This window comes from Doryrhamphus excisus, linkage group LG3 (assembly GCF_037039965.1).
Source record: "Doryrhamphus excisus strain RoL-2023G ecotype Guam linkage group LG3, RoL_Dexc_Guam_v1.1, whole genome shotgun sequence".
Classification (NCBI taxonomy): domain Eukaryota; kingdom Metazoa; phylum Chordata; class Actinopteri; order Syngnathiformes; family Syngnathidae; genus Doryrhamphus; species Doryrhamphus excisus.
In genome coordinates, this window is record NC_136359.1 from 12,667,263 (window position 1) to 12,795,559 (window position 128,297).

At 40.0% G+C, this 128,297-nt stretch overlaps 5 protein-coding genes and 1 long non-coding RNA gene across 8 annotated transcripts; 4 read left to right on the plus strand and 2 right to left on the minus strand.

Moving 5' to 3' along the window:
* Positions 1-44,012: 44,012 nt before the first annotated feature.
* hscb (HscB mitochondrial iron-sulfur cluster cochaperone) lies at positions 44,013-50,314 on the minus strand. Its single transcript, XM_058071216.2, has 6 exons — positions 49,842-50,314; positions 49,651-49,747; positions 45,307-45,396; positions 45,064-45,208; positions 44,391-44,438; positions 44,013-44,227 (listed from the first exon to the last, which is right to left on the minus strand). The coding sequence occupies exons 1-6, from the start codon at positions 50,195-50,197 to the stop codon at positions 44,133-44,135; spliced, it is 831 nt and encodes a 276-aa protein (XP_057927199.2). The 5' UTR covers positions 50,198-50,314; the 3' UTR covers positions 44,013-44,132.
* A 573-nt stretch (positions 50,315-50,887) lies between these two features.
* LOC131128407 (volume-regulated anion channel subunit LRRC8A) lies at positions 50,888-58,239 on the plus strand. The gene is made up of 3 exons (XM_058071215.2): positions 50,888-51,007; positions 52,820-54,938; positions 55,828-58,239. The coding sequence occupies exons 2-3, from the start codon at positions 52,827-52,829 to the stop codon at positions 56,101-56,103; spliced, it is 2,388 nt and encodes a 795-aa protein (XP_057927198.2). The 5' UTR covers positions 50,888-51,007; positions 52,820-52,826; the 3' UTR covers positions 56,104-58,239.
* On the plus strand, positions 50,924-62,866 carry ppil3 (peptidylprolyl isomerase (cyclophilin)-like 3). Of its 3 annotated transcripts, none has more exons than XM_058071218.2 (6): positions 50,924-51,007; positions 61,469-61,543; positions 61,893-61,986; positions 62,071-62,138; positions 62,207-62,325; positions 62,402-62,862. In XM_058071218.2, the coding sequence occupies exons 1-6, from the start codon at positions 50,924-50,926 to the stop codon at positions 62,526-62,528; spliced, it is 567 nt and encodes a 188-aa protein (XP_057927201.1). In that variant the 3' UTR covers positions 62,529-62,862. The 3 variants fall into 3 exon arrangements, with proteins under 3 accessions (XP_057927201.1, XP_078645791.1, XP_057927200.2); XM_078789665.1 differs by lacking the exon at positions 50,924-51,007 and adding an exon at positions 61,201-61,265 and having other exon boundaries at positions 62,207-62,329; positions 62,388-62,866; XM_058071217.2 differs by lacking the exon at positions 50,924-51,007 and adding an exon at positions 61,201-61,265 and having other exon boundaries at positions 62,402-62,861.
* LOC131126628 (uncharacterized) lies at positions 58,440-60,415 on the plus strand. Its single transcript, XR_013627189.1, has 4 exons — positions 58,440-58,562; positions 59,107-59,182; positions 59,662-59,790; positions 60,220-60,415. It is a non-coding gene; the product is annotated as an uncharacterized LOC131126628 (long non-coding RNA).
* Positions 62,867-63,780: 914 nt separating the features above from the next.
* Positions 63,781-67,676, plus strand: LOC131128273 (3-oxoacyl-[acyl-carrier-protein] reductase FabG). Its single transcript, XM_058070968.2, has 8 exons — positions 63,781-63,909; positions 65,002-65,175; positions 65,253-65,431; positions 65,512-65,605; positions 66,534-66,603; positions 66,689-66,725; positions 66,799-66,862; positions 67,154-67,676. The coding sequence occupies exons 1-8, from the start codon at positions 63,886-63,888 to the stop codon at positions 67,310-67,312; spliced, it is 801 nt and encodes a 266-aa protein (XP_057926951.2). The 5' UTR covers positions 63,781-63,885; the 3' UTR covers positions 67,313-67,676.
* Positions 67,418-121,463, minus strand: LOC131128272 (uncharacterized). The gene is made up of 61 exons (XM_078789666.1): positions 121,227-121,463; positions 118,782-118,846; positions 114,273-115,471; positions 111,655-111,708; positions 107,399-107,452; positions 105,941-105,994; positions 105,815-105,868; positions 97,279-97,323; positions 94,550-94,603; positions 92,343-92,387; positions 91,858-91,911; positions 90,779-90,823; positions 89,325-89,378; positions 88,058-88,102; positions 87,920-87,973; positions 87,789-87,833; positions 86,086-86,139; positions 85,928-85,981; positions 85,764-85,817; positions 85,647-85,700; positions 85,522-85,575; positions 85,407-85,451; positions 85,190-85,243; positions 84,968-85,012; positions 84,790-84,843; positions 84,595-84,648; positions 84,473-84,526; positions 83,087-83,140; positions 81,532-81,585; positions 81,039-81,083; positions 80,715-80,759; positions 80,586-80,639; positions 80,052-80,105; positions 79,926-79,979; positions 79,716-79,769; positions 79,584-79,637; positions 79,029-79,136; positions 78,891-78,944; positions 78,656-78,763; positions 78,509-78,562; positions 77,970-78,023; positions 77,219-77,275; positions 75,345-75,398; positions 74,592-74,645; positions 74,462-74,515; positions 74,326-74,379; positions 74,095-74,202; positions 73,928-74,035; positions 73,720-73,827; positions 73,589-73,642; positions 72,521-72,583; positions 72,388-72,441; positions 72,272-72,307; positions 71,588-71,605; positions 71,474-71,509; positions 71,361-71,387; positions 71,216-71,281; positions 70,787-70,958; positions 70,576-70,685; positions 70,224-70,442; positions 67,418-68,461 (listed from the first exon to the last, which is right to left on the minus strand). Exons 1-61 carry the CDS (start codon positions 121,271-121,273, stop codon positions 68,315-68,317), a joined length of 4,989 nt encoding a protein of 1,662 aa, XP_078645792.1. The 5' UTR covers positions 121,274-121,463; the 3' UTR covers positions 67,418-68,314.
* Between the last annotated feature and the right edge of the window lie 6,834 nt (positions 121,464-128,297).

The following is a 128,297-nucleotide window of genomic DNA, read 5'->3' on the forward strand; positions in this document are numbered from 1 at the left end:
TCACTCCAAAAAAGGTGGGAGCTGTACAAAAGGCACGACATGTACTGACCCATCATAGGTATGTCATCATCTGTCATCATGGATCAAGATGTTTCAAACTAAGCCTAATATGTTTAACTTGGTTGGTCGCTGCTGGGATATTAGGTCCTACAAGGCATGGAAAAAATTGTTCCAGTTCCATATTGGAAGGATAAATGAGTGCTAAATACACACACTCATGCTAGCAAACATGTACACTTGATAAAATATAATGAGTATTGACTAATGACTATTATGTTGGAGGATAAGATACACGTGTAAAGGGTAGTGTTTAAAGTGTCAGACACAATCACACCTACGATCAACGTTGCGCAGGGGTGCTCGGAGGTAGTTATGAGCAGAACAGCACAATGGAGCCAGGACAGGCCCACACAGGATGCATTGTCATGGTGACCCAAGCCAAATGGACATACCAAATCTTAAGATTAGATTAGATTAGATTAAATTAAATTAAATTTAGAATTAACTTATTAAAGATAAGATTAAATGTCTCCCTTTTTGGGACGGTCTTTTTGCTTCAATCAATCACACTGTCAAGTAAATTTAACCTGGTGAACCTGAAATTGACAGCTGCTTGATGTATGTTTTTTTTTTTAAGACTATGGGCTCTAATTTCGTAGACATGGTACCAACAGGGTGTAGCCAGGCACTTTGCAAATTTCATTCGGGTTTCTCCAACCAGTATGTCCGAAAGTAGCTCACCAAAGGGTTATTCATTAAAAAAAAAGTGTTACAAGTTAAATTATTTTAGGTTTCTAAACTAAGACCGAACCAGAGATAAAACCAGGTCTAAAACTACCATTTCGATGATAATGCAATGATAATGCAATGATAATGCAATTCAATTATTCAATGAACAGTCAAGAACTTTGGAGAGCAAATATGTGTACAAGATCACCTTCCACAAGTGTAAAAAAGGACGACCCGCCAAGGCTACCAAACCCAGTACATGTACTTGAGTAAACTCCGATAAAGTTGGTATGAATGTGGTAGCTGTCCAGAAGTCCTTGGGAGCACTTGGGGACCACAGCAGAATGGCTATTCCTGGAGACGGGCCCTGGGTGGAATAAATTAAAACAGACCGTTTTGGTCGAAAGCACAGAATCCAAGGAAATACAGTTGGAATAGGTGCAGATTTTTAAAGATCTAGAAAGCTTTCTGTGTGGGTTGTTGTGTGTAGCTGCTCTATAGGAGTCCACAAATCAATACAAAGGTTATAGTTACAGTATTAGTTACTTCCACCAAAAAAAATAATCAGTAAGGGGTCGGGATGGATGTTTCTTTGTGATTCGATTCGATTTGTTGTGACTGTGGAAAAAGGTTTTGATAAAAACTGGGGTAACCCAGCTTTATTTTTATTTTCAAACCGTGCTCACCAACGGGTTTGACTACAACACTAATATGCACTTTACATTAAAAGGAAAAAATGTCAGTTTTTATGAGGTGTATTGGAGCCCCTGCAAATCTGAGCCTAACGCAATTGACTTTGCCTAATGGTAAATCGGCCCGCTTTTACAACAATGACATTTAAGTACTTCCATCCAGAATATGCCAGTTTTAACTGATTCGCCATTCTTGCATCAAGTATGCTTGTGAGTCGGGTGGCATTGATTTGTCTTACAATGAAATTGTACTCTACCTTTTTAACCAATCACCATTACTTGTATCAAGGACAATCAAGAAAAAAAAACACTTGTAGCTCCTGATCTGTGTTGTAACATTTGAACGTTATTAGATTGCCAGTTCCTGGAAAACGATAAGTAACACCATTATTCTTAAAGCTGTTAATCCCACTCTGACATCACCCCTCAGAGTATTACTTGAATTTCCCCCTTGCGAGACATATAGAGGATTTAGGCATTCAATATTCATTGTGAGGGGAAAAATGTGAGATAAAGTGTGGGTCAGAAGTCAGATCTCCTTGCAGATGAGGCCAACAAGTTAAGCTCAGAAGGACCGTAAAAAGGTTTTCTAACACTGGCACTGAAAATTGGTGATGAAATAAGTGATGTTGCATACTGGAAACACAGCCTCCTGCTGCAAAGTCTTGAGGAGACGGTCTTGACTCCCAGCAGGAAATGGGATGGTACATGATCACCTGCAGGAAAAAAAACACTGTTTTTTTGTGTTGTTGACCCACCCACTACCTTCAACTCCTCCCTGCGTGAACTACTTCAAAAGTCCTCCTCAGTTCTTCTGGAGTCACTGAAGTCTCTGAGGTCATAGTTACCTTAGTCAGTTGTAAATATTCAAGAAGTTATCAAGCAATTTATTTATGCTGTGCCAAATCCCATCAACAGTTATCTCATGGCATTTTACACATGGAGGACACGTTCTTAAATGAAAAGCAGAGAATCAACTGGAGGCAAGGAAAAACTCCCTCTGCTGAAGAAACCTTGAACAGAACCCAAGCTCTGTGGGCTTGCCATCTGTTTTCGATCGGTTGTGTTAAGATATAATGATAGATGAATCCAGAATTCTAGTCTTCTTCTTATTCTAGTTTTATTGTTGTATGCTCCACTTCGTTAGCCTGCCACTAATTTACTATCACATCATAATACAACACTGCATTAATGGAACATTCCTGACTCAGTGAATTATTAAATGGGGCAGGGCCCACTGGACTGTGCATCAGAGGCCACAATGTCCATCACCTCGGTTCCTGACAGTCACATTAAACACAGCAGCAGGCTAATCCAGGCATCATGCTTGTGATCCACCTGCATTCATTGGGTGGTATATTCTTGGGATCCCCTCCTCATCGTCCTTGTATGTACTCCATCTTTTCAGATCAAGCTAAGAATAAAGATTGGGACTTGAATAAATAGCTTGTCCCCCTCAAATAAAACATTTAGAAGTGAAAACTGACACACATGACAGCGCAATACGTCTCTCATCTCTGTGGCTGGGTTGCGTGTGTCTTCACGGCCCAGATCCACCCCCCCACCACAACCGCCTTGTGTGTGCCTATGGTGGGAAACAATGTCAGCAAATTGCTGTAGGTTTAAAACGCCTTTTCTATCAACCATTCCTTCCCTGTATTATTAACTGGTAGGAGGAGCCATCCCATTAAGCATATAAAATGTCTTTGTTGTGTGACCATCCATGTGCTATTGTGCCACGCCCGATTCCCACCTTTTCCAAGCATGGTAGCACAATAGAAGTGCATTGTACAGTATTACTAAATTCTGAAGATACATTTTAATGCATGTATGCATGATCCATTGCTATAAAGTCAAATCAAGGGTCATCCATTGCACATATAGCACTTTGTTTCCATTGGTCCAAAATGAATTGTAGCCTTCCGCTCATTACTTCCTCAGGTTGTGAGTCTGTGTTGGTGAGCCGATGTGTTGCTGTAAAGACACCTGCATGCTCACCCAGGTATATTTCATGCAAGTGACATTACGAGAGTACATTGCAAGATGACTTACGTCGCCATCACTTTCTACATTACAAGTGGGGGGAGGAAATCATCTGCTACATATTGTGATGGCCTCGCTGATATTTCAAAAGGTTACACTGCATCACGCTCCCACGATTGTTTTCCACGGATTTATATTTGTTTAAAATGGGCTTTGCAGTTGTCAGCAATAATAAATGCACTGACAAACAACTGGGCAGCATGCCATTTGCGATTCATTTCACCAGACAAGGTAGAGATAAAGGCGCCACCCTGATTGCCCGGCGGCGACACTTCGTAAATCAGACGACAACGTAGATGAATTATGCCGGCAAGCAGGACGACTCTAGGCTCTGAAGGACAAGCACAGTGTGTCTATTTACAAGCACATGCTTCCACTGCATCACTTTTAAAATGTAACACTCAGATAAGATGCAGACACATGACAGAACGTGGTGTCATTTTATCTGCTTGAAAGTGTTGTTGTCTTGGTTGTATCACTTGGCCTGTCAGATACTGTATCTTTAATACCTGTCTGCTGTTTCAGTCTCTATGTATTACAACTCGGGGACCCTTGATAAGTGTTATATGAATTGCAGCATTATTCAACATTGCCACTTTCTGAATGGATGTCTCTTAATAGTACTTAAATGATCATATCAAAATATTTTTATCACGGCGGCATAGCCTCAATAAACTGCTTATTTTAACTACCGCAATTCTGATTCTCGCAAAGAACAAAAAAGCTGCTCTAAACAGTTTTGTATAAATGAGCCACTTCATGCAAATGGAAATATAACAAGAGGTGTGGGTTCAAGCAAAGGCTCATCACACACATTGCACACACATATACAACAAGGACTCATCAGCCCGCTGAACAATTTCAGCGACCATTGGACAAAAGCCCCTCGGAAATATGGCACACAATCTGCTAGTGTGTGCCCATCCTGGTGTTGTTCTAGCCAAATAGTCCATAATGAATATCATGATGCCTTGTTTAGTTTGTTTACATTGATGTTATAGTTTGTTTACAGCTAATATTTATTTGAAATACATGTTTAACATAAACAGTAATTTATTCTATGAATACAGAAACTGTATTTTTTTTATAATTTAATAACGTGACACTTGCTGCCTTTTGCTATGCCTGTTATAAATGGTTGTACTTTAGACTATACTTGTAAATATCAAGTGGAATATACTCCCTATTTTGTAGGGTTCTTTTTATTAAGGTAGCAGATAAAAATAAACACATCAAGAGCAGCGGTTTCAGCTCAATATTTAATCATATATATAAACATATTCACAGTCGTTGCTCGTTTGTTGTGGTGAATTGGTTCCAGACCCAACTGAGAGAAGTGATTATCTGCAAAGTATGAGTCAATATTAATAAATTTAATATTTTCGCAGTTAGACCATAGAAAACTGAATGACTTTTTGAATATGATTTTTATTATTATTAGAGCCATGCAGACATTGAATAACACAATGTCTGCATGGCTCTAATAATAGTCACATTAATGTCACATTACCACCTGTTATTGTTTGCAACTACCAAGCTAACTAGTTAGCCTCTCCGATTTATAGATTCTAAAGTACTGAAATGTGTTTCAAATGGACTGGGGAAGAAAGACAAAGAAACCAACACTTTACCACTTCCACAAAGAATGGGAGGAGAATTACCGTATGTCATGTCCGACATGCCATGGCTGACTCCATGCAGTGTGAAAGTAATCTAATCTCGTGGAAAAAATACTGATGTCTAGTGGCCAAAATACTATATATATACTACATATAACTTATAACCATAATATATATTTTTGACTAATAATGGTCTGTAGTCATTTATTAATTGAATGACTTTCTAAAAACCATGAGAGTGAGGAAGCGATGTTCAAACCAAAGAGATTATACAACGGGAGAGCCAACTTGGCATCCTCTATCGTATGATGCCCTGGGCGGGTTTGGCCACCGTTTTAGGGTGCAGAATCCAGAAAATTTGCATTGAAAACATGCCCTCAGCACACTGCTCAGCCATTAACTGCCAGTCCAAAAGACCAGATTAGTCATTTTTCAGGTTCCCCCAAAACAACTAATTTGTCGCTCTGGGTCCATTCATCCATTTTCTATGCTTCTTATCCTCATTACGGTCGCGGGGGTATGCCCATCCCAGCTGACTTAGTGCGAGGGGCGGGGTACACCCTGGACTGGTCGCCAGCCAATCACAGGGCACAAACAATCATTCACACTCACATTCATACCTATGGACAATTTGGAGTCGCCAATTAACCTAACATGTTTTTGGAATGTGGGAGGAAACTGGAGTACCCGGAGAGCACATTATGTAGTACAATTATGAGTTATTATTATTGTGTATGTTGGTTGTTAAGTGTTGGTCCCACTGAAAAGAATAACAACATATAATTTTATTTTATACTCAGTTCAGCGCTAATTAATACATTGTACTCCATTGTTCTCCTAGCTCCGCCCACCTCTCTTGCGCTCTATCATGGCGGACTCCATTCCATACTTCACTGTCAAAGTCGGCAATCCTGTTCTTAACTCTACAATCCTTCGCAATGTAGCGAGGGACGACTGTATGTTAAAATGTATGCAGTATATTTGGAAAATCTTAACAGAAAAATAAAGTCTAAATATTATGAGAATAAAATCTAAACGTTACAAGAAAAAGTTGTGCAAAAGACTTTTATGGGAAGAAAGATGTTTCTACATTTTCTTTTTCTGAGATAACAGAATTTAGAGGGAAAAAGTCCTAAAAAACATAAGTCATAATTTTGTGGATAAAACAAAGGTGAAACATGTACTAAAAATGTATACTTTTTTTCACAATACATGTTTTTCCCCATCATTTTTATAACTTTCTTTTCAGTTGGACTATTATATTGTAAGAGGTTATGGAGAACTAATACAGTATATGCTATGGGCATCTTTTTCTTAATCACTTGCAACCACCTCATATTCATCTCAGCATATTTATTCAAAGTCACCTTCGCCTCTGTTGTGTGTAGAAGTTGATTGAGTTTGACGCTGCATTGCCATTGGTGTCGCTGCTTTGTCAATACATCATGGTAAAGTCAGTGACATGTGATTTTGTCTCCCCAGATGTCCTCTTTGGTCAGACTATAAGCATGCAGGCATGCAGGGTGTAAATTGACGAACTGAAAGACAAAAAAAAAACATCAAATGACCTTACACTGGGTCAAGTATTGTTAGAGGGGAAAAAAACAACGCAGCTTATAGGAAATATGAAAATAACGCTCACATGCTGTTTGCATAGAGATCAGCAATAAAGTGAGTGAATAACAACAGGATCTTTGAAGGTTACCTGAGTATTTGGCTTTGCTCTCTGAGCTGAGTGGCAGACAAACACTACAATGATCCACCGTGCTCCCAGTAGTCCACCTCGCACCCGAGCATGTGGCCTTGATTTAGGTGAATGAGCACAACCCGTTTAAATATTCACACCGTCAGCAATCGTGTTCAAAGACACCGGAGCGTGTTCACTCGGAGTGGGAAGGCAAGGTTAGCTTTATATTCATCTGTGTTCTGACTTTTGCAACATTTTTAAGAAATAACAGTTGCAATTAGGAATTAAAATGTTATTAACTTTTCTAATGGGATGCCACCCATGCAATTCCAACTGCATATGTACTGTAGACATTTTTATGACAGTCTTTTGTTGATATAGTAGTTGTGTGCCCACTGTATGTTGAATGTATTGACAAGTCCGGTACAAGAATACACATGCTTTTTCCACTCCGAACCTGCACATCGGGCATCATAAAACTCTCCTTGCATTGAAGATAGTCGTGCACACAACCACACTAGCATGCCAAACTAATCTAACCCTGCAAGCTTCCATTCCCGCTCCGAAGTTCCGCCAATCTTTGCCGTGTTTATTGACATTTAAAGCTGTTTAGTTTGGGCGAAGACAGCTTAGTGTTTATGGTGATTTTGTACACCGATTGAGTGGTCCGTCGAGTAAATACTTCCCCACACAAACATTCCTCCTCACCATGACGATTTGATTGATTTTATTTATGCATGCAGTCACCCACTCGGCTTGTTTACGTTTATCATTTATACCGGTATAAGTCATTTTCTTATCATTGGAATAAGTACCAGTATATTAAAAAATATTGTCTAACCCTAGTAAATATAGTCATAAATTTACTCCAATGACTCCAAACACAGACATTATTGTCTAAATGTCTGGTCACAAAAGTGAGAACCAAGATAATAGTGTCTTGTCTGCAGTCAAGCATGATGGTGGTAGCTTTATGACCTGGGGCTGCATGACTGTTGCTGGCACAGGGAACCGCGGTTCACTCAGGGTATGAAGTCCAACATGTACTGTGACATCCTGAAGCAGATCCTCGCCCCCTCCCCTCGGAAACAAGGCTGCATGACACAAACACGCCTAATATGGTTTGATACATATAGTGTCGAATTTGTTTGTCTCACTAAGGATGGGGGGAGGGGGGGGCTTAATACTGGACTGGGGGTCTACAGGTTAGGAGGCAAAAATGTTTTTTTTGCCTCGGGCAATGCAAGAAAAAATGTTAATCTGTGTCCAATATGCTGTGTAAAGTATACTTCCCTTGGACATAGGAAAAAGTGGAGAGTCCCGAGGAATGGAGTCAGTATAAACTAAACAGACACAAAGACGTTATACCAAAATAGCACTTTAATTTATACACATCTATTTTCACACAGGACCTTTTAGGTTTGGATTTTTTTTTTATCCTTAATGATACAATATTTCATTTAAAAACTGCATTTTGTTTTACGTGTTTTCATTGACTAATATCATAATATCTCAAAATCTACCATTGTGTCATATAGTACTTAAAGGAAAACAGTCACTGTAAAAATTCAGGATCTACATACAGTACTGTATATAAAAACAATGAAAGCATCAAACATAACATTGATGCTTTACATTGCAATGAGTTCCCACTCTGGACTGTAAATAGAGCACAGATGTTCCTAACAAGCATGGCTGGTCGGCCCAGATGTTGGAATCACATGGCTGGCGTTACAGATGCTGCAAAATGCGACTGCTGTGATGTACCTTTTTGAACAAGCAGGCACGGGCAACACTTGATACGTGATAAAGACATGAGAAATCAAAGCTTTATTATATTTATCACGACAGAATTTTTGATACATCTTCTTTTGAACCCCATTAGAGATTAGAATACTGTTAAAATTGTCATATATGGCATTTTAGCTATCAATTTCTACATACTAAACATTTTGTATTTAGGTTCATTGTTTTAAAATTAACATTATCTTCATAAAGAATGTTCTGTCTCTTTGAATGTGTATTAGTTATAGGTCAATAGTTCAATCTGTTTTACTATAAATGTCTCCTCCTTTCAACACAACACTATCAGTCATATTTCATGACTAATCATGTGCAGATTTATAGGATGATGTAGGATGTGGTACAAGAGAGTCAAGATACTTCAAAGATCAGATCGTGTCGTGTACTGTACCTCTAGTTTAGTGGTTTTCAATTATTTTTTTGTCATACAACCCTACAGGGGGAGTCGCCACACTATTTGAGAAGCACTGCTCTATTGAAGCGCTGTTGGGTAACATGTTCCCCTGTCTTCTAAAAAGATGGTATACTGACCATCTGCCTCATTTATTAGGTTGGAACAAAAGAAAAAGTAGATAGAAATGGATGTGTACTTAATTGCATTTCCGAGCAATTCATGTTTTCATATAGTTTCAATATAGTTAAGTCTACAATGAACCCATCTGAATCAGAAAATACCTTTCTACCACAGTTCAACTGACAGATAATATTTCTTTTGTTATTATTTGCTGGTTTAATTTTTCATTATGACAGGCTGTGCCTTACCTGTCTCCCCTAACCGCACATCACTGAACGAACCTGAGACGGATGTGCATGGTACAAAGATGAGCACACCGTGATCCAGATGCAGGTCGGATATATTACTTCAAGTGGCAGGAAGTACTTATTTGTGCATATTTGCTTCAAAATCCTTGAACCACACTGTCATACTTGAAGGAAAAAACATACATTACGTCCCTCACATTTTTTTGTCCCCGCAGTGATGCTGCTGATGTGTGCCAGTGCTTTCTGGACCCCCACCGAGGACACACAGGAGCACATTTCCTGTCAGCTGTGTAATGCACACACACACACACACACAGTGTGTCGCAATGTCACTGCAGACTGTCGACAGAAATGCTACACCCTGATTGCAGTGATGAACAGCAGAGGAAATATGTGGTATTGTTCTCTTAATGCCTAATACATACATTTTACAGAATCCCTGTGTGTTATTGTTTTTGCCCTGGAGGCTTCAATCATGCTATTAAGACGCAATCTTATAAAGTTGTATACACAAAAAGTACCAACAAACAGAACTGCCTTGACTGGTAATTGTAAGAGGGCAGACCTCCACCAAGGCCAACTATCCTATTTAGTTTCAGCACTAAATTACACACCATTGATACAGTAGCACCTCTGAGGTCAAACACCCATTAAAAAAATCCATGAGAATACGAGAGCTGTATGAAAACTGTAGGTTAAAATTTACATGCAGACATTACTGTGTGTGTGCCTTGGAGGTGAGTGTATTCACAAAGCAAAAAGAAATGGGAGTGAGACAAAAAAATATGGGTAAACAATTTATTGCAAGCAACTATACATCCATTTTTTACTGCTTATCCTCACGAGGGTCGCAGGTATAGATAGATAGATCGCACATATAGAATGTGGGAGGAAACCGGAGTACCCCTAGAAAATGCATGTACTATGGGGAGAACATGCACACAACTCCACACAGAGATGCCAGAGACCCAGGTCTCCTAGCTGTGCAGCCTGCGCACTAACCACTCGACCACGGTGCAGCCTGCAAGCAACTATGAAAGTGAAATTGTTCATCAGCTGATCAGAAGTTTAAGACGCAGCCTTTAAAAGCAGAAATATTGGCAAAAATATGGATTCAATGTCATTTTCTGTCAGTTCACACTGTCGGGATGGCAAAGGCAAAATGATGACCTTCTCTCTTTGACTGCGGTCAGATTTTTGAGCTTGATAATTTGCTGTAGTTTCGCATAACACATAACGATAACATGGTTTTATACCCATCTGTTTTTGAGCCATGGTTTTTGCATAGAATTTCCAGAAGAACTGCAAGTTATACCACTTTAGAATTTGGTGGTTTCACTGTAATAGTTGTGAAAACCATATCTATATCCAGCAATTATTTCTTTCTTCCCAGGCCCAACTGTCGGGGAGCTCTTGTGTAATCTGCCCAGCTATTTTTCAAAAGCTGTCCCTTTTTGGTACCGGCCATTTTTGATGATTTTGACAGATTTTTCAAGGCACACAGAATATTGTGTTCTAAGGCTATATAGACACGATAAATACCAAAAGAAAGGTTAGTCTTTCATCTTTCATCAGAATCAAAAAGTTTGTTTCTACCTTTTTCTGTTCTTTAATAATCAGTAGTAGAACATCTTCTAAGCTACTACTTGAACATTTCCTAGCTTGACTCTCAAAACGGTGAGTAAATGCTCCAGTCCAAAGAACCTTTTTGGCAGCTTATAGCGTCACATCTCATGTCTAATCTTCATCGTTGCAGCAGCTCCTCGGAGAGGAAGAATCAGCATAGCAACCTTTTTCTCAACCCAAAGCTTTAAGTTGTCTGCTGTTTTTCTTGAGCTTGCCGTCATTCCAAGAGTTCAAAGCATTAGTCAGAGATGCCTCTGTCGAAACATTTTTTGAAAACTGTCAGGATGTATGGCTGCGATATCAGCATCATCATTATATCTTGTTTTTTTCCCTAAAAGTGTCTGTCTAAGACAGTCTGCTGAATTTAGTATCATGAATCATTTTGAAAATATCATTACAATAAAGTTTGAAGCAAAGTTTGGTTGGCTCATGTTTGCAGCGGCCATCTTTTTCATTTTGAATGATAATGTTCCTTATTATCGTCAGGCAAGAAAACTACGAATAAATATTGTCATTAGGGATAAAGTTCCCTTTTCACAGCACGGCACCTACTTGTGATGGCCACTATCAAAAATAGATACAAGATACAAAGGTCAAAATGACACAGCAAATACAAATGCTAACATTAGCTTACCCAGATGCTTTGTCTTGGCTCTTTGCTGGCCCGCTTTCTTACTGGTCTTTGTCTCCTCCTGGATAAATTTTAACTTATCATTGTCTGTGATGCATTAAAGGTGGCTTTGTTTTGACAGTTTACAGTTCTCTTTAGAAGTGAAACCATATTGAGTATCCCGAGCAAGTGTTAAAAATGAACTTCCATTGTAATGAGTTGTCGACCACATGCGGCCCTGAAATTGTATCAAACAAAAAAATCTCTTTCTTTGTTGATTCTTCTGTCAACAAAGCTTTCTTTGTGCTTTCTTCCAAACAATATCCAAACACAGCAGGTCAAATTTAAGTTCAAAGTTTCATTTGAAGTTTAGTGCAAACTCATGGTCACTGTGATCACTCTCCTAATTGGGCCTCTCAATCCTTGTCAGCCTCTGACCCACATTTTCCCACGCTTGTTAAGTTCCGGTCAACTTTACAGAGATACGAACCCTGGATCTCCTGATTGTGGAACCAAAATGCTAACTACTAGGCCTGCCACATTTATGTACAAGAATAAAAGCATGGCCGTAGACTTCTATATGGTATCGTCCATACACTAATCACGTGACGTTGGTACATATGGATTACATGATTAATTCATGCTGAGAAACACAGAAATTTCCATTTTTGGTTGCCAATCCCATAAACTGAGATTTATGTCTTGAATGTGAGTGTGAATGTTTGTTTGTCTATATCAGGGGTCTCAAACTCAATTTACTTGGGGGCCACTGGAGCTAGGGTCTGGGTGAGACTGGGCCTCATCAGGTTTTCCCAAAAAAAAAAAAAACGCATTTATTAAAAATTGAAAAATGAAAAAACTTTGTTTTGGTTCCAATTTTCTACAAGAAACGCTCTGATAAAACATTCCACTGTTCTCAAATATCTTACTTTTTATTTTTCTACACAAAATAAGATGAAAAATAAATAAACAAATCAAGAATAAAGAAAATCAATCAATCAGTAATAAATAAATATAATAAATATAAAACGGCAAATAATTAAAAATTAAGAAACCACATATAGTTGGTGGTTAGACAAATTATTTTTTTCAGATTAAAATTAACAAAGCATTATTAGAGCCCTGTAGACATGACAAAACACAACTATAGTCACATTTATTCTCTTTTTATTTACAACAGGGGTCTCGCATGCTAACTCGCAAACTAGAGAGCTCGCGACCTAAACAGTAGCCTCCAAGTTATTTCCTTTAAACTTAAAAAGCCCAAAACTTACCACTTCCACACGGATAGGAAGGATAACTATTAACAGTTATTTAACCTTTAACATGAACATTAATCAAACTTAATAATTTTTTCTAGGTAAATGATACCATACAGCATCCATATCAAACTTGCGCGGGTCGCACTAAAATTAAACTTTCATATCAAGGCACGGGCCTCAAACTAGTGTCCTGCGGGCCACAATTGACCCGCCGGCTGAGTGTTTGAGACCCCTGGTTTATATGTACCCTGTGATTGACTGTCTAGGGTGTACCCCGCCTCGCACCCAAAGACAGCTGGGATAGGCTCCAGCACCCTCGTGAGGATAAGCGTTACAAAATGAATGAATTAAATGCAATACCATAATGCGATATGCATTTTATGTGTCTTCAAAATCACATCAATGTCATCTATCTACACATTCAACTAATGTACACATATTTAATTAGATGCGCAAAGTGTATTTGCACACTGCAGCTAAATTCTAATCTTGTGACCGCCCCTTCACTTCGGAACTACTACTAATTGTTTAAATACTGCGCCGCCTACGTGTCAGTGGTAGCTCTTTCTTTGGAAAGGGGCTATCAGTGTACCCACAGCTGTCATGCTTGGTGTGACTTGTTCAACACCGTGTGTTGGTTCTTCTTATTTCATGTTTTATTCTACAAGCACTTCCTGTTTTGTGCTATTTTCAGTCCCCTTTATCTCATTTCTATGGAAGCTGAGAGTCACAGCTGGTCCTGATTTGTAATTAGTTGGCTTCTTCAGGAGAGGGTGTGTCTTTTTTCATTTGCTGGTTCATTGTTATGGAGGACCAAAACTGCCATAATAATAAATAAATAAATAAATAAAAGTGGAAATAAAAACAAAAATGAAAAAATAAAAATTAAATACAAAAAATAAATATAAATGGAAATAAAAACAAAAATAATTTTTTTTTAAATTTTTGAATCTTGTTTTTTATTTTTGTATTTATTTTTGCTTTTATTTATGTATTTATTTATGTATATATTTTTTTATTTTTTTATTTCCATTAATATTTATTTTTTTGTATTTAATTTTTTGATTTTTTTTTATTCATTTTAGTTTTTATTTTCACTTTTATTTATTTATTTATTTATTATTTTGGCAGTTTTGGTCCTCATAGAAATGCAGAAGGAAAAACTATTCAAATGAGGGGGCGGTCCTAAGTGTGTCTTGGGTTGAACTGTTCGCCTATTGGTTGATCGACATGTGAGTGCGAAAATCGACTAGGTATGCCTGCAAACGGCCACAGCAAGAGGAAGTATACAGGGAGTATACATTTACCGGGACAATAATGGCGGGGTCCACCAGGAAGTCGGTGTCCGAGCTTCTCAGGGACGCTGCCAATCGCTTGGATGATTTGGAACGTGGTAAGTATGAAACAGCTGATGTGTTACGCTTTTACTTAATTCCAGTTCAGGTGTGTTGACTCTTTCTTTACTTTCTGCTTTCACAAGCTTCAACTTCGGACGAATCGGACGAGAGTGGTGTGGTGACTTCCTCTTGCTGTGGCTGTTTGCAGGCATACCTAGTCGATTTTCGCACTCACATGTCGATCAACCAATAGGCGAACAGTTCAACCCAAAACACACTTAGGACCGCCCCCTCATTTGAATAGTTTTTCCTTCTGCATTTCTGAGGACCAAAACTGCCAAAATAATAAATAAATAAATAAATAAAAGTGAAAATAAAAACAAAAATGAAAAAAAATTCAAAAAATTAAATACAAAAAATAAATATAAATGGAAATAAAAACAAAAATAAAAATATATATACATAAATAAATAAATAAATAAAAGCAAAAATAAATACAAAAATAAAAAACAAGATTCAAAAATTTAAAAAATATATATGTTTGTTTTTATTTCCATTTATACTTATTTTTTTGTATTTAATTTTGTCTTTTTTTTCATTTTTGTTTTTATTTCCACTTTTATTTATTTATTATTTTGGCAGTTTTGGTCCTCCATACATTGTGAATGTCTTGTTGGCTTTGGACACATGTCTCCTTAGAATGTTTGATGCTGCCTGCAACTATTTAGCTATTGTTGCTTTTTTGGGCCACTTTGGAAGGAAGCTCCTGCTATTGTGAGTTCCTGCAACTACTTATGGCTGTATGAGATTTAATACAGCTCCTATCTCTGAATCCCGGGGTCACAGCCATGCCTAAACGTGACAACAACAAGCTTGTCAACCCACTGTAAATTGGAAGGTCATTATATAAAACAGTACAACAACATAAGAGTCTGACTCATGGTGTAATCTTATTAAACTCATCACACAGCAACTCAACACACAAAAGATAAACTGGATAAATCTATAAACATGTACCAATATGAGGTTAAAATGGGGAAAAAATGTCCCATAGTGCATTGTGTCTCAGCAGTGCTGTAATTGGGGCACTGCAATGACATTCGCCACCCTCTGGACTCTATATATGTACAAATGTGTTTTTTAAATTAGGTTAAGTTCGGTTCCAAAAATTTGGCTATGAGAACATGAGTAAGTAACTAATGTACTGATTGCACTGGGCGAAAGGGTGAGGGACAAGAATAACAAGTCAGCAGAGCAAGAGCATAAAACGCTGCACAGAAGACCCATGTCCAACTACTGCCAAGGCAGGGTATAGGAGAGCAAATCATAGCAGATGTGTAACCTGGTGCCTCCACCGCAGGAACAAACCACAGAGAGAAGCAGCAGACAGAAGTGACAGGACAGCATGAGTCCAACCTGTAATGCTAGTCTCTTATTGACAATAGTTTTGATCACAATTGCAACAGACAACAGTGTTGTGTTTCAACAGCTGGATGTATTTAAATGAGCTTGAGTCCAAAACACCACAGCACACATTAACTATTGCACCGCATCTGCTTTTTCTCCTCTGACTAAATCTCTCCTGGCTGGATTTACTACCTCTCACATTCCCACGTACTTCTGTGTACGTCTTTCTTCAGCGTATCTTACTTCATCTCCTCCTTCTTCCTCTCCAATCTGTCGTTCTCCCTCCCTCCAGCCAGCCTGGTTCTTATCTTCAGCCTACATGTAGCGACAGCCAGCAACAAGGAAGTGCGTTTTGCGGCTGGTTGCCATGTCTTCTTCCACACAGCTTTGCCACAGTCATATATTTAAATTCACAAAATGTAGTGAACGAATGAGGTGGTTTATGAAAGGACAAAAAAAAAACATTGGCTGATTAGCCAGCCTCTCTTATTTTTCAGTGGATAACAATTTGAGCTTTTACTCATTTCTGGTGTTAGACGAAATTTTTGACACTTTCTCAGTGGACTATCTGCCGTGTGAAGCCTCCCACTGCTGTACTCCATTTAAATAATTTGGCTCTTTAATGCTTTATTTCCAGTATGGAACACAGAGTAAGGATTTAATTCTGAAATCAATGTGTATAAAGTAAAGGGGGTCTTTGATAGAGTTAATAGATGACATGTAAATGCTCCATACAATGTTTTCCTTTTTTACTTTGTACTTCAAGTGAAATCTTTGTGTTTTTACTTTTTCTTTGACTTGTACGTTGTGTTCAAGTGCACTACGAAGATAGAGCACGACCTCCACACATGTTTGTGGGCTCAGACAAGGACTTGATTCATCTTCATTTTCCCTTTTTTTAATACAGGTCTATTTTGTGGGATAGCGTTGATATTGTGTGTTATCATTATCGACTTTTGCATCTTTGTGGACCATCTCAGGGTTACAAATCTCTTAATCACTAAGGGCCCCCACAAACCAGAACCTGAACCCAACCTGAACATTCCTGCAGGAGTTGTGTCTGAACTGTAGTGATTAAGGCCTCTTCTAACTCTTTCTTGACTTAGAGACTTAAGAACGGTATTTGAAGCAGATATGTACATATGAATTTCTACCATTAAAACCTTAGTGGCTCATAATTGGAAGAGACACGGTTATTTAAGATTTTCTTCTCAGTCGGTCAGTTTGAGTGCTCTGAAGATTTTGCACATGAAAAAAAATAGAATGAATCCCAAGAAAACTAAGAGCGAACACAAAGCCTCTTAGCGTTGAACGATGGCTGCTGAGGTGAACATTTTTATGGAAGTAGGGAGGATGATAGATACAGACTGCGTTACTTACTTGCTGTGATGGCTTGGTTAAATACATGGCTCCGGCAAGGAACTGAAATGATTCGACACTTGGGAAAGCAGGAAGTTAGATATGTGTGTGAGAGCATTACTATTGCAGTAATCAGCTTGCTTCTAGAATTTTATTGGCACCCCAGTTTAACCATAATGTAAGTAAGCCACAAGCCAGTACTCTAACGATATATACAGGGGTCACTGATGGGACATATTTGCATCAGCATCAGTCTTTTTTTAATTAGCATATCTTTTCATGTTGTCTTTAATAATAATCATCATATTGGCGCTAGTATCACAGTCATTAAAATTAGCTCTATCTTCTGTAGCTTTATTTTGTGCTCAAAATGCATTTCTCAAACATCATCTAAGTATCCCATGTAACCCATGACCCATGTCCAAAACCAAAGTGTCTATCAATTTGTAGAACTGGAGTGTATAAAAGGTATGTACAGGTAGATCATGCTATTGGATGTAGTGCATGAACTGTGCGTATAATGAAATGTACATATGCTATTTTGATATTATGTTTTCCAGTTTTTTTTATAGTACAGGTGGACCATTTTGACTGGTATCTTCAATGGAGAAAAAATGTCTGCACCCCCGATAAACATGTGCACTGTACATAAATACTAATATTTTTAAATATACTAAATATATATTTCCATGTTTATAGCAGGAGGTAAATCTTGTGGGCTTGGTCATTTAATGTAAGGTGTGGGAACCGCTGATGCAGTGTTTTTCAACCTTTTTTGAGCCATGGCACGTTTTTTTACGTTGGGAAAATTTTGCAGCACACCAATAACCAACATTTGCTTCTTTCAGTTTTTTTCTGATTAGGGACTCGCCACAGCAGATCCTTTTGATCCGCATACTAATTTAAACAACAATGTTACAACATCCCACCACTACCTCTCACGTGCATCACTAAGTCTATTAGAGGAGGCAATCAGCTTGTGTTGCCACACGGACGACTATTACATTGCTCTGCTAGTCTTTACACCAATGACACACGACAATGACATAATATTTGCAACAAAAAAAAAGAAAATTATTAATACATGTTAATTAAATAAAGTGATATTTGTGTGATAAGTGATAATTCCTCACGGCACACCTGACGATTTCTCACGGCACACTTTGTTGAAAATCACTGCCCTGATGTACAGTATGTTAAAGGGATCCTTCTGATTTTTGACAGTTGTAACATCCCCATCAGCAGTGTAGTGCATCAACAGTGACTTACCCCCCACTTCGTTCCATAGGCCGAGTTCTGGTCAGATTTCGGTAATGAGGAAGGTAGTTTTGTTTAGTTGGTGTGGCCACTTCAGTAAAGAGTTTGGCTATTCAAAACAATAAGCGAGACTCTCTTATCGCATCTCATCCGCACATGTAAACACTGTGGAACATGTACAGTACACAACAATGGACGTGCAATGATACGACGGGAGAGATAGTAACACAGAGTGATTGTGATGTCTGATTTTTTCGAGTAGGAGGCACCTTTGTGATCCAGCCATCCTTCTCTTCATTTTCTACAGAGTGGAGTCTATCCCAGCCGACGTCAGACAACAAGACTACAAGTCAGACTACACCCTGAACTCGTCACCAGTCAAACATTTGACCATCAGTCACTCAAGACACAACTATTGTTGTCTAAATCGCTGGCAACACAATGAGTAATATTGTATCTTGCCCCCAGTCAAGCATCGGGGTCATAGAGTCATGGTCTAGTGCTACACGAGTGCTTCTAGCAGTGGGGAGCTGTGATTCATTTGGGAAAACATGAATTCCAACATGTACCGCGACATTGTGAAAGAGATTATCCCCTCCCTTGGGTAACTGGTGGTGATTGGGTATTACTACCTGTTGTGAGATGCTCTATGCATGTACGTATATTGTTTTGTTTACCCCTTCATGTTTCGTTAACACCTCTTCTTACACTTGCAAATCAATTATGTGTTTAATAATTATGCAAAACAATTTTAGGTGTTATGACTGTGACAGTTTTGACCCTCTAGTTTTGAGTTTATGTGTAATTTGTCGACTCCACGTTATTCAGTTTTCCAAAAAAAAAGACATTAGAAATGGTCAGTCATGTTTATATGGGAAAACTATCTCAAGCAATCAATCTTTATACATTTTAAAAAAGAGACTCACTGAAAATCTGCGCAAATAACCTGAAGATGTATGATGGGTTGTGATGATCAATAAATGTATTTATTGTGTGACTCACGCTTGCAATGAATAAGTGTCTAGACTGATTCCCTCTAAAAAGAGACAATAATTGCAGAACTTATTTGATAATATAGTATATTGACATACATTTATTGCATGCAGGCCAGATGCAATATTTGAGAGTTATGTCACTTGCGGGTAAAACCATACTGCACACCTTGACTATCACTGACATAATGTGTATACACAGCCAATACATGCTTGTGTTTTTGTATCAGTATATAATTACCACACCCACGCAATGACATTATTGCAAGCCGGCATTCTCTTCCACCCAAACATTGTGAGTTGTGGCATAATAAATAATAAACAACTGGGAGAGCGAGGAAGACAACGTTGAAAATCCACACCATATTTGCACTGGAAATTATGAATAATTGAATCTGCAAGGTGTGCACACACACACACACACACACAGGGGGAATAATCCACTGGGTCTTCAGTGCCATCTAGGGTTTGTTTGCAGCAATGTGTACAGTATAACATGCTGATAGCAGAATTATGGTTTTAGTTTTTTTTTTCTTTTAATAGTATTCACTGTGGCTTGCAGGAAGAGTAATTGGGGATTTGGACACTCGCCTTGCATTGGGTTTGTGTGTGTCATACAGTGATTCCACTCCCTTTTCAAGCACATAATCAACAGTCCTTATCCGTTGAATATGCTGTTGCAGACCCTTTGTAGCAAACACCAGTACAGAAAAGGGCTTCCATTCAATAAGCAAAATAGACAGTCACATAACATGACATCACATAATTCAAATCACATTTCCTCGTGTCCAAAAGAAGTAGGAAGAAGCAGATGTAATTTAAACCTACCTGTTTCACTTCCTGTATTCCATATGTGATTGTTTTAATACATAGATGGAAAGAACTTGTTTCTTGAATTTGGCAATCTTTTCCATAAATGAAATGTTGTGAGTTTTTGGTGTTCTTGCGTAGTGTCTCAAGTTTAGTTTTCTCCTTAGATCATATTTCTCCTCTTTTGCAGAAAATTATTCTATGACATGTTTGGGTAATAGGGTATTATTAGCTTTTACATTATATTGGCTGTTTGAAAATGTACTAAATCAGCATGGTTTGTTTGTGATTTTAGAATTTGTATGTTGTCTATACATGGCATAATGGATTATCCTCACTGATCTTTTTTGCAGTACATTTAACAAAAATCCATCAAAGTCCTCATCTTTTGTCGCTGAATTGAACAGCTGGGCAATTTCACCACACATGGTGGCTGCCGCTGTGTTCACGGTCTTTCATACATCGCTCTCACGCCACTCGTAATTTACACCAGGGGTATGCAAACTACGGCCCCGGGGCCACATGTGGCCCACCAAGCATTTAAATCCGACCCGCAAGTTGCTTTTAAGTATTTAAATTTTTAACATACCAGCTGGCAACAAGACTTTCAAGTAGGATGTCTTCTTCAGTAAAAAAAAAAAAATAGACAAATATTTCAAGGTGGACTGTTTGACTGTGTTGAATTATAAGCATAAAATCGTGTTTGTTAAATATATGTTCTGGCCCCCACACAAATTTGTTAACTCAATGCAGCTCACGAGTCAAAAAGTTTGCCCAACCCTGGTTTACACCAATTTCCAGTGGTAGGAGTTGTTTTATTAATCCTCCAGGAATGATGGTAAGCTCTGAATTAATTTGCTTCACTTGTTTTTCATAATAACAGAGAGATAGGTGCAACGTTGTTTTGCAGCATTAAGTATTACGTACTGTACGTCATACAAATATAAAAAGAAGTGAACTGTTACAAAACATATTTAACGTTGATGTGTCAACACGTCAACACACAAAACAATAAAACTGTATCTTGACTATAACAACAAATGATGTGATGCAGTGACAAGCTGGAGTCTTACTTCTTGAGTTTGAGTCAATTTACTTCTCACCTTCCTCTCCTAACACCCTTGTCAAAGCAAAAAACCCCAAAGATTTTAAATGTGCAGAGTCGATTATTTTATGTCCACAGAAATGAGGTCTCATGAGGTATCATCTTATGTAACATCAGTGACGTTTGGTGTTGCTTTTACAATTTAATTCTATTTTGTGTGTGTTTTCTATTTGTATTTCATAAAAAGACAGAGGAATGACTAAATATGGTTATAGCATTGCTGCAACTATACAACTGTAATGATGGACGAACACTCTTACACTCTTACTACAATATGACAATTTTTCCATTCATATGATTCAAGTTAGCGCACAGACCTCACACCTAGGAGACCAGGGTTCAATTCTACCCTCGGCCATCTCTGTGTGGAGTTTGCATGTTCTCCCCTTGCATGCGTGGGTTTTCTACGGGTACTCCGGTTTCCTCCCACATTCCAAAAACATGGTAGGTTAATTGGCAACTCCAAATTGAATGTGAGTGTGAATGGTTGTTTGTCTATATGTGCCCTGTGATTGGCTGGCGACCAGTCCAGGGTGTACCCCGCCTCTCGCCCGAAGACAGCTGGGATAGGCTCCAGGAACCCCCGCGACCCTCGTGAGGAAAAAGCGGTAGAAAATGAATGAATGAATATGATTCAAGTTAGTTGGGCTTGTTTGAAAAACGTGTGCTTGCGTGATGTTGTTGTAATGTTTCTTTGCCGGAGTAAAAAAGAATTTTTATAAAACATCTTTTGATATTAACTTTGTGTTTGGGTATGTTTACACTGGCGCTCACAAGAACACAAACAGTAACTTCCATAAACCTACATCTTATTTCCCGTTGGGCACTGGCACTGGAACACAACACACAGAGGCCAGCTGTTGTTCTTTCCGCTGTTATACTTTAATGTTTTTATTCCTATTGGCTGCTCTTCACATGCCATTGGCAGAGCCCGGTGCCCTCAACATGGCACCATTCCAGAGGCTTTTCATCGCTTGTGTGGAATCAGCGCTCCCCAGGGTCAGGGTCATCTTACCCTGACTGTGTATGGACGGCATACAGCACTGACCAAGAGGAGAAAAGATGAAGAAAAGATGCTTTGCTTTGGATTCTCTTCTCTAACATCACATTTTTATTGCACAGAAGATTAAAAAGGCACAAAGGAGATCCAGCCCTGAAAGGCAGAATATATGGAAGGGAAACTTTTAATTGGCTATGCGGAGAACAGCTGTGTTTTGTTGTTCCATTACCAGCTTCCATTTGCAAGCAGAGCAGAGTGCAGCAATAGTGAATATTTACAGTAAACACTGAGGGCAGCAGGATTTACAAGCTTCCAAAGGTTCCATCCCATTTCCTGTGTAATGTAATTAACCCAGCCAGGCGATTATTCAACTTGTAAATCATATTTCTGTTAAGGAGGCGGATTGGTTACTCCAGAGAGTCTGACTCGAAATATGTGTGTCCCACTGCGACATCTCTCCTTAATACAAGTTATTCATTCTTGCGGGTCCCAAACTGGTGAGTAGGCGGGACAATGTTGCGTTCCGGCGACAGCCTCGTCTCATTTCTCAGATCATTATTCAAATTAGATTGATTTGTTCCCCCCTCCCCTGCACTCAGTTGGAGTGTTAAACGGCTACAGCGCCTCTGAGACACACTATCTGTATCAAACACACACACACACACATTCACACACACACTCTGCTGAATTACACTCCAATTCTGTCTAAGTTCCTGACAATAAGCTCATGAATACTGAAGAAATGCTGTAATTTCCCCTTCCCAGCTCCATTCTCTTGACTGTCATGAAAGCAATGAAACGCAGCAAAGAAAGGAAGAAGAGCCTTTTGGGTTATTTGCATGGAAGCATGGCCCAGTAATGAAATGAAATATGACACCCCAATTTAATTACTGCATCTGGATCATCTCGCAATGCTGTATAAATATCGATTTTGGCTGCTCTGACTCCTCTGAACTCTCTTTCCACATTTCATTCATTGCCTCAGTCTTTATCATTCATCACTATTTCTTCCTATTTGATGCCTATATCCTTTTTGGGGGTTGTTTATGTCTGCTTTCAAGTGACCTATATCGGAGATAAACAACTCAGCGGCAGCAGTGTGGTGAGTGGGGTAGTTGGTGGGACCTTTGGGGTGGAGGAGACCTTGGGTGGAAAATATAGAGGGGGTGACAAATGTCTAAGAGAGTGCATTCACACTGGGATATTTTACCTATGCCATCATTTCACTATACAACTGTATAATAATAAGTTTGTTCACTTTGTTTTGTTCATTTAGTTCTCTGTTTTTATTGTTATTGTGCAAGATGATAACTGGTGAGAGGAGCAATTGCATTATTTATATTACACATCTATATAAAGTGCTAGATTAACTTTGGCTTTGTGAATTATTTGGAGTTTATTCATTTCTATTATGCAAGTTGGTGGTCATCATAAAGTGATGGCAGTCTTTATGTCACATCTACATTGTGGGCATGCATGACCTCTGCCAAGACTGGAGAAATACCAGATGCAGTCACGTAGCATGAATTATGCTGGAGCCTATCCCAGCTGTCTTCGGGCGAGAGGCGGGGTACACCCTGGACTGGTCACCAGCCAATCACAGGACACATATAGACAAACAACCATTCACACTCACATTCATACCTGACAAATAACTTTGAAAACTGAAGTTTCTTAATATTATATTATATTGATTATAATGCAGAGTCTCAAGTCCAAGAGTCTCAAGAGTTATTTCACTACTAAATTGTGAAATAAAAAAGAGCAAACTGTGAGTCAATATGACTTTTTGAGTTTTAGCCTTGACTGCTTGTTCATTGTCATAAATTTTGTCAACAAAAAAGTCAATTTAGGAAGGATAGGAGAAATGGGCCAAAGATAAAAGCATAGCGCTATTGCATTAGCACTTTGTGTACACCACATCATGGAGTGTGTATGATCAAATAAGCTAATTACTAGTTACTTGGTGTCAAGAGTTTTCTTGACTGAAAATGTTAATTGTGTAAATAGAGATGTATGCAACCACGACAGACTGCACTTTTTGTGTTTGTAAACATTACTTGTTTACTTCTACAACCTCCTAGACATATTTTGCCATCAAACAATACGCAGTAAAATTGTAACAATCATGGTAAAACACAACCGCAAAGGGTAAAAAACACCCAAATGTCTGATAAAATATCACTTTTGTGAAAACATCTTGCACTCTTGTCTTCTCTTTACACAGACCCTCACCCACTTTGCTTCATATCTTTGCCTCGTCTTACTGGAGCTGCTGTGATGCAGTCCCTATAATTACCGTAATGAACTGAGAGCAAAGACTCTCAGTTCCGAAACCAACAGTAATTTAACAATAGCTTTGCAAATCTTATCGTCATCTATAACATCATTTTTTTTTTTTTTCAAATATAATTTGGAAAGTCCAGTGGGCCGGATATAACAAAAAGGATATGGTCTGAGTTCAAAGTTCAAAGTTCAAAAAACACTTTATTTATCCCCGAGGGGCAATTTAAAGGACACAGAGAGCAGCATATGGAATAAAAATGTAGAAAGCAGACAAGGACAAGTAAAAGAACAGACACTACTGAACACACATGTGCCTAAGAGAATAAATAGTAATTAAATAATTTTAAAAAGTATAACAAGCTAAAGGGAGGTTGTGCAAAATCTGGATAGGGAGGGGTCCAAGTTCAGAAGCCGGACTGCTGTAGAGACAAAGGTAGCCCTCCTCCTTTGTGTTCTACATCGTGGGCATCTTAGTCTGCGACCCGATGGAAGCCACTCAAACACGGGGTGTAGCGCGTGGGAAGGGTCCTGTAGAATCCTGTATGCAGTCCGGGTTATTTGTTGATCGCAGTGTATAGAAAGAGCTCTCACAGGATGGCCAATGATTTGGGACAAACATTTTAAATACTGGTTAAACGAGTCCGGTCCTGTAGATGCAGTGAATAAAACCATGAAATGAATGAAAAGGCCAAAATGTTCTCAATAAAAGCATAATAGAATAGGGCAGTAGTTTGCCCAAGTCTGGGTGAGGTGATAGTTTTGTCATATTGTACAAAGTACATGCAAAGAAGACCCAAATAAAGGAATCCGTGTTAGGTGTGTTTCTGCTCCAGGTCTGATGACAGCTGAGCTCTGTATGCACACCTGAACTCCCACTGTTAACAGACCCTGAAATTACACATAACTTCCATGGCAGTGGGCTTGATAGAAGGAGAATAGCTCCCTGAGGCGGCACCCAGACATGCCTTTACAACGCAAGATGGTGAAAGAGGGGTACAAGAGAAGACTAAAGCTGTTGAGGATCTCAATATAGGCGTCTCCCGTGTTAACTTGCCCCAACTCACTGACCCCTCTCCCTGTCGGCTTCATTGAAAACCTCTGCTCTCAACAGGAGGCTCGGAGGCAAGCAGTAGGGGGAAGGACTACCGGCGAGGAAACGTGGTGCTGAATGTGAGACGTGTCTGCAGCTAGGCGAAGCCATCAGGCAAGAAGCAGAAAATGGTGTTAAAATGAAACATGAAGAGAAGCTTGAATGAATGAAACACATTGAGCTAAAGATGCCCTTTTAAAGTATTTAAATAGAAAAGATCAGAGAGTGGTGCTCCAAGCTCCTTGGACCAAAGGCAAAAAAAAAAACAAAAAAAACGGATCCTTAAAAGCATTTTGTGAACAACACATCCTTCCTCACAAGGACTAAGTGTTTTCTCTGAGCTCTTAACATGCTGAATGCCTAACAGCAGTGGCCAAACAAGTGATGGAGAATTGAATCCTTGTCAGAGGGTTTATCCATGTAAAGAGAAGCATCAGCTACATCGAAACAGCTCTTGTTTTGTCATTAATAATAAATGAATGTATTTTTTTTGTACAATTCGCATGGAAGGCAAACTTTCTGTAAACACAACAAACTGAGAGATCTGTCCCAATCTTATTGCATGATCGCATACAGGAGCGTGGACACAAGCTGTTAGAACCGCCTGCGTCGCGCAACAAACAGCCTCGACTTTCAACCCACTCGCTCTCCACCTCACAGGGTCATGAAAACATCAATTTCCTAATGGCCCACTCGTGTGAATCACCACCATACAGTCAAAGGAGATTGCGACAGCTCTGGCAGGGCTGACGCATCGTTAACAGAGGGAAGCCGCAACCAAAAAGAAGGCCAAGATGGCACATGAATTCAGCAAACATCTCTGATAAGGTCAGCACACAGGTCTCTGTGCAGAAGCGCTCATCATGACAAGTGAGAGACATATAAATAAAATGATAAAAGTGTTGGGAATCCAGCAAAAATTGGCAGGAGTGTTCACTAGCTGCTGTGAAGTACTATGTAACAAAAATCATCCTCTTTTCTCGATTACAGTCAAATATAGCTGCCTTGTTCTATCATTTTTCAAAAATGCATTAATTAATAAATTATCACTGTTTCATGGTTGATTATGGCCTACTTCTTCTTCTTTCTCTTTTAGCTTTTCCCTTCAGGAGTCGCCACAACAAATCAATGGCCTCCATTCAACCCTGTCTTCTACATCTGCATCTTTACGCCTCCTACCTGGCAGCTCTAAACGCAGCATCCTTCTACCAATATATTCACTATCTCTCCTCTAGACATGTCCCAACCATCTCAATCTGTCCTCTCTGACTTTATCTCCAAGGCCTGTAACATGTAATGTCCCTCTGATGTACTCGTTCCTGATCCTATCCATCCTGGTCACTCCCAATGAGAACCTCAGCATCCTCATCTCTGCTACCTCCAGTTCTGTGCTCTAACTGTGGAAATATTACATCCATTTTCTATGCCGCTTGTCCTCACAAGGGTCACGGGGGTATGCTGGAGCCTATCCCAGCTGTCACCCTGGACTGGTTGCCAGCCAATCACAGGGCACATATAGACAAACAACCATTCACACTCACATTCATACCTATGGACAATTTGGAGTCACCAATTAACCTAGCATGTTTTTGGAATGTGGGAGGAAACCCACACACTGGGAAAACTTGCAAAAATGCACACAGGGATGCAGAAATGCACACAGAAAATTGAAGCCAGGTCTTCCTGAGCTCTTGACTATGTAGCCAATATGCTAACCACTGAAACAATTCCATTTTGTAAAATAATTGGTCAGGAGATATTGGATTACTAATCTCTACTTAATGGGAAGTATGACTTTTGGTGTATTCCATGAGAGGTTGAAAGTGATTTTTAGTGATGAGTCATTGATGCCATCATCCGTGCTTGTTTCTTGAGGTGAATTTTATGTTTTGAGTGAGTTTTATGCAACTGTTTGAGACTGATGAATTTTGAAAGACACAAGAGGAAAAGCAAGGAAGCTCTCTTTAAAGTCTTAATGCTGCATGCTCAAACACAGCTGGAAATGGCTTGTTACAGAAGCTGGGCTACGATAGAGAGCTCATGAGTTTATGTGTGTCTGAGACTGTTAAATTTTAATCATTCCAGTGAATTGTGTACCAAACCGTTTTGTATAAAATCTTAAAAACAACCATGCGGGTCTTGTAAAGCGGCTAGATGGCCGTAAGTTAGGACCAACCCAAATGTTTGTGTCCCTGTGTAGCAACTGCACTCAATTATGGAAGTAATTAAAGAACACAATAAATGCAATTATGTGGCTTAAGTGGCCATATGTAATTGTGTAATAAAATCAAGGGTCCGGTACCAATGCAAAGTTTTAAATTTATGTACTTTCCAACAAGTCCTCCAGGATCAAATAAATAGAAATGTTCAATCATCTAAATTTTAATAAAGCGTAGACGGGTGGTTGCCTCTTTTTTTTATTTCAGTCCCAGAAGAGCTGAAAGAGGGAGTGTAAATATTTGAGTGCATAAACTGGAACAAATTAATTTCTCTCATGTTCTCACATCCAGACATTAGGCCTGTTAACCTTGTTGAATATTTAATAATCCATTCAAATATAATATCAGGCTTGTATCCAAAACTTGCAAGGTTGCACAAAAATGTAAAATATGTATATGCTGTATGTTAAATACTTTAAATTCTTTTTAATACGGTAACTATAAGGTAAGTGACTGTCAGAAGTCCAGGTTAGAACTGTTAATATTAAGACAATAATAAAATGTTTTTTTTTATTTAAAAAAAAAACAACATCCATCCATTTTCTATGCCGCTTATCCTCACTAGGGTAGGTATGCTGGAGATTATCCTAGCTGACTTCGTACACCCTGGACTGGTCGCCAGCCATCACAGGGCACATATAGACAAACAACCATTCACACTACCTATGGACAATTTGGAGTCTGCATTCATTCATTCATTGTCTCCCACTTTTTCCTCACGAGGGTCGCGGGGGTGCTGGAGCCTATCCCAGCTGTCTTCGGGCGAGAGGCGGGGTACACCCTGGACTGGTGGCCAGCCAATCACAGGGCACATATAGACAAACAACCATTCACACTCACATTCATACCTATGGACAATTTGGAGTCGCCAATTAACCTAACATGTTTTTGGAATGTGGGAGGAAACCGGAGTACCCGGAGAAAACCCACGCATACACGGGGAGAACATGCAAACTCCACACAGAGATGCCCAAGCGGAGTCCACAACTCAATACAAAGCACCAAAAATGAGCAAAAACACAATTTCCACTTAATTGGAGCCCTTCCACAAAAGGACCAGCTGACATCATGTTAGTGATTCTCTGGCAACATAGATGAGAGTGTTGACAAGAATGAAGAATTGAAGAAATGACATGCTGATTTGATTCCATTGTTGTGAAGAAAGGCGCCCAAGAAAGTCCAGCAAACGTCATGCCAGTCTCTAAAAGCTAATTTGGCTGCGGGATCGGGGCGCTATCAGTGTAACGCTTGCTCAGGAATGGCAACAGTCCGGTGTGAGTGCATGTGTTCGCACAGAGGCTTTTGGAAGATGGCCTCGTGTCAAAGAGGGCAGCAAAAAAAAGCCATTTCTCTCCAGGAAAAATATCAGGGACAGACTGGTATTGGCAAAAGATACAGTGACTCGGCTCCTTTTCTGATGAATCAATGTTCCAATTGTTTGAGGCATGTGGGGAAAAAAGCTTGTCCAGAGAAGAAAAGGTGAGCACTAACATCAGTCCAGTGTCAAGAACAGCCATGAATAAAGAATGGAACCAAAACATCCTCCGAGTGCAACTTCTCCCAAGCAACAGTTTGGTGACAACCAATGTTTTTTTTTTCCAGCATGATGAAGCACCTTATTGTCATGAGGCAAAAGTGATAACTAACTGGCTCTGGGAACAAAATCATTCACATTCCTCTGACCTTAATCCCTTCGGAGGACTCCAGTCCTCAAGAGGCGGGTGGACAAACAAGAACCTGCAAATTCTGACAAACTACTCGCATTGATTATGCAACAATGTGTTGCCATTAGTCAGAATGTGACCCAGAAATGAATTGACAGTGTTATGGTGTTACGGTGAACTGTAAAAGAAGGGTCAGCACTGCAAATATCAACTCTATACATAACACTTTCTGTTTTTTGTGTAAAAAAACAAACAAACAAAAATCCCACAATTCTAACTCAATCACAGGACAAACATGAACAATACATTGGACACTAGTCCATCTGAATGAATGAATTGCAGCTATGTGAAACACTACACAACCAATACTCGAATTATCACAGTTTTGTCACATTGGTTCTGAGTTTTGCAAAAATGTGTGTGACCATGTTTTGATCACCAAAAATCAGGGCAGTATGATAGTAGAAGTGTGTACTTATAACTTAATATTATAATGCCTTATTATTTAATTACGGGCGGCACGGCGGTCTAGTGGTTAGCGCGCAGACCTCACAGCCAGGAGACCAGGGTTCAATTCTACCCTCAGCCATCTCTGTGTGGAGTTTGCATGTTCTCCCCGTGCATGCGTGCACCGGGTACTCCGGTTTCCTCCCACATTCCAAAAACATGCTAGGTTAATTGGTGACTCCAAATTGTCCATAGGTATGAATGTGAGTGTGAATGGTTGTTTGTCTATATGTGTCCTGTGATTGGCTGGCCACCAGTCCAGTCCAGCCCACGTCTCACCCGAAGACAGCTGGGATAGGCTCCAGTACCCCCGCGACCCTCGTGAGGAAAAAGCGGTAGAAAATGAATGAATGAATGAATGAATGAACAAATATTAATTCAATTTAATGGCTCAGTGAAAATCATCATCATACCACCCCCCCCCAAAAAAAAAAATAAAACAAAACATACACAAACAAAAAAACAGCACAGCCAGGACAGAATGTAAAAACAAGACATGTCCTGTCAAAACAGGACATTTGGTCAGCCCAAATTGAGCTGTTTCTTCCAGTTTCAGTACAGGCACCTGGCTTGTTTTTCAGTGTGTTTCTGCCTAGTCCTGCAGTGTTTTTGACAGAACTGCTCATGGGAAATATGATTTTTGTAGCAGATGGTCTCATCTGGCTTATCAGAGTTTCCCCACTTCAGTATCCTCATCTTGTTTTATCTGCTTTCCCCTGTCAGGAAACCTCAGTAAGACATCTGTCTTCCATTTTTTTTTACTTGCTCATTTGCAGCCTGTTTAAGAAAATATCATTCACCTATCCATCATCAATAGCATCAAGTGATGGTGTAGCTTTAACCTGCGTGACTCATGTGTCTTCACCGCGTGACAAGTATACTTCCCAGTTGATGTGAGAGGAGGAGGATATTTTATTGACTCTTGAACTTGTGTGTGGGTTTCTGGCTGTAACCATGGTTACCCTGCTGCACTGTGCCCCCCACCCTCCATCCCATGGTAATACCTTATTAAAGGGTAAAATTCAAATTTTATGTAATACAATAGCTGTAATTGGATTAGTCTCCCCATTAGTGCCATTAGCCGTATCTTCACAGCTCTCTCTCCCTCCATTTTTAAGTGTTCCACTTGCTGGCGTTCAACGCTAGATTCCCTGTCCTGGCATAGCTGAGAGGGGAAGAGAAATCTATATCAAAATGCTAAAAGACTTTTGGAGCATGTGGAAAGGATTTTTAAGCAGCCGAATTCAAACACTGATGGAATTAAAGAGGATATTTGGCTTGTGCGGGCAGATGTAACAGACCAGTTGACATTGGTCTGAGTAGGACAACATGCTGCTGGCATCAACATTTTCTGTGAAAGTGTCTGGGAGGCTTAAAGACACTGCCTGCTTCATCGTAGAGTAGATGAAAAACTGCCTTGAACTGCTGATTTGACGAAAACAAACATTTACTCAAAACGAGGAGGCACTGATTTGTTGTATTTTCAGCGGAGATTGGAAATTGGATTTCTGAAATTGACATGGATTGATCAAAAGTTGCTATATTTATTGGGGGTTTTTTTTTTACTGTGTGTAAGTCATCTATAAGACTTTTTCTTAATAAACTATGTGAAGTTGGTGATTCCTGCAAACATCCAGTGCTGCCAAACAGGGAATTAATCTCTGTCAGCCTTGAGTTACTACAAGTTAACTATAGTTGAGTTAAGTGTGCAGCTACACACAGCGGTCAAATGAAAAGAGAATAAAACTGTAGATTTAAAAATTCTGAGAATTTGCTCAGATGTCGGTTGTATCACCAACAGTCTTGCTTGAGCATAAATGGAAGTTAACCACCATAAAATAAAACTAAAATAAAGTAAAACTAGTCACCTTTTACACATTCCTGAAAAACGCATTGGCGAGCGTACGGGATGTACCATATTGGTCCAAATATAAGATGATGCTAAATATAAGACAACCCCTCTTCTTCAAGACGCCTTTTTGGGAAAATATCTTTAAGACACAAACAGAAAAATAAGACAAAATGTAGTACATTACTATTAAATCGGATATTGCATTTCCTAACCATTCGACCATCCTTTTTACTAACTTGCTAACAACTTTTGAGGCACTTTTTTCCAGTGTTTTTTTTTTCACGGCTGCATCTCTCCAAGTCACTGTTGTGTGTGAGTGGCAGGAAGAAAACCTCTAACTGACTTTAGGAAAACCTTGCTGCCTAATGTTTGTTTGAATGTATACCTTCAAAATATATGAAAAGCTTTTTTAAAACATTTTTTCCAGGGAAAAATACCATCTTAGATTAGGGTCAATATGGTAATTGATTACTTATAGACCGGTGTGGTCTTTAAGCTTAAGAGCTCTTAACTCTTTAAACAACAAACTTGTGAATGTGTGAGCTGAACTCTAATGAGAATTGCTGACATTCCATGTGATTCCTTGTGTGATGCTGCTTTGAGCGCCAACTTTTTAATGCAAAATGTTGCAGAAAATGTCGGTCAAACTCCAAATTTTACCACTTTGGGGCCTTTTCCAAAAGCTAGACCCACTGTAATAAGTCTGCAACTTCTCCAAAACACATACCAGCGTTTTAACGGTGCTTCAGTGGATGTGTCCAAACAATGATTCATACATATAATCACATTTTGGAGAGTGTCATTTATCTGTATTGACTTTTCAACACCAGCCTATAATCATGTGAAGTTTGAAGGCCACGGAATCACAGGATACGAGCACCATCAATCTGTTGATGTGTCTGAACTCTGCTGCTCTCCTGGCAGACATGCAAGCAGTGAATTAATGAGAGCAACTGTCATTGCCAAATTACTGACAGGGGCTCAAAGACAAATGTCTCCTGGTTGATGCCAAACGACAGGGACGAAAGTGATTAATTTCGAGAGGACGGAGCATCAGCCTGGCAGCACGCATCACCTCCTAGTTGCTTATTTCCCAGAATTTGGATTACAGAAACGTTTCATTTTCAGCATGAGGCAGCAGTGAGGTGGCCCGCTGACAGGATCTTGGCGAGTGGAGCCTGAGGGTCAGCGGCGCCACACTTTCTCAAGGGCCTCAATTTGATCTGGTGACAGGATTGAATTACGTGGTCATCGTTCTGTCGACTGCAATAAGGATAGCGAGGCAGAGAATGGGCCCAGGTTTAGTCGGTTCTGACCCAAGTTTCATAAAAGGCACACATCCAATACCTGCTGAGAGAAATAACACAACAGATCTGGATCCCTTCCTTGGAGAAGTGATTTACATGGATATTGCTCTTCAGTGTTATACACACATCCATTACTGTTGAAAATCTAACAGAAGACAGCCATTACTTGAAAACACAAGGTATTATACTTTGTCAGCTTAAAGAGCCACACCTCACTCCTGATATCACTTCCAGTGGAGAGAAGCCAGATCAATCAAATCCATTATCTACCTTCTGTGTTTTTATCTTGCTTTGAAAGTTGCAGCAGGGAGCCCCGGCCCGCGTTGTCATAGAAACAGCTGCAGCAGAAAAAAAAGGTTAGATTGTTGCTGAACTTGGGTGGGATGCGCAGAGTAATGAGAGTGGTTGTGATGTGAGATATGGGCGGTGCGAGAGAGGCGAACGTTTGCTTGATTTTTTTTTGTTTGCTAGGCTAACAGACTCATTAGTGAGGCTGCAGACTGCCTTAATGCTGCAGGAAAAAATGCAGTGGGGAGAAAATCACAGGTATGCTGAGTCGAGTTAATGTAAAGGCAAGGGCTGTTTTTGCTATATTCATGTAGTGTATTAAAAAACAATGAAAGAAGAATGTTATTTTTAGAGTTGCTTGTTGGCTTGCACAACAATGCAACCTTCTTTCCTGTCAGGCTCACCTGCAGTAGGACATTAGTATTCAAGGGAAGGGGCGGGCCTTATTGAACACTGACAACAACGTATGCAAGATTTGAGATGTTTGACGGTTTTCCAAGAGTATTTCATTATGCAGAAATGTGACTAAGTTTGCAATGCACTAACTCACGTCGGTGAAAAAGATCCAATTCAAGAACCAGGTTTAATTTCACAATATGTTTATTATTGTGGTTGTAGTTTGCAGTTTAGTCATGCTTCATTTGTCGTGGTTAACTGGTTCAAGACCCGACCTGATATTTTGGACTTAATGCCTAGAAAACCTGTTTACAACACTAACATATTTATAGAAAATAACACAAAATAAGCCATTTAAGTCACAAATAAGACTTGTGCTCATGTGTGTTGCTTTAAATTTGTTCCGGTGCTAGGTCCTCTTACCGAACATTAAAGTAACATTACTGACACCTAGTGTCCTGTCTAGAATACTAAATATTATCTTTGAAACACATCTTCTGAATGCCTTATATTTGTATTTTATTACATTTACCCATTTTATGCTTGAAAACACTGGAATTAGGAATATACGTAGAATTGGCTTCAATGTGCATATTTTTGACAAATAGCAAGCTGTATTCAGGCACAAAACATCCAACCATTTTCTTAGCCTCACTTAGGTTGCTTGCTGGAGCCTATCCCAACTGTCTTCGGGCGAGAGGCAAAGTACACCCTGGACTGGTCGCCAGCCAAGCACAGGGCACATATAGACAAACAACCATTCACACTCACATTCATACCTATGGACAATTTGGAGTCGCCAATTAACCTAGCATGTTTTTGGAATGTGGGAGGAAACCGGAGTACCCGGAGAAAACCCAAGCACTGGGAGAACACCACACAGAGATAACAGAGTGGGGAATTGAACTTGTGTCTCCTAGCTGTTTGGCTTGTGCGCTAACCACTTTCCACTGCGCAGCGGCACAAAACATGATTTATTAATCAGATATTTTTGAATAAAAGCTTTACAGTGAAGCAACACAATTTAAAACGTGAAGCCGCAAAGGACTGCATCATTAAGACAATATTGTAATAATGAGCTCCTTTATACAGCTGCTAGTAAATTGTTCAATCTTGCTACGCTGTTTACACCACTGTAAACGACAACAATGATAAGAGATCTATTGTTCAACTGTCAAATTACCACACATTAACTGCAATAATGCAGGACTTCTCTGTCACTGCTGTGCATTTAATACTGAAAAAAATAAGCTCTCTGAAATGAATTTGATATTTAAATTTCATTGTTATGATGAGCTGATTCTTCAGTGAAGATGAGAATGCGTTGTGAAAGATGAGCACAGAATGGAGGCAATCTCCCAGGCCAATATATGAATGTTGGGAAATAAGAAATAGTTTTTGTGGCACCTGGTTTCCCATTTCCTATTATGCAGTGTATCATATCACACAAGCAGCAGAAACCTACAGCACACACCAGGTGTCAGTGTAAATAAAACATTACTTGTGTGTTGTTACTTCTTGTGCCGAAGCCTCTGAACACTTCATGCTGTTTTTTTTGTTGTTTTTTGCTTTACTTTTTTATACCAACAGCAGCCTCATATAATGATAATATCCACCCTTACTTGCTCTCAAAACATCAATTTGGGGAGACACCATCCGCCCGCTTGCAACTCTTAACAGATCCCCAAAAGATACCAAAGATAGAGAAATCGATCTAGAGAGACAAGCTGTTCGATGGTTTGTTGGTCTTAAAAGCAAGGTCCCACCAGATATAACCTGCAGAGCTTCATCCAATAATCTCAGGCAACACTGGGGCACACATGGGGGGACGGATAGAATGGATAAAATGAAGGAGGGTGGATAGATTTTTTGTTTTTAATGAGGAACATACTAAGATCTTCACATTGACTACAGTACAGCTCCAGTCCTGATCCAGTCCAGAAACCTCGCTTGCAATATACTTACTAACTACAAACGGACCCCACTTTCTAATATAGTGGATATAGGTGTTGATAATAAACGAATAAAGTCTTTGGAGAACTAATTGAAAAGTGTTGAGGAGCTAGTGGCAGCTCATGATCTACTAGCTGGAGGCTAGTGGTGTGTGATACTGCTAAAATGCACAAAATCACTTGAGAGCATTCCACGTCTTTGTTTTTTCTTCTTAAATAAACAAAGCCTATACAAATTGATCACTCCACAACAATTATAAACGATTTAAAACTAATTATTTGTTCAAGAAACATGGATTTTCACACAGCCAGGTTGCATCTTGGAAACCAATTGGAGCCTAAGTATCGATCTTTTTACATTGGTAATGATCAATATTGAGACCAACATTGGGTTCGATATTATCGTTATTTTAATTGAAACCATTACTGGAGGCCCCTGACTTACCATGTATGAATTCAGAGTGGGTGGAGCTCAGGAGAAGCCGGACGTGTGGTAACCTCGTCTCCAGGAGGAGCACTCATTGTTGGACCTACTTTGTCAGAGGCATCGTTGCTCCAGGGGAGCTCAGACACCTGACGTCCAACATTTGTTATTTCCATGATATTGAAAGTATGATTTATAAGCATTTTTTTTCCTTTTTAATTAAGTTAATCTACTTATCTGAAAAAGAATGGCTGTCTTATAATCATGTCAAAAATGGCCGTGTGGATCAAAACTGTAAAGTATAATTTTCTATTTACGTTACTACTGCTATTGGACTGTCATGAAATGTAAATGTGACACATTCTCCAAACCTGCTGAATAGTGAAAAACAGTCACTAAAATCTCTTTCAAGAAAACAAATGAGCGCGCAGACCTCACAGCTAGGAGACCAGGGTTCAATTCCACCCTCGGGCATCTCTGTGTGGAGTTTGCATGTTCTCCCCGTGCATTCGTGGGTTTTCTCCGGGTACTCCGGTTTCCTCCCACATTCCAAAAACATGCTAGGTTAATTGGCGACTCTAAATTGTCCATAGGTATGAATGTGAGTGTGAATGGTTGTTTGTCTATATGTGCCCTGTGATTGGCTGGCAACCAGTCCAGGGTGTACCCCGCCTCTCGCCCGAAGACAGCTGGGATAGGCTCCAGCACCCCCCGCGACCCTCGTGAGGAAAAAGCGTTAGAAAATGAATGAATGAATGAATGAATGAATGAATGAATGAAGAAAACAAATGAACAGCAGTTAGTCTATAGCCACAAAGTAACGTAAGTGTGTTTAATCTAATTCCTTCCATAATGTGATGTACAGAAAGTGATGCTATAGCGCCATACCTTTATCTTTGGTCCGTATCGCCTCCTCATTCTAAATTGTGTACAGTACATGTTGGCTTTGACTTGTCTTTTCCATGTTTTGTTGACATGAAATAACAGCACTATTATCATGAAAGAGAGTATTAACTAAGTGAAGCGACTCTACATCCACTTCCATCCACTGGGAGGGTCAAAGTGAAATGTATCTTTTCAGGCTGCATGGCGGTCGAGTGGTTAGCGCGCAGGCCTCACAGCTAGGAGACCCGAGTTCAATTCCACCCCTCTCTGTGTGGAGTTTGCATGTTCTCCCTGTGCATGCGTGGGTTTTCTCCGGGTACTCCGGTTTCCTCCCACATTCCAAAAACATGCTAGGTTAATTGGCGACTCCAAATTGTCCATAGGTATGAATGTGAGTGTGAATGGTTGTTTGTCTATATGTGCCCTGTGATTGGCTGGCAACCAGTCCAGGGTGTACCCCACCTCTTGCTGCAGCATCTTTCTGATGAAAAATGAGTTGAATCTTTCTTTTGGTATATACCGTGTCTATATAGCCCGAGGACACAATATTCTGTGCGCCTTGGAAATCAGTCAAAATCATCAAAAATGTCATGGTTCCAAGATCGACGGCTTTTGAAAAAAGGCTGGAATTGAATGAGTTAATTAATATAATTTGAAAAAAACAAACAGTGATAGAATGAAAATTCAAAGTGTGATGTGTAATCCTTATTTCTCTGATATTGAAAAAGTAATGTTTTAAAATGTGCTAGAAGTGCAGCACAAACTACAAAATGTCTAATACAGTCGTACAAATTCAGAGACAAATCCCCAATCCTCCAAGTAAAGTCAAGCCAGGCACACATTAAATGCACATTCAAATATTAACTCCAACAAAGGAAAATGATGGCTCACAGGGCTATTTCACCCCCACTAAATATGACCCAAATACTCAAAACAAAAAACAGGAAAAATTCAAATAAAAGAAACCCTGGGCTTCATCAAAGCGTGTGTGCTCAGGGTAATAAATATGATAATGGATGCTTTTCAGCGCTGGCTGGCTGGCAGAGAGCGGATTAGTCACCCACGCAGACACTCACTTCCTCGTCTTGTTTTGCACACAGAGGCCTCCAAGTCTGCCACTTGGACACGATAGCCACTTGGGTTGAGACTTGTGGCCAAAAAGTCTTTGGATTTGGGCCTCATGAAGAATATGATTTTGTACGTATTTTAGCTGACTTTGCATTAATGTAATGTCCCACAAGTTAAATGTCAATCCATCCCAAGGTTGAGAGCTAAGTACAATGCAACATAATCTGTTGGGAAAGAGACCAGACCCTGACAGATGTCGCCAGGCAGAATTCATAGGGATCAATCACATCTGCCCAACAACACATGAACATAGGATCTTTGTTAGGGTTGGGCATCATTTCAATTACAACAATTCCCGTTGCGATTCCTTGTTTGGAATGTGGTTCCTAACAATTACAATTACAATGCTTTCATGGCTCATGATTTCAATGAGGGAGCTAACTAGAATTATTTTTGGATGAAATGTCTGAACTACTCCATGATTTGTTTTATGTTAACCCTCCTCTTGTGTTAGGGTCGGCACCGACCCGTTTTACATTTTAATGCATAAAAAGAATCACATAACATTTGTTTATTGCATTAAGGCTTTTTGACTTTGTCAGGAAACTCTATTTCAACAAAATAAAACCAAAAAAATTTTTTTTACTAAATTTTAAAATGGTTTGGTTGAAATTATGACCACTGTATTGTTAGGGTCGGTTTTGACCCAGTTATAATAATATGACTATAAAGCAATATTTTGAGCCAAAACTGAAATCATGAGTGTACAATTAGCCAACACAATGACAGCCAGCTCCTCTTCTCATCATGTAAGCTTCAGGGGATTCTCATTTTGACCGCTTTTCCAGTATACCAGCAGAAAAACAAGGTCAAGACGCGTGAGGTGAATTCACTCATTTGACTGGCTGATTTCACATTTACAATTTGGATCATGGGAAGAATGGCAAGAAGTACAGTGAACCAAGATCTGGACCTGTTGTGCTTTTTGATTTCAGTTTATACTAAAGTTGTGTTGCTGAAAACAATAACTTTTTCTACCTTTTCTTGATATTAATATAAATGGGTCAAAATTGACCCGAACACCATAGATGTTTCTTTAGTGACTAATACTAAAATGAGAAAATAAATAAAACTAATTGATTTAAGAGATATGTTCTATATCCATCAGTAATAGCGAGGTAACAAAAGAACCTTCAATTTATTAATATGATTCTTTAGAAGTTCATTTTACCATTTTGTCCACACCAAAAGTATTAAAACCAACATTTTCATGGATGAGGAAGTCTAAGAAGGTAAGCAAGATATGAGAAGTAAATTTGATGGTAACTCATTGTTTTTATAGCTGATTTAATACATGAGAGATGATACCAGAAAGCTAACACAAGAGGAAGGTTAATGTCCATCCATCCATTTTATATACCGCTTATGCTGGGGCCTATCCCAGCTGACTTCATTCATTCATTCATTTTCTACCGCTTATCCTAACAAGAATCGCGGTGGTGCTGGAGCCTATCCCAGCTATCTTCGGGCGAGAGGCGGGGTACACCCTGGACTGGTCGCCAGCCAATCACAGGGCACATATAGACAAACAACCATCCACACTCACATTCATACCTATGGACAATTTGGAGTCACCAATTAACTTAGCATGTTTTTGGAATGTGGGAGGAAACCGGAGTCCCTGGAGAAAACTCTCGCATGCACAGGGATTACATACGTACAAACTCCACAAAGAGATGCCCAAGCGGAGATCTTCCCGATCTCCTGACTGTGTGGCCAAAACGCTACCATTCATCCGCCGTAGCCGGAGCTGCATCACACAGAGCGAATATCAGCCTACAACATGGATTTGTCTATGAAAAGTACATTGGCTAATGTTACCACTTCTCACTAGTATTCTTTGTTTGCTGGTGTAAACTATTTTTTATGACACCCATATTTTGTCATAAACAGGATGTAGCCAACAGAGTCCTCCTTTTGAAGGCCAGAAGTGTGTTGTTTGCGTTGAAAAGGTGTCTTGACTGCATATGAATAAACTTACCTTCAGTAGCCGTAGCGCCCATCCATTATTTACACTGAATTTACTCATTAGTGGGCTGCACGGCGGAAAAGTGGTTAGCACACAGGTCACACAGCTAGTTCAGGTGCCGCCAAATGACTTCTTCTCAAGTGAACCAGAGCTTTTCTTCCTGTCGGTAACACACACTGGTGGCCTGGTGAAATGTAGCCATGACACAAAGACGCGCTGGATAAAAAGTGTCTCAAATGGTTGTTTGCAAGTTGGCAAAGAACAGACAATGAGTTTTGCTGATGGTATTATATGTTTTTATCGTCTTGTATTTGAGTCAATATGATAATTGTATTATAGTATTCTGACCGATTTGTCCCCACTGCACACTATATCTGTTAAGAAATAGTATGTTAATTCCCGGCGGCACGGCGGTCGAGTGGTTAGCGCGCAGACCTCAGAGCTAGGAGACCACAGTTCAGTTCCACTCTCGGCCGTCTCTGTGTAGAGTTTGCATGTTCTCCCCGTGCATGCGTGGGTTTTCTCCGGGTACTCCCGGTTTCGTCCCACATTCCAAATACCTGCTAGGTTAATTGGCGACTCCAAATTGTCCATAGGTATGAATGTGAGTGTGAATGGTTGTTTGTCTATATGTGCCCTGTGATTGGCTGGCGACCAGTCCAGGGTGTACCCCGCCTCTCGCCCGAAGACAGCTGGGATAGGCTCCAGCAACCCCACGACCCTTGTGAGGAAAAAGCGGTAGAAAAAGAATGAAGGAATGAATGTCCATTCCCATTGGTCTGAAAAATTATGCGGTGTGAAGAGACATTTGCACAGTCTTTAAGTTTTGCTATCCAATCCTAAATTGCATCAAACAATCAAAAGGATTTCAAACATTCACTGCTGTATATTGCTCAGTTTGACTGAAAGGCAATGGCATGTCTTCTTTGGGGGATGAGAGCAACATAAAAACATGGACTGCAGCTGGGAGGGAAACCCGATAATGGTAGATTATAATGACTGGACTTCCAGGCGTGACATCAGTACACACAGCATGCAGGTGGGTGTGTGGACTGATGGCACCAGCTGAGTGGCGAGGAACTTAATGATCTTAATGATATGTCACTGGGTGTGCTGTAACCATCACTGATGATCCAGATGGAATTCTAAGCATCAAAGTATATAATGAGGAATAACTATGATGGGTTTATGTCAAAGGCATTGCTACTGTCTTGAGTGGTTCACTCGCAGGCTTAATGCTATTATGATCATCTTGTATGGCAAAGGAACACATTAGTCTCAATATGTTAAGTCCATATTATTCAGTGCTATTACGACGTGCACCATTAATGAAGCTACTGGAAACAACTTTAAGCACCAAGCTACAAGTGCATAAAAATTGTTGTGTAGTCATTATTTAAGTTATACTGTAAAGCCATTTAGCTTGGATAAGGTCATTTCCTCACTTCATGATGCAGGTTCCTACTCAGTATTTGTTCTAAGTTGCTGATCTTTTTTTCATTAATACAGATGAAATGAGAGTTGCAAGGAAGTGGGATTGGAGAGACTATAAATTTGTAATCTAGGAAATCCAATTTTCAGAGTTCCGAGATTATTTGATCATTTCTGATTCAAAAATTGAAAAAAAGCATTTATTAAAGACAAATAGACACAATTGGATGGATGTAGGGCGGCACAGCGGTCGAGTGGTTAGCGCGCAGACCTCACAGCTAGGAGACCAGGGTTCAGTTCCATCTCTGTGTGGAGTTTGCATGTTCTCCCCGTGTATGCGTGGGTTTTCTCCGGGTACTCCGGTTTCGTCCCACATTCCAAAAACATGCTAGGTTAATTGGCGACTCCAAATTGTCCATAGGTATGAATGTGAGTGTGAATGGTTGTTTGTCTATATGTGCCCTGTGATTGGCTGGCGACCAGTCCAGGGTGTACCCTGCCTCTCGCCCGAAGACAGCTGGGATAGGCTCCAGCACCTCCTGCGACCCTGGTGAGGAAAAAGCGGTAGAAAATGAATGAATGAATGGATGGATGTATTTGCCAAAAGTGAAAAGGGACTTTGGGCTTGTAAATAACATCCCCCAAAAAATATTAGCAAGAACTAGTGTTATGCTAAGAGTCCATCGAATCCACCGCCATCCACCACTCGGCCTGTTGCCATGTTGCCGTTATTCGGTGCCACAGCGAGCCACTTCACGCCAATCACGTAATCTTTGGCGTAAACTGGCACCAGCCTAGTGTACTCCTAGCATCCTTGGTGCAATTTGGCTCACGCCATTACATTCCAGTGGATTCCAATAGGCGGATTGTTTGTGACATTTGGTTCCACTTGGTGGACACTTTGTGCCAAATGCAAGTGGCGCAACAAGGATTTCAAACATTTTGAAATTTTCTTGCCGCCAAACTAAATTTTTGCCGCCGTTACGGGTCACCACGAGCCAGTTGGGAGGCAGTTAGAGCCAATGCATGGCACCTTATTGGCGAGACGAGGCGCCACAGCAAATTGCATTGGTGCGAACTGGCACTGGCCCAGTGGACTCTTAGCATTAGGGCTAAACGTGGAAGTCAAAACATTACAAGAATAATAATTTTTTTTTTTCTTTTTTATCCCAAAACATGTGAATCGTAAAAAGGACAGGCTGACTTCCGGTCCCTGGTCATCCAGATTGGGAACGTAGGGCAGTATGATTTCCGCAGAATTGCAGATGGAATTGGCCACTATACTGTTAAACACGCAATCTTGTGGAAATTAACATAATGTGGATGAAATGCGGTCATGGTGCGAAGGAACCTTTGTGTGGGGAAGTATTTTCCTGGCCAACTGCTCAATCGAATCTCATCATAAACACGAACCCAACGTATCCCGAACTAATGGTGGACCTCATTACAATTAGGGTTAGAGGTTAGGGTTAAGGACAAGCAGAAGTAGATGGATGACTCCTCAAACAGGCGTGTGTACTACACTGTAATCTAAATAAACAAAATTGTGATGCAGACCCATGAAGCTACATCGTAATCACATGTATGTACAAGTCACGTTGCCAAGCCCTTCATCCAAGTCAATTTCCCAAGCTGACTACAGAGTGAGTTCTTCACTTACGTGTCTTTCAAACTCAATTTTCAAATAGTTCTGGGAGATGGCAGCGGCCTCGGTGTTGGTCAATCACATTTTCTCATTAATTTAAAGACGCCGGGGATGACTTCTGATTACCACATGAATAATAAATGGTTCCTGGTGGGTGGGGAGAGTCCCTATTAAATTCATTGTCCTGCCATGTGTGTAAAGGGATCCCGCGATCCAACAATGAAAAAGCCCAAACAGCTTCAGACACACATGACAATGTTGTTGCAAACTTAATCATCTGGTCAGGATGTGTTACAGCTGAATGTTACAGCAACCTGTGCTGCATCCTAACAGGATTTAGACTAAAAATGTGTGTAAAATGTGCTGCACAGGACGTTGTGTGGCAAATACCACATGATCACATGATATAATGTTTCTAGTCCTTCATCAGATTAGGCAACAGTCCTTGTATTAGCCACTTTGGTGCAATTTAAACCCCAATTTGCACAGTAATTACAGGTTATGAACATTCTTCTACAAAAGTGTATCAATTTTCATTATGATGCACATTTTATATGGCGGAAATCACACAGATCTGTGGCTCATCCAGTAATCGTCATTCAGCAGGTCTTCCTGATTATCATAGTGTTAATGCCACATACGAAGCTGCCATGAATTATTCAAAAGGTTGTCTGCCGCAATAAAGGACTTCCCACTGGCCTCATATGAAGTCTGTACAGCATGTACAATGCTGAGGCTGCACAGGTGTACTGTCTCCACCTAAAGGAAACCTGAGGAACTGACGTTAAATCCTGTTAATAGCCATAGAGACTCCAAATAGCATTTCAATGAGACGTAATTACAGATTTTTGTTATTTAATGAATGGAGATGTTGCTCAGGAATAAGGTATAACATATAAAGTCATGGTATACCGTATTTATTAAAACCTCAGTTCAGTTCCATCATGATGCTTCAGTGAAGTGGCTGAAAACATAAAGTGACAAAGAAATTACATAAAGTCAGAAAGTTTCTCCTTAACTTTCTCCTCGATGTTTGAGAAGTATTTCATTTGGGCAAGCAATGCTTTGGCAGCTTGGAGCTCTCCTGCCAGAAAAAAAAAGGAAGCGAGAGACAGAGCACAAAAAGGTTGGTTCAACTGGTGACTCATTCAGCCACTCAAAGCTTCATCATAGATTACAAAACTAGCACGCACTGAGTGGGAGGATTGTGGAGGAGGAGGTTTCAAAAGGACTTCTTGATGTCTTACCTGCACGGAGGGCGGCGTCTATCTTCTCTGTCAAACCTAAAAGTTTCCCTGAAAGCAAGGAGGATGCGACAAGTTCAACGTCTGCACATGTTCATGAAATGGACCAATTATTTTCTAGCAAACCACAGATTGCATCAGAGTGTGTCTGCATATGGAGCAAGTACAACACAGGAGATGCAGAAGAAAACTTTGAATGGTGTTGAGGTGCACGCAATTTGGAATTTGAACTAAATTTTGGAGAAAAATGTTCTAATGTTCAGCAAAAATCCATAGATTTACCTAGTGCATGAAAGATCTCAGCAAATACTTCAGCTCCGTAAGGATCTTGAATGATTAACTTCACAAGTCTATATTGCTTTTTCTTTGGCTTTTTGTACAACCAATCTGGTTATGCAAATTCGCACCATTTTGTTCCATAATACAATGTTTTAGCAATTATTTCTGGCATGACATTGCTGTGTATGCAAAATGGCTGAATAACACATTTTCAAGTGCACTGATGTTTTGTTTTTTAATTTTATGGTCCTGCTTGTCGATTTGGGGCTGTCAAGGGTCTGTGCCTGAGCTGCCCTAGCAGACAGCTATAATGCATTATCTGTACAAATTGAGGATCAAAGATCATGTCTCCATGAGAGACTCAATAAACTGTGCAGACACGGAGTAATTTGTTTACCTTTTGTGTCTCGACTGATCTTATCGGCTTCTTCTGGGGTCCGTGCCTCTTCCAGTGCTTCATTGATCTCCATCAGCTCCATCAGAAATTCAGCATCCGCCCCAGAATCTGTGCCCTCGTCGATGCGCATCCCCTTCAGCTCCAACTGGAACACGAGACAATGAGGGTGTGTCTTTACACTCGACAGTGACATGACAACATACCGACATCTTTCAGACAGATGATCAGGGAGTTTGAACACACCATATAAAGGCCGCGACTCAAAGGCTTCAGCAGTGTCTTGTAGGCTTTGTTGACAAGGGCTGACTGATGTTCTGAATACTCCTGTTCTTCCTGAAAAAGAACATTTCAAGTCTAATCTTAGCCCATCACTATTCACACATACAGTAATAGAGATGATGTGTCTGTATATTTACATTGTAGTTACAGAGGAACCTCCTACAGCCACCACAATCCTTGCATGCTGAATTTCAGCATTGTGTTCTTTCATGGCAAAACCACACAGTTGTACTTTGTACGGTATTTTCATTTTAAATCAAATCCAAATCAACGTCTTTTTATTGGATTTATGTGAATTTAGTACGGAAAAAAACATTTAAAAATATTTTCTGAACATTTACTGTAAAATCAGTAGTACTAATACACATCATACCGTAGCTTATTACATTTACTGTAATAAAAGAACATTCATTCATTCATTTTCTACCGCTTTTTCTCACGAAGGTCGCGGGGGTTCCTGGAGCCTATCCCAGCTGTTTTCGGGCGAGAGGCGGGGTACACCCTGAACTGGTCGCCAGCCAATCACAGGGCACATATAGACAAACAACCATTCACACTCACATTCATACCTATGGACAATTTGGAGTCGCCAATTAACCTAGCATGTTTTTGGAATGTGGGAGGAAACCGGAGTACCCGGAGAAATGCACGGGGAGAACATGCAAACTCCACACAGAGATGGCAGAGGGTGGAATTGAACCCTGGTCTCCTAGCTGTGAGGTCTGCGCGCTAACCACTCGACTGCCGTGATAAAAGAACATGTTCCAATGTATTTACTGCACTATGGTAAAACTCATACATTGCATGTCCATTTCCAGTTCTTTGGTCATCATCACTTTCCTCCTCTTAGCCATCAAGAGAACCCTTTTGCAGTGTCATTAAAAAACAAAACAAAAAAGCCAAAGAAAATGCTGACTATTTTTGTGTAGAAATCCTTCAGACAGAAAATAACACTTCTAAAATGTTTACAATTTGCCAGCCAGGTTTATATAAAAGCAAGTCGTAACCATTAGGAGAGTGAAGTCGAGGTATTCTTTTGAAATGCACGGTGAAAAGTATGCAGAGGCACTAAAACAAGACAGAATGGAAAATATGTTGTTGGCAGGTGTGTGTGCGTTTTGCAGGTGTATGCAGTCTGTCAGTTCTTTGTGAAAATCAATAGTCTCACCATTGGGCCGGTCGTGTTGAGCTGTTTCTGTAATAACAACCGATGCAGTAGATGGCTGCCTTGTATAAGTAATGCCTGTTCTATATGCCAATGCAGACCCCTGAGGTTGGAAGATATCTAATTTAAAAAAATGGCCAGAGGGGCGTATGAATAAAATAACCCAAACAATACCGCTGAGGCTAAGCGTAAAGAAACCATTTCAGTTTCCTCGTCTTTTCTTTGCAGATTGGGACTATGTTGTGTGCATTGTTCTTTTCTGTCCCAGCGTAGACGATAAATGATGTGCAAAGCAACACACCTCTGCTCCTTCTCTTGCTCACGATGCCTATTCTGCTACACTCAAGCACTTTCCCTTTAATGATCCACAAGGGCACATTTGGTTGTCTATTTACCATTTTGCAGAAAAAAAACAAAAACAAAAAAACACATTTAAACATTTTAACTGCTCGGGACTCTGGGGCAGAGCGTATTTCTTTCAGTGACATTTTTGAGCTCGCTATTGGGATTTGCTTTTACATCCCCGCCAGCTGTCGCTGCATTGTAAGTAAGACGAGGAGTTTGAGCTTTTCCTTTCAGTCCACTGTTTGTACATTAGATGGTACTGAGTTTAGCACAAAAAGTTATTCTACCATTCATTTTTTTTTTTAAGAAACAAGAAAAAATAATCAAAAATATACAAGTAGAAAGCCTTTTCAAATAGACCTGCCTTAATTTCTGGTGTGTAAGGCGCTACTTTTTCCTTAAGCTTTGAACTCTGCCGATTATACAGCAACACGGCTAATTATGGCACGGCTAACTAGGTTCTAATCTCGTGACATCACCTATATTTCAGAACTATGAATAGTCCTTCAAATTCTGTGGCTCTGAGAAGCCCATCACGAGCTAGGGAAATACTCTATATGTGTCATCTTATAAATAACTCTAACATCATCACACAGGAACTTAACACTCAAAACGTAGCTATACGTATATATATGACATATATGATATATAACAAACAACAGCTATTTTAACTTCTACCCATAATGCATTACTCCCAGCGGAGCAGTTCCTTGGACAACGGCCATGGGTAACCAGCAGCCGTGCACTAGAGGGAAAACCTGTTGACTTTTTAAAGTCACTTTAAAATTCCTATTATTCTTTGTTTATACCACATTATGCAAGCTGCGGGATCACTGCAGGCATATAAGAAACAGCCGTCGCTAGCATTCTAGGATATTGAGCTAACTAGTTAGTCTCTACAATTTACTTATTCTAAACTTAAAGTATTTCAAACAAAGTGGGGAAGAAGGAAGCAAAAAAAGCTTACCACTTCCACACCAGATGAGCAAGGTTTTTTCCCCCACTCAATCTATCTACAGCTTCACTTTATCATGATTCTTCCAAATTATGTTAATTAATAAATCGTGCTGATTTGTGGTTGGTCAAAACACCCAACGCCGCTTCCTGTCCACACATCCAAAACACATTTTATGTCTTATATGAATTATTTTCTCTGATAGATCTACTGTATTGTGTAATATGAGAGTAAGTAAAGGTGACAATATAGGCGTTATTTCATGTCCACGGGGCTATAATAATGTCAAAACACATGTTTAGAAGGTCAGAAACTGCGTTTCTATGCTCTAACTATGAAAATATTCTATTTTTAAAGAAGGAATCCCACTTCTTGAAAACTCACTTATGGTCGGAATAAGCAAATGATTACTGTATATCATATCCCCTCATTACAGTTTTTAACTTGTATGCAACTCATTCCAAATGGCTAGTTACCATTACCAATAACAGTTTAAAAGAACAGACTATATTTTAAAAATATATATATACAAATTAAACTGCATAAAAATTGTCATGGGTTTCATTCAGCCCCATTAAATGGCTGTTCATGGCTGTCACTTACCAAAGTCTGGTACACACACACACCCACACAGTCAGTCTCAGAGAGGCAGTTTGCAATAGATTCAAATGTTGGTGGGCTCCAGGCAGCTGGAGGAACCCAGCTGCATACAGTCCCTGTATTACAGGCCGAGTGTTTAGGGATTAGGCCTTAGAGAAAAAAAGAAAAATGAGCTGCAGTCCTCCTTCTGCTATGTCATGTTTGTGTGTTTGGTGCATCCACTGTGACAGGATAAAAGCGTGCATGTACATACTGGACAATAAAGAGGGTCATGACAAACAGATGTAAATCTTAAACTTACTCATAATACTGTACTGTTATTATAATTACCGGTATTGTCACAAACAATTAATCAAATCTGATTTTTATAGAAAAAATTTCATTCCCGCCTCTTAGCTGCAATCCCTTTAAGAATGCATGGATGGACCTTTCCGCTCCCCAAAATCACAGCAAAGAGGGCGAGGAAGAGGAATTTCCCTGACACCAAAAATTCACGGTACAGCCATAGCTATTTGTAGTTTCACTGTTCAACCCGTTGGGTTTCGTGTGTACACATGATAACAGATTTTGCATAAATGTAGGCCCACGCCTCTCGCCCACAGACAGCTGGGATAGGCTCCAGCATACCCGCTGCCCTAATGAGGATAAGCGGCATAGAAAACGGATGGATGGATGTACGCATTTATGGATTAATCCCATACTTTGCGTGGGAATGTTCTTACGCATGCTAGGCACCTACATCTCTGCAGTGGTTTCCTTCGCAAGATATCAGAAAGAGGCATAAATGCAGATTGCTCTTTTCCAAAGTCAAAGCTGATGTGTGTGACTATCCTGTTTTGCCTGAAACACAAAGATAGTAGGTATGTTTTCATGGATGACTCAAGAAATTAAAAATAGTCACATTTGAGAGGCTGAAATCAGGATATTTAAAGTACATTTTTAAATAAAACGATTAATCGATTACAAAAATAGTTGTCTTTTAATTGGATAATCGATTCATCAATTAATCGTTGCAGCTCTAATATATACCCCTCTGATGATGTCAATTAACACTGAGCATCACTATCTTTGTAATTGGATCATGTATTGAATATCACCAGATAAACAATAATCACACAAACTTCATTGCTAGCCTCACTGAGCATTTTGTGTGGTAAGTGCCCAGCAAGGCATCAGATAAAATACATAAATAGAAAATACATATAGAAAGAATATGCTCTGATTTATGCACTCATAAGCCTACCACAGATTTCTGGCTGAAATTGTCTGGATGCAGGGAGCGTTGGAGCAGCAAGTATCTTTTCTGCAGTGCTTTAATGTCCAGTGCAAATGTGAAGTCACTAAAAAAAGAAAGAATACATGTTAGTATTTTGCTATTTGTTTGCAAAAGTAGATGATATGCCATGTATAGGATTAAGGTGGAAAGATGCTCACCAGGCCATGATCTTGAAAAAAGATACGCCTTCTTCAGGCGGCTGTACTACATTGCATGACGAGCAGAAGAATGCAGGTGATTTGTCAAGAGGTACTTTACACCTCCAGCAGTTCAGTTTAATTTCCCCCGTGCAGTAACTTCTCAGTGATGTCACTTTATTGAAGTAGCAAATCCGCTGTGTTTTCATTCCAGAGAGTGCAAAGTTCGTCTTCTTGATCCATGTGTCCTTCGTTGCTGGGTTCATAGCCATACAGTGGGCGGAACATGTAACAGCTCCGAAACGACTTGTCATGATCCACCTTGCGTTCACCAATTTACAATAAGAGCCCATTCTCAAAAAGTTAAATGGCATCATTTCAGAAATTAAAACACCATTCTTGAAGATAGTTTTCCATCAAAACGACACACACTACATCACGAGGAAGTGATTTCTTCTTCTACGCTTAATACACACGCTAGTGCCATCTAACGGCAGTGGACTGAACTGTCTCGAAGGTGCTGGGATTTGGAAAACAGTGGCTATTGCTATTAGCCGCTAGCGAAAACAGAACGCAACTAATAGGCAACTATATGCTTCCCGTGGCGCTGGATTTAAATATACGTATTCAAAAACAGTAAGTCGACAATTCGAAGTGTTTTCACACATCTTGTCATTACGATTAACCGGGTGCAAGGACGCAAGTCCCGATGACACAAAGAGCCGGGTGGTAAACATGTAGCTTGTTAGCTCACTAGCTCAGACCACCCAGGCGAAAGATGGTCGTTCTAATGAGCTCGTGGACAGTATTTTTGTTATGTGTATGCTTCGTGTCTATTTATAGTAATATAAGTATTGAAGGACTGGATTATTGTTTGTTTCGCTAAACCTTCCATGCTAACAGTTACCGACGATTTCGGATGGATTGTCCTACTCCACACGCACCCGTTAAGAGGTTCAATCACATACTGCCTCACATACTACATGCTAAACTTTATTTACTTCATCTTCATTTAATAGCATGTGTCAATCAATGTCAGATAAGTAAAATGGCTATTCGTTTCCCAGTTTTCAACCCCATGGCAACGAGAGGGGCTATGGTCCATGAGCACTCATGGACGCACAGAAAGTGGCTTGTCCACCAGCAACAACAACAAGCACTGGAGCCCAGATAACACAGTGAAACCGGTGAGTTATATTATGGCCAAGCTCATGATTTTTATGACACTGCAATGTGACGGCGGTCTGAAGTTGTGCCAGTATAAATCTGCTTGGCTGGCCCCAGGAGCAGACTTGACGTCCCCGTTTTAGTTTCCTAACAAAGTACATGCTGTGATGAATGCCGGCGCCTGACTCTTATTGTCTAAGGGTAGGTGTGTTGAGGAGGTGAGGGAAAAGGTGACAGTAGAGTATTCCTGAGAGACAACTGGTTGGAGACAGTACTTTCTATAAAGTAAACAGGATCTTCTCCTGAAGGTCGAGGGAGGCGCTTCTCAAGGCCCCCACAGACAATACTCTGGGTATTATTAACGGAAATGGCTAAGAATAGAGGGCTCGCGAGCAAAGTGGCTTGTCTGGCCCTCGTGTTGTTTGGGTTAAATGTGCCAAAACGGAACAGCATCTTTAGAGTCCCTTCTCAAGCTTGCATGCTGGGCGTGCCGCACACACGCTAGTCGAGAAGTTGGTTCAAATGGTTTCATCTGGCGTTGATGCACAACATCGACAAAAGATGTGTAAGTACAATAAATTATCATATTTTAATTTTAAGTTCAGATGTTACAGCATTCACGTGTGTGTGTGTGTCTGTGTGTGTGCTGAGGCATGTATAGGATTGAATTGACAAAACAATTGATTGAAATGCAGAGACACCGAGGATTCAGTCCCAACTAGTTTGGGATAGAACAGTATGATGTCAGCTATGTCAGTTTATACGTCCATCATTCACTGAATTCAAGTCAAATGCCCATATATATATATATATATATATATATATAATGTATGTGTCTGTGTGTAATTTATCAAAGTAATTTTTTTATATCCCCACTGCCAGATACAAATTATGATTTACATTTTCTGTATTGAAGGCTAAACACAGTTTAAAACTAATTAAACCGTTGCCACCATAAAACCTCATAAACTTCCATAAAAAATATTTTCATCCAAATGTCAAATTAAGTTAATAGCCAGCCATCTGTTCGGTAATTTTAGCAGTTTTGTGGACTGTGAGGCCTGTTTCTCCTCAAAAACCTTCAATGTGAATTCTTAAAGAAAAATAATAATAATTCTAAAGTGCACACTTCGGGGCATTTGAATTTTGAGGTACATTTTATGCTCTAAATTGTCCACAGGTGTGAATGGCTGTCTATATGTGCCTTGTGATTGGCTCTGGCATACCTCCGCGACCCTAGTGGAGACAAGCGGCATTGAAAATGGATGGGTGGATTGTAATGCATGTTCTGTTATCCACTTTTCTACAGTATGTTGTTTATGCTGCATTATCCTGCTCAATACGACATTGGCTTGGGAAAAGGAGTTTGCCAAACAAAAAAAAACAGATTCCTCCCATAATCGATCAAGGAAATTCCATTTCTGGTAGTGCTGTGGTGTCTGGCTGTGTCTCTCTTGTTCATGTCCATCAGCACCACAAGTGATAGATGTCGAACTGGGATATTTTTTGTTTGGTTTCTTGGTAGGGAAAAATGCCATTATGCAAATCAATGTGATTGAAGACTCAACAAAAATACAGAAAATTACACTTCATATTTAATTGACTGATTTTAGGCTGGAAAGCTGTTATGACACCACATTTAAGAGATTAATTGGTCCTGTTAAAACAATAGCATCCTGGCCATTAAGTCTATGAATTAACCTTCTGGTGCATTCAAATGTTTTTTTAGTTTGGAGTGATGCATCGGCATGTAAAAGTTGTGTTGTGTGGCAAATACTGAATTAGCAGTCAGGTGGATTTCATTGTACTGAAATATGTGCTTTTTCTCTCAGATAAACCATGATCCCCATCACTGAACTGCGGTACTTTGTGGACACACAGCCAGCCTACCGTATCCTGAAACCATGGTGGGACGTGTTCACCGATTACATCTCGATCGTAATGCTCATGATCTCTGTGTTTGGGGGGACCCTGCAAGTCACCCAGGACAAGATGATATGCTTGCCGTGCAAATGGGTGGTGGATCAAACTTGCAAGAAGAACTTAAATTCCACGTTTACGTCATCTTTTTCATGGGAGCCCAAAGGAATCCAGTATGATTTGGACCGACACCAGTACAACTATGTAGATGCTGTGTGTTATGAGACAAGGTTGCACTGGTTTGCCAAGTATTTCCCTTACCTGGTGTTACTACACACACTTATTTTCCTAGCCTGTAGCAACTTTTGGTTCAAGTTTCCTCGGACGAGCTCCAAACTAGAGCACTTTGTGTCCATCTTACTGAAGTGCTTTGACTCACCATGGACCACTAGAGCTCTGTCGGAGACGGTAGTTGAAGAGAGTGATCCAAAACCAATGAAAATGAACGGCTCGATGGAGCACAAGGAGTCCGTCATCAGTGAAGATGTGGAAGCGAGTGTTCCTATGCTCCAGAGGACAAAGACGCGGCTTGAGCAGGGAATTGTAGATCGAACAGAAACAGGAGTTTTGGACAAGAAAGAAGGCGAGCAGGCAAAAGCGCTCTTTGAAAAGGTGAAAAAGTTCCGAATACACGTGGAAGAAGGAGACATTGTGTACAGACTGTACATCCGCCAGACTATTATCAAGGTCATCAAATTCATTTTGATAATATGCTATACAGGGTATTACGTGAATGACATCAAGTTCAGCGTCGACTGTAATGTCGATATAGAGAGTCTGACGGGTTACAGTGTTTATCGCTGTGCTCATCCATTGGCTACACTTTTTAAAATCTTGGCCTGTTTCTACATTAGCTTAGTGGTGGTTTATGGATTGATCTGCATGTACACCCTGTGCTGGATGCTGCGACGCTCCCTCAAAAAGTATTCCTTCGAGTCGATACGAGAAGAGAGCAGCTACAGCGACATACCCGATGTTAAGAATGACTTTGCATTCATGTTGCACATGATAGATCAGTATGATCCTCTTTACTCCAAGCGCTTTGCCGTGTTTCTTTCGGAAGTAAGTGAAAATAAACTGAGGCAGCTCAACCTCAACAACGAGTGGACTCTAGACAAGCTCAGGCAGAGGATAACCAAGAACTCACAGGAGAAGCTAGAGCTGCACCTTTTCATGCTCAGCGGCATTCCGGACACAGTATTTGATCTGATGGAGCTGGAGGTTCTCAAACTGGAGCTTATACCAGATGTGACTATCCCGCCGATCATTGCTCAGCTCGTCAACCTGCGAGAGATGTGGCTTTACCACACGCCGGCTAAGATTGAGGCTCCAGCGTTGGCTTTCTTGAGAGAGAATTTGAAGTCACTTCACATCAAATTCACAGACATCAAAGAGATTCCTTTGTGGATTTACAGTTTGAAGAATCTTAGTGAGCTCCATCTAACCGGGAATCTGAGCGCTGAGAACAACCGCTACATTGTCATCGACGGGCTGCGGGAACTCAAGAGACTCAAGGTGCTTCGTCTAAAGAGCAATCTCACCAAGCTGCCTCAGGTGGTGACTGACGTTGGCATGCATCTCCAGAAGCTGTCCGTTAACAATGAAGGTACCAAACTCATGGTGCTCAACAGTCTGAAGAAAATGGTCAATCTGACCGAACTGGAGCTGATTCGCTGTGATCTCGAGCGAATACCACACTCCATCTTCAGCCTGCACAACTTGCAGGAGATTGACTTGAAGGACAACAACCTAAAGACCATTGAGGAGATCATCAGTTTCCAGCACCTTCACAGGCTTGTCTGCCTTAAACTCTGGTATAATCAGATCGCCTACATTCCCATTCAGATCGGCACGCTGATCAACTTGGAGAAACTGTACCTGAACAGAAACAAAATCGAGAAGATTCCCGGACAGTTGTTTTATTGCCGCAAGCTTCGCTTCCTGGACCTGAGCCATAACAACTTAACCAATATCCCGGCTGACATTGGCTCCCTGCAGAACCTTCAGTACCTCGCAGTGACCGCCAATAGAGTAAGTAACTGACCAGTTACTGTCCGATTTAAACCCAGTTTGCACCGGGTCTTTCAGTTCTGTTCCATGTGGCAGAGTTCAGGGCTAACTGGAAGCAAATATACTGACCTCATAAAGTCATCCGCTTATCCTCATGAGGGTCGCGGGGGTGCTGGAGCCTACCCCAGCTGTCTTAGGGCGAGAGGCGGGGTACGCCCTGGACTGGTTGCCAGCCAATCACAGGGCACATATAGACAAACAACCATTCATACTCACATTCATACCTTTGGACAATTTGGAGTCGCCAATTCATCTAGCATGTTTTTGGAATGTAGGAGGAAACCGGAGTACCCGGAGAAAACCCACGCATGCACAGGGAGAACATGCAAACCCCACACAGAGATGGCCGAGAGTGGAATTGAACTCGAGTCTCCTAGCTGTATGCACGCTAACCACTAGGACACCGTGCAGCCCTATAAAGTGCATTTTACTGTAAAAATAAAAGCGTACATGTCTTGTTCAAAATGATAGCTAAAAATTATTTGATTTAGATAAAAGACAAGGATGATAAAAACTGGATTTTACAACGGTGTTATTGTCTTTACCGAGATTAACTTGTATGGTAACCAATCCAGGGTGTACCCCGCCTCTCACCTGAAGACAGCTGGGATATGCTCCAGTACACCCCGTGACCCCAATGTGGATTTTTGGCATAGAAAATGGATGAATAGATGATGGGCATTAATACTTTATTGTTGTAAGGTGATTACTCTGTCGCACAGGTTACTTTCCTCAAACAATTGTACGATGTCTAGTCTGATACATTATGGTGGTGCATTTCTACTTTTGTTATCTTTCTAATCTTTCTCATTTCTCTATCTCTTCCCCTCCCAACCACTTTAAAATGAAGATTGAGAGCCTGCCCAATGAGTTGTTCCAGTGCAAGAAACTGCGCACATTGAACCTGGGAAACAACTGCTTGCAGTCTCTGCCATCACGCTTTGGAGAGCTGACCGGGCTGACGCAACTCGAGCTGAGAGGCAACCGTATGGAGTGTCTTCCTGTGGAGCTGGCCGAGTGTCGGCAGCTTAAGAGGACTGGTCTCGTTGTGGAGGAGGACCTCTTTAACACCCTGCCGACTGAGGTCAAAGAACAGTTGTGGAGAACGGACAAAGAACAGATTTGAACCCGGCTGTGAGTTAATCAATACTCGCTAACTTGCAACCTGTCATAGGAGGAAGGAGGAACCAACCCCGACCACCTCATGCGCTGAGATGGCATGGTGTCATGTTGAGCCAGTATGGACGGGGAACGATTCCCCAGTTTGGCAGAGTTTTGTTTTCACTAGCTCACAGCTTCCCCTTTTTTTTTTTAAAGGTTGGCCACAGACTCACTAATGAGGCTTTTTAGCAATAATAAGATAACACTTTAATAATCCCAAAGGGAACTTGGACAAGCGGTGCCATTGTGATGTTTGTTTACATGTTATGCATCTCAATGATGGACAATGTAAGTAAGTATGCAACATGATAGGCCAACAGAGTGAAGATAAAATGGGCAGTTTTTATAATTCAATAGCACTAAAGTGGGACGTTCTTATTTTTTCTTGGAAGTATCATGTCAGGGAATCAAAGAGATGCCAAGATGACTCTACATGGTCCTTTTATTGTTATTTCCTAATTGCATTAAAAAAAAGATGGACAAAGAGCAGATCATTTTAAGGACATTATCAAGCAGATCACAATATTTGAACATTAAGCTCATTATATCACGTTATATGTTGAATATACTTACAAACGTATACAGTCATATTGACAATCATTTAAGTTGACAAAATACTGTCTTGTGTCAATTCCATGTCACCTGTCTATACTGTTGTTTGTTTTCCCATTGAGAGCACCATTAGTTCCCTCTGAGGGCCTTTGAGCTTAAAATAATTTAGAAAAATGTTTGTATCATCCAAAGTAATTAATATATGAGAAAATGTGTTTGAGTGCATGATGACAAGTCCTCTGAAAGAGTCTATGTGCAGTAATAGGTAGGGGCATGGTCTAATTCCTGGGTTTTTTTTGGAAAAAATCGGAGTAGAATATCACTGTTTAAAAAAAAATATGTAACAGAGCAAGTCAGAACATCCAAATGAACACATTTTTGTGAGGGGATAAAGTTGTGTCATAGTACATGTTCACCTGAAACACACAATTGGTGTGAGCTCAAGAATTGGACTTGTTTTTAAACAGCGGAGGCGTTAAAAACTTACCACACCACAGATTCATCAACTGACCAAAAAAAGGGTGATTAGGTATGTTAATATTTGACCAGTTTGCCTTAACTACAGGTCACTCCTTCTGTTTTGCTATTTGTAATGTTGCTGTTTTAATTTTTGACTGTGGCGTCTGATACTTTTTATATTTGACCACCTATTGAAGCTTGTGTGGAAGACTACTTGGCCTCAAATAATCATGGCTGAAACAGAACAAAGTTTTTGTGTATTTGTTTTTTTTTTTTGTGCAGCATTGATCAATCAATTAGAGCTAACTGGAAGGATGTGCTTGAGTTTTGTTGATGTGTGTGTTCCTTTTATTGTTAGATAGAAACTTAAGAGCTGTTATTACTCAAGAGTATGCTTAGATATTTGTTAATGTAATAGTTTTTGGTAATGAGAGAGTTTGAGGTGTGTGAAATGAAAAATCGCTAGGAGTTCAAATTTTGTACAAATAAAAAAATCTGACGCTTGTCGAATGACTTTAATGAAAGATTAAAATGAAATTATGCAATAATACAAAAAAGGGTGACTTCAAGTCTATCTTCTGTTTCCATTTGGTGCATCTCGAGTAATGCAGAATTTTAATTTTTGTATTTTTTTTTCCCCTGGGTAACCTTTTTCTGTGCAGTTAAAATCAGGACAAGCAACATGCAGTGACAGGATTACAGCACAAATATCCAACTAAAATGTCAAATTGTGGTATTTATAAGTACAATAATATAAAGGGCAATAGTCAAGTACATTTATAATGCTTTTGGTATAGTCTTGATCCCGCTGACTTTAAATAAAATGCTACTATTGGGCAAAAGAAAAACAGAACTCACTTCAACTTAACCAATTTAAGACTTGCTTAGCCAATTTAAAATGTCTAATACCAACAGTGATGAATTTAGATTTTTGATGAATGATGAGGCAGGAGTATTAGAGTTCCCTCCCAGAATTTTTTCAATGCACTGTTCCAATAAAGTGCACACAAAAAGGAAATGAAATAAAATGCTTGAATTACCTTAATTTGTACACAATTACTTAAACCTTGCTTTATTGCTACCTTGATCGTGTAGCTTATTTTAAATTCTACACTCTTAAAAATGCTGGGTTATTTTTTTGACCCAATCGCTGGGTTGAGCCTGTTGGGTCATTTAATTGGGTTATTTTTATTGAGTTGGGTATTCTGAGAACCCAATTCGCTGGGTTATCTCAGTTGGGTGCTGAGTTATTTGCTGCTGGGTTGTGATTTCCATTATATTATGCTGGGTTATTTTGGACAACCCAGAGCGTTGGGTAGAATTTTGGACACGCGCAACAAAGCCCCGCCCACAAACTTACTTCGTTCGGACCCCACATTTCATCTGAGGAGACCAATTTCAGCACGGAGCAAGGTTTGTTACATTCCCACTATAGTTTTACCGTATAAATGACTTTATATTATTATATAACGCTTCATAAACGTGTTAAAATGTAAGTTCGTGAAGCACTGTTGAGTACTAGCTTGAGGAATCGATCGGTAACCTTAGCAAACTTCCATTCCCTCCAAAAGTGGCAAGCGAACACATTCGCTGGCGAGCTATGTAGGAACCAAACTATGTTGTTGAAATTACAAGAGACATGTGTGATAGTTATGAGGACAACGTCAGTTATCTCGTCAATTTGCCATTTTATGTGATATCAAGTTAAAGAATCTCGTGAATTAATACGAGCGTGCTGATGAACCGGTGTTTTTTTAAGCTAGACTGCTGCATGCTAGCGGGCTTCCGTTAGCCACCGATAGTCCACTGTATACTAATCAGTTTGAACTAGTTTGGGCGCGAATTCGACGACAGTTTTGTAAGTCGCATATAAATGTCGAAAATACTTTTGGACTACTGAATCTTATTTCATTTCATGGTATGTTTGTTCTTATGCACCCTCTTTGTGATGTTTCAGTTCGCTGAAAAGTATCTATGGATGAGTTTGTCAGTTCCAAATTGACTGAGTGGCAGCTACCGGGGCTGATTGAAAGGTAAGTCATCTTCATGCCTTCATTTTATAGGTATTGTTTTACAGTAGCTACTGTGCCTACTATATGTTCTACACATAAGAAATGGCGGTGGGTCAGTCACTGTTGCTTGTACCAATACCCAAATTTTTAACAGGGTGATCCATCTTGTGATTCCAATATATATTGCTGTTATATCAGCCTGCGAGTCAAAGTTTGCTCACCACTGCTCGAGACAATGATGACAAACCCTCTATGGTACACATTAGGATCCCAATTGGTAAAAAAAAAATGTTTGGGGTGTGTTTTTGTGTTTTAATATAGACCAAGTAAACATAATCGAGACATTTTCTCAATATTATTTTAGGGTTGATTGCAATACGACAACACTGAACAGTAGTGGAACATATTGAAAACAGTTTTATCTAAAATTGTAATATATTATAATATTTAAAACTCATGTTCTCAACAATCTGGTAATGACACCCATAATTGTCCTACAGATGCCAGGGGAGAAGTTGCCCATGACGTTGCTGCCCATCCTGCTCCCTCCGCCTGTGTTTAAAAAGGGCAGGAAATTGGCCCGGGCGAGTATTCAGGAGGTGAAGAGAGCCTTCATCGATGTTAAGCTGGTAAGTAATTTACCTTTCAACAGAAATTTAAAATGTAAATGAATTGTGAAATGACTCCAGTTGTTCTTTTACACAGTTGTAAAGCAGGACTCTTTTTATGAGGAGCGACTTGAAAAGATTGTATTTCGTGGACTGTGTGACAGCGTAACATTTGGCTGTTTCTCATTTCATGAAGCACTATTCTTACAAGTTGTAACTTGGTGTAAGTTGTTACTCCATAGTGATGTGTGACGTATAAACCACAGACCAAACATTAGACTGGCCAAACCCCCTGAATAAATTGTTGAACACGCCATTGACTTTACAGGTGTCACACTTCTCCCCGTAGATTTTATATTGAAATAGCTTCAGTAGAGAGCTGATGACAATTGCTCTGCACTGCTAGAAATACTTACAAAATACTTACCTTTTTTTCTTTTCTCATCATAGGTCGGAGCTAACATGGTGGAATACTTGCAGCAGGCACAATCGCCTACCCATTTGTGCTGCTGCTCACAGAGCCTCTTGTTCTATGTATATATCACTCTCTCATAGCTGTCCCCCTCACCCGTTCTTAAAATGTAATTTTTTTGGACATAATTTGTTCATATGTGAAGGAAATGTTGTGAGTTGTTATATTTGTATGTTCTGGAAATGTTGAATTTTAATAAATATGTTATTGTTACATTGGTGTCATTGTAATATATTATTAATAATATTAGCATACAATAAAAATAAATAAATTATATATATATATATATATATATATATATATATATGGTATATTGGCAACCCAACTTGTTGGGTTGAAATAACCCAGCCGTGTAGTAAATATGAACCCAGCGTTGGGTCATATGAACAACCCAATGTACAACCCAATTGTTGGGTTAAGAGAACCAACCCAACTTGTTGGGTTAAAATAACCCAACGCGAGTTTGGTCCTATATTTAACCAGCGTTGGGTTGGGAAACAACCCAGATTGGGTTGTTTTTAACCCAGCATTTTTAAGAGTGTACATTAAAGCAATATAGTAATTGTTAATTTCACTTCTTGTTTTTTTATGTTTTTTAATTTTTAATATTTCTACATTTTTGTGTTTCCTGCTTTTTTAATATAATTTCTTCACTTTCTAATGTGTATCTTATATTTTTTATTTCTTTAACGTTTGGGACGCTACTCAGGAATCCAACAGACACTCAATCGCCTTTCATTTCATTACTATAATTCTCTTTAGTATACCTACAACTTTTTCTCTGCTGGTTAGATGTGTTTTTGTGAAGTGTACGTGTGTGCGTGATACAGTACAACGGATAAAAAATAAACTTATTTCATTGATAAAATATCTAAAAGCCTGTGTTTTTGAATGTGTACTCTTGGACTATAACATGCTTATTTATCTTGAAACAGTAGTTTCACCGGAACCGACTTTGGAAACGAAGCTTGTATTCCCACGGACATATTTCACGGACGTACTCATCGTCACTGCGTTTGAAATGGTAACTTGCTGAAATGTAACAATGCAACTAAGTAGCTAATGAAAGCTATCGATTATAAAACAAAAAATATTTATAATTTCATTTTCAGCTGTGGTTAAGATATTTACAAGTCATTTACGTTGTTGTTTATGATTTGGCTCGAGTGACTCATTATCGCTGTTTCTCGAAGTAGTGCATGTCTAACGTTGTTATTATTTCTGCAGGCTGTTACTCTTCACACAGATTTAGGAGACGTCAAGATTGAATTATTTTGTGAACGTGCACCGAAATCATGCGAGGTGAGCAAAAGTCTTTACACACGGTTACCTGGAATTGCATCCTTTATTTTACGGCGACATAAGGGTACTGTGGACGGTTTCTGACGCATTCACGACACTTTTTCTTCATTTACGTCGCGTGAGATTACAGTATCGCATATTCTGATAATAATGCTCAGATATTATTGCAACAATATATTTATTATTGCGCTGCATGACACTGACAACTACAGGTAAATGTAAAAATGGCAGCACAGCAAAAGAAAGACAATGGAATCACTATAATTTAACACTGAATTTAAGCGTTTGCAGTAGATTAAACAGTATGTTTCTTGACTAAATGCATATGTTCATTGTTTTATTTTTAAAGAACTTCCTCGCTCTGTGTGCCAGTGGCTTCTATAAAGGCTGCATCTTCCACCGCAACATTAAAGGCTTCATGGTGCAAACTGGAGACCCAACGGGTAGATGATTACATTTAGTTACAGTTTATCGTCCCATACTCTGCGTTATTCATTTTCTCTGTGTCTTTATATTAAATCTCATAGGCACTGGCAAAGGAGGGACAAGTATATGGGGACGCAAGTTTGAAGATGAGTTCAGCGAACATTTAAAGGTGTGTGGGACTCTTTCTAATTTTCCGCTGCTTTGCATGTGTAAAAAGTTACTCTTTGCCTGTTTCAGCATAATGTTAGAGGAGTGGTCTCCATGGCAAACAATGGTCCCAACACAAACGGATCTCAGTTTTTCTTCACCTATGCCAAACAGCCACATTTGGACATGAAGTACACTGTGTTTGGAAAGTATGTAGAGTACATAATATCAGTACATCATGTTATAGCTGTTTCTTTATCTTAAATGTCAGTCATTCAATTTTAGGATCATCGATGGCTTGGAATCGCTGGATGAGCTGGAGAAACTTCCTGTGCACGAAAAGACATTCCGACCATTGACTGAAACTCGGATTAAAGATGTAACCATTCATGCCAACCCTTTTGCTGGATAGCTTGCATATTTGAGCAAAAAAAATAAACAAAACAGGGAGATGATGTTGTTCAATTATAAACAAAATAGCAAAGTGGTATTCTCCACATTCGTTTATATTGATAAACTCTGTACATTTGAAAAGTTTTGTACTGAATAAAATGTTGGTCATTAAGCTGCCTTTTTTTTAAATTAAATTACACAATTTCACTTCATTATTCTGCAAAAATATTTAACATTTTAACCCTTTAAAATAAATTAGTGCAAGACTTGAGAAAAAATATACATTATATTCATAACCATGGTATAGCAGTAGTATAGTGAACTGTAGTTATAGTTAATTATGGGATTTTCATCATTGTTGCAGGCTATTTTCAGCATAAATATTTTGGTGTCATCGATGCAGTAGAGAATAGGCTTGATTAAAAAAAAATCCCAATGTCAATAAACTTTAAAATAAATGGGATTGTGCATAAACAGTATTGTTGTTTGCCTTTATCTCAGATATTAGAAACAATGTCCACGCGCAGCATGAGACAACATATTAAAAAAATTATTCTAGTACTGTACTATTTATCTGTAAAGACGTGTGTAACTCATACACAATCTAATAAGTCAATACAAAAATTATACAATCATATCTTGTGAGGGCTGTTTTCCTGATAAAACATTCGTAAATTATGTATTTAATAAAATAATTAGGTGCACAAACACGTACATAATGTGGATAATGAGTATATTTTCTGGCTGTTGAGGGTTATACTGTATTACATCCCAAACAGGAAAAAAATCATGACATCACGTCTGACGTCACGCAATGTAATCCAATCAGAGCTCGATGCTGAGCTACACCCGGTGTCTTATCCTGACTAGTTGTGTGCGATACCGCTAGGTTTGGTATCGATCCAATACAAAATAAATACATGCCCAGGATTGCTGATATTGATGCCAAACCTTTTTTAAAAATAATCTAAATCTGAATGAATTTTTAGGACCTTTTTGTGATTTTCCTTTGAGATTATTAATCAGTTAAAATTCAGGAAATAATTTCGTCAGAGTTTATATGTAAATATAAAATACTTTATTAAAGTTTGTATTCGGAAATAACACAAAATCACTTTTCTTAAATAAACAAAGCCTACAAAATGATCTCTCCACAACAACAGGTTGCATATTGAATGAAACCGCTGCCGGTGGGCAGGAAAGCAATTTATTTATCGATATTTTTACATTGACATCGAGCGTATTGATACCAAGGCTAGGATATCGACACTTGGATCGATCCGCCGACCACTAGCCTTGACAAAGTACTAGGAGAGTAACGTTATCGAATTTGCTGAGGGTAAATCTCACACATTTTACACACACCAATAACGCACATGGCTTCAGGCGATGCTTGTAAAGTAAGTAACTGTTCGCTTCTATGCCTTTTTTTTGGGGGGGGGGGGTTGCCTTTTTGCTTTTCCCAACTCTCCCCGGACAGAACACCCGCATGCCCGATGCTAGGCTTGTAAGAGTTCATGTAAATATACTGAAACGCAAAAGTAGCATACCACTTGTTTGAAATGTAATAAAACTGGAATAGTTCAGTGTTTAACAAGGCAACAAGTGCTATTTGAAGCATTGGCATTTGCAGTACAGCACCGGTCTTTGAATGGATTGTTTCAATGGATTGTTGTAGGATTCAGTTCCACTCCGTCCTCAGTGTCTGAAGCAGTTCTATTTTGATACTGGAGTATCAAAGTGGTGCTAGTTTTGAAAGTGAATTGCTAAAAACAAAACAACTTTTCAGTCCATTTTACTCTACTTTTGACCAAATAATTGCTTACATTCAATATTACATTCAATATTTGAAGTCTTCAGCTTTTCTTAGTCTTCAGCTTTTAACTCCAGTGTTTCCTCAGGGGGGTCCTCCACACTGGGGGGATGTGTCGGGTCTGCTGAGGGTGTGCCATCCTTGGGTCCCTTCGACCCGGCCGGCTGGGGGTTCCTCCCTTTATTGTGGGGGTCCGCCCGACTGTCGAAATAGGGGGGCCCAGGTACTGGTCCCCCGATGGCACGGCTTGCAGCTCCTCCCAGTGTGGACGGCCCCAAAGGTGGCGTTTCCTTGATCCTCAGTGCCATGCCATGTCGCCCTACTGTGTGTGATTGTGTGTGTGTGTGTGTGTGTGTGCCTAGTATGGAGGTTGGGAAGGAGGGGCTTTCTTTTGTTTCTTTGTTTTTTCCTTTTAATTGTGGTAATTGTTTTCATTCTGTACAACACTTTGTGTTGCATGTCTTTGCAGGAAAAGTGCTATACAAATAAAGTTGATTTGATTTGAATCATCATAGCAAATCGTAACATCCATACTTATCAGGTAATGTCTGCTACTGGAAACACATTGGGAGTCACTGTAGTCCAAGTCCTAAAAAGCCCAGTGATAGCACAAACAGTGATGGTCAATGCTACAGACAATCCATGCAGGACATACGTCACTAATGTTGTTGTGTTTCAGGTGTCTTCCTTGAAGGGAAAGGTATGCTTGATCACAGGTGCCAGCTCTGGGATCGGTGCGGGTACGTCTGTACTATTTGCTCAGATGGGAGCGGTTCTTGCTCTCAATGGTAGAGATGTAGAAAATCTGAAGAAAGTCGCCAAAGAGTGCGCGGAGTGTGGTGCAGGAGCTGAGGTATTCATGCACCACTAGTGCTATTACTACCTACATACCCGTTTGATGCATTGTTTCTTTGATTTGTAAATGTGCAGCCCCTGCTTGTACCTGCTGACCTGACTGACGAGGACGCAGTGAAGAAGATGGTGGCAGATGTCATCGCACACTTTCACCGACTGGACGTCCTGGTGAACAACGCTGGTATCTTGGCTTTGGGTGGCATTGAGACATCAGACCTGGCGACGTACGACAAGGTCATGAATATCAACGTCAGGTCTGTATCGTCATGGAGACGTGCCAGTGCTTATTTATATCCAGAACTGGCAGTGAGGCCTAATTGTTCTTGTTTTCTAGATCTGTGTACCATCTGACTCAACTGTGTGTGCCCCACCTGGTTAATACCAAAGGCTCCATCGTCAATGTATCCAGCATCAACGGACAGAGATCGGTGTGGATGTACCCCCATCCTCTTCTATAAACAGTATATCCTCACTACTAGGTACACCTGCACAATCTAATGAAAATGTATTATGGACCTTCATCAAACCAAGCCAAACTGACCTGTCCTCTGCGGCCATATCTGGTTCTTGGAACATGGAATGTTAGTTCTCTGGTGTGGAAGTTGTCTAAGCTTGTATGAGAGATTAAGACAATCAGACCAGACATTGATGGACTCATAGTTTGGGTTCTGGAATCAAAATTACTGGACTTATTAATAGCCGCCTGACTCGATGCCTCCATGTTTGGAGTCATCCCCTGTGAACAAGAGGGAAGCTGAGCGTGAAGCTTCTGGGATGAGATTCGGCACCTCCAAATCCGAGGCTATGGTTCTAAGTCGGAACCCTCCAGGTTGGGAATGATGTCTTGCTCCACGTGGAGGAGTTCACGCCGAGTGGTTAGCATGTTGGCCACACAGTCAGGAGATCGGGAAGACCTTGGGCCTCTCTGTGTGGAGTTTGGATATTCTAGGTACTCCGGTTTCCTCCTCCATTCCAAAAACATGCTAGGTTAATTGGCGACTCCAAATTGTCCATAGGTATGAATGTGAGTGTGAATGGTTGTCCAGGGTGTACCCCGCCTCTCGCCCAATCAGCTCCACCATACCTCCATGAACCTAATGAAGATAAGCGGAATAGAAAATGGATGGAGCTGTACTATTTCTCTACTACTGTAACATATTGTTAATAGTTAAATGAGCACCTATTTGACAGTGTAACCAAAAAAATAGCATTATTGTCTTTTTAAAGGTAGAATTTTAGATACTTGTAACACAGGATTGTGCAAGTGTACCTAATGAAGTATCCGGTCAGCATGTAGTAACTTTATGATTGTAGTTATGAAGCATCCTAACTCACTGCATTCTATTCTCTTTGCAGTTCCCTGGTGTCCTGGCCTATTGTATGTCCAAGTCTGCAATTGACCAATTCACACGCTGTGTCGCTCTGGGTGAGTCAGCGGTTTTATCAAACAATGCACCCAATAAAAAACGAGTACACAAAGAAAAGTTTTTAAAAAATGCTTTTCATTTCAGAACTGGCATCAAAGCAAGTTAGAGTAAACTCTGTGTGGTATGTTTAATAATCTTATGTTAATACAAACTATCAGAGTGGACAGTTGTTGATCTTTATGCTTCTCTTTCAGTCCTGGTGTGATTGTCACAGAAGTGCACAAAAGAGCAGGGCTGAATGAGGATCAATATGCTCAGGTAAATACATAAGTGATATTGTAATTTTGTTGTATTCCCACTTAGGTTGTCAAAAATGCCGCTTAATGGCAATGTCTAAAAAATCAACAGCAGAGCAATTCCAACACCATCAATCATAAATTATGATTAATTAATCTGAAAACTGTGATTCATTTGATTCAGATTAATCATTTGGGCTGACTCGGTGCACGGACCCAATAGTATGGAATTGAATGTAATTCTTAGTCGGATGATCCGTCTTTACTATACTATGCAAATCCATACAGTAATCATTGTTTCTTCTTCTTTCAGTTCCTTGACAAATGCAAGCAGACCCACGCACTGGGCCGACCAGGCACAGTAGACGAGGTGGCCCAAAGTATTGCCTTCCTGGCATCTGACGCAGCCAGTTTCATTACCGGAGTCAACCTTCCCATTGACGGGGGACGCAATGCTATGTGCCCACGATAATTTTTTACATACAAATATTAAAGCACATCCCAGATTCCATAATCATGTTTTTCTTAAATAGCAAACTCATACACAAAATACATGACAAATAATGATTAAGTAGCGTACATTTTTAAAAATATCATTTATTGAACAGAGTTTGGCCAGCCTGTTTATATTGTCTAGTATTTCTTTTAAGTACAGAACACTTGCAGCACCAGGTATCACTTCCTTTTCATACACCGGCCTCAACATTAGGTACAGCTGCTCGATCTAATTAGACCTACTCCACATTTGTGAGGAATCTGAATTTATGAATATAGAAATGTTCCATTTGATGGATATTTAAAAAAAAATTTTATTATTGTGGTTGTACTTTGCAGTGCATGCACAGCATTGTGTGTAAATTACAGGCAAAATATTACAAACTCATCTTTGACAGTGTCACTCAAAGCGTGTCACTCAAATTATCTTTCTGAGTATATTTATAATATCCAGTTAATCTCTCATTGGATTGTATTAGAGTGTGGATGTGTACCCAATGCAGTTGCCAGTGGATGTACTGCACATGGAGCACTGTGAGAGGTGAGTCGCAGTACGAGGTAGTACCTTCACACTTAGGTCTATGTGTGAAGACATCTGAAGCTGGGATCTCTGCACATAGGACCTGAATGAGTGATAGGAGGCACACGGCAACAGCTATTGCACTTTACGTATATTACAACATACAGTACATACACAAATATAAATATTGTATTTATAAATGTACCTTCATTATTTCTGTACAAGAGAGTTTGATGGTCAAAGCCAAAACAATGAAATGTTCATATTATTTCCATCCATGGAATTCAGAGCTTGGATAGCAAACAAGTCTCTTGTGAGGAAACACAGTCATTTTATTCCAAAGGCGGATCAGTGCCAGAAGTCTTCAATATTGCCGCTCTTGTTTCTGCAGTCCAAGCATAATCTTTGGGAGAGTCAATGCAAGTCCCCATAGTCCACAGTCAAAAGCCTCTTAGAGCTCTATAGGAAGCACACTGGTCCAACCTCAAGGTGATAGCGTGATCCAGGCTCTGTGGTTGGCAGGTTGGACACATCCACGATGGGGAGCAGATTTGGCTCCTGAGTATGGAACACAAAATGGGTCTGACGCCAGCGGCCATCTTTAATCTGCAAATCAAAGCAACAATTTATCATCAAAATAGACACTGTTCAGCAACGCATTAAAAACATTTATCTCTTTAAGTTGTTTTTTTAGGTGGAGCCTATCCCAGGTGACTAGGTGAGAGGTGGGGTACACCCTGAATTATGTCACCAGTCAATCACAGGGCCTATAGACAAACAACCATTCACACTCACACATCATCAATTAACCAAACATGTTTTTGGTATGTGGGAGTAAATCAGAGTACCCAGAGAAAACCAAGTATCCACAAGTCATTTTGTATTTCTGAAAAATCTGAATAGAAATGAAATTCTGAATGAAAAGCAGGCTCGCGGGCGCTTGTGTGTGTGTGTGTGGGGGGGGGGGCTCCCATGTTGGTGACTGTGAGGGGCTGCCAATCCTCCCTCACTGATGAGGTGTATGCCCCACCTACACACTGTCATGTTTCCTATTTGTGTATATAGCTGACTTTTGTTATTTACACATACATTCTGGTTAGTACTTTAATTATATTTGTTTGCCATTTAAGTTGTTTAATTGACACTTTAGGTAGTCAAATAGAAGTCATTGGTTTTGTTCCTAATTTCTCATCAGTTTGTCCTTTCTTTGAGGCGATTGGTCAGGGCACAAACATGGAGTGCAGGCCAGATGCATATCACCTTGATTGAACTCTCCCAAGTGTCACCTGGAGGGGGGGTTAACTGGGTAGTTTCTGACTAAAGGTAGTTAAATGTAATATAGTGGTTAAACTGTATACAGAAATTGGAACTAAAGTGTAGTAATATTGAAAGGCTTTTGTAACCTAAAGGAAGGGTGTTGAAAATGTAAATATGGTACCTTTTAGATAAATTGCCTCACCCTCTCAAAGGGGATTTATGGTTGGACTTTCACTGGTAAAAGGGGCTGGGTGAATTGTTGGTGAGGAGGCCTGTTGTGTGTGCTGGGGGAAATATTGTTGGACTGTCTGGTGAAATAAACATGAAAGAGCTCTCAAGCCCATGGTCTTGTATGCGTTTCAGAGGCTATGGCTATCCTAGGCTAGTAAGAGGCCATTTTTACAACAAAAATCTTACAGTGACCCCTCGTCTATACAGTACTATATCTCAAAATGTCAATTTTTATTGATCTTTTTTATAGTTTTTCATTTTTCAAAATATACAAACAATGTATCCAACCATCCATTTTCTATGCCGCTTATCCTCACTAGGGTGGCGGGTATGCTGAAGCCTATCCCAGCTGTTTTTGGGCGAGAGGCGGGGTACACCCTGGACTGGTCGCCAGCCAATCACAAATAATTTATATTTGAAGAAATTTAGTTTCATGTTGAAAATACAATGAATTTGTTGTTTCAGAAAACTTCTGAATTTATGATACTGCAAATGTCCAGATATTAGTTTTGCATTTCAATCCGGAAAAACAAAGAATAAGTATGTATATTATTACATACTACACATATATAAAAATTATTTAAAATATTGATACAATGTAAGTAGTAAGATGTTTTTCAGGTAAAATGTAAAACATTTAAAGACTCTATACTTTATAATGGTAATACAGTATATAATGAATCTAAATTCATTATGATTAAAAGGTGTGTGTTACAATTATTGCAATCACAGCTTGGTATGGTCTAATTTAAATAAGGTGCTTAGCTCCAAAGCAGCGCTAGCAACAAAAACCATTGAACGATGGGAAGAGCCAAACAACCAGAAAGAATGTTTTTGTTAGATTTGAACCCGCGCAGTAAAAACAGTGATGCATACATACCCAGCAGTCGTCTCTGAGTACAAGTGGTTCCAGAAGATCGCCTGCTTGGATCTTCTCCCCTGTCCAGGTCTTAAAGCTCAAAGCCTGACTGCAGACTCGCAGTGAGGGTCCTGCAGCCCACACAGGTGTGTTAAAGCAGTGGACCGTGATGTACTGAACAGCCTCTGTGCTCAAGAGGTGGATGAAGTTCATCTGGATGCGACTCACTCCCATCTCCAGCTGTAAAATCCGAGGATTTAAACCTGAATTTATTTCTCTGTTGGTTTGCACGCTTGTTGAGCCACAGTTCCTCTTCACCGTGCATTGACTTATACCTCAAATGGCATTGGTTAAATATGAAATGTATTACAACCTTGGACACAGTGACAGGTTTCAGGCAAGTCTGTCCTCCAGCAGTGAAGTTGCATGTCACCTCAACGGAGTCTGCGGCACAGCCGAGGTTTGGGTCGACCCAGTAAGTGGCTGAAAAAGCAGTGACAGGCTGTTCTTTACTAGGGAGAACAGAATGAAAGGCTCTGAAAAATGATGCTGCAAATATATTTTGCTTGCTATTGTGTCCCTACCATCATACATCCTTTGCTCACAGTTGTAGAGGTCTCTGCAGATACGGGCAGGATTGTTGCGGGTCCCCAACGGGTTCTTAAGACTGTGGATTAGAGTGCTGAGATGCTGCAAAGTCCTGAAGATCTCTGTGCCCTGGTCCAGCATGGGAAGCGCCATATTCTGGTAATTCAGCTTTGAACATAAGACTTGCTATTATTATGTTTATTATGTTTGGCCAAAATGACATTACAGAACAGAATCCGTATTTTGTAACGTAAACTATAATTAAAATGGACACTATTTAGAGGAAATGTTAGTTGGTGACAGTTAAGTGTATTATACAGATATGCTGTTATTATGAAAGACATGATAGTGTCATAACAACAACAAAAACTATTTCAGTCTCCTAAAAGGATTTTTTGGGAATAACGTTATGAATTTCACATCACCTCTGGCCTCAGTGCAGCATGGGAATCAATGATGACTTGAAAAGCAGCACCAAGGGCCTCACTTTTCTATAAAAAATAAAAACAATCAGATAAACCCACATGATCAGGACCATATACCTTATGTTTAGCGCAAAAATATACTTACAAGAGAAACAGTAGAACTGGGGTGACCCTATAAGAAAAAAGTATGTCATTTCTCATAACTGCATCACATAACATTGAGTAATGTAAGTTATTATGTACAACATGCAAACTTACTGGTGGTCCTGGTGGTCCACGAGGACCTGGAGAGCCCTTAGAAATCCAATTATTAAATTAGTATATTAGACTATAGTTAAGTTGTGTTCTGTAATATGATATGTTATAGCTTACCCTTGGTCCTGGAAACCCCTGTTCGGGATGAAAAACATTTTGTAAATATATTTGTTACTATAAACTAGGGATGCTCTGATCCATCGGACACCGATCAGTACTGACCGATTTCCATGAAATCTCACGTGATCGTCTGATAAATGCATTTCAACGCCGATTACAAAAACGATCACCTGTGGCTAGCACGACTGCAGCGATGTATGTAGTCCTCCCATTTTCCTCCTACTTTCCTTCACATACACACACAACAATCATGGCTGCCATGTGGGACTTAACTGCCAGCACATGACACAAAAACTATCTTGTGGGATACTAATTTTATTAGCAATTACTTAGTTTTTCAGTCCCCCTTTGTGGCTCCACTGGCCAATATCATTAATACATTGAAAATGTATAATTAAGCCATATTATCGGTATAAACAGCTGCATAAAACCCTGATCGGAGCATCCCTAGCATTAATAGTATTATACAATCTCATTTGACACATTATGATAGTTGCATTTTAGGATTGTGAAGCTTTTGGAGCCGCTGCCATTGGAGTGTCATTGTGGATATTGTCACAGAGGAGGACAATAGTGTCAAAGGGCAGCGCAAACTGATCCATGAGCAGTCTCCCCACTAAACATTCTATCCACCACTCACGGTTCAGAAAGAAAGGGATTTGTCAAAACTTTGTCACGCACCGTCTCCCCTCGACTTCCTTTGTCACCTTGTAGTCCCTGACAGAGTGAAAGCAAGAGGGTCATTGCACAGAGACTGTATAAAAGTGTGCAGACAGGTTGTGATATGAGGTACATACAGGATGGCCGATGGGGCCGATGATGCCAACAGGGCCCAAAGCTCCTTCCATTCCCTGGACAGCAATAAACACAGTTGATGGAGAGCCAATAATGCATTGATGTGGAATTTTGGAAGATGTAGCCATCACTTACCATCAGTCCTCTGGGTCCTCTTGGTCCCAGAATGCCTGCTGGACCCATTTCTCCTTGGGGTCCCTATAAAGACCCATGCTTAGCATTATGCAGAATTCACATTTTTCCAAGTTTTCATGAAGTCATGGAGGAACAATCTCCTTCCTCGTGGATGTAGTAACACCAATAGCTATATGAACCCACCCTGTGTTTACGGCCACCACCTTACAGAGGACAGCTTTGTAAAAATTACAAAAGGCAGGTTTCGCTACACATCTTAAATGAGGATTGGAGGTCTGCCAACTATCCAAGTAGTCAGCTACAGATGTGGGAACTGTAAGTTTTGCTTTTCTTCAGTGACTACGCTAACCTTGCATGGTGATGTTGTTAAAATGTGATTGTAATGTTAGCACGATAGCTCAGATAGCTATGCTAGTGTTGCTAATGTTTGCGTCCTCATGTCCTCTTCTTTAATGTTACGTTGTTATATGTGATATATGGCATCTATTATATTGGTAAAGTACAGCGTTCAAGTGTACATGAACAAAGTGGATGAAGTGTGTATTAGTGCTTGTTGGAGCCGGCCGTGGACAAAAACAGCTAATTAGCATTAAAGCTACGCACACAAAAAACAAAGCTCCCAATGAGGTTGGTTTTACTAAACGTCCTTGTTTTTTTGCCAACACGGGAAATTTGGGCATGACAAGGTTTGTACTTAGCTGAAATGTCTTTTTCAGACCTCAACAAAAAATAAAGCCAAATGGCTAACATCACTCCTACTCCCTGCTAAACACGCTAGCACATCTTGTAGATAGCACGCTAGCAGATCTTGTGGGTTCTGCATGCGGAATACAAGGGCTGCTGCTGGATAGAAGTACTTACGTAAAGCCTGGTATGGACTTCTTGTATCAGATATTTTTATATTTTAAATGCACTACTGATATAATCTGATACTGGCTGAAATTCGCTGAGCTACACCCCTAGTAACAACAATGGTAAAATGTTTACCAGTTCATCCCAAAGAGAACAGAACCTCAGTTAAAACTTTTGACGGTTAAAAATGCTGCATACATATTGATGGTATCATACCTTTGGCCCAAAAAGACCTAACACCCCTGGAAATCCTCGTTCGCCAATGTCACCCTGATGCAAAAGGACAAGGGTTATTAAATCTGCCCAATAACTGGAAAATTGTTGAGATTAATTTAAAAAATGCTCACTGGTTGTCCTTTGGAGCCTTTAGTTCCTTGTACTCCCATCAAGCCCATTTCACCAAGGGCCCCTCTCTTCCCAGCATTTCCAGTTTGGCCCGGGAGACCACTTTCACCCTGCAGAACGTACACAAAAGTGTTGGCTTTTTGGCTTTCACCCATGACACCAAACAATCCATCATTCACTCCAAACCTAGCCATTAAAGTCGTTTTTTACCTTTGGTCCAAAGGAGCCTTGATCACCAGGAAGCCCCGTCTCACCATTTTTACCCCGCTGCCCAGGTTTCCCGTCTAAGCCCACTTCTCCATCCTCTCCCTGCTCACCCTAAATGCAAAAATATGACTGGTGAACCATTGTCAAACTTATTAATCACAATGCTTTACCTTAGTGCCTTTGCTTCCATCTTTACCAGGCAGTCCATCCATTCCAGGAAGCCCCTGGGGACCCTCCTTGCCAGTAATGCCTCGTGGGCCAGAGGGTCCTTCTGGACCCTTTGCAAAAACAATAAATACCTCAAGTATATAGTATACCTCAAGCTACCATTCCTTATGAATAACATGTAACTGATTTGCTACACATAATAGAGCATGGGAGTGAGAATCCATCCAACTCACTGGTGGTCCTTTGGTCCCGGGTGTTCCTCTCACCCCAGATTTTCCTTTCTGTCCCTGAAACACAGAAAGTTAATGCTGCATTAGCCATTAACCTAGCTTGAGTGCATGTTCGAGTTCTAGAACGTTCAGTCCTTACTTGTTCACCTTGGGACCCTTTCAGTCCTTGCTGTCCTTTGGGCCCAGGATGTCCCTGAAATGATTGTGACTGTTAGGAAAAGTTAAACCGAAGCTTTGCATAGCTTTAAAACAAACAAAAGGACACTCACAGGAAGTCCTGAGGCACCAGGTCTACCTCTATCTCCATCAACACCTACCGGACCCTGGAAAATGTCATTTTCTACATTACACTATGCCAGGGGTGGGCAGACTTTTTGACTCGCGGGCCGCATTGATATGACAATATTTACGGGGGGGGGGGGGCAGACTATATATTTTACACGTAACAGTCCACCTGGTATTATTGTATCTGTAAAATAGTCATGCAATCTGCTATTATTATTTATTATTTTATATTTATATTTAAATATTTTAAAAATAATAAAATATTATAATAATTACAATAAAATTAGAATCATAATTATTCTATTATTATTATGTAAAATATGCAAATATAACAACAATATTATATATAATTAATATAATAATTAGCATTAATATAATAATTATAATAATCAGAATAGTTATAATTATAATTATAATAATCTAATAATAATAATAATTATTATTATTATTATTATGTGCTTGTGTCCCTTTTTTCAGGAGCACTTTGTAAACAACAGACCATGTCAAAAAACGAAATTGATAAAACCATCAAAAGGTTGGCTCAGGCCATGATGCCAGGTTGTATGTTGAGTTTAAATGAAATACTTTGGAAAGATTGGGCGGGCCGTATTCAAACACTTGGCGGGCCGGATGTGGCCCCCGGGCCGTAGTTTGCCCACCCCTGCACTATGCAGAGCATTTGCTTAAAACTTTTGGCTCCTTGGCCACTAAGGAAGATGGAAAATGTATTCACTTACAATATATCCGGGGTCACCTGCTTCTCCTCTATCACCTCTGTTCCCAGGAGGACCCTGCAATGGAAAACACAAGAAAGTATGCAGCAGTGGGCCTTGGGTCTCCCTACTCCATAGTGACACTTTTCATTTGAACGTCTCAGCTTGAACAAAGCTAGAAGTAGCGCGTTTTAAAGGATTTCTTTATTTTTCTCAAGCTGCTGCAAAGTGGCAAACGAATGAATTAAAAAGTATTTGCCATTTTCCTTTCATTCATGAAAATCAAAAAATGTAGGGATTACTTTTACAAACAATGCAAAGATGATTTATAGATTTAAAGCAGGGGTCTCAAACACATGACAGGACGCTAGTTTAGGCCCCAGCCTTGATATGAAAGTTTAATGTTAGTGTGGCCCGCGCAAGTTTGATATGGATGCTGTATGGTATCATGTACCCAGAAAAAATTATTATGTTTGATTAATGTTCATATTAAAGGTTAAATAACTGTTAATAGTTATCCTCCCTATCCATGTGGAAGTGGTAAGTTTTTGGCTTTTTAAGTTTAAAGGAAATAACTTGGAGGCTACCGTTTAGGTTGCTAGCTCTCGAGTTTGCGAGTTTTAAAGTTTTTATTATTTGCCATTTTATTATTATTATATTTATTTACTACTGATTGATTGATTTTCTTTATTCTTGATTTGTTTATTTATTTTTCATCTTATTTTGTGTAGAAAAATAAAAAATAAGATATTTGAGAACAGTGGAATGTTTTATCAGAGCTTTTCTTGTAGAAAATCGGAACCAAAGCAAAGTTTATTCATTTTCTGTTTTTAATAAATGCGTTTTTTGGGGGGCTTTTTTTGGAAAACCTGATGCGGCCCAGCCTCGCCCAGACCCTACCTCCAGTGGCCCCCAGGTAAATTGAGTTTGAGACCCCTGATTTAAAGGGACTCTGACATGATTTATGAACTAAATATGTTATATATTGTTTGTAATTATGTTCACATTGTTACATTTTTAAAGTGAATGCTAAATTTGCAAAAATTACATTTATAGTTCATGGCGCCAGTCATGACAAACTAGCTCACAGCTCATCCTTGTTTATGGAAGTGACATCATCTGGGTAACACCTCTCAGCTAAAGCAGAGCAAACAAACACTTCTCAAAGTAGATCGTCCACTTGGTTCAGTATAATCTTCATCAACATAATAGTCAAGACAAAATGTTGTGTTGCTGCTGGATGTTCACACTATCTGAGTGATACAGTGTTCTTTTCCAAAGGAGGACGTTTTCTGACAACATTGCCGATTTTAAACAATAATTGAAAGATAAGCAACTCAGCAGTAATTTACACTTACCATTCTGTGTTTTGAAGGTGACCAGTCTTCATCTCTGTGTCTTAAGGCTTTAGTCTGCGTTCTGCAAGTTCTCTATTTATCTCCAAGCATTTCTTCCTCCTCAAAAATGATACACGTTGCTCAAATCTTCACTATAATCACTGTACATCCTCTGTCCTCTGTCTCGTACACCGCCATGTTTGTTTATCTGACCAATAGTACACCACTTTTGGAAATGAAGCTAAACTGCGAGAGGTAGTTCATCCTGGCTGGCACCATGAACAATAAAAGTATTTTTTGTACATTTACCTTTCACTTTCAAAAATCTAACAATGTAGTATTGCAAACAAAAGGGTTTCCGCTTCATCAAATCGCCTGTCTGCCCTGTTGGCACTTGTACAAGTGTGACCAGATAAAAGTACGCAACCTGTCTTGTGTTGACGTTCACGTTGATCCTTTTTATCGTGAGAATGAAACATCGTCCCTAAAATGTGGCGTGTCACAGGCTATGCCTATCAATGCCAGTACCCACAGAGGAGCAAGAACACAAAAGAAACTCACTCTGTCACCTTGGCGACCTGGTGGACCTTCGACTTTGCTGTCCTCCCCCTGTTCACCCTAAAAAGCAACACACAGACAATAAAACACAGATTACCCCTAGAGGCAACATTAAATTGTAGCTGTAATTTTTACTTCAACACAACATCCACTTAATTACACAGGTGATTTCATCATTCCAAGCGCTAAAACCCATGCTGATGAGTCAATGTCTGACATTTGCGTCTTTATTGGATTAATTGAACAATAACAGACGTGTGAATGGTTTTTACCAGTCATGTGTTTCACACGTGTCACAACGAAACAAGGAGAACATGATTACAAAATCAAGATGACAATTAGGAATTGCAAGAGGCCAGGAAAAAACTGACACGAGCCAGGACTGCGCTTCACATATTTTAGTGGATTTATCTCATCAGCTGCCTTTTCTGGCTCCAGAGTACCTCCATTTCAAATGATCTTGATTAATAAACAATTCTATGAAATACACAATGCATATCCAGATGGCTCACCCTCTTTCCCTCTCCGTCCAAATATGTAAATTAGTTGTAGACTGTTATCTAGTTTATTGTGTAGTCCTGCTTCTTTTCCGGTAAACAGGAATATTTGTATTCGCTCAGTCGTGACTAAAATAGTCAATTTGAGGCTGATTGCACTTAAGCAACACATTGACAATGACATGTGCCGTAGATCGTACCACTAATCAAGAAAGGATAACTGTAACGCTTGACATATACACTATGTCACGATGTACCTTTTCACCTTTAGGTCCAGGTGGTCCTTGTGATCCTTGCAGTCCTCTGTGACCCTAATACAAAGAAAAAACACATCGAAATTCGCTCAAAGTTAGCCATTTCATTTAGTCCAAATACAGAATGAAACAAAATCCAACATAACACAATAATAATCCTCTCTTGTTAAGTTTTATATTTTTGGTGCAATAAAAATAAAGAGCTGTAGGCCACAAATGGCTCCCGGATAACCAAAACTTACAACCCAGTCTGGTATGATTTGACAGAAATATTAGGTATCTTATAACTTTGTCCAAAGTGCTGTACTTGCAGTAGAACTATGTGTGTACTGTGAAGATGTCTTTAAGTCAATTTAAGTAAAAAAAAAAAGTGCTTTATATATTTCAAGGATTTTCAAAAAATGTTTTTTTTATTTGTATTGTTCACAAATTGTTAATTCTGCATGATAATAAATATAAACAATGTGTGATTGTAGGACTGCATTGATTTATTGATACACTCCCTGAAGCAGAAAAGTGTTTTCTCATCACAAAATCGTTACCTCATAGCCTGATATTCCCGGGTTTCCCTGTTGGCCCATTCTTCCAGGAGCACCCTCGGGAAATAAATCCACATTTAGGTCATTTTCACCAAAAACTGAATTAAGTCTGTCAGTCTAAAAGTGCTCTAAAGCTAAAGGATGCCTTACCACGGGTCCAATCGCCCCTCTTGCTCCCTTCAGTCCAATAAACCCTAGTGGCCCATGTTCACCGACTGGCCCACTTTCTCCTAGGTGACCTTGGTGACCTTTTGTCCCCTGGTGAAATGCAACAAGTAAGCACTTCAGTGACCGTCAGTACAGTTTGTACAACACGTTGTGAGCATCTCTAGCAAGTGACCAAAGAAGTAGTCAATTACAGAACAAAAGTGACGAGTGTATACACCTTGCCTCCTGGTTTTCCTCTTTCACCAACTTTGCCTGGTTTACCCTCTTGACCCTTTTAAAGGAAGATGAGTTTAAGTAAACAAAACAGGACCGTTCATCGGAACAAGTCAATGGAATTGACTGACAAGATGCTCACCCTCACTCCTGACAGACCTGGAGGCCCACTGGGTCCTTCCTCTCCTTTGTGGCCCATTTCACCCGTTTCTCCTTTGGAACCTTCTGGACCAGAATCACCCTTTTCACCCTGAAGAGATCATCATAAAAGTAGAAAGAATGACAAAAGTATCTCCACAGATCTCCACAGTCATTTCTTAGAGAAATGTATTCGCTCTTATTGATGCTGAACTCGTGAGTATTCACATATTTATTGGATGGAATCAAGCCATGCGGAAACTTCTTGGAATAAAATTGAATTTTTTGGATTAGGTATTTTTACAATATGTTATGTAAATTAAGTTCCATGCTGGGTTGCGTGGTGTACAAGTGGTTAGCGCTAGGTTAATTGGAGACTCCAAATTGTCCATAGGTATGAATGTGAGTGTGAATGGTTGTTTGTCTATATGTGCCCTGTGATTGGCTGGCAACCAGTCCTCTCGCCCCAAGACAGCTGGGATAGGCTCCAGCATACCCTGCAACCCAAGTGAGGATACGCGGTATGGAAAATGTATGGATGGAAGTTCCATGCTTTCACCTTAATGCCATCAGGTCCACTTGGCCCAGCCTCCCCATCCATTCCTTCTTCACCCTTATGGGGAAAATAGTCATTTATGTTATGGATTATGTGCAACTAATATTTCCCATCTGTAACAGTATGAATACTTACTCTCTGGCCAGTTAAACCCTGCTGTCCTGTGTTGCCAAGTGCACCTACGTCACCCTGCAAATGAGTTTGTCTTATGTATAGATTATTATAAATTGCTGCAGTTTCCCATTCAATGCAACTCTAATATTATATTTTGATGTAAATGTTTCATACTACTGGTCCACATGTAAACAATATCACAAAACCATAAGTTCATTCAAATCAATTTACTTTCTCTCCAGATTCACCAGACAATCCTCTCTCGCCAGTCTTTCCGGGTAACCCCTGTCAGAAACAAAGACCGCCATAAGGAAGGAATGCTACAGGTTCTAATTTTAGTAGTGTGATCGGACTCACAGTTGGTCCCATGTCCCCCGTTGGGCCACTCAAGCCTGTAGGTCCTGTTGCTCCCTACAGTTATAAGGGTAAGCGTCAGCAGACGGGATGGAATCAACAGACTAACATACACTTGTTTTGCTTTTTCATTTGGATGCAAAAAAGGGTTAACGCTGAAAAAAATGTCTTTTTTCATGACGTGATTCGACTGTGTAATGAAAACTAGGCGATAACTGGCCTTTGGTAGGGACCTTTCACTTGGTGCCCTCAACCATTCTGTACAGTTATTGTCCAGTCCATACCTTTGTAATTGGGATATGGTATGGGTGCATTATGATGTGCATAAAGAGAACAACTTTCTTCTTCCCAAAGGCATTAATATTCAATTTACTAGCTAGTAGTTCTCCAATAAATACAATTCTCAAATAAAAAGTAAAATATTGATATAGCATAAAGAAAAACTGACAATTATATTATTTTTAGTAAAGTTCCTTACCCGAAGTGCAGCATTAATGGTTGCAGCCTGCGACCAGTAATAATAATAATATGACTCACTGTGTCCCCAGCAATTCCTTTCTCCCCTGGTGGGCCGGAGGGCCCTTGGACACCCTAAAATAAGAGAGAGGATGATTAACGATTTTATTTTATTTTTTAATTAATTGCAACTATGCTCTCGTCGCTTACTGGAAATCCTTTCTGCCCAGCTTCACCGGGCTCGCCAAGCTTTCCCTGCAGAAGAACAACACAATGAGACAAATACTGTAAAGTTCACTTGTTATTAATGTTCCCTTATGTCCTTTTATGTCATGTATGGATGAATTCTTCATTTAAGAATACATATTTATCCTAACTTTGTCATGCAGTTGGCATGTGGCACCTATCTTTTATATTGGTTGGTCAGGTAGACAATTTGTTACTTTAATTAGCTCCTTATTCAAGATTAAAATAACTGCATGATGGACTTGTCAACCATAGGAAAAACACCTTAATTATTTATTTGTTACTTGCCATATCACCAGGGAGGCCTGACTTTCCTGGCGGACCATCAGGGCCCTGCAAAGAATAGATCTGCAAGTGAGTTTAAAAAAAAAAAAGAAAAATTCCCCATAGATAAAATGCTGCAGACGCCAAAAAACACTAACAAACAGCACCATCAATATTTTAGGACTCTTTGATTCGAGGATCACTTGTATTTTATTCATCTAAGACAAGAGTGTCCAAAAAGTTTTTCAGATGTTAAAAATAATTACAGACACAAAAACAAAACTGGCATAAAAGTACTCATGTTATTTATGACTATTTTTTTAAAGATTTATTTGCCTTTGATAGACAAGATGTTTCTCCAAACTTTCCACAGCAGGGACAGAACTGATGTATCCAATTAAAGAGCTGGAGGCACTCTCCAAATGGAACTTGAAATGCAAAGTAGAGTCACCAGCAGAGAGTCCGAGACACTTTAATCAGCAATGTGACCATTTTTGATAACTTTTAATGTTCTCACCTTCAGTCCAGCGGCCCCGTCTACCCCCAGTGCACCGTCAGGACCCCTCGGACCCTGAAGGGAACAAAACAGCTGTGATTGGACTTTTACATCCTGCTGACTGATGTTTCAAATTATGAGTCACCGAGTGACAACAATGAATCTTGATTTTGGAGAGTCGTTATCTCAGCTCTATTGATATTTATTAGGGTGTATCCCACAATGCATTGTTTCCACTGTGGTTATTTCGTAAATATTTGGCTGTAAATTAGCTCTGATCGATGCTCAGCATAATTATATTAGTGTCTTTGCGTGATTGCACTAGGACTATTACAGAACGATAAACAATACCATGTCTGTCTCATTTCTTTGTGTTGTGACACAAAGAAACAGCACTGTGCTGTTGAAGTGCACTTGTAACTTGGAGTTCAGCCATCAACCAGTCAGTGGATGGAAAAATGCTGACGTTATTGTCTGTCGGCTGGCATTGTGAGCTAAATCTGAAATCTGGGACCTCTGCAAAATACAGAAACTGGAATCTGATTGGACAAAAAAAAAAAAAAACGGACGACATCCCTTGTTTATGTTGCTTTTGATTTTAAACTAAGTGTCACAAAAAGCCAATTAGCGTTTATTGGAAAATTGCTTTTTTGGAAAGTTGATTTTTTGTTGTGTATTGGAATACCGCTGAAGTAAAATAGCTGAAAAACAAAGAAATAAGACCGATACAAATAGCCTCTTTAAATGCTCCTCTTCATTTATGAGCGTCATATAATCGCTGATAAACCTTGCCATGCTCATTCTGTTAATGAGGATTTCCATCAGACTGTAATAAGGAGATGGGTATTTAATTCTGTTTTCCAAGGCCTGAATGTAATATTCTGCTATAATCAGATATTACATTTGTGATATCAAGGGAGGCGTGTTAAACTCATTTACAAAATGAAATGCCTTCATTATACTTGAATTCATCTTCAATTGTTCATTCAGTCCAACAGTCTCTCCATAGATGACGGACTATCTCAATGAGATAAAGTCAGTTCTGTCAAAGTCAATGAACTGAAATGAATTTCAAACCACACCACAAGTCCTGTGAGATATGTTCTTCTCTCAATCTCTCTACAGTATTTTTAAGCAGCTCTATTTGGTAGTGATGCCTCGGTTGCGAACAAAATGGCCCTCAGACTGTTCTGTGACGAGAATGACGAGAGCGTCTCCCGCATGTGATTGGTCATAAAGTGTGGTGCCATTTGGGTCAATACTATGCAGCTATGATACCGGTCACCAGCCAATCGCAGGTCACCATTCACAGTCACACCAATGAACAATTTCGATTCGTCAGATAACCGAACATCATGTTTTTGGAAAACCCACACAAGGGGGAAGTTTGCATGGGGATAACGTGCAAACTCCACACAGAGATGCCCAAGCAGAGAATCGAACCCGATCTCCCAATCGCTTGACTGTGTGGCCAACATGCTAACCACTCGTCCACCTTGCAGTCCACCATCAATAGTATTGGTTGAAAAAATACATTTGGTGTATCTGTACCTTATCAATAAATAGTTCGATTTACCTCCATGCCTTTGGATCCTCTGACTCCACTTGATCCCCTCAAGCCTGGAGGCCCCTAAAAATATCAATAACATGACAAGAAGTATGTACATTGTTGACCATGTAAAACATAGCCATGTGTATTTACTATTTGTGGGAAGTCAAGTCTGATTTAAAAACAAGACAAAGCAGTAAAATATATTTTAATACTGGTGGTGTCTCCTTCCTAATAGGGGTTTTGATTTAATTTCCGCCACCAAACTTTAGTCTTCCGTATATAATGCAAAATCGGGATCGTGTAAATGGCGTAGTCGTAATTTCAAGTCGCTACTTTTTTCTCAGGCTTCTACAGTGATGCGGCTAATTTGTTGTCACGTTCTGGTCTCGCAACATCTTTTTTGCTTTGTGTGCGCCCTCATCAGTAGTGATGTGTGATACCACTGATTTATTTTCCTATTCAATATAGAGTAAAATTCTGGAAATCACCGATGGTGATCTGATATCGATAGTTTTTGCAAATACACTTAATGTGCAGAGTAGATTTTTTGAAAAGTAGTGTATTTGATTTGAGAATCGATTTGAGAATCGATTTGAGAATCGCAAGTTTGATATGGATGCTGTATGGTATCATGTACCCAGAAAAAAATATTACGTTTGATTAATGTTCATGTTAAAGGTTAAATAATTGTTAATAGTTATCCTCCCTATCCGTGTGGAAGTGGTAAGTTTTTGGCTATTTAAGTTTAAAGGAAATAACTTGAAGGCTACCGTTTAGGTCGCTAGCTCTCTAGTTTGCGAGTTAGCATGTCGTGTCTCAAGACCCTGCAGTTGCGCAATATGTTGTAAATAAAAAGAGTATAAATGTGACTATAGTCTTGTTTTGTCATGTCTACAGGGCTCTAATAATGCTTTGTTAATTTTAATCTGAAAAAAATAATTTGTCGACCCACCAACTATATGTGGTTTCTTAAGTTTTTATTATTTGCCTTTTTATTATAATTATTATATTTAATTATTTATTACTGATTGATTTATTTTCTTTATTCTTGATTTGTTTATTTATTTTTCATCTTATTTTGTGTAGAAAAATAAAAAGTAAGATATTTGACAACAGTGGAATGTTTTATCAGAGCTTTTCTTGTAGAAAGCAAAGTTTTATTATTTTTTTTGTTTTTAATAAATGCGGTTTTTTTTTTTTTTTTGGAAAACCTGATGCGGCCCAGTCTCACCCAGACCCAAGCTCCAGTGGCCCCCAAGTAAATTGAGTTTGAAACCCCTGCTTTAGTTGTTTTAGTTCCCAGGAAGAGGGCGAGGACAGCGATGAATGACATTTCTGATAGGCTTCTATTTAACTAGCCATATTACATGCACTGTTCTGCCCTATGACAATGAAGGTGAGCTGACTTACTGGGATCCCTTGTGTCCCTGGTGGCCCCGTCTCTCCAGGTATTCCAGTGTGACCCTGAGAGAACAACATTAGTGTACTGCAATGTTTCATTAACAAAGACATCAGTGTTTACCAATGCTTACCATCAGCCCAGTTTCCCCTGGAGGCCCGGGAGTACCTGTCTTCCCACGATCACCCTGTGGAAGTACACAGCGTGATAGTAACATATATATCCAATGTGTCCCAATATCACAGGAATATACAGTACAGTACATATAATAATGTAAAAAAAACGTTTTTGTGCCACATTGGCCATAACAAATAGAAACCAATCAAACCATTTCTCCGGCAAGGCCCATCTCCCCGGCAGCCCCGATGAAGCCAGGCAGACCCTGAGGGGAAAAAGACAAGGGTGGCTTAATCGCACTACACTGTGTAGCACTCTTTGTATTTCTCAACGCTTTGCAAACTAAAACAGAAACATGCAGAAATACAGAAAAGAGTATAGCAACTTACCCTGTCGCCAAGATTCCCAACCTCTCCGGTTATCCCTGTCTCACCCTACAGATAAGGATCCAATTAGCACATCAGACATAAAATGTGTTAATTTGTGTATCCCTTCTGTGTTAAAGCAGAATTAACATCCAATTCACATATTTAGTGATGATACATTATCATAAAGGAGAGCACAGGAAATAATGTTAGGTCCAGGATGGTAATCGGCTCTGTGTAACTGACCTTGAGTCCGTCTGGGCCTGTAATTCCGGGGAATCCTTGCCTCCCAGGCCTGCCCTGAACACAAATTCAAAGTGACACAGAGAATACACCGCAGAATTAAAAGAAAACACGCATAAAAACTGTACAGTCTGTCCTGTCCCTACCATCGAATGATAAGCATGACAGAAAATAGATTGGTGGGTTGGTTTTGGATTGGTTTTATTCAATTAGCACTCACCTCAAGTCCTGTTGGCCCAGCTGGTCCAACCGGCCCCTCATCCCCCTTTTGGAGAACAATTGCAAATGTAAATGGAAGCCATTAACTCACTGATATAGAGGAGGAATGCTCTTACCTGTAGTCCAGATGTACCTTGTGGCCCAGGCAAACCTCTAGTTCCTTGCTTCCCCTGTTAGTGACAACATTAACATTAACTTTTTTTTTTTTTTACATTATGGGGCATTTTAATAGACTGCCAACCTTTGGTCCTTTCGGGCCATTTTGACCCGGTGGGCCAATGTCACCAGGGAAACCCTGTAAGAGGAACCACCTGTCATCCCTATGAGACTATTACATTTATGATTTTATTCAGCCCACCTCAAGGCCAGGAGGGCCGGCTGAACCATCAGGGCCTCTTTCACCAGGTTGACCCTTAAGGGGAAACATAATAACTGAAGTTGCATCTGTGGTTGGCATGGTGCCTTTCAAGATACTTCAAGCCGTTGGAATTAATGTGAAGAAAACTGAATTATAGGAGTCACCTGTAGTCCTGGATTTCCAAAAGGTCCTGTTGGCCCGGGTGACCCCTGCATGCCCTGTGAAACAAACCAAATACAACATTGTAGTAAGCAGATCAACAAACAACAAAAGATGGCCACTGAACTATTAACTCGCTGGACCTCCCATTGGATAAACATACCTTGTCACCTTTGAAGCCCCCCTCACCTGGCTCTCCTGGCAAGCCAATATCTCCCTGAGATTGCAAAAAAAATATATATGACATATATTACAGCAACAATGAAACAAAAAAATAAAAATACAACATAAGTTCAGTTGGAACTCAAGGCTCCTATGCAATACATAGATAATGCAGCCAATTGAGAAATTGTACAAGTGCGACTGCATGTCAAAGTCAATGTTTAGAGCCCAGGTTTATGTACTATTGTATGGCTTTTAAAACATATTTGTGACATGAAAGGCTGTTTAGGTGGCATCTAGAGCAGAGGTCGGGAACCTTTTTGGCTAAAAGAGCTATGAAAGCCACATATTTTATGTTTTGTACTTCCATGAAATCCATATAATGTATAATTTTTTTAATTATGCACTTTTAAGCAAGACCAACAATTTTAGAATATACCGAATTTATTATTTTTAAATAACATTGTTATACTAAAGGGGCTGCACGGCGGACAAGTGGTTAGCGCGCAGACCTCACGGCTAGGAGACCAGGGTTCAATCCCACCCTCGGCCATCTCTGTGTGGAGTTTGCATGTTTTCCCCGTGCATGCATGGGTTTTCCCTGGGTACTCCGGTTTCCTCCCACATTCCAAAAACATGCTAGGTTAATTGGCGACTCCAAATTGTCCATAGGTATGAATGTGAGTGTGAATGGTTGTTTGTCTATATGTGCCCTGTGATTGGCTGGCGACCAGTCCGGGGTGTACCCCACCTCTCGCCCGAAGACAGCTGGGATAGGCTCCAGCACTCCCCACGACTCTCATGAGGAAAAGCGGTAGAAAATGAATCAATGAATGTTATACTGAAGCTATCTAATAATAAATAAAATACTTCTTACCATTAATATGACTTCTGGTGCTGCATGGTTTTGCACCATACACCGCATTTTTCATTTTTTTTTGGGGGGGGGGCTTCTTCATTAAAAGGGTTTGCTCTGCAGAATTAGAAATCTGAGCATTTGATTAATAGACCCAGTGCAATATAGGGAAACTTTTTTCAATGGGTTGACAAGCTTGTCATTATTTTTTTCAAACCTCATTATTGGTTCCTGTCAAAGAGGTTCCTATCTGGTCCTCGCATACTTCTGCACACCACAATATGCCATTTTATGATGTGGTCATGTGCGGCCTTTATTCCGGTGCGGTTTATATCTGCACAAATTAGTTTTTTCTCTAAATTTAGTGAGTGCGGTGTCATGTGTTGTGGTGCTGCTTTACTTCCATCTATCTTCCGTTTATTGCAGTACAATTTGTCTGGGATGGAAGAACCACATCACTGACCTGCAAGCAATTTCATGTGAAGTATTTAAGCCCTGCCACTCCTCAGACCTGTTGCCAGATTGTTCACACCTATATGCAGCACCTCCCTGCTTTATGTTTCATAGTGTTAGCTTCGCTTTCTGGTGATTCTGCTTTTTGTAAGTACTTTACAAATGTTATTGTTTTTGGAAAGAGGAAAGTTCATCCAAAAAGTCACGTCTGGCTCCCGAGCCATAGGTTCCCTATACCTGATTTAGAGACGTAACCATTACCAGCAAATATTCCATTCCTACAAGTGTACTCTTTGGCTATTGACCGCTACACCAAATAATGCAAGCATTAAGTCTAAGGCTAGTGTAACTGCTGGTCTAGGGATAATAGTCTGAGAAGTACATATGCAGATCACCTTATCACCTTTCAGTCCTGGTTCACCAAGGTTTCCAGGCACTCCCTTTGAAATAAAAAGAAAAACGCTTAAGAACTAAGAGGCCAAAATGTGTTCTTTTCATACCAAATCACCGTGAAGACAGTGTTTACCATGAGTCCTGGCGTTCCTGGTAAGCCCATATCACCAACAGGGCCCATGTCCCCCTTTATCAAGGACACACAAAAAGAAAAGATAATAAAATGCGAAGTGCAAACACCAAGTGTTAAATTAGCTGAGGAGCCACTCACAAGAAGACCAGGGACTCCACATGGGCCAGGAGCTCCAAGGTCACCCTGAAGAGAAGAGATGGAAATGAGATGGATCCCAAGAAATGCAAGTTAATCCACTCTATTTCTGTGGAGGTTTCTCATTTCAGTTTTGAGCACGCTTACTGAGCACTTGGCACTCAGCACACAGAGACTTCTGTTGTCCAGGTTATCAACCCGGCAAACACATGCCATGTCCTGTCCTCTCTGTGCTATACGGCTAACAGAGGGGATGGTTGGCAGCCCAGCACAGCCTTCCTGTCACCTCCTCTCTTTCTCTACGGGACGACAGGAGATGAAGGCAGCCGAATGTGACACATCTACTTCCTACACCGGACAGGAAACAACGCCTCAGGGTGCAAGGGGAGGCTCACTGAGGTCACATGATGATCTAACAGATCCTGTTGGGTCACCGAAATTGGAATGCTGGATGAAGGGGGCTCCTTCAACAGCGCAGAGGACACAATAATGAACTATGACTGCAACAGGGGGAATGTGGTACAGTCCACTATGTTGTCATGGAACCCTCAACTTTGAACCCACGTCTATTGGGATGAAAATCCCACACACTGATCAGTGATCAGAGGCGAGGTACACCCTGGACTGGTCGCCAGCCAATCACAGGGCACATATAGACAAACAACCACACTTCGCCAATTACCTAGCATGTTTTTGGAATGTGGGAAAAAACAGAGTCCCCAGAGAAAACCCACGCATGCAAACTCCACACAGAGATGGACGAGGGTGAAATTGAACTCTGGTGTCCTAGTTGTGTGGCTTGCGCGCTAACCACTTGCACACCGTGCAGCCTGACACTATACATGTTTTCCAAAAATATGTTGTTCCAATCATCCTTGTGGCTCCTTAATGCTTCTGATACCATTTCCCATGGAACAGTAATAACCCCCTCCACCTTCCTTTTAATGATGCCCCCACAGGTGCTCATATGTGTTCAGGTCTTCCTTGTTATCTTGGAGGTGTGTTTGATCTTGTGGTCATTTGGGAAACTGCCATGTGACCCAGTTTCCCAATTGAGTGGATCATGCTCCTTTTTACAATGTAATAGTGACTACTCTAAAGAAGAAGTACCAAGAAGTGTAACCGATATTTATTGGGATTGTTGCTTCCTTTACTTTGAGTGGCCCTATTACAGTATTTCCTTTTACCCCTGCTCTCCTATTGTTTCACTTCACAATATAAAGCTTTGTGCATCATCATCATCATCATCATTATTATTATTATGACTTACAGGGTTGCCATCCGGACCAGGTGGTCCTCTCTCTCCAAAGTCGCCAGGAAACCCCTGGGCAGACAGACAAGGTAAGTTACATAAGTAGAGAGGAACAGTGGCGTCTTTTAAATGAGCATGTTGTTATTGTCTTCTTTCTTTATTTGCATATTATGCGGTTTGTGCATGAAACCAAATCACATAAGTGTTTAGAAGTTTGCAAATTAAATCTCAGCAAATCCCATCAGACACGCTCCCCACGCTTCATTCCGGGGAGACTGGCAGGAAATTCCAATAGCGTGCACATCAGCCTGCAGACCCGAAAAACCACCAGAACCTGCCCACATGGTCGAATTAAGCTTCTTGGCCCACAAAGTGCTTACTGAGGCTTTTTTTTTCTTTGCGCCTGGTGCTGCTCATTCCATTATGAAGGCAGAACAAAAGACATAAGGATGCATACATCGTGTGCTTGTCAGCATGCCAAGGTCAACGCGAAAGGGACGAGCACCTTGGGTAAAGAAGATGATAACAGAGAAGGTGTTGTGCTCTTTTAGCAGACAGAGGTTGAATTTATTTCGAAATACATCTGATGTGGAACATTTGGCTGATGAGGACGAAGTAATAAGCAGTAATTGGTGCAACACGAAGCCCACAGGAAATGTGGAAAATGTTGCCTCTTTCCAGAAATGCCAATAAATATCTTGGTTTGATCAGAAACACATGCAGGGTGAAACTTTAAATGAAAAGATTCATCTCAGAAACTTTAACCAGTTTCTTATTTGTATACTTAATTAGCAAAATTAACAATTGATATTTCAGCATGGATTTAGCCTTTGTGGATTTGTGGACACATTTGTATACAATTGCATTTTATGTGCAGGCCCTTTGGATCTGCTGACTCAGAGACGAAATAAAAGAAACATTATGTGTAGTGACTGAGCTCACTTTTCTGCAAGAGAGAGAAATTATTTTGTCAAGGCTTCGATGAGCGTACTTTTGGCTGCCATGTTCATGTCAAAACGTCCGACCAGACTGGTCTTCTGGGACGTATCAGATTGACACAAGAGCTTATGAACAGTATCAGAATTTTCCATGTAAAAGCCCTCACGGACGGAAAGTTGACTTTCAGGCGCCATTGTCGAGAGACTTTGCCTGGTGTGTGGCTCGGTGCGCCGAAGAGCCAAGACCACAACTGACACTTTATATTAGTAAAACATGAACATGCACAAAAAAGTGCGGGGTCTTGCGTTTCCTTAAGTGTTTTAGCACTGCAGGACCATCATTTTTATCACATAAAACAATAGGCAGAATAATAATACAATACAAATCACATTCATTCTCCCTTGATGAATGGCACTCTCATTGTTTTTGCATGTTATTATTATGCTGTAATATCTTGCTTTTATTAAAATGAGGGTCCATGGATGAGGATGAATCACTTTTGTGAGGAGAAGTTTGTTGAGAGAAAACTTTACCGGCCTACCCATCTCGCCCTTCTTCCCATGAACGCCTGGAATTCCCTGGAAAAAAAAAAAAAAAGAGTGACTCGTTAAATTTTTACAAACAAATCCCTCAGGCTACTCTCTTATTTTTAAATTACATGTTGTTATTAATATTCAAGTATGCAAATAGTAGCGCTTGCAAGGATAAAATGACAGCATGTTTTCACTCACTGAATAGTAAATACCAAAGCTATAAAAAATGGGTACAATGTATTAAATCATTTAAAAAGTATTCCTCACACTCTTTATCAAAATTGTGGCAATTGAAACTTTTTTTGGTATCAAGGCAGCTTGTTTTGCAGCCTTATGCTCATTTTCGGCCTTTTGTATTGAGTTGTTGAGTCCTGTAGAGCAGTTACACACAATAACCCACATACAAAGCTTTCGAGATCTTCCAGAATCTGTACCTATTCTAGCTGTATTTCCTTGGACTTCCAAAACGATCTATATCTATATTAATTTATTCCACCCACGGCCCGCCTCCGGTCATGCCCACTCTGCTGTGATTGGTCCCACTCAGTGTGTACAGCTTGTCCCCAGGCACGCCCATATAAGGAAGCCACTGGCTGGATGGCAATGCTTGAAAAAAACTCTCTGGAACCGAGCATTCAGAGCCAACCCAAACTTTGTTCAGGGCTCACTTCCAAACATCATTATCTGATGATGCTTTGGCATCATTCAACATAAGAATACAACATTGTAACAACATTTATAGGTTGATTTATAGGTTTATATGAAATGCGCTTGCACACCTCATCTGCGGTGTTCCTTGAACCAATAAGTCTCACACACACAGATAATACAGATGGCAAAACAAGAAGGTGGTGGTGGTTGATCTTGCTGCCACTGTCTTTGGGAACAATCATTTCAATGAAGGTAAAATCATTTATAAGTAACTTTAAATATGTTAACATGCTTGTCTTTCTGGAATTGATTAATTGTATTAACATTACGATTTGGTTCTGTTCCGCCATTCTGGAACAAATGAATGATGCTAACCAAGGTTCCACCGTTTGTCTATTTAATGTAATCCCTTTGTGATTGACACTCACTCTCTCTCCATCAGGACCAGGAAGGCCATAGAACCCAGGGAGGCCAATGTGCCCCTAAAGAGATTAGAAGAGTAAAAAGAAGAGTGAAGGAGCCAACATCAGAAGTAAGATAATGTTTTCCAGTCAGATTATGTTGTCGAGGAGCTAGGCCCTGAGGCCAGTGTATATGCCCATGGACTGCATGGTGCTGGCTTCCACGATGTAGTCCAAGGGCACATACTCTTACATCAGGGATCTCTGAAGCCCTCACTGTCCAACCTGCTTATGGAGAAACAGACCAAAAATTACCAAAAATATCATAGCATAGCAGCATATACAGTGAGTGACATCACTCAGAATAAAACATAGAACAAATGATGAATGGTCCTGGTCAAGTGTTTGTAGATGCAGCATATGGTTTTAAAGACAAAGGTCCAATTTTGAGTATGCATAAAGATATGCTTATCACTTAGCATGAGTGTATTTTGTGCCGACATTCAACTCACCTCAATTCCTTTTGGCCCTGGTTGGCCTACAGGCCCGGGTAAACCCTGAATGTACAACAAAAAAAGACAAGTTGGGTGTTAGTGTGGTCATTTGTGCTTAGTTTGATAATACTAATACTAAATTGAGATAAATATAAATTAAAGCCTGTCAGAACTAGAGATATATGTTTACGGATAAGTCCACAGTATACTACAGACGTCCTTTGGAGAATCCTTAGCATTCCAATGCAAGTGGATGAAGTGTGTGTTAATGACATTTGTTTATAGGGGCCATATTGTGGTTTTCCAAAAGGAGGCCAGGGATGGGGGGGTGAAGTTAAAGACATGTTGTAGTAGGTACTTGAAATATATCCATCCCAAAATATATATATATACTTTTGTATATCTATCTATTGTATCTTATCCACAAGCTGCATATTGTATTGGTATAGATAACCAATAAAATATTATTTGTTTACTTGTTAACTTGTCTTAGTCCCAGAAGGGACAACACAGACTCAACTCATCAACACGCTTAAGCCTACTTCACACTGTATTTAAACATTGTCTTTTTCCACTGCTTTTTCAGAGAGTTCTTGCTGTGACAAGCACTGACAAATAAATTCAGGATCTACCATTACGGCTCTCATGCAACAATTTTTGCAAGATCTCATGCATGAAAGAGGCCTTTGGAAATCTCTAGTGCCGGTACCAAGCCCGACTAGAGGACAGAGTTACGTCAAAAAGTCCAATCAGCAAACTGAAATCATGTGATTTGGAAAAACAATGATTTGTTGTAGGAATGGCAGGAGAAAAAACGCAACCATTTATCTCAAATTCAGATCTAAGGAACTAGGGATTGTTCTCAAAAATAGTAATACAGACCATAGCTACATGATTTATGACTGTAATGACCGTGGTTGCATCATCACTGACCCCACATGCAGTGATTGACATCTGATTGCCTGAACAGTGACGGCCAATGACGGTTTAGTCTCTACATTCAGCGAAACCAGTCACAATGCAGCTGAAAAACACACAGCTTGGCAAACAAACAACTATAAACCTCATTGGGAGGCATTTAACAGCTTGATCCAACTGTAAAAATAAGGATTTTCTGGGATGGGGCACTCAACAGCATGTGCATTGATTTTTTTTCAGACTCAATGTCAGTGAATGCATCACAACTCCCGACCAGTTTAGTTGGAGTATCATACTGCTGATTCACAGCCTGCACAATGTGGTAGAGGGTGGTAAATCCTCATCCATCACCGACCAGTAAGCAACCCACCCGCGGTTGTTAGACTTTTGACATAATAAGTGCTCATAGGAGGCAAACAGGGAGACCTGTGAGTGAACTCGCATATATCCTGAAACACCCAGACAGCAGAAACAGTTGTCTGCCTTTAGAAAAGGTCAAGCGTAGTTTAACCGGTGAGAAACCTCTCAACATCTTTGACTTCTGACTGGGTCTGGACGGTCTGACCTATTGATTTGGTCCTCGTCCTCTTAACGACTTTTTTAGCCTCTGCGTTTCCTTTTAGTCCCTTTTTTTTCACAAAAAATGACTGTTACTTATTATAACATTCATTTATTGAAATGCATTGCATGTATTGCAAGCAAAAATACACACATTTATTTTTTATTTCTTGGATGTTGCATATGTGCACTGAGTTCCTAAGATAATATACAAACAAGTACCAATACGGGTTTAAAATGTGGAACAATTACTTTAACATTTTCCCATAATGCATTGCAAAACATTTCATTTGAGGACAAGCGGCATTGAAAACAAATGGATGGCACTGGAATGCTGCCTCTGTCCACCAGGGAGCAAGAGGAGCTCAAAGCCAGAAGGGAGGCTGACATCATTGCAGCACCGCCCAATAAGAATTGTACAAAAAAATTGGGAGTAAATAATTTAAACAGCATGTACCGTTGTTCGCGTTCATCTGCCAACCATTGTACAAAGATATTAATTGTTTGAGGCTCTATTGAAAAGTTTACTGCTCATCCGAAAATCGGAAATGACGCAAGCCGCCTCTCTGACATATGTCTGCAACTAAGAAATATGGTTACAATGATAAATAATACTGTTGCAGCTGTTGAACTTGTTTTAAAAAGTTAGCACAATACATAATAATTTACATCCTTCATGTAAGTGCATGCTCGGGTGAATGAGTGTGTGGCCCTGTTCAACCAGCACTGCAACACTAGATTTACTGCACCTGCCTGCCAGGATAACCTTTGACCCCGAGGCTTCCGTCAGCTCCCCTTTCCCCCTGTGGAGAGAATGAATGGCACAAAGATCAGCATTGAAAGGCGCACGAAAGAAGGGTAAGAAAGGAAGTATCATCTTATTGAAAGCACATGGGGTTTTAGTCGGAGGCTCATGCATTGAAGTAAGGAGATGGGCAGGAAGTCTTATCATAATAAAAACACACCACGGTTATGAAGAAAGAAGCAAGTAGTAGCATGGTGTGTTGTTTAGCCGAGTGAGTGTTGCTTGAGGCACACATTTTTTGTTGATCATGGCATATACTGTAGGTTTCTCACCAGACACCACAGCATAATATTAACATAATATAATAATAATCATCTTATTTTAAATCCATCCATCCATAGGGTCACAGGGTCAAGATTGGAGCCTATCCCAGCTGACTTCGGGGCGAGAGTTGGGGTACACCCTGGACTGGTCACCAGCCAATCACAGGGCACACAAATTTTAAAACATGATAATAATATTAAATAGTTAATAACATGTGCGGGAGATGCATTCAGTGACGCTCCGAACATCACAAAAAAGGCTTAATAATGCGTGTATGTGAAAATAAACAGGAAGCTAAAGAAAAACATGAAGCGGATATTCTTATTATTCACTTCCTGCTCTTAATTCAGATCTACAGTTTTTCTACATTTATGTATGCTGGAAAATACAGTGAAGTACCCCCCTCATTGCTCATAATAACATTCAAATGATTCTGCGACTATTAAAGAGACTAGTGTGAGACAAACATACAGTATATTAGACTTATGAGGTGTTTTTGTTCATTTAGTCCATTTGGAGCTGTTAATACATAGAAATATATATCATCCTGTACTGTTCTGATCATTAAATATTGTAACAATTAGCATACATATTTTGCACACAGTGCACCAATATGCATATTAGCACTCGATAACTTCATCTAATCTTACTGTACCTGTATGCATTCCCACATCGTATCGGCATTTGAGACCAAATATATGGTGAAAGAAAAATGGTAAAAATACAGTATAATAGTCTATCTGTGCAGCGTGGGAGAAAATTAGCACATACACACAACGGTGCATTTAATGACCGTCAAACAAAGTGGAACTCGCAAACAACAACCTACATAGACATAGACATGGACTTTCTTTATTGTCATTGCACAATAACACAGCAGTGAAATTGCCAACAAAATGTCGTTGCCTGTCTCCCGTGTAATAATAAATAATAAATAATAATGTGGAGAATAAATAGATTACATCAAATATGAACAACAATGTACAGCATAAACAGTAATTTGTACAAATAATTTAAATAGTTTAGAATAAATAACAATAATTTAAAGTTTTGGTTGTGCGTGTGGGCAGGTAGAGGGGCTTATTTGGCATTGAGCAGTCTGATGGCCAGGGGGAAGTAGCTGTCTCTAAACCTGGTTAAAAACCACATGTAAAAACTATGGGATTTGTAACTTTATATGATTTTGTTAAATAAAAAATTGACCCATATTTCCAAAATTGACATGCATTTACATACAAATCTATGCAGTTATTTACAAATGTATTTTATTACGTTTTTCATACATTGGACCTGAAAGCTTCCCGTGGCCCGGTGGTTGGGGACCCTTGATATTGAATCTAAAAAACTGGAGCAATAAAACTCTAAAAAAACATCACAAGTGAACCTTAATTTACAGTGAATCACTAAAACATAACAAAAAATGCATAAATCAAGGCAACAACTTCGCTAAAGACGACATATGTAAGAAATTGCACGCTGTTTGTACCGTTACCTTGGCCATAGCTGCAGCACAAATAATGGGATATTATATCTGAATAATTGATAAGCCACACAAAATGTAAACTGAGCAATTGGAAGACAAGTTGCAAACAAATAGTAGTCAAAGCTGCATTCGTTGATAAATAAAATGTAGTGATCAATGTAGCAGTCAAAAGGTATTTCAAGTTTATGGTACGCAATTAGATATTACTGCTGCATAGGGACAAAGAGGATGTCATCTTTGTCACTAATGAGTTGGTTTTATGGGAAAATAATGTGTCTAAAACTAGCATTGCCCCCTATTTAATAAGACAAGTGTGCATTTGAATGGGATTTTAACGGGCCAGCTAATATTTTTTTTAGACATGCAGGTTTATAGCTGCACTACATTCAAAATTTGCACATAAACTAAACAAGCAAAAAGAAGTATTTCATCAAAATAAAGGCATCTGAATATTCAGGCCATTCAGGGCGTTGTTGATATCTGCATCCACTGTGGAAAAAGCCGGATGAGACAGGAAGTTGAACACTAATTAGCAAAGAGAGTTCACAAGATTTGTGGAGGAGTACTGCAAATAGCCTCCAGCGTCCAAAGCATTTAGCCCACTTGTGTGTATGCCAACAATCTCGAGCTCTCTCTCTCCCGCCAAGATTCCTCAACAACTGATAGCTGATGTTTCTAGGTTAATATTCCCTCTGGTGTCCTGTTTTGTATCTATAAATAAAAGACACGCAGGCGACCAACACTTCTCTCTGCTGAGTCTTATGTTTTAATGTTTAAACGTACTTTTACAAACAGTACGGGAAGCAGAGTGAGAAAAGTGTATACAAAAAATACATTGTAAAAATGTTGTGATAAGGGTTGTTCAGGTAATTATTTTTTTCTGTATATATTAAAACATTTTTCAAACAAAAGACAGGGTTACTCACAGGTTCACCAGGCAGACCAGCAGGACCAGGATGACCTTTTTGTCCCTGTGGATCAAGAAACAATCATTTACTATTTTGTAAAGTTCTTTCGAGTTTCCAAATGTTGGTATGTTCTGATGAAAGAAAAAGAAAAAGAAAAGAGCACTGATGATAAATACATGTGCTTGACTTTCAGACCCCTTCTGGATATCCTCTAAAATCAATGGAATTCTTGCTTTGTGATATTCAATTCCAGTCATTTTTCTGGTCATTTTTGATGATTTTTACAGATTTTAAGGCGCATTTCAATATTGTGTCCGAGTGGTTAGCATGTTGGCCACACAGTCGGGAAGACCTGGGTTAGAATTTCCTTGCTTGGGTTTTTTCCAGGTATTCCGGTTTCCTCCCACGATCCCAAAACATGCATGTTCAATAGGCCACTCTAAATTGTCCATTGGTATGAATGGTTGTTGCGTAGCGCTCTGATAAATGCACTCTGCCACATTGTGGCTGTTTTTTCAACTTAAAACTGCATGAGACATAATCTCTTCTATTGTGGAGTTGCATCATTACCTCTTTCTGCCTCTTGCACAAAAAAACATAAAAGACGTACAAATCCATCATTGGGAGCAAGCAGTCAGGTTGAAAAAAAAATACGTAGCAAATTAGTTAATGCAAATTTGTCACTGGAAGAGTCTGAAAAAGGAAATAAAAAGTAAGCAATATTCCTACTATTATTACAGTATTGCACAGTTAATTTTGACACAGACCCCCTCATACATATTTGCCGACTGCATTGTCATTCACTGTGGATGAACACATACGTACACATGAAGACTTGGGATGAATGTTCATCAAGAAAAGCACTCTGAGAGCGCAGACATCTGCCAAGCTCCATAGTTCCCCCCATATTGTGATTTACACCATAAATATTACACTTACATATTTACATTCCTTGCTACATGTTTATACCTTCATTTGTTCTCTGCCTATGATGAAAATTCCAAAGGCTCCCTTTTATTCATATTCTGTATCATATTCTGTATCTTTGATATTTAGTAGGACCTGTTGGAAACTTGTCCTGTATTGTTTTTTTCCAAGAGCTCTGACCATTTTTTGTTTGTTTTTTGTACAGTGATATGTACAAATGGTGAAAATGGTCCTATCCTGGATCCAGACGGTGATCCGCAAATTTGATCAGTTCTGACAATTCCTGAAAATCTCATCCAAATCCATTTTTAACTTTTCAAGTTATTTTGCTGCGCTTGTGCTTTGCAATTGCCACAAAATATATCGAAATTCAGCACCACACTCCTAAAGAGGTATGCAATGTACAGTATACAGTATGAGACAATGGTGGGCGATTCTGGATTTCAGAAGGGCTTCAGGCAGGGTTGTGGTTCTCCAGAAGATTTTGTGAAAATTTTGGGGTACTTCAGACTAACTAAAAGTGTTGACATCATAATCCCTTTGCTGCAGGTGTCAATCTAAAAGTGTTGACGCTTCCGTATTGACTTGAATCAGAGCCGTCCCAAGCCATAAGCGAACTTAGCACCTGTTTAGGGCCGTGTGACCACTAGAGTGGCCCCAAGAGCAACTGACTTAAACAAGAAAAAAGTAATTATTTTGCCATGTGTGACACAGTTAGGAGACCTGAGTTCGAGCACCTTCGGGCATCTCTGTGTGGAGTTTGCATGTTCTCCCTGTGCATGCGTGGGTTTTCTCCGGGGACTCTGGTTTCCTCCCACATTCCAAAAACATGCTAGGTTAATTGGCGACTCCAAATTGTCCATAGGTATGAATGTGAGTGTGAATGGTTGTTTGTCTATATGTGCCCTGTGATTGGCTGGCGACCAGTCCAGGGTGTACCCCGCCTCTCGCCCAAAGACAGCTGGGACAGCTCAGGAAAAAGCGGTAGAAAATGAATTAATGAATTAATATTTATGCAAGTGTACCAACAGCAAACGCCCAGCCAATTCTCCCGAAGCAAGTCAGAGGTTTTCTATCTGTCGCTCACAATATGATGGGAGAATATCTCTTTGGATGTTTTGATCATGATCTTGCATCGTCTATTGCAGAAAGAGGCAGAAGTCAGTGCTCAACCTCCCATTGCTGGCATAATGGTGATGAATGATGAGCGTCTCTGCTGGTTGATTGTAGCTTTAAGATGCAATTAATCAACAATCAATTCCACACGACTGGCCAAATTCTCAATAATCAATCAATTGATCATTATAGTCATGCTTTCAATGTGAAGGTCCTAGTTGTGATGCTGTTTGTCATGTTGGAGTCTTAATGCAATGCTTTGTGCGTCCTCCTCATTCTCCTCTCCAAGCTGAGACAAACCAAACAACAAGGTCATATCAAGAAACAGTTGGCAGTAGGCAGACAAAAAGTAAGATGTTCTTTCCATGGATTTTCCATTTAACAAGAATGTATTCCCTCTTGGTAAATCTCCCACATCTTCTTCTTTTACAGAGACAGCGGAATCAGCAAATAAAAGTGGTGAGCTTGTTATTACACCACAAATAAAGAACCTTGGGAGCTGCACACTTCATACCGAGCCGAGCAGTTCTTGCAGCGCTCCACCATCAGAGCTGGATGAAGATGTAAAAGAAAGAAAAAAGCACAGCCATCCAGATACGCCTTGGAGTGTCAGTTTCAAGTGCACACTCACTTTACTGAGACTCCCAGGCAAACTTCACATTCCCTGGAGTCACTGAGGGACTTCCTTTGGCAAGTAAGCCAAAAAATAATTAAGATATCAGCAAAAAAGATGTCTGCAAAGCTGCGGTAGGTCATCATTTTTCGTAACTGCTTTGACAAGAGACCAGAGAGTGACTCTTGACCTTTATCTGCTGATAAATGATAGAATAATTTACTTTTTAAATTAAGAGAACCACTTTCTTCTAGCAGTTCAACCTTGGCCAAGGTATGAAGTCTACGGAGTGGTTTTATATTTATTTATAGCATACTACAGTCCTACTGTGCTTGGGCAAACTTCACACATGCATACAACGTATTATAATGTAATCGCTGACTGCAAGTTCTTAAAGGAAAACTGTACTTTTTTTCAAAATGTGGGATTCACAATCCTTATGTGAAACAGGAAAACACATTTATTCCCCTTTTCTGGGCTTGCCAACAAGAGAAAATGAGTTGGTATAAGCTAGCTAACAATGTACACCATGGGACCTACCTATTTTGACGCTAAAGCCTGAACAAAAAAACTAAAAAGAAAGGCCAACATTGTCCCATTTACACAACTGAGCTACAGAGATATTATTATTGTAGCAGCTAACATGAAAAACTATATTTACATGGCAGAGTAACACAACGCATTGCTAGCCACTTGTCTCAGCGTCACAGATGGAACAGAACAGCGGATACCCAACTCCAATTTCAATTTTATTTCTATGCTGCTGTTGTTGACGGAAATCATGTTAGCTATATGAGCTCTGTGAAATCAATGTGCCCAGGAAAGTTCATACAATGTTTAAAATATGGCGAGATACTGTAAGTATTACATGTTATCATCAATATACTTGTTTTTCCATGATCACAGCATGTATATCAAACAATAAAACGTTTTTACAGGTTTTTTTAGAGGGCTTCAAGTCAAAATATATACCTCCCAATGATGTGAATTGTTAGCTAGCTCATAAGAACTCATTTTATTTTGTTACAATGCACAAATAAGGGAAATACATGTGTTTGTGTTTCACTGAAGGATTATGGATGATGGGCAGCAAAATTTAAAACAAAAGTGCAGTCTTCCTGTAATGATTACCGACACAAACCGACTCAAACTGTCACAAAAATAAAAAAAATCATCAACAAATAATACAGCAGTATAAAATGGACACAACATTTTATCCATGCTAATATAATACATTGATCTATAAGTGACCATATGTTAATACAAACTGATTTAATGGCAATATTGTTCTGATATTTTAATATAAAGTGCTGTATAAGGGCTTTTTTTGCCTAAACAGTATGACCCAGATGATTTGGAGTTTGTAATGCGTCCATCTGTGTGCAATGAGGTGTCTGGTGGCCTTGAGCTAAGCCAGGCTGCCTGCATCTCTTTAATTCACTGGATGCAAACGAGTATGTGAACACATTTGCAGTTGCAACATGTAGCGTGTGTGAAAGGTTTAACCCAGATGTGTACCGACTCCAGCCAGATTGTCCGACTACGCCCAGCAAGATATTACCATAAATTATCAGGAAGTATATCAGCGTTTTCCCATGACACCATGTTCTATGACTCATGAGGAAAGAAGAGAGCCTTGAAAGAACCAGATGATTTTTCCTATTGTGTGATTGCATAACATATTCACAAATACACTACCCTGTATAGTACTTAACGCCTGTTCATGTGCATGTGGGTTTTCCCCACAGAATCCCTAACCTTGAAGTGATCTTCTAGCGTACACTCACAAGGAAGCTTCCTAGCGCTCACATATTCAAATGGATTTGCGCTTAATTCTAATGAAATGCAAGTAATGGCAAATGAAAAGTATCTCAATAAGTCTCAATAATGATATATATTTTGTTGTAACTTTCAGGACATACTGTTGCATAAAGGGATAGAATGCATTTAGGGCGGGTCCTCCCTGCATGGAAAGCGGATACCACCAGATGGATATCAACAACTTGAGTCCTAAGATGCTTGCCATTTCTAAGAGGTTACAAAATTAGTTTGTGAAAGGTTTTACATTGACATTGTGTGCAGTTAATGGACATAATATGCCACCTGGAGCCAATTAAGAGCAATGGGGACACATTCATTTCTTTGTGTTGACCATCATTGTACCCAGGGGTAATTTAGGTAGCTTGAATGAGCTCCACTTATAGGATTTGGGATCTTTGGTGGCACATACAAGAAGGCTGTATAGAAGCTGACAGAAATTTTAGGGGGAACAGTTGTGCAGCAGGGCAGGGCTTTATAGAGTGTCTATACCAGGGATCTCAAACACGCGGCCCGCGGGCCAAATGTGGCCCGCAGGACACTAGTTTGAGGCCCCGCCTTGATATGAAAGATTAATGTTAGTGCGGCCCGCGCAAGTTTGATATGGATGCTGTATGGTATCATGTACCCAGAAAAAATTATTACGTTTGATTAATGTTCATGTTAAAGGTTAAATAACTGTTCATAGTTATCCTCCCCATCTTTGTGGAAGTGGTAAGTTTTTGGCTATTTAAGTTTAAAGGAAATAACTTGAAGGCTACCGTTTAGGTAGCTCTCTAGTTTGCGAGTTAGCATGTGTCTCAAGACCCTGCAGTTGCGCAATATGTTGTAAATAAAAAAAGTATAAATGTGACTATAGTCGTGTTTTGTTATGTCTACAGGGCTCCAATAATGCTTTGTTAATTTTAATCTGAAAAAAATAATTATATGTGGTTTCTTAAGTTTTTATTATTTGCCATTTTATTATTATTATTATATTTATTTATTACTGATTGATTGATTTTCTTTATTCTTGATTTGTTTATTTATTTTTGTGCAGAAAAATAAAAATTAAGATATTTGAGAATAGTGGAATGTTTTATCAGAGCTTTTATTGTAGAAAATCGGAACCAAAGCACTGAAAAAGTTTGTATATTTTTCTGTTTTTAATAAATGCGTTTGGTTTTTTTTGGAAAACCTGATGCGGCCCAGCCTTGCCCAAACCCTAGCTCCAGTTGCCCCCAGGTAAATTGAGTTTGAGACCCCTGGTCTATACCCTTGGTTTAGTCATTACTCATAGCATTATACTGATACTGTAGTGCACCACTCTCATTTCAGGAACCATTTCCCTAAGGGTCAATACTATAGAAAAAAACTTACTGTACCATCCACTAAAAGTGAGTCAACACACAGCCATTATTGTCTAAATAGCTATATAATTATAAGCATGGTAGTGGTAGCGGCATGTGCTGTGGCTGCATGATTGCTGCCGGTGCTGGAGAGTTGCGGTTCATTGAGGGAAACATGAATTCCAACATGTACTGTGACACTGTGAAGTAGAATAATGCCCTTTCTTCAGGAGCTGGGCTGCATGACATTTTACCAACATAATGAGGCCAAACACAAACCCTAGATCAGTGATTATTAACCATAGGGCCGCAGCCCAAATTTGGCCCTCAAGCGGCACCTATAGGGCCGCAAAAAACTGACTGTGTATAAAAAAAAACCATACTGCGTAGTAGGTTATAAACTGAAGACACCAGAGATATGCTAGCCGCTATGCTACTATATGTCATCCATGACACGCTCAGTTACAGTGTAGCTTCCGACCACATGGTGGCGGTAATGTGCCAGTCAGTTGTTTAAGAAGCTAACAGAAGATCAGAAGAAGACGTTCAACTAAAACTAGCATTTGACAAGTTTTTAAAACAAAAAAATGAAGACAAAAGTGGTGCCAGTCCCCGCCAAAAGACTACATTTTTATGTAAGTACAATCTTGACTTCATCAAGTACTGCTTTGTAAATGAAGGAAGAGCAACATCTGGTTTTAACTTGTGAGCTTGTTAAACTGTGATTGGATTTGATTTATTATTGAAAACAAATTAATAAGATCAATTAAATCTATACAGTGTTAATATTTAATGGGCCCCCGGGCCACTCTGCACTGGAAAAAAAATTGGGCCTCAACCTCAAAAAGGTTAAGAACCCCTGTTCTAGATGACAATACCTTGCTGAGGGAGGTGATGGTGATGGTGTGGCCAAGAATCCAATGACTAAAATTCATCTGCTCCACCAGTGATGTCATCATGGAGGAGTGGAAGAGGATTCCGGCAACTCTGGTGAATTGAGTGCTACATAACGATAACACTTGACACTTACTCACTGTCAGACATAATCCCTTGTGTTACCATAATTTCGCATAATACACTGCGAAAATATTGTTTTACAACACATTTTTATTTGTTGCATGAGTATCTTTTCACTGATTTACAAAATATTTACATAATTATTGTAGATTTTGGAAACACTTTTCATATTCTTTCGTCACTTTCATGTAATTTCCATGTTTCAGTTACTTTTTGAGTTAGTAGTCAGTAATCTAGTTAGTTAGATTAAGCAAGAGTAGATCCAAGAGTTAAATTGCCCATTCTGCTATGAAATTGTACTTACATTAGGGCTAATAGGGTCTTGCTATATCGAGCAATTACAGTAGATCCCCATTTTTCACGGAGGTAATATTCTGGGACCACCAGCAAATGTCTATTTTTGGCACACGACTCCTGCTGGCTTGAAGATGATGTTCTCCTCTCATTTCAAATCACTCATTCATTAATTTTCTACCGCAAGGGTCGCGGGGGTGCTGGAGCCTATCCCGCCTGTCTTTGGGCGAGAAGCGGGGTACACCCTGGACTGGTCGCCAGCCAATCACAGGTCACATATAGACAAACAACCATTCACACTCACATTCATACCTGTGGACAATTTGGAGTCGCCAATTAACCTAGCATGTTTTTGGAATGTGGGAGGAAACCAGAGTACCCGGAGAAAACCCATGCATGCAAACTCAAACATGCGAACTCCATACAGAGATGGGCAAGGGTGGAATTGAACTCGGATCTCCTAGCTGTGAGGCCTGTGTGCTAAACACTCATACCGATTTCAAATCACATTTGCAATAAAAGTGTTGTATTAGACTAGATTCAGGTTCAGAACCCTCCCCTTGTCTCTTCATTTGTCGATGTTCAGTTGCGACACACACACACACACACAAACAAATATGCGTCATACACTTAAACTTAAAATGTGTTAATTGATAATGCAAGATGAACAGATGAACAGCCCTTAGCCCGGTCAGTGCTTCCAGTAATGACTTACAATCATATATTAACTTGTGTTCACTTGATTGTCAAAGCGGGTATTCCCAATGTTTTTGTCTCACAGCACACAACTATGCATTCAAGGAATGCTGAACTAAGATGCTTGACGAAAAACATTATTAGTGAAGCATAAAAAAAAAAACGTTAAATGCTCACTGGTACTCTTACTTGTTTTCAGTGGGAAAAAAATTGCACAATGTAGTTCATGATGTATGATGCACATTAAACCACAAGTATACACAGGAGTCGTTTCACCTCCTTGTGTCAAAGCAGGTGCTCACGTTTACAACCTCCGAGCTATCCATTTGGGAAACAAATCAATGGATAAGCTGTGGGAAAGGCTAACACTGAAAATCACTTAGAATGTATGTTTCTGTATTATAAGTGATCCTTCTATGGAGTGAGTGTACGCTGCATCATCAAGTCATAACATGAGCTTTAATCTGGCTGGCAGATGTAAAAACTGCAGTGAATCCAGAACACAGGTGTGCTCCCGGACGCCTGCGTTACGTTAGGCCGCTCTCCAAGCAACAGCCGAACATCTACTTTTTGGCTCTTGAATATGCATTCCAGATTAGAGCAGAGAGGCTTGATATTTGAATGACTGCTGAAAGATATCACACATATGCGCCTGTAACATCTTACAGATGACTTCCTGCTAGGCTAGACTTAACTACATGTGCAAACATAAACAGATTGTGAGACAAAACAGATTGCCTTGTACCTTTCGCCCATGTTGGCCAGGCGGTCCAACGAGGCCTGTGACACCAGGCTCTCCCTGCAAAGACAAAGGCGGTCAATACACCATTATGTGTGCAAATAAAAGCTCACAGAGAATGGGAATGCATACTTTTTGTCCTTTTGGGGCTTGACCAAGGGACACACCGGGATCACCTTTTTGTCCCTGCAAAAGAAACAGCCTTTTTATACATTACCCATAGACACTTTGTTTACGTTCACACAATCAGCAAGTAATGAGCTCATCCTTCTCGTTGGTGTATTTGCACAGGCTTGCGGCCCATTTATGCCCTCCAGGAACTCGGTTTACACCAAGCCGGAGAGGAGCAACTGCAAACATTCTTCTCCCTTTTTGGGCAGTACTGTACGGGACTGCTCTGTGCATTCTGGGTCAGTGTTTGGTGTCTAATCACACCAGTGAGAAAACAGCCTGCACAAGAGCCCCATAGGGGGAAAGTGACATGATTGGCTGGCTTGGAAGGAAAAAGATTGCATTTGGTGAACTCCTTTTTTAAGGAGTATGTGGGGCATCGTTGACGCAAACAGTTCAATCAAAGGTGGAACAACTTGACACCTGCAGTGTATCGCCTCCTTCATGTCAGCCAAGAATTGGCCACAGATGAACTTTGTGGGAATTCTCTGCATGTCTGGTTGCTTAACAGAACCAGGAGCGGATTTGCACAAAATTATGTGAAGATTTCAGCCCAAAGACGTGATTTGTTGTTTGACACAAAGTCCTATTCTAAAACCTCATTCATCTCAACTTTCTTCTGTGTTTCCACAGTAAATTTGAGACAATAGTTTGTGACTGAAATTCAACTTGTCACAGTTTATCACCATTACATTCAGATCAGATAACGTAAGCAAAACAAACGTCCATCTTTTTAAGTTTGAGTCAAGCTGGATTGGTTCGGCTCGACTGCATGTTAACTTATGCCGTGACACATTTACGACCATGTGGGCACACATGTTGGAAAATGTTAAAAAACGACTGCATTTTAATAGGTTAACCTGACATGGAAACACTTCTCATTCCGGGATAGCATAACATATAGACGAGTGACATCAGCTTGACATATTTTTCTTAGCAAGCTGCTCGCTCAACAAATCAAAGCTGGAACATATGCTGATGTCAAGCTATTGTAAATTAGTCGGCCGCTCTTGAGACTGCTCTCTTCTCCCAAAAATAATTTTTAAGAGGTGTGAAGAGTTGCTCAGAGTAAAAGAAGAGAGTGGACTTTTTCACTTATATGCTAAACATGTGAAATGTTTTTATTCACATTATTGTAGATCTTGTTAATTGCATTTTGTAATAATTTAAATGCTAGTCCTGTAGTGATTCATTCTTTCTCAACCAGACAACCTCAGAACTAAACCAGTACCATCAATGATTAAACTGATCGCTAGTCTCATCACAGCGTGGTTGAGTGGGAATTTGCCTGATACTAAGCTGTATAAAAGTCAACTATGTGAACCACTAAACTGAAATTGCCTGTCCATTTTGCCCTTTGGTCATTATTATCTTACCTAAAAAAAGGTAAGATGCCAAAGTGCTGACTTAATATTGTACCTTCATTCCAGGAGGGCCAGGTCGACCGGGGTTTCCATGTGGGCCAACTGGACCCTGAAACCAGAGAAATGTGATTAAGACCAACAACAAGAAGTGCTTGTCATTTGTGTCAGTATCATCTGACAGCATTATACAAAGCACTATAAAGTCATACCTCACCACTTTGTGGTTCGAATTTCTGTACATGAATGAATGAATAATGATGTTTCGTGGTTGAATACCACCATTATTAGTAAAAACAAAAAAAAATGTATATTAAAGCCCCCCTCGACCATCTCTGTGTGGAATTTGCATGTTCTCTCTGTGCATACGTGGTTTTTCTCTGGGTACTCCGGTTTCCTCCCACATTCCAAAAACATGCTAGGTTAATTGGTGACTCCAAATTGTCCATAGGTATGAATGTGAGTGTGAATGGTTGTTTGTCTATATGTGCCCTGTGATTGGCTGGCCACCAGTCCAGGGTGTACCCCGCCTCTTACCCAAAGACAGCTGGGATAGGCTCCAGCACCCCCGCAACCCTCATGACGATAAGCGGTAGAAAATTAATTCCTTCATTAATTAATTTTAAAATAAGGAACTCCACCTCACAAAAAACACTTATCATGGTTTGGACCCAAGTAATGCTGATAAACATACAAATATGCTTTGAAAGGTCAGTTGTTACATTTTATGGTGGTTCAGTTACATAACAGTTAACTCATTAGCTACCAACCTATGTTTTTTTTCAAGCCGACTGCTTGCTCCCAAAGACAAAAAAAATGTATACATCTTTTATGTTCTTTTGTGCCAGAGGCAAAGAGGTGATGATGCAACTCCACAATAGAAGAGATCATGTATGATGCATTTTTATGCCAAAAAAAACGCCAAAATGCGCCAGATGTGCATTTTTTTCGTGTATGTCTTCCATAGAAATACATGCTCCTCAACAACCAGGAAATGAAAAGGCATTTTACCGTGAAGTTACTCATTGAAGGAAAATTTTACTGCATGCACACATGTGCACGCTCATGCAAACACATGCACACACACTCCAGTTGCAAATGTGAAAATTGTAAATAGTTCATGTAGTCATGTGTGTAAACAACAATTGTTTTGTTGTTTCTGTTGTGACATGGTTGTTTAGACATTTTGGCTAAATATAAATGGCTAAATTTGTGTCAAAGTGAAAAGCCATTCTTTTCCTTTTTTTGTAGAGATCTGATATTTTGCTGGAACTTACCTATGTTCTACTGCTGGTTAGTAAAAAACGGGAAAAGGTAAAAACAGTTATTTGTAATGAAAGATGAGAGTCCAGTCTTTCTTTTGGTATATACCATGTGTATAGTATATAGCCCAACAACACAAAGCCGAGACAGCTTTTGAAAAATGGCTGGGATTGAATGAGTTAAGTGTGTTCAAACGTTACCTAAAGCACTGCCTGGAGAGTCAGGACACAGCTCCAGGGTCCTTCTGTTTGTGTATGGGTGCTCTGTAAGACCTCATGTGTCTCCTGCATGTCTCTCCTGCCTCCCCACGTTATGACATATGGAGGTTATTTTCCTTTTCCATGCACTTTTCCACGGGTAAATGAGGTCCCACAATGTGAAGGCCACTCATCCATCACATCGTATTCCTCTCCTTCCCCGTCCATTGGCTTTGTCCCACAAACTGTAGGCATGTGATTTAAAACCTGCTTCTTAGGGATATCCACGCCAAATGCTTTAGAAAAGCAAATCAGAGCAGGTGGGCAGTAGTGAAAATACATTTCATCGTTGATAGGATCGTAAATTAATGCAAGCTAGAAAGAGGGGGTCGCCTGGAAAAATAAAGCGTCATAAAGAATTCTTGTGTCCAAGAATTGCTGAGCCGAGGAAACCTTAAAGCATTAAAACATGTTCAAAGGCCGAAGCAGGATGCTACTGTATCTTCTGCCCGTTCTTTGACTTATGCAGGCTTTCCAAAGGTTGTGAAAAGCTTTGCACTGGAGGTGAACGTAAGGGATCAGATTCCACCTGGTGATCCGTTCCATGTCTCTGTTTTTGATCTGACTCTACATTTCAGCTTGCGGGGTGAAGTCAAAGAACCTCCTGCTCCTTTTCGCCTTCAGACGGAGACCTTTCTTTCCCTACGTAGGCGCTGGGCATATGGAGACACTTAACAGAAGCTCATCCACAGACTGTAGTTGCTATGAATTCCCCTTTTTGCTCCATATTAGAACGTATGGAAGCCATTATGAGCAGCAGTAAAGGAGCACAAAAAGGGAGGTACAAATTGCTGATGGTGCAGCAGCCTACTCTGATGACAAGATCATTATAAAAATGAGTCATTGTTGCTTGCAATGGAGACACAATTAGACATTTAGCTGAGCACACACACACTTGCAGACAAAAGGGCACCTGCAGGTTGAAACCGTGAGCACATTTACAATGTGTACCAATGACTTTTACAGGAGGGACACGTGTATGACTTCTGTTTTTATGGGCCATTAGTGCACAACAGACCCACTAACACCTCCACTGTGCTATTGATGTCCCCCTAACTGTTATTTCCACAGACCTGAGTTGCTAAATAATCGCTTAATACAGATACACTACTATATGAAGGCTATTAAATCTTTTTTATTTTGCTACATTCTTTAAATATGTTACTTTGTTGTGCTAATTGTGCTAATATTTCTACCATCCAACTGCTGCACTCAAAATACTTCATTCAAAAGGACCAAAAATAAATGCACTAATCAGTGACTATTCAAGCGGTGACTATTTAGTGGTATCTTGTGTCGAATTTGCAGAAACAGCTGAAAAAACTGTGTGTTCAATTTTTTTGGTTTAATCGGTTCATTGCAAACGCCTGTCATTTTGTATATTTTGCACACAAAATGTTTTCATTTTTTAAATACTATTGAGAAACTGATAATATCTATTCATTGACAGTATCTGTGCTCTATAGACTGAACTTAAAAACAGAACTGCACTTTTTTTTGGAATTTTGCCCACAATTCACAATCCTTATGTGAAACATGAATCCTTTTCTTTGCATTATAAGGCCAGAAAACGAGTTAATATGAGCTAGCTAACAATGCACTTCATTGGGACCAACCTAGAGTATTTCGACAATGAAGCCTTCTAAAAAAAAGCCTCTAACATGTTGCATCGCTTGATACACATGCTGTGATCATGCATTTACACATACACTGATGATAACATGTATATCATAATGACATATACAATATGTTATTTTGATTATTTAAAACACTACCAAAATGTATTTTCTCGGCGCATTGATACACATACTTATGTTACTTTCACCAACAGCAGCATATCTCCAGTGACAACCCTTACAATCTTGGCTCTACTTGGGATGGCTGTGTCTTCCAGCACAAGATGTGTGCTCCAGTCCTCAGCTAAAAAATGCCTACGGCAAACCAGCATCTTGTTTAGACTTTGTCATGAAATTGAGAGCGAGGACTCCTCCATCTGTGAATGATGCTGAGACAAGTGCTTAGCCAGGTGTCAAAAGTGCAAAAAAAGTGTTTCCAATAATGGCATGTTGAGTACATTGTGAATACACTCACAATGAAATTACTGCCTGTCTCTCTTTTTAAAGTAGAACGTTTATAAAAAAAAAAAAAATTTTACTTGAAAAAGAGGACTTGCTGTGAGGTCACTATTCCTAATCTTTCTAATTTCTTGCACACTAAAGTAATGTCTGAGTGTCACTGTGCTAAATTTGTGTCTGTGGTGTTGAATGATGAATGAACTTAAATAGGTTATTGGTGTGCCACAGCAAAGACCTGCTGAACCCCAGACAAGTAGGTCTTTAAATGCCTTTAATACGATAGGGACAAAGCATTCTTTCTTCACTGCTGAAAGGGATTAGGCTCTAACAGCCTGCACCGGCTGAGGTCTCACACGGGCAACAAAGGCTCTTGGGCAGGTAGTGTTCATACCTACCATTGAAGTACATACTGTAAGTCATACAAAAAGGTGCCTTTTTTGGGATGGAATACTGAAATATTTATTAGAACTAATGTTTTTTTCTGCAAATATGCTTTTTTTCGGTTGCTGTTGATGATTTTATTGACGATAAAAAGTATAACCATAACACAAACGTATCCAAATGAACCGAACCGTGAATTTATCATTGCACCCCTAATATGTACATATTTTCCTGAATAAACAAAGCATGATCAGTGGTAATTTGGTAAATTTGTAAACACAAAATGGATGTGAGAAAAATATTTGTTCAGAAAGGTTTGGTCAAGAGAACACACTCACCCGTGGTCCCCTCTTTCCTTGCTTTCCTGGCATTCCCGGAAGTCCTTGAAAACCCTGGAAAGAATCATGTCATCAATAAATACATTTTTATAGTCTTTAATGAGTCTATGAATGTAAACCTAAAAGCATGTAACAAGAGTTGTATTCATGTTGGATTTTATTGTATGTCAAATCAAGTATTTAAAGTGATTTAAACACTGTTAAACACGGACAGCAAAACACTGCCAGGCAAGTGATATTATTAAACCAGTAAAGTTCATTTGTGACATATTGACCAGACGAGGCAGCTCACTTTAATGAAGGGCATTGGCCAGCTTTAAAACAATTTCATACATGGATTAGCAGAGCTCTAAAAGGTCAAAACTAATGAGGGATCTGACGAACATGAATGCTCTTGAAATGTTAGCTCTGTTAGTTAGTTTCCCGTGGCTCCTGAAATTACACAATAGAGCCTGTTCTTATGAGACTTTAGTAGGTTTGTTACATCATGTAAAATTTGGGGGCGGTTACTTCTTCTTCTTCTTTTTCTATCGGCTTTTCCCTTTAGAGGTCGCCCCAGCAAATCAATCTCCTCCATCCAACCCTGTCTTCTGCATATGTCTCTTTCAAACCAACTACACTCTGTCACTACATCCATAAAACTCCTCTTTGGCCATCCTCTTCGCAGCATCACTGTCACGATTGGGCTGCACCCCCTCGTGACAGCTCTTAGTTTTCCTCTTAGCCTTAGTTCCTGCTCTTATTTTGTAGTATTTCCTGTGTTGGTCTGTTCTGTGTCCCGTCACTTTTACTTTCCCCTTCTACGCGCACCTGTTTGTAATTTGATTGTCTTATTTAGTTCAGCCGGGTGCGTTTGCCTTTCGTTGGTGCATTGTTTGTTCTTTGTTCATTGCTACGTGTTGCATGACAGTGCTGCATTCGCCTGTTTCGAAAATAAAAGTTAAGCTTTTACCTGCACCATTCGCTTCATCTCTGCATCCTGGGGTCGCACTGCAACACCCGCATGCCGAACCGTGAAAATCCTTCTACTAATATATTCACTATCTCTCCTCTGGACATGTCCGAACCATCTCAGTCTGGCCTCTCTGACTTTATCTCCAAGGCCTCTAACATGTAATGTCCCTCTGATGTACTTGTTCTTGATCCTATCCATCCTGGTCACTCCCAATAAGAACCTGAGCATCCTCATCTCTCTCATCTCCTCAAATAAGTAAAACCACTGTAATATTAATTTCAGGTCAGTAGCTGGAGATAGTACTTTATCATACGGGATAAAATTGTCGCTTATTGCTGATATCAATAAAATAAAAATGAAATTATACCTAACCTGCAAAAAGGACGGGGTTTTACATGGACAAACGTGATAATTGCAAAGAGGCTGTTATTTCTAAAATTATATATAGAACAACAACTTAATTGTTAGCAGCAGCAACAGTACCAATGCTGTAAAAGCGCTAAGGAGCAAACTGCACAGCCTGCATTAATACCAGTGATGCAGTAAGAAGCAGGTGCATGAACTTAAAATATATAAAATTGGTCAATCAAAACATGTGGTAAGATAATAATGGTCCGTCAAACCTGAATGTAACCCCATCTTAATCAAAAGACTAAAACCCATTGTTGAAAAAAAACACATGCAGAATGCCTGTATAAGTATAAAAATTGACTGACATAGAAAAGTTTGAGGTTTGTTAAACTGATCTACATTTGATCTACATAATAATCAGTAGCATCCCATGCAACGGTGATGTGTGTCAAGTACAAGATGTCATCATGTGAACCATCAAGAAAGTGACCTTCACCACAAAAATGACTTTCTGCTCTCATCGAAAGAGTACTGAGTGGCTTGAAGAGCTGTGGTTTTCTTCACCACCGCGGCAGGAAAGATTTATTGCAACCCCTTTCTCTGAGTTGGGTCAAACATGTGCTAATGCATGGAAGGTCTCCTTAACAATGGAAAATGCATGTAAGCATTTTGTGTTCACCAGAGAGACAGTGAGGGAGACCGCAACAAGCTTGTTAATGTCAAAGTTAAACATGCTGACGCAGCCAACTGCTAATCCCGCTACACAGAGAAAGGTGGATTTAAAAGGCAATTCTTACTGAATTAAAGGTCCCTTATTAATAAAATTATTATTTTTTCTGCAACTTGTGTTTGCCGTTCAAACATAAGTTGAGGTTTCTGTAAGAGACTCATCGTGCGCACAAACTGGAAAGCCTGGAACAACAAGTCTGTTTTTAGTTTAAGAGGTTAATTGTGCCTTTAAAAGAAGCTATCACCTCAATAACAGTCTCTACTGACTGAAGGTAATAAACTGGTCAAATATAAGCCTGTTCCTAGCACCTAAATTAAGGAAAGCAGAAATTGTGATTGTGACCTATCAACACAGCCAAACCCAAGAGACATGTTCGATATCCGCATCAGCAGCCATCACCTCAGTCTTGCTTATGAATGTGATCCAAAGTCATATTAGGAAATTAGTCTGCAGGCACACGGCAGCCAAAATTTGTGAAATGGCCTAATTAATCTCAATCATGTATCACACAAACACAAACGCAACTGTACCGGGAACTCTTGCTCAAAGTTTTTTAAAGTGATCTATTGTCATCATACTCACCGGAGGTCCTGGTTCTCCCTTAAGTCCAGGGGGTAACGCCAGCAGGGAGACGTAGGTCGGGTCCAGGTCAAACGTTTGCAAGTCATCTAAGGCTGCAGGAGTGACGGGAATAATCGGTGTGGTTTTGACATCATGAGTTCTTTTGGGGTTGGGTTTCTTTGCAGTTCCTGTGTGTTCATCCTGAAGAAAGTAGGATGTGGAAGGGGAGTCAGTGGTGGTCTGGACTGTGGTCTCTGATGGTCTTGTAGAGGATGGTAAATCTGTTAATCCTTTCCCAACAAGAGTGCTGCTATTGCTTTGTGTTGTGTTGTCTGCTGCTTGGAAAGGTTGTTTCTGTTGAGGTGGAGATGCACTGATCCAAAGGGGTGTCGTTACAGTTTCAGACTTTAACGGTTTTTCAAACCCTGCACGGTCCTCTTGCACTGATGTATCATTCCACGCAATAATGGGTTCCTGAGCTGGTCGTGAAGTAGGATTCGGGATCTTTAAGGATAACTCTGTTGATGACAGTGCAGTTATATGAGTCATGTTTGGGTATGTCGTTACTAGAGGTAGCAGGGGTGCCAAAATAGGCCGGTATGTGTCAGCTTCTCTGCAATGTTTCTTAATGTAATCACAATAGTTCTGAGCAGCCTCAGCCGACGGATAAATGTCAAACTGGCAAATGGCACCTTCAAATGGCACCGCATTGTGATTGGTTTTGCCCAGTAGGAATAATCCCTCCAGATCCAGCATCTCCTCTTTCTTGGTATGCAAATATGCATGAAGACTTCTGTTCCCACAAGAGGTATATAAGGTCACTCGGAGTCCTCGGATTTCCAAGCCCAGACTGTGCCACCGGCCATCGTGAACATCATAGTCGAATGTGACAGAGTTCCTGTGGCCCACGTGGACCAGGACCTGACCCGGTATGAACTGCACACCAAGCTGTACTTTTCTTCTCTTGGACACAACAGAGAAAAGAAAGGCACTGTTGATGCGGTGAACAGACAGACAGAGAATAAGGGAGAGATTGGCGGTGGAGGTGTAGGAAGCGGGAATGACGGTGCTCAGAGGGACCTGGATGCGTGCCCTGGGGGTGAGTATGATGCCAGACTTGAAGGGGATGATGCCGTTAGGGATGGATCGAGAGCGCCACGGTGTTGACCCCCCACCTGCCCTTTGCACAGTGAGACCCAGCTGCTGAAGAATATCTACATCTTCAGAGACACAGAGGGGAAATGCCAGATAAAATATTACAAAAGCTTTTATTTTTCTGCTACATAAAACAAAATGTATGTTTGAGATGCTGCAAATCTAATGCTAATTGCTTGATGCACGTGGCATGATGAAGACTTTAAACATTTTGAAACAACAATGTTGTTTGAAACAACATTTTGCGAGCAAACTCAATTTTTGCCGCCATTACAGGCCACTACGAGCCAGTTGGGAGGCAGTTTGAGCCACTGCACGCCACTAGGCACTTTATTGGCGACACTAGGCACCACAGCAAATTGCACTGGCGCGAACTGGCACCATCTGGCGCTGGCCCAGTGGACTCTTAGCATAAATGAATTATTGCTTCAATTAGCGCTTCTATTCACTTACTGAGTGCATTGTCTATAACAGCCATCAATTCACACCAGGTCAAAAAGCATCTGAAGTAACTGCTGTGGCTGTAGAAAACCTCCTGATATTGTTTTTATTGTGAAGTATCATGAGTGCTGACCACTCATTTCCCTCTGCATGCGCTTTCAAATGTTGTCTGTGCTACTCAGCTTGAAACTCATGCGTCTTCCACTTGTCATACTGTAGTTTACAATAAATCCATTATTGGTATTAATGTTCCTGACCACTATGACAGCATTGGTTCTGTTGTTGCTCTATTGTGTAATATCCATCTATCTAGGCTCACAGGTATGCCTATCTCAGCTGTCTTTGGGCGAGAAGCGGGGTACAACCTGGACTGGTCGCCAGCCAATCACAGGGCACATATAGACAAACAACCATTCACACTCACATTCATACCTATGGACAATTTGGAGTCACCAATTAACCTAGCATGTTTTTGGAATGTGGGAGGAAACCGGAGTCCATGCAAACTCCACACAGAGATTCGAACCCAGGTCTTCTCAATCTCCTGACTATGTGGACTACATGCTAACCACTATAGGGTGTTTTTTCCAAAACTCAGACATCTAATGCGGCAAACTAAAAATGGCTCTAAGAGTTAATTTCTGTTTATTTACTGTGTATTAAACACAATGATATTGATGCATTGACTGGTTTGACGTGTATATGCACTGGACAGCATATACATACAGCATATACGTATGTACCACTTTGCCATTGCTTTGCACTCGTAAGTTTCCCTTACAGTTCTATGATTGTCACTCATTACCATGTTTTTCCTTTTTCCTTTTCCAGTGGCATTCTTTCCTATAAACAGCAAGGCTTTCCAATTTCCCAAAGGTAATAAACAAACAAAGGGAACACAGTCATTGTGAAGTTTCCCCTTGTAGGGCAACAAATGAAATTCATTTAAGGGTTCAGGTTGATTTGCTGCAAATTGTGCAGTTGTTAAATCAGTCTCCATTAAGACCAATGCTGGAAATGCAGGCTGAACAGGTCCCTGGAGAAGACAGCAGTGGTGTTTTAAGAGCGCTATTATCGCTCAGAACTTTAAAGATGATAGCTATGACACTAACTTCATGAAGATATACAGCAGACGATTTAGTGTCTTTTAGTGCTGCTTGGGAGGGAAATGTGGGTAATTTTGACATATATGGGTGTTTTCAGCTGCATACTGCTGCACAGCTTTGTGTTGGTGTTTAATTCGAGCCATATTTCATCATATCTCAAATGTTGGCTTTTTCCATTATGCAAGAAATTGAAGACATATTAGTATCACAAAGGTTATGATGTTTTTAAAAGTACTGCCTGGCATCCTACAGAACAAAACTGAAGTCTGATTTCAATTTTAAATCTGAATTTAAAAAAAAATCTGTTTCTATTAGAAAGGCTGACATAAAAAGTTGGAAAGTCCCCTTTATGGAGCTGCAGTGTGGCACTGTCAAACAAAGGAGCTGTGTTTAGCTTCAAGAGGTCGGAAAATCATCGAGGGCCAATCAGCTCATCCTGGATAATGTGTGTTAATCCTTTCAGTACGTGCAGCGGCGTAACTCAGCTTACATAAAGATGGCAAACATGAGGGCTTTTTTTTCACTCCATAAAATGCAACAGGGAAGCTGGTTTAATAATGAATTAAGAGTCGAGCAGAGAAGAAACAAATGTAGACACTGGAGGAGAAGGGAAACCCTACTAAGTCAGGGTGTGCAGACAGCGGGGGCTCAGATTCCCTATCAAAGAATCCCTCACATTAAAAATACACACCAAAAAGAAACTGAGAAGAAAATGTCTTGCACGCAGTTGAATTGTTAATATTCAAACAAGACTATAATTCCATGATTTATGATCTACTTTCACAGTTTTGCTGCATATTAATGGAGGCTTTTTTTCACCTCCTGCTGACGCAAAAGAAATCAGAATACTGCAAGTGATACTAATTTTTTTTCTTTAAAACATCATTGTATTTTGACCACTTGTACTGTCCATCCTCCATTTGTTTTCTTTGCCGCTTATCCTCACGAGGATAGGAATAGGAAAAGCCTATCCCAGATGTCTTTGGGTGAGAGGCGGGGTGCACCCTGGACTGGTCGCCAGCCAATCACAGGGCACATATGGACAAACAACCATTCACACTCACATTCATACCTATGGACAATTTGGAGTCGCCAATTAACCTAGCATGTTTTTGGAATGTGGGAGGAAACCGGAGTACTTGGAGAAAACCCACGCATGCACGGGGAGAACATGCAAACTCCACACAGAGATGGCCGAGGGTGGAATCGAACTCAGGTTTCCTAGCTCTGAAGCCTGCGCGCTAACCACTAGTACGCCGTGCAGCCTCGTCCTGTACTGTATTGTTCACTAAATTGCTTGCCCAAACAAAGTACTCATTTTGCTGACTCACTCTCATTTTTTAATTATGACTGCTAAATAACCCACCATGGGGTCAAAGAAATTTGCAAGCCCCAGTATTTTGTTCAAGAAGGTGAGGAAACATTTATTCTTCATTTGGAATTATTTTGCTTATTATTGTTTTCTGCATGTTATTTCCTATGGAAAACATTGCCTCGGTTTTTGTACATTATGGTTTTTGTTGAATCTTTTGGAACAAATTCCGAGGTACCACTGTATGTAAAACTGTGGGAATGCATATACTGATCTCCTTAGTCAAAGATAATCTCAGGATTACTTTCATTAGTGTAACCTGTGGTTCCCTGTTGAGATTCTGCATGAGGGGTACTTACAGCTACAGTATTTTTGTCATCAACATGCCATGAAAGTCGCCTGAAAATTGTAAATCCTTATGTAAATTAATCGTGTCATTATTTGCACATAATCTTACGGTGCTTATTGTGTTTTTTCACATTAAAACGTGTGCTTGTCTTTGTAAAAATGACTCACCTTGTGCCTGTGCCAGTCTGAATGAGCAGGTGCAGCACAATATGGTCCAAAGAATCAAGACTCTCCTAGGAATTGAAAAAAAAAACCTTTAACTGTAAAAAGGAATCCAACCAGGAATACCACACAAAGACACACAATTGATACCTACTATAAATGACTTTAGTGGTTCTGGTGCCTCTTGTGAGATGTGGTCAAAATGCATTGGGAAACATGCTAGAATGCATGTAATACAGATATGCTCAAAGTTTTATTAGAAGTTATTAGAAAAATGGTCAATGTCCCGCCTGTGCTACGATGGCAGCCATGTTTTTTAACCAATCTTTCTGCAATTTTATACACATGTGACTGTCAGTCCCCTAACAATGTGTACCAAATTTTGTGGTGACCACCCTGAAGTTACAAGGGTGTATTGTAGAACACATTGTGAGAAATTTCAAGCCAGTCCCCCTGAAAATTCATTGCGAACACTTCCTAAAGTGCTATAGCTTACACAGCTAGTCCATACTTCCACTGCTTGAGCAGATGGGTCACTAGTCACATCCGCTCAATGCTGCATGGACCAAAGACACACATACAGTAGTGTAAAGTTGCCAATTCCTTGTGGTATTACTACATCTGTGGGTGACGTCTCTGCTGGTAAAAATATTTGCTTATGCAAACCAGCTTATAGAGAATGGAGTTCCAGAAATACTGTCAAATTGGCTTACAAATTCTAGTATTAAGTGAACTATGGCCAGATATTCAATGCAAAACATAACATCCATCCCAGTTGTAGGATAATGCGTCAACACAGACCTTCAGTCAGACTAGCCATTTGTTTTCTATTACTTATCTTGTTCAGGGTGACTGTGGCTGGAGCCTATCCCAGCTGAGGGTGAAAGGATAAGTCTTGGTTCTTTTGAAGGGACCCACAGTAGACCCACTTGGCCCCCCAACTCACTGAAAAGTCTGGTCAAATAGTCCCATTTGTTTGTGCTGTTTTGTCCAGGTAAAAATAACTTTTGTGCTGCTTTTGTTTTTGAGTTATTGTTTGTAACATAGGTCAACCAAAGGTCAGCCATGGACCCTAACATGCTCTGAATTAAACCAAAGTAGGGCCATTTTTTGTGCTCGATTTGTGCTGTTTTGTGCTGTTTTTGAATTATTACAGAGTTAATACAATGTTATTACAGTTTAACCAAAGGTCACCCATCCCCCCAACATGCTCCGAATTGAACCAAAGTAGCACCATTTTGTTTGTGCTGCCTTTGTTTTGAGTTATTAATGATTTTAAGTTTTGGCCTATTACATAACCAACCCAATTCTCCTGTATGAACAGGCTAACAAAACTGAGCATAACAAAACAATGTCAATAAACTGTAGGTTAAAGAAAAAATCACCCATTATATTCCCCATTCGTTTCTGGCGAATGTCACAAATAAAGTGCAAAATAACGTGGTTGAAATAAGCAGCTTCCACTGTAGAACTGGCGAGGAGCGATTGCTTTTCAGCCATCATCTGACTTGACATCGTGTACATATCATGGTGGATTGAGCTGGGGCCTGGCCTACCTGTTCCAACTGACATAGACTGAGCTTGAGTGTAACTTTAGGTGTTAAGTGGGTCCAAGCACATTCACAATATGCCAGTTTTTCCTTGCCTCTGTCGCCAAAGTGCTTGCTCATGTAGGGTTCCATTGGTTTTTGTGTGTCATAGAGGTTCTAGATATACTCCATGTGTTAAGTGGCTTGACATAACTCCTATTAAGAATTGTCCAAATAGAAATACACTACATCTAATTAACTGTTTAGTTGTTTTGTTTGTTATAATAGTAGTTTCATCATATTCCTCCTCATAAAAGTAATCTTTTATGAGAGGACTGATCTCTATTTGCTGCCGGGTGATTACGGCGTTGTTGTTTTCACACTCTTTTTACACTCTTGTATCTGATAATGTGGTCGTGCGTGGCTTGTAATACTGCTAGTTTATTACATTTGTGGTTTTTCCTGAAACCTGTTGCTGAAAAGCACTCCATTGCAGTTAAATCCCTCTCAGGACAAGCTTAGATATTAAAACAAAAAGAAATGGGTGTGCACCACATCCCCCTTTACACTGTATGTACTGTACACAAGCAAGCAAGGGGGGGATATGATGCAACATTTTTGTGTTATTGGATTTCTCCTCCTTCTGCCATTGGGCTTGCATGCAGCCAATAAACTGAAGATGGTGCACAGCGTGGGAGGAGTGATAAGCACGACTGTCTCCTCCTCTCATACATTTTCTTTTTTAAAACAAACTCAGTGTTTGGCTGAGAAAACACAACTTTCTCACATATGACGTTGATATATATACATCTATATGCACATCGTTGTAATTATACACCATTCTCATGCACTGTCAATAACGCATGAATGAAGCCCCCATGCCTACGACAGTAAGATGCAAAGTGATAAATATTCAACTCACCCCCCGACTCCTTTGAGTTCGGAGTGCGGGGCATTGTCCGTCTCCATAGCGGTTACTTCATTCTCTCTTGCTGGGGTTCTTTCCTGTCCGGATGATGCATAGGAGGTCTTTCCATTCCGATTAAGCAACAAAACTCGTAAAAACTTGTAAAAAAAATAAAATTAAAAAAAAGTTGTCAATGTAAACCGGCGTTACAGCTGGAGTGCCATGGTCAACTTCCACCTGCGTGCGCCTTTCTCCAAGTCCTCTCTGCTGTGCGTCTTTTGGGTCACAGTCACGCCGGCTTTGTGGGTGTTTGGGGGGCGGGGGGGTGGGGGATATTATGTTGTGAGTGTGCAAACTTCCCGAAAAATCTCCCCTCTGTCGCTGTGGAGCTGCAGCGGGGACTGAAGGTGTGTCCTTTCTCATTGCAGGCTGTGTGTGCAGCCTCCTCAAGCTGCTGCTGGGGGGCTGTTGAAGCTCCTCTTGCATGTGTAAGTGCAGATTTAAGTGTCTTTGGAGGCTTCCCATGGCCTCAAAGAGCATTTTTAAGGATACTGACAGTGTAATAAAGCCCCAAAAGCATTCCACTTATGGATACCCCCAGCACACATCTTTATCTAGTCAACTGAACAGGTTACCTCGGGTCAAGTGGTTTTTACAATAGAGATGGGAATCATCATTTTTATGAAAACAAAATTATAAAAATGATCCCTACATAGGTAGAAAACATTTTATGCAAACCAGCATACAAAAACTATAATATAAAATACTGTAAAATATTTTTTTAAAAATGATAAAATATTAGAAATAATAACCATTGTGGGCTGCATGGCTTCCTAGTGGTTAACGAGCAGGCCTCACAGCTAGGAGACCCGAGTTCAATTCCACCCTTGGCCATCTTTGTGTGGAGTTTGCATGTTCTCCACATGCATGCGTGGGTTTTCTTCAGGTACTTCGGGTTTCCTCCCACATTCCAAAAACATGCTAGGTTAATTGTCGACTCCAAATTGTCCATAGGTATGAATGTGAGTGTGAATGGTTGTTTGTCTATATGTGCCCTGTGATTGGCTGGCCACCAGCCCAGGGTGTACCCCGCCTCTCGCCGGAAGACAGCTGGGATAGGCTCCAGCACCCCCGCGACCCTCATGAGGAAAAGTGGTAGAAAATGAATGAATGAATGAATATTACAAATAATAACCATTGTGGGCTGCATGGCATCCTAGTGGTTAACGCGCAGGCCTCACAGCTAGGAGACCCGAGTTCAATTCCACCCTCGGCCATCTCTGTGTGGAGTTTGCATGTTCTCCCCGTGCAGTCGTGGGTTTTCTCCGGGTACTCTGGTTTCCTTCCACATTCCAAAAACATGCTAGGTTAATTGGCGACTCCAAATTGTCCATAGGTATGAATGTGAGTGTGAATGGTCGTTTGTCTATATGTGCCCTGTGATTGGCTGGCGACCAGTCCAGGGTGTACCCCGCCTCACGCCCGAAGACAGCTAAGATAGGCTCCAGCACCCTCATCCTCGTGAGGATAAGCGGTAGAAAATGATTGAATGAATAACCATTGTATAACCATTGTAATGAAAAATCATTACACAAATGTCAATTTCAGAAATAACATTCAAACTGGAATGAAATATAATTAATCAGTGACTATTGTGTTGGTCAATATATCACAACATATCATAGCAAGCTCAGTCACATGCAAATATGCCCTCTGGTGGCTGTGAGAACAATTGGGAAAGTGACACTGTTTCTTAGTAAGTGTCTGTAGAATGTCTTATATGGAGTTACTGTACAAACCCCATTACACATTCTACATCCTGTACCACAAAACCACAGTTTCCCCCAAAGTGTCCACTGTGGCCACTGTGTCGTGCTCAAATAAATATTTGAAAAGAAACACTGAGCAAAAAAAAAAGGAATAATGAAATGAATCATTTCTGACACATCGTGTTAATTAGTCATTGTAATTTATGCTGCAGGATACAATTGTCAGTGGTGGGTGAAAGTGCAAATTGCAGCAGATGTATTTTAATGAAATCCACTTAAGATAAAACAGCTTTGACACATCATTTATGATTGTGATCCATTTGACAGACAAATGTGCATGTCTACACTTAGCGGGAGGTCCCATATTCCATCTGACACCACGGTTCAAAAATGAGCTCATGAGGTGTCAACACATTGGCCGCCTATTTATGGTAGCTTTCTTCCGGAACACGTCTGTTCTCACCGCAGTGACAGAGATGTGTTGCAGGCGAGCGCAGCCCAGTCATGTGCTGTGAAATTCCTCTGCATGGAGAAGTTCTCATCGACTCGCCTTGATAGTGTCCAAGAGGGGGGAACCCAACAACAGAGCGCCAATTCAACTGCTTGCAACTTCATTCACACGACCCGTTCCCTCGTTGTCCTCTCTGTCTGGCCTAGTAGGAAAGTTGTCACCTTGAAACAACACCGCCCAAACATGTGGCTGTGTTTCTTCGTCTGCAAGACCCAAGACCCCAAGACTGATAAGCGGAGTAGAGTCGATGCAACAGTTGTAATCATCTTGAAAGTATGTGCTCATATCAGGACTAACTTCACTGAAGAATGAGCTGACCACTTGGGAATCTTTTTTGGGAACATTTCTCAGTGTTAGTGCTAGATTGAGGGGCGGCACGGCGGACGTGTGGTTAGCGCGCAGACCTCACAGCTAGGAGACCAGGGTTCAATTCCACCCTCAGCCATCTTGTGTGGAGTTTGCATGTTCTCCCCGTGCATGTGTGGGTTTTCTCCGGGTACTCCGGTTTCCTCCCACATTCCAAAAACATGCTAGGTTAATTGGTGACTCCAAATTGTCCATAGGTATGAATGTGAGTGTGAATGGTTGTTTGTCTATACGTATGTGCCCTGTGATTGGCTGGCGACCAGTCCAGGGTGTACCCCGCCTCTCGCCCGAAGACAGCTGGGATAGGCTCCAGCACCCCCGCGACCCTCATGAGGAAAAAGCGGTAGAAAATGAATGAATGAATGAATGAGTGCTAGATTGAAACATTAATGCCCGATTCATATGTCTTTACGTTTGTTTTTTTACAAGATGCACACTAAAGTATGTCACTTTTAGAGTAGTTGAAGCTATAAATGCAACATCATCTGCAGGTAAAAACACAATCAATAGCAAGGACAAAGCCAAAGAGCACAGAGGAGTGTAGCGTGCAGTAGGTTACATACTGTAGAGGAATGGAATTTGAACACATGCACACACGTATATTTGTAAATAAATTGTTATTTTGATGTAAAACAGCCCCTTTTGTGTTATTTTTGTTGTAATTTAAATATTTGAGCTTTCACAAAAGCAGGAAATCTGTCTCAAAGTAAAAGTTATGTTTGAAATTTATCTTATCTGAAAAGGCTGTTTTTCTCCCTGTTTTAGTCAGGAGCTGATATTTTCTGAAATTGATCTAGTATGTTCTACTGCTGATTACTAAAGAACAGAAAAAGATTTTTTGGTATTTTTCTGATGAAAGACAGAAGTCTATCTTTCTTTTGGTAGGTTCCGTGCTATAAAGCCATAAAACGAAATATCCTGTGTGCCTTGAAAAATCAGTCAAAATATAGCAATATGCAGTTATTGTAGAATCCTTAATACACGGAAAAGCTGTGCATCACTGACATTCCCAAACAATACAATACAAGCTGGATGGTGTATTGCTATAGTTGACATGCAGGTTACAAAATGTATTTAGCATGTGTTTTCTGCTGTCATTCGGGGCGGTTTGTGGTCACATGTTTATCATCACGGTGGTCCTTGTCTTGACAGCTCTTTTAATGTTGGCCTGTGGGATCATCTTGACCTCTAATTCCGACACCTACCAGTCCAGTCCCAGCCCAAATCCCATTGACGAAAACCAAAAGTGATCTCTACGGGGAATAACTTTTCAATAGAGATCCAAGTTTATTTGATAGCTAATTTTTCTTCCATGTGAACACCATCCTTTGTCTATCCCCCTTGCCCATAACCAATAGCAGGTGTGTAGAGATGTCCTGTGGTTGTTTGGACTGCAGACTCTTGTTGTCTTGTATGTCTTGTATGTTGTCAGACTCAGCTGACAACATACTGCAGACGTTATGATGCCTGTCAGCAGTCTGGAGAGAGGATTCCCTTGCAGGACACATTATTCATCCTACACATTGCCAGGTATTACGATAATGACATTATTAACTGTGTTATTTTACTGTTTTTTGTCTTGGTTAGTTATGGTATTGAACCAAATGCAAGACAACCTTGAATATGACACCACTCTTTTTCAAGGTCTGAGATGACCCATGTTTTATATGCAGGCCAATATTGTTAATAGAGCAAGGATGCTTTAAATTTCATCCCCTCCATCCCCTGGCCTCAGAATGCAAGAATAGTACAACATCATTCACAACACTTTGTGGAGCTGCTTATAAAAAGAAAGATTTCATAATTATTACATTTTAGTGATGATACTCTACTTTTTTTACACTTGACACAGGTTGGTCAATTGTGACTTTAGTATTATAGAGTACTTTGTGGCCTCTTGCTACAATGCTCCCAAACACTGCAGTTATTTTCCATTTATGGTTACAGACCATAACCACCCTTGAAGCATGGCATAGTGCCATCATATCATTTGTAGTTGTCGTACATTTTTATACATATAACAGTGTGAATAAAAACCCTTCTTATCCAGGAAACCTTACTATTGATATGCAGACCACAATGCCTTTCTTGTTTCTGTCTGTTTACATTCATTTTAGTCTACATTTGTGAATTAAGACACAAGAGAACAATCTTCTGGTGTACTGCAGTGATGATTGAAATTCTCGTCCTATAAACACACACAGCCTTTTGTCTGTCTCTGGGAATTGGGGCCATCTGATTGCAGCAGCCTTCGTCCAAGCCGAGGAACAGCTGGCTCCAATAAGATCATGCCCTCGGCGCTCTGTTTAGTCATTCCATACGTTCCGACAGGAAATTTAACATTACTAGGGTGTCTTTGTTGATGCGAGGACGTAGTGAAATAGTGTTTTTTGCTATCAATGTAACTGATGGTAAAATGTTTTATTGGTTTTTCATTTATTTAATAGTCCTTTAATGATCGCATTGTCATACCTGTGTAGTTTCAGGAAAATTGCTGGTCATACTGGTCTGACATTTGACCTGAACTGCTCTAAGCGTCTAGAGTCACCTCATTTAAAATTATTGGAGTTTTGGTCTGACATAGGACAATAATCACTTGGTGGTTTGAAGAAAATCAGCTGGAAATAGTGACATTAAAATGCCGAAAAGGTGCTAAATTGGATCTTTGGGAATACTAACACAGTCAAATTAAAATGTATCCCATGTATTGCACTATAACAATATGGACAGCTGGGGAAATAAACAGTGTTGGAGTATTTAAAGGTGAGTTATTATGCTAATTTTTAGCCCTAGAGTAGCTACACACGATAACCCACACAGAAAGCTTTGTAGATCCTTCAGAATCTGCACCTACTCCTGCTTTCCAAACGGTCTGTTTTAATTTTTTTCACCCATGGCACTCTTCCGGGCGCCCATTCCGCTGTGATTGGTCACACATCCAAACGACCCCGAGAACTTCCAAACTACTACAGATTTCTAATTTTTTCGATATAGAAGTTGATAATAAATGAATAAAGAGCAACTTGAAAATTGGCTAGGAGCTGCTTGTAGCTCATTGGCTACAGGTTGGAGACCCCTGACTTACCATGTATGAACTCAAAGAGTGGTAACGTAAGTCTGCGTTTATTGAATGCACATTGGTAGTGGAAATGTGGCCATTACATGCTTTTTGCAGGATTCCCTGTGCTTAAAAAAGATCCGCCAATTGTAGTGAAAAAGGCTGTTAGCAACAACAGACATTCGTGAGTTTTGAATTGGAATGCATGCAGGTAAGAAGACTCCTTGTATGCACACTCTACAATGCTACACAGACAACCGCTTACTTACATAAAATAAACACAGTTAGAACACCGATAATTGTTATTGCACGTCCGACTCTTCAACATGACCAAGTACCATTGGAAAACCATCGAGCTTCAGATAGTACAGCTTCGCTCATGTTCCCAAAACAGTCTTTTTTCTTGTTGATCAGGAATCTAAAACTCCAACCACTTCTGCCTGATGTTTGCCTCTGTAGCAAGTTGGTCATATATCTCGTTTCATATTATCTACATACTGTATTGTATCTAACTCTGGGAAAAACTGTTGATTTTGTTAATACTTGGGTTGTTTATATTGTTTATTTTTCTATATTGTGTATTTTGTACTGCTTAACTGATTCTGTACTCTTGCTGCTGTGCAATGCAAATTTCCCCACTGAGGGACGAATAAAGATAAAGGCATATCTTATCTTATCTTATCTTAAGTTCAAACCTCTACAAATATTTCCTGGAAGCCATTAGCGTTAGTTCCGTGCTAACATGGTTAAATTTTCGACAAACAGCAGAGCTGAGAGAGGGAAACGGATATAAGGAAGTCCGGCTCAGTGTGATGTCACAGTGAGCCAGTGTTGTATAAAGTGTAAGTGTGTTTTTATAAAGATAATCTTGCTCAGTTTGAAGAGGCACATTATGGGCATATCCCACCTCCCACCCCCAAAAAGTCAAGTTTGGGGGGTGGCGGATGGTGGATGGCGCCAAACGAATCCACCCCAAAAAAGTCAGAGCTTTTCTTCCCGTCCCTCACACAGATGCAGCTTCAACACAACTTGACAACTTTAAAACAATGATTATCAGGGTAGCAGAGTCATCAAACAACTGTTGATCAGTTAAGAATTCTGATCCTACCTGAGTTTGACATAGAATAGAGTGATGTTGATAGTTCATTGTAAAAATTTTATTTTTCGTCTAAAGAAACAGGTAAAGAAAAAGAGGGGTTGCCTCATGGCAATTTAACAATACATTTATTATTAAGATATTGTGTATATTATAATGGTGTAGTTTGTGGTGGTGTAGAAGTGTACTGCATCACTAAGGATAAATGATGGAGAGGAAGGCGTGATGAAATCTATAAGAATGATGACAAAATAGCTGGGTATTTCTTGCTGATTGGCGGGTATGA

Excerpts from the sequence above, each read along its gene's own strand:
- LOC131128407 (XM_058071215.2), top strand. The coding sequence starts at position 52,827 with ATGATCCCCATCACTGAACTGCGGTACTTTGTGGACACACAGCCAGCC. Across the intron at positions 54,939-55,827 it reads TCGCAGTGACCGCCAATAGA|ATTGAGAGCCTGCCCAATGA; the intron begins GTAAGTAACTGA and ends TTTAAAATGAAG.
- LOC131128272 (XM_078789666.1), bottom strand. The coding sequence starts at position 121,273 with ATGGAGACGGACAATGCCCCGCACTCCGAACTCAAAGGAGTCGGGGG. Across the intron at positions 85,701-85,763 it reads CCGGCCCTCCTGGCCTTGAG|GGTTTCCCTGGTGACATTGG; the intron begins GTGGGCTGAATA and ends TTCCTCTTACAG. Across the intron at positions 85,576-85,646 it reads ATGGCCCGAAAGGACCAAAG|GGGAAGCAAGGAACTAGAGG; the intron begins GTTGGCAGTCTA and ends TGTCACTAACAG.
- LOC131128273 (XM_058070968.2), top strand. The coding sequence starts at position 63,886 with ATGGCTTCAGGCGATGCTTGTAAA. Across the intron at positions 65,176-65,252 it reads AGTGTGGTGCAGGAGCTGAG|CCCCTGCTTGTACCTGCTGA; the intron begins GTATTCATGCAC and ends GTAAATGTGCAG. Across the intron at positions 65,606-66,533 it reads GCATCAACGGACAGAGATCG|TTCCCTGGTGTCCTGGCCTA; the intron begins GTGTGGATGTAC and ends TTCTCTTTGCAG.
- ppil3 (XM_058071218.2), top strand. The coding sequence starts at position 50,924 with ATGAGCACTCATGGACGCACAGAAAGTGGCTTGTCCACCAGCAACAAC. Across the intron at positions 51,008-61,468 it reads CAGATAACACAGTGAAACCG|GCTGTTACTCTTCACACAGA; the intron begins GTGAGTTATATT and ends TTATTTCTGCAG. Across the intron at positions 61,544-61,892 it reads GTGCACCGAAATCATGCGAG|AACTTCCTCGCTCTGTGTGC; the intron begins GTGAGCAAAAGT and ends TTATTTTTAAAG.
- hscb (XM_058071216.2), bottom strand. The coding sequence starts at position 50,197 with ATGATGCCATTTAACTTTTTGAGAATGGGCTCTTATTGTAAATTGGTG. Across the intron at positions 45,397-49,650 it reads ATTTCAGCCAGAAATCTGTG|GAAGAACAGGAGTATTCAGA; the intron begins GTAGGCTTATGA and ends GTTCTTTTTCAG. Across the intron at positions 44,439-45,063 it reads GATCAGTCGAGACACAAAAG|GGAAACTTTTAGGTTTGACA; the intron begins GTAAACAAATTA and ends CCTTGCTTTCAG.